A 144,179-nucleotide genomic window follows, 5' to 3' on the forward strand; every position below is an offset into this window, starting at 1 on the left:
ACAAGATAGGTTTATAGGTTGTTAATTTGACAGTTCCCTGCCCTCAGATTTACAATCTAAAAAGACATGACACAAAAGGACAAGGGAATGGCAGTGGGCAAGGGATCAAGTCTACCAGATGCTGCCAGTTCTCCTCTCCCTAACCTTACTCTGCATAAGTCTCGTGATATTCTGCACTCATGCACAAAAAAGTGCATGAACAAAACTTGAGCATAAAGACTTCTTTTCTTTCCCCTGCTTAAGTGGTTTTGTGCTCCCTCCCCACATGTATGCAAGAAAGATCTCAAGGAGCTTGTGGCATTTTTAGACATAGGAACATGGGTGTGAGACCTGTGGGTTGGCTAGTGACATGAAATCGGATTAGCATAATAGATTGTCAGCTCTCTTTCTTACCTGGAGGGCATGCAACATAAGATGTTTTTAGAAGAACTTAAATTTCGATGAATCATGCAAGGTGGGGCTCTTCTGAAACAGACCGGTGAGCTCCACTTGACTAGTTATGAGGGGAGAGATTGTGCAGCTCCTCAATTACAGAAGCTCTCTGTCTCTAGGTTTGTGTGTGGTGAGGTGCGAGAAAAGTGGAGTAATTTATCCTTAGCCCTTAGAAGAGTTATGGAGCTGAAACATGTCTCCAAGACTATCTGAAATCTAGTAATAACCCCTTCTAACCTCACGGGAGATAGACTCTGGTGATTTCACAATGGATAGCCCTGGTCATTCCATTAATCATGATACATTAAGCATCAACAAAAGTTAGACTGCTTATTCCATTCAAATAATTAAAAAAACATTATGTTTAACAAATGAATAAAATATTTGCATACACACTTTTAAAGAAAGTACTATCGCCCTAAGATTCCTCCCTCTTACTCTGAGGAACACAGAAGAGAGCCTAGGGCCCTGAGATCTTGAAATCCTACCTTGAATAGTCCTTTTCTTCTAATCCAGGATGATAGTTGAGGTGGTAAATTACAACCCAGTGAGTTGTGGGATGCTTTGCACATGTCCATGGATACTCTTCTTCATATTATTTCTTCATATATCTGTTTATCTATTCATCCACCCTTCCTTTTGTCTATCAGGCTATCCATCCATCTTAATTTAGTATTTTTCCACATTCATGACTACAGTATTTGTTTTTTTATTGAATTTCTATCCGCTTTTCTTCCAAAGAATGGGACTTAAGGCATGAAATAGAAAAGAAGACAAATTTCTGCCCCATGGAGCCTACACATTAAAATTCAAAATGGGAAAACAACCAAGTAAATGGGAGTACGAAGGAAGGATTAAATAGGGAAAGAATTTGCTGTTGTTTCAGTTACATGTCCTTCAGTTTGATCACACATTTCCATTGCCGACATTGAAGTTTACTCTAAAGTAAGTCTCTTTGTTTTTAGTAAAGGTTATTCCTATTTAAGTTTGGGTAGAGGGTTTGCAGCAACATCAAAAAAGAAGTGGTAGATTGCTGATAGATTTACAACATGATTTAATACATTGGTTGCAGCAGGCCTGCATGTAAATGCTAGTAGGCAAGTCTATGAAAGCTTATGCTACAACTTCCTTTGCACAGTTAGTCTCAAAGGTGCTACAAGATCCCTTTGCATGCTAGTTTCCAAGTGTGAATTACCTATCTGGGATTGTGATGGTATCACCCAGTAATATTTTTATGTTGTGAAGAACTTTGCTTCAGAATGAGATCGCTCTCTGGAAAGAGCAGGAGTTGACATCTGTGACAGAAACCATGAATTGGATCAGTTTTCACCTCCTTCTCAGTCCAGTCTTTTAATTTGTGCTGGGAATAAAACTCCCACATTGTACCAATGTAAGGCACTTTCTCATTGCAAAAGGCCAGAAATAATATCTACCATTTCCAGGTTTTCACCTCCTGCTAAGCTGGTGGGATTCTGTAGGTCACTGACAGCTCACTCCACTGGGAAGAAAACCAGGCCAGGGTCCTGTGTGTGCGCGCGCATGTGGGTTCATTCATGAATACACATACACACACACATGTCCTGAACTTCATAAATAACCTCTTTCCATTTTCCCATAACTGAAGCAGAGGAAAGGCCATGAAAGAAAATGGTCTGGCTGCCAATTTAACTTGCTGGGCAGTTGCTCAGCCATAAGCTACTTTTCCAAGCTGTGTAATGGTAGAAAGTTACCTGTCACTCTCTTCCATGGCTGAAGCAGCCTTTGAATTGTGAGGAGTTGTCCATTCATGCTGTTGTTGCAATGGGAGGCTTCTTAGTGCTCCATCTTGTTTTCAGCCTAGCATTATCTGATGGGACATGACACAACTCTCTTTGCTTTTAGTATTGTTACTCCATTCATTTATCATTTATTTGTACTGTAATCAATGAAACTAGCTTGTATTACCAGTGGCTACATTTTACTTCAGTGTACCCTTGAATGATGGAAGCAATACATAGAAGAGCTATATGAAAGAGATGAAAAAAAAATGAATGCCACATGGAATGAAGAATCATACAAAGATGAACCCCAAATTCTGGAAAGAGACATGGATCTGCAATAAGACAAATTGGGAAGAACAAATCACCAGGAACAGATGACATTCCAACTGAATTGCTACAACCCACACTGACATAATCAAATCTAGTGTTAACTAAAATGAACCAACAAACATGAAAAATAAAATGCTTGCCAACTGTCTGGAAATGATCAATATACAGCCCAATCAAAAAAAAAGGAGACACAAAAGATTGCAGCAACTATAGGACCATTGCATTAATTTCTCACGCAAGCAAAACCATGTTCAAAATTCTGCACATAGACGCCAAGCATATATGGAGAGAGAAGTCCCAGTAGTCCAAGCAGGATTCAGAAAAGAAAGAGGCACTAGAGACTACATTGTAAACATGATTGTTAATGGAGCACACCAAGGAATTACAAAAGAAAATAAGCATGTGCTTTATAAACTATAGAAAATACTTTGACTGCATAGACGTTGAAAAGCTATGGAATGCTCCTAAAGATATGGAAGTGCCACTACATTTAATAGTCCTATGGAACATCTGTACTTAGGACAAGAGACTACTCTTAGAATAGATGATGGAGAAACAGAATGATTCAAAATTGTCAAAGGGGTCAGACAAGGCTGCATTTTATATCCCTACTTGTTCACCTTGTATGTAGAAAATTTCATAGGAAGAGCAGGTTTAGAGTCAGAGGAAGGAGGAGCGAAGATAGGAGGAAGGAACATCAACAATCTAAGATATGTAGATGGCACCATACTACTAGCAGAAAACATAATTGACTTGGAACAATTACCGAGGGAGGTCAAAGAAGAACATGCAAGGGCAAGCTTACTGATGAACATAAAGAAAACAAAAATATTGACTTGGGAAGGTTATACACACATTCAACCTAAAAAAAACAACAGATCAAGCCTGAACTCTCCCTAGAAACCAAGATGATCAAACTGAGGCTCTCATACTTTGGCCAGATCATGAGAACGCATGACTCATTAGAAAAGACAATAATGCTAGAGAAGGTAGAAGGCAGCAGAAAAGGGAGAAGACTGCATGCTAGATGGCTAGACTCAATCGGGGAGAACACAGGCCTGGGTCTGCAGGACCTGAGCAGAGCAGTGTAGCATTGGGAGTCTTGGAGATGTCTCATCCACAGGGTCACCATGAGGTGGGGTCAACTCCACTTCAGTTATCAACAAACCTCAACCTATTTTGGTTAGAATGTGAGTGGATCAGGCCCTCTACATAAATACAATGGCTGGCATCATCTTCCACATGGTCTCCTTTTATCACCTGATGCCACTGCTGAGGTTAGAAAGAGGCAACCAGACATGCTATCAATGTTGGTCTCAGAGCAATGTCCATCCTCACCAGTGGTACTGGGCAACTTGCAGTGACCATGGGTGAAAAGCCACCCACCATCAGCAGCAAAAGGAAGCCCCAATCTGGATGCATCCATCATGAAGGTGGTTCACACCCTATTCAGGGTTTGGCCCTGGGTCATGTAAACAGGATGCCATGAGCCCAGGGGGAATTTGGGATCAATCACCCTTGTGGACAAACCCGTATTCTCAGCCTATACTTCCCCAAGTAATGGGGATGTGCATAACATCAGAACAGATGACCAGCCAAAAACAAAATCCAATTAACTGGTAAAGATGAAATGAAAGGAGCAAAACCATCTCCCTTTATGATGTCTGCCCACCTCAAAGGCTGCAGAGGCAAGTAAGAACCTTGCCTGAAATCTCATTGCCTGTGAAACCACTCCTTCCTGACTTTGTGCCAGATGCCCAGAGGCACTTCATAAAAGCCAAGCATGATTCAGTCAGAAATGATAGGTGCAAGGTAAGAGATAGAAAAAGAGAGGAAAAGAACAAAAGCAAAGCAAAAGCTATTATGTGGGCTGTTTGAAATCCACTCAGATGGCTATTTGGCACTGGGCACAAATGCTGTATGTCAAAGAATGATGCTTTTCAGAGCAGTTGTGCAATGAAGCATTGTCATAATTAGAACTATGCTCAGGGTGTAATATTTGAAAGGTTTCAATCTCAGCAGGAGGGTGGGAGTTGCACTGTGCTAGTCCAGCCACGCTTGGTGTTTTGCAGGAACATGTCAAAATGGTTGACCTACATAACACAAACAGGGGATTATTATCATGTTTGTTTTCTTATGGTAAAAGTTTGGACAGTGTGTATGTAGTAAAACAGAAATGGTGGCAACAATTGCACTAATCAGCCTTGAAGGCCCTGAGCTTCCTCTGTGACACTGGACTTGATTCAGAAACATACTGACTCAAGTTTTACTACTCTGTTGTTAACTGTTTATTACAGCATAACACGAACCGGTGGGTTCAAATTACAAGAAAAAAGACTCCACCTGTATATTAGGGAAAACTTCATGATAGTAAGAGCTATTTGACTGAGGAATAGACTGCCTCGAAGATGGTGGACTCTGCATCTTTGGAGGTCTTTAAATACATGTTGTATGGCCATCTCTCAAGAGTGCTTCATCTGTCTGTTCCTGCATTGCAAGGGTGGATAGATTGCTCTATGGTGCAGCTCCTGCCTTTCCTCCAAAGAACTCAAGGCAAATACTGTATGTCCACAGTTCTTCTCCATCCCCTAGGTAATCTGCACAACAGCCTTGTTCGGTAGGCCATGGTAAGCAATTGGTGACTGACCAAGGATCCCCAGGGAAATTCATGGCTGAGTGGATATATGGAGGCATCAATACCTGTCATAACTGAATTGCTATATACCTGAATGGCCTGCCAGGTTCAGCACGATGCCTGCCTTTGCCTTGGCCATCAGCAGCTCTCTAGAACTGCTGCTAGTACCAGAGCTTGAAGTCTACTTTTGTAAATTACAACTCTCAGACTGCCAAAGATGCTGGCCATGCTGGCTGGGGACAATTAAGGACCAAAATCTACAAAAACAACTTTCCAGCCTCTCATTGTCCCCCACTGTCACCAGGCTCCTGCAAGTGACACTTCAAGTCCTGGCAGCATGGTATCTGGTAGTCATCCTTCCCGCTGATAGGATAGCTTGGCACTTCTAAGACAGGATCTGGATGACCACTGTGTTATATTTCTTATGGTGTAGTATGACCTCAGGGATTGGATTTTGGAAATGTAGCATGATGATGTCAACTGGAGCCAAGTGCAAGTAACAGAGAGAGGTAAATTAGTAGGGAAGGATTACCGTGTACCATTAATAAGGTACCAAAAATATTGTTCAATTGCATTAGGAAAAGTTAACGATTATCTTTATGTTTAATTGTCACTGCATTAAAACTCTTGCCACAATTAAACTGGAAAATGTCTAATGTCAACCCCTTCAGCTTGTCCCTGATTTGAGTTTGAGAGGAAAAGGAAACAGCTGCATGATTTTTTTGAAATTCCTTTGCATACTAAGAGAAAGAAAGAAGTTGGTAGCATAAGCTTTTGTAGACTTAAATCTCCTTCCTCAGATGCATGGAATGAATTGTTTAGAACAGACCTTTATAAGCAGGCTGTGTGTGTGAATAGCAATAGAAATGAAAAACATGTGGGTATGCTGATGAGGTGACGAGTTCAGTTCATTGTTGGACAGAAGACAGGAGGAAGGAAGAGTTTGGGAAGTTTCTTTTAAGCAGAATGAAAACAATGACACATTGAAATAATTCATAACTGTAGCTCTGGTAACTATACTTCTCTGACTGACTCAACCATCAATTTTACATGAAGCATATGAGCCTATAGGAAGGTGAAGCAAAATGCCATCTATGGCCTTTATATTACAAAAATAATAATTGATTGGGTTTTTTAAAAATGTTGCACAGCTTTTTTAGTCACAAAGAAGATTGTAAAGTGACTGATCTAGCCAATTACGTGATTATTGCATTCCTAGTGCTATTACTGTTTGTATCTTGTTTATGTGCTTAGTTTGGTTTAGCTGTTAGGGGGAATTCATAATTAAATTGAGTTCAACTCAAGAGAATATAGAATTGAATTCATATTTAATCACAGTACACCCATTGAAATCAGTGGGTGTTAATTTTATCAAGTCCAACTTTCTCATTTGTTTTTTTAAAAGAGCATCTGCTAAACATATGACTGAATTCCTATTCCATAAACCAGTTTTAATTTTCTCATGTGAGTGCATTTGGGGAGAAAGGACTGCTTCAGAATCCTTGCCTCCTTCTCTTTCAGCTGTACTCTGCATCTGCTCAGAAGTACATTTTTTCACTGAACATTTTCTAACTGAAATCTGATATTAAAAGTTGGTGTCAAGACAGGTCCTGACTCAGGCTGCATCTGTGCCTCAGACATAATACAGTTCAATATCACTTTAACTGCCATGGCTCATCCTAAGGAATTCTGGGATTTAGAGTTTTGTGAGATATTTAGCTTTCATTGTCAGAGAGCTCTGGTGACACAATAAACTACAAATCCCAGGATTCCATATCATTGAGCCATGGCAGTTAAAGTGGCATCAAACAGCATTATTTCTGCAGTGCAGATATAGCCAGCTTGATGTATTGGTTTGAGTGCAGGACTATGACTCAAGCCCAGGGCTTGAATCTCGTCTGGGCCATGAAATCCACTGGGTGATCTTGGGTAAGTCATACACTCTCATCCTCAGAGGAAGGCAGTGACAAACCCCCTCTGAATTTTTTCCCCAACCCCCCCCCCCCCCCCATGACAGGTTTGCCTTTGGGTTGCCATAAGTCAGGAACATCTTGAAGGCACACAACAACAAACAACAACTGGAACATTGATCCTTGAGGCTTTATTTCAGCAGAACCTGGGAAAGTTTCTGTTCTGTTTTTCCTAGATTGCAACTCTTATAATCCCCAAAACAGCATACCACTAAAGACTGAAATCTAAAAACATAACTTTCTCTGGCTTTGTATTTGAGCCATAGGAAATTGCCACATCTTGGGCAAAAGAATGACAAAGGACTGCATGACCATGTCCTTGGATTTTCACTACATCAAGTCCTCCTTGCTTGAAGTGGCCCCCTGTGTTTATAAAGACACCAAGCCAGGCCTTTGGAGAGCAAAGTTTAACTCCAGTCTGGCATGCAGCCGACAGGCCGCCGCCTCACTGGGCTTTGCAGGCGACCTGCTTTCCATTATTGGGGAATGTACGCTCTCTCTTCCACATATGGCAGACAGATTGCACCTCGGGGCATAGGGTGGTGAGCAAGCAGTGGTGCTCCAGCTTCTGATGCATAGACTCTACATCCTTTTCCCGCCTTTTCCTTTTCTTTTCAACAAAAAAGTACAGAAAGTAATGAGGGGGGTATCAAGGAGTGAATCCTTTCTTTTTCCTTGCTAACACCTCATAGGATCATGAGGTTCTACACATGATGATCCCTGGGTTTATTAGCATTTATTTTTAAGGATTTTGTCTTAACTCCATTGAGAGAAACACCCTCGACTTCCTTTGAGATGCTGTGATGCTCCACACCTTCACAGCCTCATACATTTTAAGCAAACATCATCAACTGGGGGATTATTAAACACTGCTTCATGATAATTAAACCTTGTCTCAACATCATAGCTTGGCAGTGTTAGTTTTGGTGGGACTCAGTTTCCTAGAATTCCCCAGTGGCCATTCTGGCTAGAGGATTCTGGGAACTGGAGTCCCCCAGGAACTGTCAATCTCCATTCAATACATAACGTTTGGTTGCTTTTTGCAGAGAGCTTGCTTTAGAGAAGCCAAATAAAGGAGTTGTGATTAATGCTGAGGTTGCCGGGGTCAAGATCCAATAAGTGCACTGGTTGAGTATTAGGTCTACTCCAATATACTTACACTTTGGGGATGTATGTGCAGAAGCTCTTCCCTTTTCTTCAGTTCCTTTGCAGATTACCAACAACAACTGGGGTGCTTGAGTGTATAGCTCCATTCTGGCTGGCTGTGTCTGTCTGTCTGTCTGCATGCACATGCATGTGTAAGAAATGCGAGGAAATGAAGTGGGAGGTATTCTCATAGGAAAAGATGTTTACAAGTGTGGTGTACAGCCTTGAATTTATTGTTGATGAATGGATATGACATTAACAAAATGCATAGTTTTGGTACACGATCTAGAATCAGCTAGACAAACAGCTCTCAGCAGCACTAGTCAAGAAATTTTGTGCCTTTGTCTTTCCCTCCCTGATGTATTTTTGAAGGTAAGACCAAAGACAAAAGATGGGGTGAAAAAACATGGGTTACAAATGGAAGACCTCGTCGTTTAGGGAATCCTGCTTCCTAAAATTCCATGTTTGAGGCAGTGACTGCTCAGGAAAGGTCTTGTTGAGAAGTATTACACTGTTATTATTGTATGCCTTCAGGTCGTTCCTGATTTATGGCGGCCCTAAACCAAACCTATCATGGGTTTTTCTGGGGCTGAGAGTGTGTGACTCGCTCAAGGTCACCCAGTGGGTTTCCATGGCTGAGTGGGGATTCAAACCTTAATCTCCAGATCCATAGTCCAACAGTCAAACCACTACATCACACTGGTTCTCACGCCATGCTAGCATTAAATATCAATATACCAAATACATAGACCCAAATTTAACATTTCAGCAGTGAGCCTGAAATGTAAAAGAACTATCCATGGTGCTGAACTCTCTCCCCAAGTTCAGCACCTCAGGTAACTCCCATACAGTTGGGATTAAAACCACCTTTACCAACATGAGAGCCAGATTTTGCCCCTGCTTTTAACCCTGGGTTACCACTTCAATCTGCCTAAAAGTCAAAGAGAAAGATGGTGTGAGAGTAGGAAAGAAACCAACAAGGCCTTGAGGATTTTAGTGGATTATTTTCTTTCATTAAAGGTGCCTCCAAATAGAGGGCTGAAACTTAATACTCACAATCAAAAGACATGGTGCCACTCTTCCACTTTCTCACTTTAACAAAAATTTTGTGCTATAAAAATAATGAGGAAAGAAGTGGTAGGGGAACATGAGAGGACTTCAGACTGAAGACATGATTTATGGATTCTTTGTATAATTCTATGAATGAAACATTGTGATTACACAATTAAAAAAAAACCCATACTCTCAAAACTGTCCTGATATGGTGGGGATAGTCCCGAATAATCCTTGGTCAACCCCATTTGTCCTGTATTACTTTCATTGCTGCAAACTGAGTTTTAAAAATCAGTTTTCAATCAACTCACAGAAGGAGAGGAGAGGAAGCTGGCTCAAGCAAAAGCAAACTGCTGTAGCCACTGTTACATAACTTGTGCATTTTCCTCATAGAATTATAGAGTTGAATGTGGCCTTATGGGCCTTGGAGTCCAAACCCCTGCTAAGTGCAGAATCTTGAGCTAAAACATCCCCAGCAGCAACTTTCTGAAGATGTCCAGAGAAGGAAAATCCACCACCTCTCTGGGCAATTGCTTCCTTTGTTGAACCACTCATATTGTTAAGACATTCCTTCTAATATTCAAGTGAAATCTAGCCTCCTGTAACTTAAAACCATTAGATCTGGTCCTACCCTCTCAGGCAGCAGAAAACAAATCTCCCCTCTTCTCTGTGATATCCCTTAAGGTATTTAAAGAGTGCAGTCATGTCACCATTCAGTCTTCTCTTCAACAAGTGGAACAAGCCCAGCACCTTCAAATTTCTCCTCATATGTTTTGTTCCCTGTACCTCTGTCATCCTTGTTGCCCTTCTCTGAACCCAATCCAACTTGTCCATATACTTCTTAAAATGTGTTGCCCAAAACTGAATGCAGTACTCCAGGTGAAGCCTGACCAGCACAGAATATAGAGGGACTATTACTTCCCTCAATGTGCCTGTGGAAGGTAGGTTAGATTAGAGGGCATAATTTAAGTGGTACAAGCACCTTTGTCTTCCAAAACAGTGACACCGCCGAGGGGCTCAAGAGGAATGGCTGGGGGCTGCCATGGCCAGAGTGACCAGATGTTAGACAAGGCATCAGAAAATGTAAGGCATGCAAGAAAAATGTAGGGCTTTACAAAAATATAAGCTAAAAACAAATATAAATGTAAGTTCATGCTTCTTAGTCATGCTCAAAATGGAGGAAATTTTGAAATTTCTTCTGGATAGGAGGCTGAAATGTAGGACATGTCCTGGAAAAGGAGGACATCTGATCACTCTGACCATGGCCCTACTACAACATCTGCTGCCAGAGGTAATTGAATCACTTTGTTTAATGGTAAGGCCAGCCCACATTGGTATGATTCAAACGATAAATCAGTGTTGTACAATAGTGACAGGGTGGTCACTGTATTGTCAGGGATCATAACAGTACAAAAAGTGTAGGCAAGTGACTGAACCCAAGTTTCTTGAGCCCCTGCACCTATTTACCTCCTCAGCTTGTATTGGCTGCAAATGGATGTGTAGTTCAAAGGAGTTCATGAGAGTATGGAGCAAGAATTACTTTCAGGAATAAAAAGTTGCTGGGTGGTGAGAGTGACTTAGTATAGTTTCCCCCAGCCCCTTGGCCTCCAGATGTGTTGGACTGCAACTTCTACTCCAACCTAAGACCATGCTGCCTGTGGATGATGGGGACTGTAGTCCATTACTACAGAAGGGTGCAGGGTTGGGCTGAGCTGGCATGGATTTTCAGATGGAAACTGGCATCCCTCCTGCCCATTCAGATCAGGAGTGCATTCCAGATTCTGACCCTGTGACTGCCTTCCCTTCAGGCCAGTTTATACTATGTCAGTTTTTAAAAGTGCATTTATCATAACATGTGGTTTGGCAAATGATGAGAGGCTGCATACATAACCGAATGCTGTTTTGAAATTTCTTAGAGTATAAACATGGGATTCTGCTTTTGCCCCCAGTGTGCTGAATACTGTATAGGCAAGAGTTTCTATCCATAGTAATTCATAGTTCATTCTTCTCCCCTCCTCCTCCTCCCTCCTTTCTCTCTTCTCAAAGAAGTTGAGAATGATATCTCTAGATCACCACCAATTGCAACCTGACAAGATTGTTATGAGATTAACATATGTTAACATATGAGTTTATGTTACTCTCATAACAACCCTGCAAGGTGGCTTGCAACTGCCTCACTGTCCCCCATAAAAGCTTCACAACTGATTGTGGGTCCTAATATCAACACTTATCACCATACCACAGAAACTTGTAAAATGGATCAAAAGTTCAGATGAGCATGTTCTGCCCATGGAGACCACAGGGTGGATGTGTGGCCTCAACATTGGGAGGCAGGCAGGTTGTTCTCAGTTTTGCTTCATTGCAGGTACTTGCAGAGGGAGGGCAAATTATTGGTACCATCCATTAATGTTGTTGTTGTGTTCCTTCAGGTTGTTTCCAATTTATGACAACCCTAAGGTGAACCTATCACAGGGGTTTCTTGGCAAGTTTCTTCAGAGGGGGGTTGGCATTGCCATCCCCTGAGGCTGACAGAGTGTGACTTGCCAAAGGTCACCAAGCAGGTTTCCATGTCTGAGCCAGGATTTGAACCCTGGTCTCCAGAGTCATAGTCCAATGCTCAAACCACTATACCACACTGGATATCAACTGACCAGTTCTTAAATATGGAGAGTCTTAAAAGTACTATGTGTACTTAGAAGTCCCCTGCTCTTATCCAGTGTAGCTTACTCCCAACTAAGTGCTTAGGATAGATTTCTAGTTTTGTGCCTTCAAGCTGTTTCTGACATATGGCGACCCTAAGGTTAAACTATCACAGGTTTTTCTGAGGCTGAGAGAGTGTGACTTACCCAAGATCATCCAATGGGTATTCATGGCCAAGCAGAGAAATGAACCATGATTTCCAGAACCATAGTCCAATGCTTAAAACACTACATCACACTGGATCTCCAGGATAGATTGAAGGCAGCCTTTATTATTCATGTGAGGGGGTCAGTGATAATAGCTGTCTTAATATTTTTGAGTGCCTGATCAGTTAGTATACTTCTGATGGATAATTCCTGAGGAACCCCCACTATGTATGAGTCTTGGTGATCCCATTTTGCCATATCATTTCAGACAAGACTCACCCATCCTTAATCTTAGCAGGGGCTTGAATGCCCTTGCCCTTTGTTCTGAGATCCATGTTTGCTCACCATGACTGACTTCAAGACCATGGGAAATAACAGAGAAGAGAATGCCTCTGAGGCTGTGGAGAGTGTATTTGCTTGCCACCTGACTGTAACCCTCACAAGTCCTTCCCCACATCTGGAATTATGACAGACTTTCAGTTTCAGATCTGCTTATAAAATGTTGAGTCAAGACAATAACAATGAATTAAACAACCTTGGCTATCTCTCAGCATGTAAACAAGACACAAGGCATAACTGTTTTAAAATCAGTAACATCTGGCATAGTCTTTACTCTTCCTCCTCCTCTCACTGCCAGCCAGTGGCCACTGTTTATATTGCCTTCCTGTGGGAGCTTTGGGGTTTAGGAGGAAATGGGTTAAAATAAGTAGTTGCTAAACATAATTCAGGCTGTTGTCAGAAGGTTAGTGTCTACCCCATTCCCCAAAGCAATGTATGTGTATGGATGTGAATATCTGGGTAGTGTCTGGGTAGTAGAAGGGTTGACAATTCCCCAGAATTATGTACATGCATGTTTATGTGTATGTTCACACATGCAGTGGGACTTATATGTTTTAATATTAGGGTTCAGGGCTGAAACATTGAAGCTGTTTGAGAGGTAAAAGCTGCTTGTTACCTTATCAGCGCATCAATTCCCCTATGGAAATAGACTGACATATATGTATGATGGGAACACCTACATTTGGTTCAAGGCCACAGTGAAGTTGGGAAAGTGAGAGATAATGGTGGACCTCTCTAGCACAATAATCAAATTGGAAAGGCAGAAGCTGAATAAGATTCACGCACACATATACACATGCACAGACTTAGCCTCCTTTGTAAAACATATGAAGTAGCTTTACTTAAAGTGCTTGGCCATGAGCATGGCGTCTTATGGAGGTTACAGAGGGAAGAAGAAAAATGCCTGCAAGTTAGCAGGATGCAGGAAGAGAGAAGAGATGGGGGAGAGAATACTAACAAACTATAAAATTTTGCTGTGCCTAACCTTCTAGAGTGTAACATTTGCTATGCCTAATTGCAAACTAGCAATTAGCGATTGTGGACATCCAAAGGTTGCTGTCCTGTTTTATCCTTGGGAGGCCAGTTAAAGCCTCAGTCTAAAGTCTCAGTGTTTTAAGCACTGAGAGAGAAAGGGCCAAAACAGACCAGCCCAAAGAAGCGGCATGACACTGCCCCCAAAAGAGCCAGGTGGGCACTGTGGCAACTGCATGGTGGCCCCACTCTGTCTTTTTTCCGGCACATGCTATATATAAATTCTTTTAAAATAATGGAAACAAGCCTTTTAAATGACTGTATTTTAGATGGAGCTTAATGGAAGTGACTGGAATTTTTTTAATGATTCTTTGAAACATAGGATATAGCAGTATAGTCCTAGAGTGCTGTAGTACTACTTTAAAGAAAGAGTGTTAGGGCATTACAGGGTGGAAAGCACAGCATACCATATATATATATATATATATATATATATATATATATATATATAAATAAAATCATCCAACCCTTTCCAGACACAACCATTAGCCATATTACTAAAATGGTGCTGACTGGAAAAAGTGTGGGTTTTTTTGTAAAAAGTATTTAAAACATACCTATTTTTTATAGCATTGTTATGAGTACGGTACTGTAGAACTCGGCATTTAAGTGGCATTCCAGTTTTTCAATGTGCTTTTTAAAAATAGCCTCTAAGTGTTTTCAGGCTACTTAAAAGAGAGACAATAAACAACTAATGGCTGATTCAGAATGGCACCTATTGCATAAGGTACAATGAAGGTCACCCTAGCTGTGGTAGGTTCAGCTGCTCAATAAATCACTGTCCACATAAGAGCTACAAGTACAAGTGTGGACAGAATGGACTCAGATGCACATATGATCATTTGGAAAATTCTATTGCAATTGCAAAATAGTTGGAAGAGCAATGGTTTATGAGCATGAAGTGATATCTGTCTAAATGCACCCCAGCTTCAATTTGGCCTCTGAAGCTAAGCAGAGTGGAACCTGACAAGCAAGTGGGGCAGGGGGAAATACCACCCACTCTGTACACATTACAGTGAATACAGTGAAGGGTGAGAAGAAGAGAAGACGACAGATGCAACCAATAAAAGAAAGGAAACTACAAATGGGATGCCCCCTGGAAGTGATCCCCATTCGGCAAGCACCCCTATGCCAGCCTTGGGAAATCATATGCCAGTTCATTATTCTGCACAAATGTATTTCAGTGTGTATATTTCTGCATAAAAATAAACATCTGTTGTCTGAACTGGAGATTTGGAACAGAGCTATGTACATTACAGATGTTTACCTTAACCTGCTTCATTTGTCTATTTTGATTGCAATGTAAACCTCGAAGGGCTTCAGAATTTGGGGAGGATTTGAGGAGGGGGGCATTCCTGAAGGAAGAAAGAGGTGGGGGTGAAATATTTTAGTCATTTGGAAAGCAATAGATATGGTCAAAGAAAGCCAGACTAGAACTTGTGGAAACTGAACTGAACTGAAACTGAGAGGGGTGGGCCAATCCCATCAGGCCTCCCCCAAAGGAACTGCGCCCTTCCCAGAAGGCATCTGGCTCCATCCTCCACTCCCTTCCCCTTTTGTATCATGTCTTCTTAGATTGTAAGCCTGAGGGCAGGGAACCGTCTAATTAAAAGATTGTATGTACAGTGCTGTGTAAATTTACAGCGCTATATAAATAAAGTTTAATAATAATAATAATAATAATTGTGCCCCTCCCTCACCCAACTGCTTAAATAGATACGAGATGCGATGGGGCACAGGTATGCATATTTATTCACATCCGAACAGTACACAGTTACAGTTGTCCACGCAGCCACTACAGAATCATCTACCATCACACAAGTGCATCCATCACCCCCAACCCACCCACCGCTGCTGTCCTGCAATGTCCCCCTTGACTCCAAGTCATCCATCCATGCAAATTGAAACTCTAGGGGAAGAAGTCTTTGGACAATCCCAGCGAAACCTACTGACTGATCCAGTGCTTCTGTTACAGAAATATTTATTGGCAGTAAGAGTGTTCTAATAAATTTACATTTGTATTACAGGCAAACCATGGGTCAGGATAACAACATTATTAACAACAACAATAAAAAAAAATCCCCTATGTGTTTGATAAACAAATGAAATATATAAAAGGCAACAGAGATTTTAAAAGATACTCACTTTGGCTATTTTATTTTTCTCTTTCCAAAGAATTCCTTCCTTCCTCCCTCACTTTCATAACTGAAATTCTGGGTAAGATTCAGGAATAGGTCAAAAAAGGTTTTATGAGAAACTGTTTCCAAATATTTATTCTTTCTTTCATGCAAATACCATTTTAAAACAAGCATGGCTCTGATATAGTACACTGTCCTTATTAAATTAACCTACTGAATGTAACAATCCATTTTACAGCTATGTTTTGATCTGCATCCCTCCTGCTTCCATCTCTTCTTGTCTCTCATCTCTCCTCAAGGTGGCTGCCAGCTAAAGAACTGGCCATCTTTGTACTTCTCAGATGGAAAAAGCATTTGTTTTGAATTCTGAAGTAGGGATGTAAATATTTGTAAATTTCATTCTGACATGCATTTTGAACCATTTCCCTATTTTTCTGCCTGCTCCTTGAAAGTTGTATTTATCAAAGCCTTCTGACACTTAAATTAAAAAATCTTGCATCACAAATGTAGTTATAAATGCATAACCGTGTGACCTGACTCCTACATATTGTCTCTTGACCTGCATCTCACTGGCAGGAGGGGTCTGAAAATATCATCCTGCAGCACTCTGTTCAATAGCAGAACACATCTCCATTGCTTGGTGTGGCTGCTGGTTGTTAAGGTAGCGTTGAGGGGGGGGGCACAATCATAAGCATGAATACTGAAAAGTTATGAATGTGTAAGTCTAGCTTGCACATGTGTAACTGTTCACCAAGATGCCAGCCAGCATTTTCTGTCTAGCAAACCAATTTTTCTTTGTTCACCCACAAAAAAAAAACATGTGGGTTTTCCTAAACAGAATAGTCTCAAACAACAAAGACTCTTGTTGCAGGGAATTCACATTGCAGTACCCTTAGAATTCAGAAATCCCATTTTAATCTGTTGATAGAATTTTTTAGGCTATTTTTCCATCCCAGGTCTGAAGTTACAATATGGACTACCAAGTACTTCCATTGGCACTGTGTCTTTGTTGATCATGTATGGCTGGGAGCCTTGTTATTAAAATGGCCAACAGCACTGATTGATCTATCTGCATTGCTTCAGTTGATAGGAACCCAGTTGCAATGTACCACAGTGATATTGTGCAAAGTGTTTATGACTGATGAATACTTTTACATTTCTCTTATCTATTTATTTGCTTCTCCCTACACAAAGCCATGCATCAGGGCTGTAGATGTTAAAAGAGACACAGAACATGCGGGTCCAGATTAAGACATTTTGAGGCCATACATTGTGTCACGTTTAAGAGCATACCCTTCAACATTTCACAGATGCAAACTAGGGTACATGTGGCTAAGCAACATCAAGAGTGTCATGGGCGGGATACATACCGCCATTTAGTACGTATAGAATACGTACTAGGGTTAGGAAGGGGCAGTGCTTCCGCACCCCCCTAACCCTAGTACGTATTCTATACGTACAAGATGGCGGCGCCCCTTCCACATGGGCGCCGCCATCTTTGCGTATCGGACGCTGAGCGTCCGTACGCGTCGCGCCGCTTGTGACGTAGCGAGCGCGCCCCTGGCGTCTCGCTACGTCGCAAACGCGACGGTAAAAGAAGCTCCATTTTGGAGCTTCTTTTTCGGTCCGCGCGGGAGTCGGGCCGTCTGAAGGCTCCGGCTCCCCCGCGGACCTACTGGCGGCGGCGGCAGACCGCCGCAAAGCGGCGGTATGTACCCCGCCATTAAGATGACAAAATATATCAGTGAGGGAATGTACACAGGCTAGGAGAAACTGCAGCAGTTTGCTTTTGTCTGAGCCTCCTGAAAAGGAGATTCTTCCCCCTGCTCTCCAACCCCAAGTTAACTGAGTTCAAACTATTTTTGGACTTAGAACTCAGTTTGCAGCAACTGATGTAAACTGAAGACTAAGGTGGAAAGTGGGGTGAAGAGAGAGAAACTGGGACATTTTTTAAAAACACATTTAAAAAGTGGTACAACAGAGAATTAATCAGGACTATCCCAGCCAAATCAGGTCATTTGGTATGTAAGCATTACCCAAAATGTTTGTTATTCTAACAATTATGTAAACATTCTAATTTGCATTTGTTTTCTTTTTAAAATGTATTCAGAGGCCCCGCATCATAATCCGTGAATATAACCTCTACATTAGTTAGCCTAAATCTGGCATTGGGAGCACTTCCTACCTCTTTGGTTGGCTTTCCTTGCATTATCTCCCAGCATGTGGGAAGATGCCATTATGGAGTGTGTTCCCTTGGGCCCCCATCAGCCAATGATGTCAGGCATAAGAAGGGAGGCTGACAGCATGATGGCATTAGCACAAGCGACTTAAACTCAGTGGCATGGCACATGCCTAACACTCAAAAGGCCCCTGGTTCACTCCCAGTAACTTTGCCAAGTCCATGTTCAGAGGCAGCATGCCACAAAATACCAGTTGCTGGGAAACAGTAATGGGAGAGGATGGGTTGCCCTCATGCCCTTCTTATGATCTTCTGGTTGAGTCATTTTAAGACAAGCTCCATGCGCTCTGAGATGGTCAACTGTTTTTTCTGTTGAACACAGGCTACTGAAAGACCTCCAGTGAAGGTGTGTCTAAATTCTTGCCTTAGCCTCCTGACTGCAGTCTCCTAGGACATAAATCTTGGTCCATTTGCTTCCTCAGAACAGAGGCTGAGGAAGTACAAGGTAAAAAAAGAACTGGCCTGAGAGAACCTAATGGACCCATCTACCATTTATTGTAATAATGTACGTTTGCCCATGATAGTGTGGATTTTGTCAGCCCAAAACTGCAACACCCACCCATAAGAGGGAGGGCTCAGCACACTATAGTAACTGAGATTTTCAGGAGTATAAGTCTTAATAAAAAAAATAAGGGGTGGAGGAATCGCCATAAACCAAAATAGGAACACCTCAGTAGCACAGAAAGTTGACAAAGTAATAGTCCAGGCGCTCAGGAGGAACGGCTGGGCAGCTGCCTCTGCTCTACCCCACTATCAGCCACCAGAGGCAGTTGACTCGTTCTGATCAAGTGTATGGCTGTCCCTGAGCTGTGTCATTCAAATTGCAAAAAAAAAAGTACTACACAAGAGTGGCAGGGATGGGTGTGTGTCTTGTCAGGAATCATAATGTAGACAAGTGTCTGCACCCAAGTTGCTTGGGCCCCTGCACTTATTCACCTCTTCAGTGTGTGCTGGGTGCAGGTGGATGTGTGGCTCGAAGCAGATGACAAACTAAAGAGACCAATGGTCCATAAGAGGAACGAAATGGGCCAGTTACAGCAAGGAAAAGGAGGATGGGAGAAAGGACAGATATATATTAAAAAAAACAACAAGCAGCATCAGCACATTGTCTGGACAAATCATTGACTGGTTCACTCTTTCAACGTATTCCCCAGGAATGGAAGTAAGAACTGCCCATTAGATATCACTGTAGAAATCAAAACTGTTAACAACAGCTGCTGGAACTAAGCACAAGTGTGTCCCCACAAATTCCAAAAGGGGTGGACAGATGGAGAAAAGGTCAGGAATGACTGCAGCCCTGCAGCAAGTGAAACTGCAGTTTATGGCAAGGACCCACTTGTCTCTGCCTATATATCTGTTATACATTTAAATAGCCTTGTAAATAATGTTATTTTCCATCTACTAAGAACTGTGAAAGTGTGATGGAAAGAGTAATGTTGCCACAATGAAAGGATGGTTATGTCCTGCATCACTGGATGTGTTTAACAACAGTCTGAACATTTGGTTCAATTAATTCCAGTAGACTTCATTCCATAAGATGACCTTTCAGATTCATTTCCATTACAGTGTCGAGTTATATCCATCACCAATGATGATGGTACACAATTTCTGTAAAAAACAAAACAAAAAACAATCCAAACCCAAGCATCTTGCTGTTGTCGCGTAGTTAAATGTGATCTAACCTTGATGACAATGAACTCCCTTATCTTCCAGAGGTAGTAAACAGAGTATTACAACTGCACCTGTTCTGTGGTCATTTATTACTACAGGTATTCATCAGAGGCACTGGTTGTGGCTGTTCTCCCTTAAGGTAGGACTGGTGCCAAAGTTTGCTACAATCAGAGTATGTGTTGAATGCGCTGTTCTTCTGGTCGTAGTGGAACAAGTCCGTAAATGAAATCAAGACTTACTGGAATTGCTTGGCTAATCCAAAGGTTCTCTAGGCATCTGTACACATATATTAAAGTTTTGCTCCTTCCCATGGTCAATGAGATCACTGACAATATAGCATGCCAGGATTCTGCAGATGTGCGCTGAGGCCTAGCGTGGTCCCAGACATCCCCTAAGCTCATATACACACCTGCAGAGGTTGCCAGGGTGTCATTCACTCACTGTCGTAATCAAGCATGTAGCCTGCTGGAGTCCTTTTACACACATAGGTTCACCCAGGAGTTGCAGCTGGCCTGGCATTTCATTGCATTCCAGAATGTGAGCCAGATGCTTCCCTGGAATCAGGGAACAGGGGCGCAGAAGTATTTCTACAGAATTTTTCTGTACCTTGAAGGGGTTAATATCAAAGATGACATGAGCTTATGGCACTAGTCTCTTACTACCAACAATCAAAGTCTCTCCAATGTAGCATGGTTGTTATATTATCCACAGAAGAGAAAATTACCTTTTAAGAAGCAATGGATTTCCATTAGTTCTTGGGGTGTCTGGAAAGTAATCTGTTGTTTTTTTTACTTATCGTTATGACATTTAGGAGAGGGAATAACCTGTCACATTACACCTTGTTGCTTGGTAGTTTTCTATTATTTCCATTGCGTTTTTAAAGGGAGGGGGGACCTTTAAGGTGGCTAAAACAGTGGTATAAAATGTGGAGAATTCTCGTCAAAATGCCTCCAAAATGTAACTTCTGAAGTAATTAGAAACCATTACTCATTATACTCGTTATGTCGCTTTTGAAATATGATTTTGCTCTTACTGCTCTAAAAGTAACTAGCTATCTTATATGCAACTTGTTACTTTCAGGCTTTGGTTATTAATGTTTATTACTACAGTTTCATAATTCTCTGCCAAAGAGAACTGGTGCATCAGAAAAATACAAATCCTAGGATTCTGTAGGATGGAGCCATGACAGTTAAAATGGTGTCAAACTGCATTCTTTCTACAGTGTAGGTGCAGCTTGTATTATACCTAAAGAGGCAAGAGTTGCTCAAGCATCCTTCATGTTATAATCTAGTCCACAAAAGTGAAAACCACAAATGCACTCCCTTTTCTCCACTGTGTTGTGATTATCACTTTGGAAATGACATTAAATTTTGTCTAACATAAACTTTCAAGGCAAATTTGGAAGTTCTCGTTAAGGCAAAACATCCCATCCAACACCATAGATCCCGACTGTATCTGCACTGCAGAAATAATGCAGTTTGACACCGCTTTAACTGTCATAGCTCAATGGCAGTGGCATTACTAGGAGATGTGGTGGGGTGGACCACAGTGGATGACACCTCAGAAGAGGAGTGACACCCAATTGGGCCATCCGTCCACCGGGGGAAGGGGAGAGCACATCTGGTCCTGATTCCCCATGGCAGCAGTGGTTTCCTCACAAGGAGGCCACTGCCGCCATGAGGAGGAGGAAGGGATGAGTGCGACCTTTTAGCCACGTCTCCGGTAACCATGCTCCCACACCAGGTGACACTGGGGGTGCAGGATGTCACTGCTCAATGCTATGGGATTCTGGGAATTGTAAGTTTTGTGAGATATTTAGCCTTCTCTGTCAGAGAGCTCTGGTAACACAGCAAACTACAAATGATTCCATAGCATTAAGCCCTGGAATCTGCATTATTTTTACAGTGCAGATTCAGCCCCTGTGCATCTAACTGCTACTGCTGCAATCCCTGTTGCAGCTTGTTGCAAACAACATCCACCTCCCTTTTCCCACTTCTGTACTGCAGCAGGATGAGAGACAGTCCCCACTGCTCAGTCTCTTCACTCTCTAGGTCCATTAAATAGCTGCAGCAGCAGTCCTACGAGGACTGATAGTTGCAAGGGAGAAAGGAATGGATTTGTACACATAGAGTAGTTGTACTCTGCACACGCCACCTTGAAACTTGGTCAATGCGTCTTGATCAGAGTACTCACATTTCTTAGGGCATATCCACATTGCAGAAATAGAGCAGTTTGACATCACTTTAACTGTCATAGCTCCATCCTGTGGAATCCCAGGATCTGTAGTCTAGTGAAGCACCAGAGCTTTATCAGGCTAAATACCTCAACCAAACTACAAATCCCAAGATTCCACAGAAAGGAGCCATGATGGTTAAAGTGGTGTCAAACTGACTTATTTCAGCAGTGTGGCAACAGCCTAAGACAGCTGACACACATCCCTGATCAGATGTAAGTGATCTCTTTGGGTGGGATAGGAAATTAAAATCACATTCAGTCCAGAGCCTAGAAAAATTGACTTATTGGATAACAATAAACTGGTTGAGGGATTCTGGAAAATGTACTCCACAAAGAGGTAACTGTTCTGAGCTCTGATTTTGTTCTAGCATTCTCCTGGATTTACTTCCAACATTTCCATAAGCCACCATAATTTTGTACATATGTATGTTAGGGAAGACTTCTTTGCCTAGTTCTAATTCAGACAAACAACTGAAGCAGTAAAATAATATCCATTGGTGGCCCAGTTAGCTGGTCAAATTGCTGACCCAGTTAACTGGTCAACAAGTTCTTCATCAGGTTTATACAACTGTTCAGAGCAAGAATAAAACAAAACAAAAGGAAAAACAGATGTTATCAGTTCACTTTTGTTGGCCCAAGGATTTCTAATTATTCCTCTTAAGTTATGGACACCCTTTCCCTCTGTTATTCTCTCAGTCTTTTTTAATACCTATGAAAATGGGAAATTCTGGTAAACCCTAGAAATGGTGCAATACAAGATGCAAGAATAAATCTCAACTCATCTCTGAGGATCTGTTCATTAAGTCTGTAGAGAAGCAAGAAATCTTCTCTTGCTACCTTAATCCTAAGGCTGCCTAGGGGTTATTTTGCTCTCCCCCTTTTAATATAACAGAGATAATGGCTTTGATAACCCACAGTGTTTGGTTTATAACTTGTAAGAGTACAACTTCTAAACTCTCACCAACACAACATCTGGACTAACATTGGAGCTGGTATTTGGCTTGATTTATAGCATCACAGTGATTATTAATAATTCACACCCATTAACGAACACCATTTGCACTGTTTGTTGGTTGCTTGGCTGGGTTAGACCAGTTCCACTCTCCAGTATGGCTTATAACCCTTTATATCAGTGCTGTCCAGTTTATGACTCTGCTAACTTTGATCAAACCCAGGAAGAAAGCTACAGTTCGAGGATCACTACTGCTTACTTGAACTACAGGAATGTATCTGAGCGGGGGAAAAAAGGTCAGGGATAAAGGGCAGTCTTGATGCCATCACTCTAATGCACAGATAGAGCTGTGAATTAGTTTGTTTTGGTACCATCCATAAACTTCAAGATTTGAACTTCACAATGCCACTTTGACAGCTGTGACAGCCAGAAATCATGTCCTTTGCTTCCTCTGTCTATCCCTCTCCCTCCTATCCAGAGATGCTCCAGGAACCTCTTTCAAAACAAGTATCCATGGTGTCCTCCTCACGCCATATATCCCATTGCTGCAAGCCCAGTATTTCATTAGCTTCTTTGCTTTCCTCATATCCATCACCAGCCATGCAACATATTCAGCCAGGCCTCCTTTTGTTTTTCAGCTTAAGGGACGCTGGTGCCCAAAAGAGAACAGCCGGTAAATATGGAAAGAGAATTCACCTGAAGGGGAAAGGAGAGGCACACAGGACAAATGTTGCAGAAAAGAGGCACCCTGAAAGAGGGAGGCCAAACTATACTGGCATTGACCAGACACAGTTCTTCAGCCTTGACCTTCATCAGAAGCAAGAAAATATCGTCAGTCCACGAAAGTGAAACACTCCAAAACCCAAATATCTGCTCTGGTTACTTTCCTCTACCTCCTTTCAGTATATAACAGTTCTGCTACTGGCAAGAGGTATTGGGTGAAAATACAGGAGAGAAGAAAAATAAAACCAAGTCAGTGCCTACTGGAGTGCTCCAGTGTCCCCCAAAATGGTAGACCGGGTAGGAACAAGCTCTGCTTTTTAAAACTTTCCTTCACATGTTTTCTCCCAAGAGGCACCAGTGAGGAAAGAGCAGGGTGTGGGGCATAACTGCCCAGAGCACCCCTGCCCCTTCTCCCCACTTCACACTGGTGAGCTAGCGGTAGATTCGCTGTAAAGGTTTTCCACAATGTCTCCCCTCTGGATTTTACGTAAGGCAGAATAAAGGGCATCCATTGTGGCACTGTCCTTGCTGGACCAATCTGAGAGCAGGGCCCGGACAGGGTATTCCTCCTGAGTGAAGGAGTCTATGTGGTCCTCCTTGTAGCCCAGTTCACCGGCCAAGTGACGCCATGTCTCCTCCGTGGAGCCATTCAGTAGCTTTTCTACCTCCTCCCGCTTGTTGGCAGGCAGATTCGTATAAAGGTTCCCATCTCCTTTAAGGCCTGTATTGGGGACAAGAGGTAGGGTGGGGAAAAGAATGGGATGGTTTTAAAGAGGGCCTCAGTAGTTGCTCCAAGGCTGTAGAACTCCCTCCCAAGAGAAGCTGTCTAGCCCCCTCCCTGCTCTCCTTCCATTGGCAGACAAATATATTTTTAAACAAAATAAATGGGCTTTTGGAAACTGATGGATTGTCAAAGAAGCAGCTTGGTGCTGTACTTTTCATACTACTGTACATTTAATGACTTTTAATTCTAAAGTGTTTTAAATATTGGTTAGTATTCAATATTGGAATTACAGATTCATAAACTAGAGTTACAGTTCCATAACTGTTCCATACTCAGTAAACCTAAATAGTTAAGATAGTGGCACTATTGCTACAATTGTAAATGTACACCAAGCCCATGCTAACAGCCAGCAGCCACATCACACAAACAAAGTCTGTGCAGCTGCTAAATGGGTGCAACAAGGATAACGCTTCCAGTCCCCTGCCACCAATGAGCAAGTCTGTGACAGTGAGAAGCAGGAGCCCTGTTGCAATTCCTCTTTCCAGCCTTACTTGCTGGCAGGAAGGAACTGGAAATGTCATCCTCCTAAGATATCTTATTATATATATGCAAATATTCAAAAAAAAAAAAAATCCAAAACCCAAAACACTTCTTGTCCTAAGCATTTTGATTAAAGCATACTCAACCTGTATACGTTAGTGTGTGTGTGTGTGTGTGTGTGTGTATACACACACACACACACACACACACACATATAAACTCATATGTATGTATATGTGTCCACACGTACATTAGCACATACAAGTATTATGTGAAATCATCCCTTCTTTTCTGTCTGCATGCTTCCACCTTTCCCTCTGTCCAGAACAACCCTATATCGATTGCTCCTACACAAAAACATATGTCATTGCTTGCCTTGTTTTTTTAATTTCATCATGCTAAGCTGTATTTAAAATGGCATCCAAATCAATGTCCTAATCATCCTCTTTCTCAACTCTCCTTTTAAACTCTTCACAAGTTTCAGAAAGCACACAAAACCTAGTTCACTAGCTCTTGATGGAAGCAAAAATATTATGTTATTCATGTTAGAAAGGAGCAGTACTAGTTTCAGTCTTTTTGAGGTCACGCAGGTATAAAGAGTGCTTCAGGCAAGATGCTCTCACTGCTTCCTTCTCCTCCTGAGGGGGCCCACTTGCTCATTACTGTTTATTCATTTGCCTGAAGTTATGAGCAAAAATTGGCATCACCTCCCATGAAGGTTTTAAAAAAATATGGAGATTCTTCCTCTTTCTTACTCTGTGTTCCTCTCAGTGCTTTTAAACTTGGAGAAAATGCCTGTGCTGCAGCCACTCACTCACAAACTGCAAGGTTGCGAGTTCAATACCAGCCAAGGGCTCAATCTCGAATCAGGCTTGCATCCTTCCGTAGGTCACTAAAATGAGTACCCAACTTGTTGGGGGCAATTAGCTTACACATTGTAAACTGCTTAGGGAGTGCTTAAGTGCACTGAGAAGAAGTATAGAAATGTACTTGCTATTGATATTGCCATAAGGTTATCAAGAAGGATGGGTAACAGAGTCAAAAGATTCCAGGGGTCAATTCTGGGCCCCTAATGGAATAGGACTGAGACTATCGTACTTTGAGGACATCATAAAACAAGGCAATAATGCTCAGTAAAATGGAAAGCAGTAGGAAAGGAGGAAGATTACACGAGAAATGGATTGATTCAATAAAGAAAGCCACAGCCCCCTGAGTTTGCAAGACCTGAGCAGGGATGCTGATATCTGCTCTTGGAAATGTTTCATTCATAGGGCCACTGTAAGTCAAAGCTGACTTGTAGCAAATAACATAATAGTGTTAGCCCTGGTGGAAAAGAAACCAGAATATGGAAGTCAGCAGTATGAGAGAGAGCCACTCATAGTTAGTGAGTGGCAGAGTGGCAGTCAGAGGTGACATATACTGAGTAAAAATGTTCTGACCAGCAAGAGCAATATTCTTAGCACAGGAAAAAAGGAAGTGTAAAGAAAAAGCACCTATTAAATGCTTCAAAATGTTAAAACAAAATGTCTCCCCATGTATTATGTCTAGTAAGACAAGAATGAATCTTGTTTTATATGTTTAAGTATATACATATACTTATACATATACAGTGGGACATTGTTATCCGCTAGGGTTTGGTCCCAGGATCCCCCATGGATAACAAAATCTGTGGATGCTCAGGTTCCATTAAATATAATGGTAGAGCAAAATGGTGTCCCTTATATAAAATGGAAAATCAAGGTTTGCTATTTGGTATTTATACATTTTAAAAAATATTTTCAAGCCGTGGATGTTTGAATCCATGGATAAAAAATCCGTGGATAAGGAGGGCCAACTGTACTTTATATTTATTTATACTCCACAAAAGATGAATTTAGCTGCAACGCATTCAGGGCCATATATGGATTTTTTCAGAATACTGCATCAGTTTGTATCCAACATCTTCAAGTTATGCTACAGTGACTATGAAATAGGCATGTAAAAAGGAGCGGCCCTCTAAAAAAAATATTTTAGTGAACATAATACATTTGTTTACACAAATATAGCACAACTTTGTTTTAACTCTTCCTGGGTATTTAAATAAAAATGCTTAACTACCATCATGCAAAGCATTATTCTAGCCATAACTACACATACATGACTAATACTGCATTGCTCTTCCTGAAGACAAGGCAGAAATCCATCCAATTAAACTGAAAAGCTGATTTGATTTCCAGAGGAAGAAATAATGGTGATTAATCTTTCATGCTGAGTTTTGTTTTGAAAGTATTTATTGCCTATCATTTCAGTTCTAGAACCAAGATTAAAAAATTGCAATCCCTAACAAGAGTATGGGGAATCCTGTGGGTGTGGGTACTGCCGTATGAATATTGTGGTTGCATATTTATAATATAGCTTTGCTGTTTCCATCTTGTAAGTGCTGCATCTGATACCAAATATAGCTTCAAGCAACCCTGTCTGTAGTTTGGAAGCCAAGAAGTAATTCTCTATATATTATACTGGGTATGGCTGGGTTGGGAAATATTTGACATTGTGGGTGTTTTGAACTATTTGACACTGTGGGTATTTTGAATTATTTCCATAATTCCTTACCACTGGCCATATTGGGTGGGGCTTCTGGGAAGTGAAGTTCAAGACATCTGAAGTCCAGAACATCTGAGATATAAAATTTGTGGGGACATGGGCCTTGCTTTCTCGCTCTTGTTTTGCCTAGTATACTGGTTTGGTTTATTTGAACTACTGATTATAGATCATGGTTTTCCTCTACTCAATCTCTACTGGATTTAATGGGACTGATTTACAATGAAATGATGGAGTCTACTGGATTGATGCCTCACTGGGTTGAGGACAGGGAGTTTGCAATGTTTCAGTGATATGCCTTATGCCTGAAAAAGGTGTGGTTTTTGTTTTGTTTTGTTTTGTTTTGTTTTGTTTTTGATTATCACTCCCAGAATCTCCACTGGCCAAGTTAGGAAGGAGATTCTGAGAGTTATAGTTAGAGAAGTAAATTTTTCAAAGCTCTGCAGGATGTCCTTCCCTTATTCCTGAACCTGCCTCCTCCCCTTGGCTTTCTTCACCATGTATTGTGAACACCGTCTGTCCCCTTGCCTTGCATTGATGCTGTCTGTGTCTGCGGCTGTTGATCATGCAGGCTCTGGCTGTCAACTGAGATGCCACTATCACTGTGAAGTTTCTCTCCTTCTGGTGAAGGTGTCTGGTTGACTGGGCGATTGTTGGCTCCCTGCTTGTTCTGCTTGCAGCTGTTCCACCTGGAGGTTGAAAACATTTCAGAGCTGAACTTAAGAGATGTTCCACTCCATCTTTCCAAGCTCAAGGTACCCCCTCCCAAACACAAACTATGTTAAATTCCTTCCTCCAGACCACAGTGATTTGGATGCAGTGGAATCCCCTTGTTCCCAGGGTTTGCCCAGGCACATCTCAAGCCAAGAACTGTTTCGCCCATCCAGACATGAGATATGCTGCTTTCCTCTGCCCCAGCTCCTCAACAGGCAAAGGTCACTGGCTCAATTTGCTTGCTGTTCCAAAGAAAGAGCTATGTGAGTACAGACTTCTGTTTCTTTTTATTGCTCTGGTCCCTGCTCACATGTGTGGTGAAGGCAAGCAATCAGGCAAAAATAGCATGGAGGAATAAGTATCCCAAGAGCTCAATGATCTAGGGTGTGTGTGAAGCAGTTGGACCCTTGCCTTGGCTGATGCCAAATGAAGCTGATTCCTCACCCTCCGCATGTTGTCCACCCGTCCCTTAAAGCTTTCCATTTTGCAAAGAAGGAGTGAGGTCAGAAACGGGGGCTCTGGGTGTCAAGACAGAAGAGGAACTCCTTCAGGTTTTAGGCCATGGTGGATTAAGTTGCTTGCTAGGAGCAGAACATTTTTGAACAACACTTCCCAGAATTCCCAACCAGCATAGCTCTGGCTATGCTGGCTGAGATTTACTGGGAGTTCTTATTCAGAAAAGTCACTTTTCCGAGCTCTGGTTAGGAAGTCTCCTTGTTGCCTTGAACCTCATGGTCGTTCATTCTTCTTGGAACAAGAACACAGCAATGAGTAAGGTCAACATTTGGGACTGCCTGGGATTCCAGACTGCCCACACATCCCTCTTTTTTTCTGGACCCAAGTAGTACTCTTTACCTCTTAAAAGCAATGTATGCCACCAGCCCCACTATCACAGCTGCCAAAATCGAGCAGTACACGGGGATGAGATTGTCTGCTGTGCCACTTCGGACCACTGGCTGGGAGCTGCCCATGATTGTGGTTGCTGTGCCAGCCACCGTGCTCCCCAAAATGTCCAGGGTATCTGGATCACTTGTGACAGGAAAGGGGCTTTCAGGACTTCCTGGGTGAAAATCTGCAAAAATAAGGAAGGAAAGCAGTGAATAACTGATGCAAAACATTGGGGAAGCTGTGGAATTTTTGGACTACATCTCTTGGGATCAATGGGCTTCTATGCCTGTATTCCTGTGGGAATACTGGGTGCTGTACAGTGGTTTGAGCATTGGACTATGACTCTGGAGACTAGGTTTCAGTCACAGCTCAGCCGTGTAAACCCACTGGGTGGCCTTGGCAAAATCACACTCTGTCAGCCTTAGAGGATGACAATGGCAAGCCCTCTCTGAAGAAACCTGCCAGGAAAATCCCATGATAGGTTTACCTTAGGGCCGCCACATGTTCGAAATGACCTGAAGGCACACAACAACAACAAAAACAACAGTCCAAAAGGTAACCTTTCCAGATTCTAGAAAAAGCTGATGTTGCAGTCCAATAGATGGACTGCATTTCAAAGTCAAGGTATAATTGTGTATCTTTCATACAATAAATGATTCCTTCTTATATATGACTATTTGTTTGCATGGTGTTGATGGAAATATTACTCATATTAAAGAGTTTAGTCTTTGGCAAGTCCCTGTATACATTTATTTGTGGATAGGAATACAGAACTTTCCAAAGTGACAGTACCTGACCTCTACAGTGCAATACTATTGATCCAGTTAAATGAGACTTACTCTTAGGAAAGCATTTACTAATGCAGCCTCAGTCATTTTGGAATGATGTATTTCATCTCTCCCATCTTTAAAAGAAAGGATGTGCAATCCCCTTGCTCTTTTCAGACTTCTACAGTAATCTGCTTTGGACAGGTTGCTTGTGTATAAAATTCTCACTTTCTGAGTAATGTGCAAGTCCCAACCATCTGAGGTGATACTCTCTCTTTTCTTGAAGAAAAGATGTAAGAATGTTGCATTTTCAGACTTTCTCTGGTGATCAGGGTGTCTTCTTACATGTGTATATCAAATTCTAATTTTCTGCATCACCAGTAAGTGTCTTAACAAGCTGCATACTATTTTGAATAATTTACTAAAACTTTTTTATAAACAAACAAAAAAATAAACAAAACCCAAAAATCATTGCTGTAAGGCTATTTGCAATGGTTGCCAAACTTTGGTCCTTCAGATGTTTTGGACTTCATCTCCCAAAATTCCTAACTGGCTAGGGCTTCTGGGAGTTGATGTCCAAAATACTTGGAGGACCAAAGTTTGTGAATCACTGGTAGAGGAATGTTCCCATACTGGAGTTATATGTGGAAGGAAGTCAGAACTTGTAAATATTATAAAGTATCTAAACAAACAAACAAACAAAAATAGTTAGTGGGGAACAGTCCCCCCCCCCTCTGTGTGTGAAACAGGGAGATAGATTATCTTGCTAGCCATTAATGGTATCATTACATTTGTTAATAGCTGCAACCATATGCCTCTGGTTATTGTTGTTGTTGTGTGCCTTCAAGTCATTTCAGATTTATGGCAACCCTAAAGCCATATACGAGGGTTTTCTTGGCAAGTTTCTTCAGAGGGGGTTAGCTATTGCCATCCTCTGAAAGAGTGTGATTTACCCAATAAGGCTACACTTCTTGTTGTTGTTGTTGTTGCTGCTGTTGTGTCTTCAAGTTGCTTCCAAATTATGGTGACCCAAAGGCAAATCTATCATAGAGTTTTCTTGGCAGGATTTGCTCAGAGGAGGTTTGCCATTGCCTTCCCCTGAGGCTGAGAATGTGTGACTTTCCCAAGGTCACCCTGTGGATTTCCATGGCAGTGCTGGAACTCAAACCCTGGTCTCCAGGGCCATAGTCCCACACTCAAACCACTATGCCATACTGGCTCTGCTATACTTTTAAATCCTAATTTAATTTCTTTTACTCTCACTACCCAAAGCTCCTGCTTTCCAACAGTAGAAATTTCCAGATTTTCTGCTTTGTTTTTTTTCCCCGTTTTGGTACAGAGATGGGCAGCTTTTGGTCATCCAAATGTTGACAAACCATGGCTGGAATTCATTTGGGGACCAATGTCTTTGCAAGCAGACTTACATCTGCAGGACAGAGAACTGAGCAGTTTCATAACATCCATATTCATAACATAACAGGAAGGCTGTTATGTTACAAAGGGAAGCCAGCAAAGTGACTGACACACAATAGGACTGATGCACATCACCACTTCAATGCACATCAAGACACTCTTGCTGGTGTCCCATTAGACATCTTTACAATCCACTAACAGAGTTTCTTAGGACCTCAGCTATGAAGTGAAATATATTTAAAGTTATGTAATGTAGACTATGATAGAGAATTCCAAATCATATTTTCATTATGTTCTACCACTGGCCTGGTTGTCAGGGATAGATGGGAACTAATGTTCAGCAACTTCTTGAATGCTACTTTCCCGATCCTTGTTTCTATTATCAATCCAAACTGTTCTATGAAGTTCAGGTTCTCAGCAGGGCACTTGCTGGGACACTATCAATTAAACAAATTAGGAACTGTTTCAACAGCACCAGGGGATGGAATAGCATGATGAGATGCAAAGGTACCATGTCTGATATCTGTGACTGCATCACTAGTGTTGGAATCCATCAAGGCTGTAGTTGGTGGAATTGTCCATCGTGGATGAAGAGCTGCCAAAAAGACAGAACAGAACTAAACAAGTGTATCATAATCAAATGTCCTCACTGCATTTTTGTTGAAGGGCCCAAATCTCCCTTCCTCCCCCTTAAAAGTGGATAGAATGAGAAGAGAACCATTCTTTAAAGGAATGGTAAGCACAGTAGTTCACATGTTTAGTTGGACACCATACTCACCAGTGTTTCTCAGATGAAAGCCAAAACAATGTGATCAAAATGTTGTATCCAGGTAACAAGTGGACAAACATTTTTAATGAGGAAGAACACACAAAACTACTATTTAAAGAAAAGAAACCCTGGAATTAATGTACTAAGCTTTGTAAAGCCTTAAACTAGTGGGATGGGACCTCCAGAAAGGGTGAGAGACTTGCTCAAGAGGGGCCCAAGATTTGGAGACCCGGATCCCCTCCTCCTCCCCAACTTTTTTTGTATCCTGAAGAGGAAGAGAAATGTGAGGAGGGCACTTGGAGCAGATGCTTCTGCCTGAGGAAGGAAGAAGAGAGCAGGCAACCTTGCTGGATCATGGCCTCTGGCGGTGCCCATTTTGAGTTCCCATTTCTTCTCCCCCCACCCATCGCATTGCCATTCAAGGGACAAGACACTGCTGCATGAATATATTCATGAATATATACGAATGCACAAATGAAAATATGCACACTAAACAATCAAAATATTTTTATTCATCTACTATATTGAAGGGAGGAGAGCTGCAAATTTTGTATGTAGATGTAAAGGGAGTTAAAGGGTAAAAAGTGTAAGAACCTTTGCCTTAATCTACTGGGAAGTATAAAACTCCATCCCTTCCTCTCATTTCCTTCTGCTGAGTTAATAGAGTGCAAACTACATTGTATTTTGAACTCAGTTCGTAGTCAGCTGAGTAGTTTGGAGTAAACCAAGATAAAAGGGAAAATTGGGAGAAGTGAGAAACCAGGACATTTTAAAAGCTGTTGAGAAAGTGGGATGGCAAAATATTAACCAGGGCTGTTCCTGCCAAACAGTAATGGGATAAAGGAGATCTGAATCCAAATCCCTGCTCTTCCACAGAGTTTGTACAGGGATGACCAGTGTACTCATTGTACCCTCAGGTGAATCCACTCTCAGTTTATGGCTGCTCCTTCCACAACTGCTCCAAGTTGGATGATAGCTTTACTGATGCCATACCTCTGTCACAATAGTGGCCAACACCAAGAGGGTTCTTCTACAACCCAGAGCAGCTGCAAGCAGCATGGTTGTAAAACTGAGGATGGATTGACACCCTCCCCCCCAAACACACATACACTCTGCATCAACAAATCCACCAGCCACCCTTAAGTCTGTCACTCTTTCAGGGCCAAATTACACATATGCCAGGAGTTCTGTATTTGTCTTTCTAATGTTTGTTTGTCTCTTCTCTTTTAACCAAAATGAAGCCATGCAGAAATATTGGTTTGTGACATTTTAAAATGAAAGTTTAGATTTGCATTTTGAATTTGTGGATTGAAAGGGGTAAAGGTGTTTTCCTAAATTCAAAATTCAAATATACTAGTGTGGGTGTAGGTCAAGATTGTGTTTGGCTTCCTCTCACTATTCTCTGCAGCTTCAACGGAAACCTATTATTCTTTTTCAGGACACTCTCAGACAGCTGTGAATTTGTGGTTTTGCTTCAGCGAATGACTCACACTGCAACCCTGGTTCTTCAAGCTCATTTTACTTAAGTAATATTATGAAAGACATGGCAAATGCCTGTATTTGTCATCTTAAATCTAGGCTTGTTTTGGTTTGGTCAGGAAAACTGAACCAAGTGAAAACAAAGCAGTTTCCCATGCTGCTGCCACCACACACACATATATCATCCCACACCTTTCAGGTTTCCCACCCAACTGCTGCTGACCTGACCCATCTCAGTTTAGGTTTATGGAATCTGGCAATGCCTAAGGGAACAGCTGTTCCTTCTGCTTTGCAGCCGGTGCAACTCTGACCTTCTCCACCTGGATCCCACTTACATCACAGCAATGCTTACTCATCTTCAGGGGATACTATATTGCAGTTTATATTTACTCTATCAGTCAGTGATGGAATTCTTGTGGTTTCAGGTTCTTGGGGTGTCCACCAGACATGCCTTTCAACGCCAGTCATTTTCCACACTTGTTTTAAGCATGTGCTGAAAATCTACTGCCATTTACTACATCTTAAAGAAAAGAGGGATTTTCTTCCATCTCCTGCCACGTTGTTAAGTTTTTGCCTTCCATCGTGAAGACTTCTACATTTAAAACCACTGGGTTTCTGAGAATTCCAACAAATATGTCAATAATTTAACCAAAAATAAAAATAAAAGAGGCAGCTAGGAGAATAGATTTTGTAGGAGGCAGAGGACTAAAAAAACCCATTTAATCTAATAATGTGAGAGAGTATGCTGGGTCTTTTCCAATAGCGAAGAAGAAGAAGAAGAAGAAGAAGAAGAAGAAGAAGAAGAAGAAGAAGAATAATCTAGGGTGACTACAGGACTGGCATCAAAACTCAGCACAGGCAGGAATCTGCAAAGGCCTACACTCCAGTGGCGGTGGGAAAACATTACTGGCATGCAAAACTCTAGCCCTGCTTTTCCTCCTTGCTGCCTCTGCCCGTTTCCCTCTCCAAAAAGAACAAGCAGGGAGTCACAGGAGTAAGAAAGAGCCACAAATTACCTTGTCTTCTCTTGAGCAGTGGTGTAGTTTGGACCACGAGCAACAGGCCAAATAAGTATGTAGTGATCTTTATATTACAAGTATGTACCCACTCAGGTAGAGGAGCGGCTCAGTTGTACAAAGCTTGGGGATGTTACTGTTTTGGACAACAAGCCCCAGAATTTTCTAGCCAGCAAGGCCAGTTGTCATTAAAAGGGGGGTGTAGGTCTTCTTCACAGGTGAACTAAACTCTTATATGTCAAAGAAATCAAAATCTGTAACTCCGAGTTTTGAACTGGTCTGTTTGCTGTCCCATCAATGGGGGTTCAGTCTGGCAATTCCCAGGAATGAATCATATTTGTCTTCATGCATCATACCAAAGAATCACCTGCTAGTTTCTTCAGATTGAGCCACTTTTTAAGGAACAGGAAAAGAACAAGTTGCTTGTGCATGTTTGTAAGCTATCCCAGAGAGTGCATCCATACTGTGTGTGTTCCAGGCAAACTAATGTGTCTATCTATTGTAAAAAGATGGACTTGAACTTCCTTTGCCAAGAGAATGGAGGAAGCCAGCAGGAAAATGGAACACACACTGGGTGGTTCTGTTTACTCATCTTTGATGTGTAAGGAAGGGAAAGACAAGGGCACTGTGGGACTGATTGTGCTGGGAATATGGGATATGCTTTGCCTTGGCTCCATGTGAGCATTTTAAAAGAATAAAAATTGTGAATAGAAAGCTTATCATCACAGCTTTCTTGCACCAGTGCATTTGGCCACCTGGCTGGTGAGGTTAGCCATGCCAAAAGACACAAGGCTTTGCACACAGTTATACAACTTCACAATTTGCTTCCACCTCTGATTTGTTTATTCATTCAAAGCATGAATCAGAGGTTGAACTTTTAAAGAATCAGCACAACCCCTGGCATGATTAAGGGTAAAATGTTTTATATTTGTATTTGTTGTTGTTGTTGTTGTTGTTAATTGTTCCAGGAGCCCTTGTTGGCTGTGAGGTTATGCAGAAATACTATAGCTAAATAGCTAGATAGAGAAGCAATTAATTTCCTTTCCCTGAGTTTAGAAACATTACACTCTTCAATTTCCAGTATGTCTCCAACTATGCTCCATTTGAAAAGTTATTAACAAACTAAGGAGCTTATCCCATGAACAAATAAATCAGCTTACCTCTTATGGCTTGAATTCGGGATCCAGGATGCCCCTGGATGTTATCATAACTAAATCGCCACCTATCTAGGCAGGATGCCGCTGACCAGATACATCCCAGGTTGAAGCCTCACTCAGCCCACACTTTTTCAAAGTCAGCTTCTGACTTCAAAAATTGGCCAGCTGAGTAAGGCTTTGACCCGTGATGCATCTGGGCAGCAGTATTCCATCTAGATAGGCAGCAATTTAAGTATGATAACATTAGGTGGCATCCCAGATCCTTAATTCAAGCCGGAAGAGGTGAGACAGCTTATTTGTTTATAGGATAAGATCCTAAGGCATATCCCCAAATAAACAGCGATTTGTCCAAAAGAACCCCAAATCTTGGCAAAACTGTCTCAGGCGGGATACATACCGCCATTTAGTACGTATAGGATACGTACTAGGGTTAGGAAGGGGCGGTGCTTCCGCACCCCCCTAACCCTAGTACGTATCCTATACGTACAAGATGGCGGTGCCCCTTCCACATGGGCGCCGCCATCTTTACGTATCGGACGCTGAGCGTCCGTACGTGTCGCAGCCTTTATGACGTAGCGAGTGCGCCCCTGGCGCCTCGCTACGTCACAAACGCGACTGAAAAAGAAGCTCCATTTTGGAGCTTCTTTTCGGTCCGCGTGGGAGCCGCGCCGTCTGAAGGCTCCAGCTCCCCCACGGATCTACCGCCAGCGGTGGCAGACCGCCGCAAAGCGGCGGTTTGTACCCCGCCTCAGAAACCTTTGACTGCTCAGTGAACTGAGGACTTCATTGCAATACTTTAAAACTCAGTGCTGCTCAAAATGGCCACCTATGTACCAGTGCCAGTCCATGAACCACTGGCTGTTGGCCCGTAGAATTTTCCAGAAAAGAAAGAAACAGTTGCAATTAATGGACAACAGTGCCTGGCACATCATTTTTAAAAATTGGTGGTCATCCTCTTAGGCAGTCTTAGAAGCACTGCTATCACTGACTCTTCCCCAACAGCTGCCAAAAATTTGCGGGTGACTGTTATAACTATTACCTCTGCATTTGGCATCTGATGTCGCAGTGCACTCCTTGACTGTGATCTCATCCTCTTCACACACTGTGCAAGGGAAACAGGGGTCCACGTGGTTGGCATCATCAGAGTAAGTCCCAAATGGGCACTTCTCACACCAGGTGTTCTGAGTTTCCCCACAAGGGTACACAAGGCCATAGCCCACTTCGCAGATTTTGCATTCTTGACATTGGTGGCTCATCCTGTCCCGATAGTAGCCATAGATACATTTGCAGACGGTGTTATCTGACTCCACACAGGGCACCAACATGCTCTCCAAGTCCACACATTCCTTACATGGCTTGCATGGCTCTGTGGCACTCACTGTGTCAGAATAGCTAATACCTGCAAAACATGAGAAGAACAGATGTGAGTCATAATCCCTCAAAGAACTAAGTGTCCTCTTATTTGCATGCATCAGTGGCAAAGTCTGGAAAAGTTAGCTTTTTTTAACTACAACTCTCGTAGAGATTTTTAAGAGTTGTAGGACAAAAGATAATGCTTCCTGTTTGGGGCAATGGTTAACATGAAGCTGGTGTTTCAGCAGAGGTGCAGTTGTTGGCCCCAAAGCAAAACCAACCTAGGCTCCGAAGTCCAATAAAAATCTCCACATGTTTAATTTTGATTAAAAGATCCAGAAAGGTCTGAACAATGTTTGTTTTTTGAAAGGAGGATAGATGGGATCATAATTTCTTCTTCATTTCAGCATGTTTTACTACAAATGTATATATTTTTTTCAAACAGAAATCTGACTGTAAACAGTTTCTTGGAACCACACCCAAGACTGTAACAAATTATACAGGCATACCTCTGTTAACAAAACCTCTGACAAAGAAGCTCTTTTTAATGAAGTTATGTTTGTTTCCACAGCCCTTTTCCCCTCCTTGTTTTCTGTCTAGCTAGAAGATTTTTTTTTTAGCAGCATCACCATTGGGAAGATGGTGATGAAGGGCTGAGGAAACACAGATTTGCAGTGTCAGGATGCTGGGAAACAACAGGATTCTACTGTATCCAATCCTACTCTAGTTGTGTGTTCCTGCATGCAACAAGAAATGTAAACAGCAACTGCCTCCAGAATCCCTTACTGAGGATGTATGAACAGCAAAACAGAAGGAAAAGGGAACAGCAGATAATCTTGCCCCATATCTATCCCCAGAATGTTTTTTAAAAGCAAAGTTGTATAGGTCTGGTCAATACAATGGAATTCTCATGAGAAGTCGGAACTGGTGAAAAAGTAGTCACTGCATGTATTTTGGATGAAGCTTGCTAGTAGTTTCTAGAAGACTAAAATGGTTTTGTTTACTTATGCAATGTTTACTCATGCAATGTGTTTCATTTCACATGTGCATAGTATTAGTTTTGGATTAAAAAAATATGCTAAAACATGTTGAGGTGCTCTACTTTTTTGTGGTGTCAACAGAGACAACCTGGATTTTAATGGAAGTATATTTTTGTGTTGCTAATGGAATTTATATTTTATTTTCTGGACTTTCCGGTTCTTTGTCTCTTAGAGCCCACATGGCCAGAGGAAGGGGTGGCTTTCCTGCATGGATATCTCTCCATACCATTTTAACTGAAAGCAACAACACCACCAGCAACAGGCCTGTCTCTCCTGTACAATTTTTAACACCTTTGCTTGATGAAGAACCCTGTGGAGCTTCAAAAACTTGCAACATGTACTTTGTGCATTTTGGTTGTTCCAATAAAGGTCTCACTGTTTTGTGGATTTGGGATGTTATTGAACTTTGCTATGTAAATTTCATTCAATTTTTTTGTTACTCATACTCCTCCCCCCTCCCCTCTAAATATATAAAGTTGCCTTGAGTCCCAGTTTTGGGGACAACACAATTTTCCATATTTTTTTCAAAGCCGAATCAAATAAATCTTTAAATCCATTAAAAAATTGCTATCTGGAAAATTCTTATAAAAAGTGAACCGGCCAAATCCTCACCTATTCCTATTTGAAACAGGAGATTGCAGGTCCGTAAAGAACCTCATGTAAGTTGAAGAACAACCTCCCTCTCCCAAATTGTTGCCTTCCAGAAATGCTGGACTGCAATCCCCATTGCAGGAGCTGTAGTCCAACATATGTGGAAAGCACCAGCTTGGGGAAGGCTTGCTTAGAAGACAGGGAGGGCATTTTGTATGTGGATCAAATCAGCTAATAGTGCAACCTCATGCATTATCTCCCCAAAAGTAATTGTCAGTATGGTCAGTGGGATTTCCTCCCAGGTGAGTGAGAATAGGAAAGCAGACTCTATTACAACTGTAGTTTCCAAAAAGGCCTGCCAAATCTTTGTCTGCAGGGCCTTTTCTGGAAAGGAAAGGCAGCAATACATCGAAGCCCCTAATTATGTGGTCCTCATTTTTTCCCACCCTCATTTCCTCCCCAAATTAAGCAATACTATTGCGACTCCTGAAGGGGGGGAGAGGTCTGTTTAGAGTTTGCATAACGATGCCTGAAGGCAAAATTCACTCGCTATTCATTGCTGTGTAGTTATAATCTGCTCGTAACAATAAAATTGACCTGACTCCTTCACAAAGATCTCATAGGATGATTCACACACCAGTGAGTATTATAAAGTGTACTGCAATGCCTAAAGAGGCAATATATTATGATTTAATGGGGAGTTAAAGCAGCGGAAGGAGCTATGCGCACAAGCTGACTTCAGGTTAAAACAGTTTATTTCGATTTAGCTTTGGCTCCAGTGAGCCTGTCTATGTAGAAAGCAGGGCACAGAAGATCTTGTTTCACGTGTATTAGGAAGGAGGAGGCTTGGAAGGGAGCAGTTCTTGGATGATAGAATTGTCAGACATGGTCCCTCAAAGGCCATGGAACCTATCAGAGTGGTACAGAATGGAGAATATTGCGACCGCATGCTTTTCACACCACAAGCCCGCAGCAATGGGAGAAACTGAAGCAGGCCAAAATCTCCCTTCTCTGCACCTGTATGTGTCTTCATGTTCCTGTTGACTTAGGGCAATCCAATGAATTTCATAGGATTTCCTTAGACAAGGAATACTCAGAGGTGGTTTTGTCAATTCCTTTTTCTTCTGAAATATAGCCTATGCATACATAAAGCCCCTACACACCTTTAAATGTTCTTGAGGGCTGATAACTCTCAGCTGTCTTACTGAGAGCTCCATGCATGGGTCCTTCCAGAACTTTGGATGTTTTTTAATTAAAAAATTAACTAGTTACAATTGTTGGCCAGAATCCTTTATCACAGTGTAAACAATGTAAACTTTCCATATACTTAGTTATATAGTAGAGGCACTATCTGTTAGTGAACTGCAAAGATGCATAACAGGACACCAGCAAGAGTATTCTGATGTGCATCAGCACTCCCTAGTTAGTGTCTCAGTGCCAATGGGACTGATGCATAATGGGACTGATGGTCCCAATGCACATAAGTCACTTTATTCTCTCTCTCACACACACACCTCTTGCATAACAGATAGGTTACAGCTCTTACAAAAATGCCTAATTCTGATTCCAGCAGACATAAGTACCTTTAGGAAGACATAGGTCCCCTGCCATTGTTCCGGTGTTTCACTTACTTGATATAACAGATAAAACCCCTAATTGTCCTGATTTGGCAAGAACTGTCATGGTTATTCCATCATCCCACTTTTTCACCTGCTTTTAAAATGTCCCACTTTCTCCCTTAAATCGGTTTGTTTTTAATTTTATGTCTAGATGATTTTAATGTGTAATGGTCAATTTTAAGCCGCTCTGATAGCCATGAGGGCTGAAAGGCGAGGTATAAATACCATAAATAAATAATAAAATAAAATGTTTATGTGTTTTAACCTGTGTTTAAATCATTCCATGTGTTAGTTATATATTGTATTTTAATCTATGCTGTATTCTACCTCAAGCCTTGGGGAGAGGCAGGTAAGACATAAAAATTAGTTGTTGCTGTTATTAATATTATTATTAAGCACCAGCTTGATCTAACAGTTCATCTCTTATCCTTGGAACAAGGTATTATGGGAGAGGTGACCTGAAGCTCTTCCACACTACAGAAATAAAGACTTTTGACACCACTTTAACTGTCATGGCTCCATCCCGTGAAATCCTGAGATTTATAGTTTAGTGAGATATTCAACCTGGTCTGTGAGAGAGGTCTGGTGCCTAACCAAGTTACAAATCCCAGGATTCTGTAGGAAAGTGGTGTCAAACTGCTTTATTTCTACAGTGTGGATATACCCCTGGATAATCATCTGTGTGACTGTGTCATGACATAGCAATTTGCAGCTCAATCCTCCCAGAGTGCCTTAGCTCCAAGGAATTCACAGAGCCAGCTGTTAAAAAAATAGCTGCTTCTTAGAGTTTGTGTCTTCCTCATTCAGCAGCATACAGGAAACAGTGATAGCAGCACCATTTCTTCTTCAGCATCCTCCCTTGATGCTGTCACACTCTCTACCTGCTCTTCCTTCTAAAATTACCATGAATCAGCTGAAAAAATGGCAACTGGAAATGACATGTCATCACTTCTGGTTCTGGTGCACAATGACTTGGTGGTGTGGCTTTCATCAAATCATCTAAAAATACATACAAATGTGTGGTTACCTTTTTCATCTGAGAACCACAAACTCTAAACTCCCCCAAAGCTTAATTTCTGGCCACGAATCACCAGAAAATGGCAACTGGAAATAATGTAGCATCAATTGTGGTGCACTGAGACATAACAATGTGGCCTGCAGTGGTGGCAATGGGGTTCAGGGGAGCTAAAATTGGTCCTTCCTCTCAGGAAACTTTGGAAAACATATTATGGAGGCTACAACTCCCAGAATCATGCAGTTAGCACCCCCATTTTCCATGCTAGCTGAGGAAGTTTGGGAGTTGCAGTCTAGAAAAAATCCAACACATTTTCAAGCTTTGCCTTACAAAGTAAGTAAGCAAGCAAGCAAATAAATGATATAGCAGCCATACATTGCTGCTTCACAGAGAAGCAGAATGGGGGGAAAGCCATATTTGATGAGGCATTCAGTTGCATCTGTTTTCCGTCCATTAGCTATGGGAAAGGATTAGGATTGTGGTGTCCAATATAAACATTCAGCTGTGATGCCAAAATTACTGACTTTCTATTGACCTTATTCTTCATTCCTGTTTCTTTGGTTTCCCTGCACTCTGTAGGGAATTAATTCCCAAATGCAAATCAGTTTTCCTGTGTCCTGTCCCATATTTCAAATTTGCTTGCCTACCTTGAAATCCCCTTTGCCTTCATTTCCCAAAAATGTTGAATGGAGAAGTTTTCTTTTTCAGAATGTTGCAGGAATACAATTGCTACTCTCTTTAAATAACATCACATAATAACCCTTGGGCCTTAGTGCAGACAGGAACATTCATATTCATTGATATAAAAGTCATTAAAAGAGAAGATTCATCGTCAGAAGTCTTTTCCATGTAGTGCAACACCTGTGGTTCCTTCACTGTCAGGAATCTGATGTTGAAGTGGGGTATAAGTATAATAATAATAATAATAATAATAATAATAATAATAAATATAAACTAAGGTAGATCCCTTCAGTCAACTGGATTTACATAGGTTTGGACTCACCATCTACCAATAGATTAAAGAGATCTCCTTTAATCCAGACTGTTGTTGTCATTGTTGTTGTTTGCCTTCAAGTCATTTGCGACTCAAGGCGGCCCTAACGTGAACCTATCATGGGGTTTTCTGTGCTCAGAGTGTATGACTCATCCAAGGTCATACATTGTGTTTCATTGCCGAGCCTGATCTCCAGAGTTGTTGGCCAATGCTCAAACCACTACACCACACTGACTTTCTAGTTGGACTACCAATTCTGTTTGGACTACTAATTCTAATTAGACCCCAAATTTTCCCATGAAACTGAGATGCTGTGAATTCCAGTTTCAAGGCTAGTCATCATTATCAAAGTTCCATGCACACATATACAAATAAGCATATGAAATCTTAATGCAAATGTGTGTTTTCTTTTGTTCTCCCCCCCCCCCCCAATTATATATGGCCACCTTCCGTGTGGGCATTTGTATTCCATACACAGTGCAAAGAAAATATATACCAGCTAGGAAAAGAGCTGCATTTCTTCAGTAACCTAAGGCCAAAATAAAGCTGCTTCAGGTCACTTTGGAGGTATGCTGTTTAAATGATGAATGCATCCTAAGAGTCTGGAAGCCGTGCCAAAGCCATGCTCCATTCCTAAGAACTGGAGCATAGCTTTGGCGCAGCTTCCGGACTCTTAGGACGCATGCATCGTTTAAACAACAAAACTCCAAACTGACCCGAAGCAGCTTTATTTTGGCCCATCAGTAAGGGGCCCAAAAGTCACATTGGGAAAATGTTAGCCCTTACCTTCCTCTCCCTCCACAAGGGCTACTTTTCTGCATCCTTGCCACACATAGGGCTGCCATATCCCGCCGGGGGGGCGGGACAATCCCGGTTTGGGCGGTGCTGTCCCGGTCCCAGTCCGGTTTGGCGCCCAAACCAGGACGGCCCCACCCACCGCGGCCACCTCAGCCCTTGCGGCAGCTCCAAGGCCTTGCTGAGGCCTGGGAGGGCTCTCCGCGGTCAGAGCTCCAGCTGCTGAGATGCTCCCTCCCGGGCCCCAGCGAGGACTTGGAGGCGGCTCCGCGGTCAGAGCTCCGGCCGCGGGGTCCTCCAAGGCCTCCGCGAGGCCAGGGAGGAGGAGGAGGCTGCTTCCCACTGCGGCGATCACCGTGTTGAGGAGCAGCCTCCGCCTTCTTCCCGGCCTGGGAGCCAGGCCCAGGCTTGCTCCTAAGCTGGGGAGGAAGTGGAGACTGCTCCCATCGCGGCGATCGCCACGATGGGAGCTGGCCTCTGCCTCCTTCCCGGCTTGGGAGCCAGGCCCAGGCTTGCTCCTAAGCCGGGGAGGAAGCGGAGACTGCTCCCATCGCGGTGATTGCCACGATGGGAGCCGGCCTCTGCCTCCTTCCCGGCCTGGGAGCCAGGCCCAGGCTTGCTCCTAAGCCGGGGAGGAAGCGGAGACTGCTCCCATCACGGCGATTGCCACGATGGGAGCCGGCCTCTGCCTCCTTCCTGGCCTGGGAGCCAGGCCCAGGCTTGCTCCTAAGCTGGGGAGGAAGCGGAGACTGCTCCCATTGCGGCGATCGCCACGATGGGAGCCGGCCTCCGCCTCCTTCCCGGCCTGGGAGCCAGGCCCAGGCTTGCTCCTAAGCTGGGGAGGAAGCGGAGACTGCTCCCATCGCCGCGATCGCCGCGATGGGAGCCAGCCTCCGCCTCCTTCCCGGCCTGGGAGGAAGCCTGGGCTGGCGATCGCGGAGCCCTGGAAGGCCTCGCCAGGGGCTTGGGAGACACTGTCTCCCAAGGCCCCGGCGAAGCCTTCAAGCGGCTCCATGATTGCGGAGTCTTCCAAGGCCTCACTGGGGCCTGCGAGACGCTGTCTCCCAGGCCCCAGCGAGGCATTGGACAATGTTTAAAATGTAGGACCTTTTTTTAAAAATTTCCTGGCCAGGAAATTTTTTTTAAAAAAGGTCCTACATTTTAAAACATTGTCCTACATTTGTCCCGGTTTGGAGGTCCTCGGGGATGGCAACCCTAGCCACACATAAATTATCACCCATGCATATTCTGTCTGAGCACCTGCCCACATTCATGCATCAGCAGGCACACAATATTCTGCCTCACACACACACAACTCGGGGAAAGGCCCACAAAAGTCTCACCTGTCACCAGGCAATTTCCAGTGACAAATAAATATGAGACATTTGAATCCAGGTTTCACAGTGGCTTTGGCCAAGTCAAGCTTTCCTCCTGCTCCTCCATTCATTTCCTGGTTTTTCCCTCTGGAAAGGTGAGGGGCTGAGCCTTTCAGGTGAGGGGTTGAGCCTTTCTCAGGGGGTCCTTGTGATATTAACTCTAATCCATTACTGATTTCCTCTGCCTCGCTTTCAGAGCAGTCCAGCTCCACCCTGTCTCCCACCCAGCGCAGTGTATTAATCTTTAATTAGCTGTGTGATTCTCTTGAGGACATTCTTGGGAAATAGCTGTTTTCCTTCTGAATGGCAGGATGCAAAATGTCACTCCCCAGATTGAATGCCTCCATCAAAACATGCGGCTCTCATTTAAACTTGCCCTTTGCTGTCACTGTCAATGAGTCCCTGGCCTTTGTCACAGCCCTCTCCAGAGCAGCCCTTGCCTCCCTCCCCAGTGCCCCCTGGAACTCTAGGGAAAGCAGTAATAAGTTTAAATTGCAGGAAGAAATCTAAAGGTTAACTAGAAGGAGGCATTTTTGAAATATTAGGAGGCTTATGCACTGGGAAGAATGTTTGGGATGGCTTCAGCAAAAGGGTCTCAGTTTGGTAAAACTGCACATGCTTTGTGTTTGGAAGGTCTTAGGTACAATCTCTCTAGTTAAAGAACAAGACAGAGCCTGCCCTAGCATTAGATAAGAGTGGGGCGGCTGCCAGAGTGTGAAGCATAATTCAGTATGTAACCTATTACAAAAGTAATTTGTTGCTCTTACCATTATAAGAAAAGGTTAGTGAGCTGTTGCAGCGCTTACTGTGTTGTTCACTGATTTTCCATTTTTATTACCATTTCAAAAAAGTATTTGGATAGATTAAAGGGGTAGCATAGAACCTGCTTGTGAAATGCTTAAAAAGTATGAGTGCAGACAACATGAGCAACAAATAGAGATGGCTTGTATGTATAAAGGAGAAGAGAAAGAGCGGGGGGGGGGGGGGGGGAGAAAGGACACAGAGAGCTGGAAAATCCAGAGAAAAGCAGAATTTGGACAAGGGACTTTTGCTAAAAATAATGATATAGCAGACATAGCAGCTTTTCAATCTTGCTTAAATCTGTGAGACACCTAGTTTTCCATTGTCTGCCAGTAATGGTTTAACCACAAGTTTTCCATTTTTCTGACTTTGTTATTCTTACCTCAGTGGGGAGGAAGCACTCCTTTTGGAATGCAACCCCACATGCACATGCTCTCAATAAAACAGTAAATGCTCCTAAAACTTATGAATCTGATTTGACAAAATGCACATTAAAAGTAACTAATGGCAATCTATATTCAGAGATATAGCCTTGTTAAACTGTATCAGCATGCAAAGAGATCCCGTAGCAACTTTGAGACTGAGATGGAGAATTTTGTAGCACAAACTTTTGTGCATTTGATGGAGTAGACTGAGTTCACAAAAGCTCATGCTACAAACATCTTTATCTCGGCCACAAAGAAGCTACACAATCTCTTTGTATACTGATATAGATTAACAATGTAGATAGCTTTTAGTTAGTCGTTATATATAAAGGATATTTAGAAAAATGTCATTTGTTACATCAAACAAATTAATGTCCCTCCCACTTATTATATTATTTTTGAAATATAATTTCATTATATCCTCATTATAAACAAACAAACAGAAAGCTTTCACAGCTAAATTTAGTTCATCATTTGCAAGTTTTGAAGATGCCCAAAGGCAGCTGATGACGTTATTGGTCACATCCCTTTTAAAATGATAGAGAGAGAAGTGATCCAATAATTGAAGTGTCACAACACTGCTGGGTCTAGCTACCATTTTAATTTCTCATAATGCTCAGAGTGATGCTCTATTTGAAACACTGGCAGGGTGCTACATTTGGGACACTGCCACCTCCACACCCCAAAAAGGAATTCTGTCCTGCACTGATATTTACCTTAAATTCTCAGTTTTCTAGCACAGCAGTAACTTAAAATTTATTAGCAAAACAATTAGGTTTAACATAAACATAACACATGTAGGAGTTCAAAGTGTGAATGAGTTTCGATGTCTCACTTTCTGCAACACTGGAAATTTGTGAAGGGACATAAAATTTCATTGGGGGCAGTATTCTTATTTCATACTCACCAGCATTTCATAGATGAAAATTGGGAAAGATGTGGCCAAATAACATCAGAGTGTGGTCAAGATGGCAAAGGTTATTAATGAGGAAGAATACACCAGCTAGAAGAGGTCAGACAAATTTGCCTTTGCCTTAGGGTTGCCATTAGTCAGGGCCTCCAAACCGGGACAAATGTAGGACAAAATTTTCAAATGTAGGACCTATTTTTTTGGGTCCTACATTTCAAAAAGAGCCTCACTGAGGGGAGGATTCCTTCTGTGCTTGGGCTCCGTTCACAGAGCCCAAGTGGAGAAGGAATCCGCCCCCAGGGAGGCATTCTTTTCCCCTTGGACTCCGTTTTTGCCAACAGAGCCCAAGGGGAAAAGAATCCCTCCGCTCAGCGAGGATTCCTTCTCCGCTTGGGCTCCATTCACGGAGCCCAAGTGGAGAAGGAATCCGCTCCCTTTCCCAGCCTCTGTGGAGGCTTGGCCTTCACAGAGGCCAGGAAAGAGCCAAGAGCGTGCCCGCGATCGCGGCGATCATGGGCGGCCCCCTGCCTTTCCCGGCCTCTGTGGAGGCTTGGCCTTCACAGAGGCCGGGAAAGAGGGAGCAGAGCCAGGCCGCCTCCCTCGGCGGAGGAGGCCAAGCAGGGAAGGGGCCTCTCTCATGCGAGGCTCCTTTCCCTGCCTGGCGTCCGTCGCAGGAGGGTGTCCCGGGGGCAGGGCCAAACCAGGGCGGGACCGTGCGGACCCGCCCCAAACCGGGAAAGTCCCGCGCCCAGGCGGGAGATGGCATCCCTACTTTGCCTAAGCTTGCAGGGAAGGGCAAGATTCTGCCCTCTTGTCTCCTTTCCTTCTGCTGAGTTGAATGCAAACTACTTTTGCTCTTTGAACGTAGTTTGCATGGATGGAAATAAGCTAAGAACAATGGGGGCAAGGCGGAGGAGGAGAGAGAAACTAGGACATTTTTAAAGCAGCTGAAAAAGTGGGATAACAAAGGATTAATCAGGACTGTCCCTGCAAAATCCAGACACTTGCGGGATAAGTTACAGTCAGTCAGTCCTCCGCATTTGTGGGTTTGACTTTTTGGGGATTTGATTATTCACAGATTATTCATTGCCACTGCTGCCCTATGCCATTTTTAATAGGGACTACAAATCACACAAGACTAAACGTGTGGCAAGGCTTGTAAAGCCCTATTAAAAATGTCAGAGGCAGCAGTGCATGCAGCAGCAAGCGTCACCAGCCGCCTGCTTTTCCTTGTGAAGGAATCTTGATCCCTTAAAGGCATCCAGGATGGAATTAATGAATCTGTGACTTGTACTTTTTGTGTGTGTTACATATGGTTTGTGGGGTTTCAGATTTAAGTATTAATGGTTTTTCCCCTTTTGTAGGGGCCCTGTACCCCTAAACCCAGAGAATGTGGAGAGCTGACTGTATTTGGAAATACAGTCCTCATTTCTGTCCCACCCCAATAACTACACTCTTGACCTTCTGAGAAATTAAAATGGCAGCTAGAGCTTAGAGTTGGAACTACTGCCTCTACTTCTTGCTAAGTAAAGGCCCAGCAAAGACAATTTGCAACCTGAATTGGATCAATACATTGCATGTCATCTCAGCAAAATCATGGTACCCAGAGCCAGACAAAATATTTCAGCAACTGAAGCAGAAATACTGACAAACTTTTTTTCTCAACCCCTGACAGTAAAAATATAATAGAAGCAAAAGAACTAGGTGTTTTATTGCCCTTTGTTGAAGGCCATGTTGGGGAAGGCTAATATAAGGTGAACAGCTTTCCGTGCTTGGAAGTATTACTTTTTGGACTATAGTTTCAAAACAGTTCCCCTTGCCAGCATGGCCTGGCTGTGGGGGATTCTGGGAACTGTGATCATAACACAGTTTTCCATGCTCTGGAAATTCCTCCATTTCTCCCAGGTGTTTCATGCTCCAGCAAGCAAGGAAATCCTCTGCCCAAACAAAAAACCAGCCAAACAAGGCCTTTTCAGAAAAATAGATAAAATTCTTGAGAAGTTAATTTTAGGAGGTATAACAAATTATTCAACAGTATCACTCACACAAGGAAAAAAGATTCAAGCCCTAAAAGGCAAAAAGATCTGGTAGATCTGGTGGAAGGCAAGAAACTCCTTAATTAGATCTTTTTCTTTAGGAATAATTCTCTACCACGTTACAGATTCCTCATGTAATAGATTTTCTTTTTTTCTGTAGCCTAGACATCAAGACTGAGAAAAGGTAATAGTGGTCGTTGCTGATTTCTTCACATTTTTTAAGGTTTTGGGGCAGTAATATCTAGGGTTGCTTGAGTAAAAACTGGAGAGGGCTCCTATATCTTTAATGGTTGTGTAGAAGAGGGAACTTCCACAGGTGTTGATCATTGCCTGACTGCTGAAATTCCCTTTTCTACACAACCATTAAAGATACAGGCGCCTTTTCTAGTTTACTGTCTAGTAAGCCTAAGCATCAGATGTGTGCATGTGTTTGCATCAGGATGTGTTGTTGCTGTTTAAAAAATCCTTCAAACCTATCTGACCAGATGTGACAAACAGATAGAAACAATATGTATTTTCTGCACCATTGGGCGGGGGGGGGGGGGGCTCTCTCTTTCTCTCGAGAATTTTTTCTTGTGGGTCAGTAGCCAATGAAACAAAGGGGCTGTTTTTCTACTATTTAGGTTTTAAAGCATGGGTAGCTATACCCTGACTCTTTTACTTTGTTTGTTATTTACATATCCTGTATTCCTTCTCATAAGCTCAGGGCAACATGTTTGGCTATCTTCCTCCACATTTTATCCCCACAACAACACTGTAAAGTAGGTCAGGATGAGAAAGAGTAACTAAGGCTCGTTACAGACCGCCCAAAAGGGTGGTCTACCGCCGCCCTTTTTTGCTGCGTGAGGGAGTAGCCCCAGACAAACCATGCGGCTCCCCCATGCAGCAAAAAGATGCCACAAAAAGCGGCTTCTTTTTCCGGCATGGTTGTGATGCCGCAAGGCATCAATGACGCCCTTGCGGCATCACAAAGGCGCTGAGATGTGCGGACGCTAGGCATCCATCACGTCAAAATGGCAGTGCCCATGCGTATAGGGCGCCACCATTTTGACACCCTCGTTACATGCGAGGGGCAAGGTGCATCAGGAAGCGCCGCCCCTCATGCATAACAACAGCGCCCAATAGGGCCCGTCTATAAAGCGCCTAAGGCCGCATGCAGACAGGCCAAAATAAAGCTGCTTTGGGCCACTTTGGAGCTATGCTGTTTACATGATGCATGCATCCTAAGAGTCCAGAAGCTGCATCAAAGCTGCGCTCCAGTCCTTAGGACTAGATCGTGGCTTCGGTGTGGCTTCCGTACTCTTAGGACGCATGCATCATTTAAATAGCATACCTCCAAAGTGGCCCGAAGCAGCTTTATTTTGGCCTGTCTGTATGGGGCCCATGTCATCCAGTGAACCAAACTAAAACCACTTTGTTCTCCCCTGGATCTGCTTAAAATGCTGAACTCTACCTCTACTTCACCACAAGACCTGCTGTGAGACTTCATTCATATTACACAATTACATCACTTTGATTCTACTTCAACTGTAATAGGCACATCCCCTGGAATCCTGGGATTTGCATTTTTGTTGTTGTTGTTAACTGCCTTCAAATCAGCCTTGACTTATGGTGACCCTATGACTGAGACATCTCCAAGATACCCTATCCTTGAAGGCCCTGTTCACTTCTTGCAGATTCATGGCCATGGCTTCCTTGATTGAGTCTATTCAACTATAATGTGGCCATCCTCTTTTACTGCAGCCCTCCACACTACCTAGCCTCCTCTGCTAGTGAGTCATTCCTTGTGATGATAGGACCAAAGTATGACAGTCTCAGTTTAGTCATCTTGGCTTCCAGGGAGAGTTCAGGATTGATTTGTGCTAGGAACCAACAATTAGTCTTTTTAGCAGTCCATGCTATCCATAGAACTCTTCTCCAGAACCACATCTCAAATGAATTGATTTTCTTCCTACCAGCTTTCCTCACTGTCCAGCTCTCATATGCATACATAGTAATGGCAAATACAATGGCATGGACAATTTTAGCTCAAGTATTCAGTGAAATATCTTTGCACTTCAGGATATAGCTGCCCTTCCAAGTCCCAGTCTTCTGTTTTCTTCACTGCAGTCTCCATTATGATCAATGACTGATCCAAGGTATGGAAAATCTTTGACTATTTAAGTTTCTTCTTCATTTATGTTCTAGTTATGTGATTTGCACTTTGCAATTTTGGGAGTGATATTTAGAATTCACAGCCACAGAGGACTTAGACTACAAATCACAGAATTCCAGAGAATGTTGCCATAGCATTTAAAATAGAATTAAAGTGCTATAATTGCATAGAGTGAATGGACCCTAGGTTCTCTCTCCCTTCTCCCCCATCTCAATACAGGAGGCTCCTCCATCAGGCCCCATCCATGAACAAGAATTACTTTATTCAAGAGCTCATATCGTGAATCTTCTTTCAAACTGAGAAGTCTCCACTTGCCTTTATAGTCTCTGCATCAGAATGTAAACTTCTCTCTCCCCCTCAAAAGAGCAGTTAATGCAAATTTCAGAAAATTACAGAAAATTTAATTAAAAGGTTGTTCATGGTTTGCTTTCATGTCAGCCACATAAAGTACAAGAGATACTGTTTGTTGGATTAGGCTGCAAGTGGGGAAGAATCTGTTACTTCCCAGATATGCATTTGTCTGTCTGTATGTGTGTGGACTCCAGCTCCTATCACACCATGCAACACGATCAATGTTAAGGAATGATGGGACATTTAGTCCAGCAACGTCTGGGGGAAGAGGGAACAGGTTCCCTGCTACACTGCTGTGTTCTAATGCAGAAAATTCAGCATAAAGAAGCATTATCTATCCAGTTCTAATGTGTTCAATGCTGAGTAGAGAAGATAAAATTTGTGTGGGCTAGTCAGATGCAAATTTAATTACATAAAATAAATATAATTATTTTTAGTGTTTAGCCTAGTGGGGAAAAATGTGACCAGGTGGATACTTTCTGTGGATCATGGGCAGTTTCAAATCCCTTGCTATCCCTTGGAATATTTTATGAACTTTAAACTTGATTTGGACTGCCAGATGTCAGCACAGAAGACGCCATGAAATGGAGAACTGTTCTTTGTAAAAGAGCATGTATAGCCACCTTAATCCATCTGTGTTTGTCACTTGTCAAACAGGCTTCCCCTCAGCCAAAAATTATTTATCAGGACTCTTTAAAGAAAGAAGGGATATATTGTGCTATAGTTTGGGCTGACATGAATTAAAAAGAGAAGGATCAACAGCAGGGAGGCTTGAGAGGGGAGCCTCACTTGCTTACAGTGTAGGTACAGGGGCACAGGGAGGAATGGGAATATTAAGAAATCTGCTCTTAATATTTCCCTTCATTCTGCAAATTAATAACTTAACTTAAACATCTAGTGATATGCCAAAGAAGAGAGCCAACAAAGTAACCAAGGGAATGCAGACACAGCAAACATATGAGTTCTATGTGTGTGAACAATTTTCAGTGTCTCATTCGCTGCAATGCTAGGGATTTGGGGAATGAAGGGAAATTTTCCTTTTTGGGGGGCAGAATTCTTGCAGGGGGCAATGCCATTATTTTGCCTCCCCTTACTACAATCTCTGCCTAATATATCAATCTCAACCAAATACCAAAATAGCATTTCCCACCCTTTAAGAGATTCAGATGTGTGTGAGCAGAGATGGTAGTGGTAAATAAATATTAAATTTTGAGTTTTTAATTATTAATGCCAGTTTTTTTGCTAATAAATCAATCAAAACTAAATATCAAGTTTTATATCATTAGAATAATGCACTTATTTGGCAATACTATGAGCCCTCTTAAACCTGCAACAGCTTAGGGCTTCAGCTTGTCTTAGTCCAATCCCCAGCACTCTCCTGATGTGCTGGATACCTACCATCACCTGTCGGTGACACCCCTTTTTCAGGGATGATAAGAATTGTAGTCTAACGCATATGGAGAGTGAGGTGAGAATTTGGGGAAGGCTGAGCTAGAGTCTCTCTATCAAAAAACCAGACTTCTGCCTCCAAGGCAATCCTTCTACTTCGTTTTCATCATTTTATGCCCCTTGCTTAAGAAATAATAATTTAAAAAATCCCTGATGTGCTTTGATCAGCTCAGCCACTGCTGTTTCCTTTTTGTTGGCCTACTCTCCTGCTGCTGTTAAACTGTCTCTCCCTCCCTCTCTTTCTCACCTGTCATTTATCTCTTCCTGTAAATCCGTGAGCTGACAGCTACTTGTCATATGCTTCAAAAGGCTTTAAAAGGAAGAGCTTGTTTCATTGCAAAGGATCAACAGACATCACTGATGACAAGATGAAAATGGATGAGAACATATTTCATTAGGTACTGTTGCCTAATTAAGAGATCTAGCTGGGTATGTGTTTAAAATGTGTGCCATATACCAGTTTCTGGTCCTTCCTTTTAAAATGTTCTGCCCCATTGAAATACTGCATTGGTTTGTCAGTTCTTGGTGTTCAGTTTGAGGGTGGTCATGGGCAAGGTGCCTTGCACTTTCTCCCTCACTTCCATAGTGGTGGGTCCAACAAAAGTTTACCAAGGCCACTGTAGGGATAGATCACAGTGGACAAGATGCAATGCAATTTTTGAAATAATAATTTAAATAGAAATATAATTCATATAACAACATACTATTCACTTGTCCCAATTTGGCAGGGACAGTCCTCTGTTAACCCTCTGTTGTCCTACTTTGTTAGGAATAAATTCTTCCAGAACACAGTCACACAGCCTGAAAAACCCACAGAAAATGATATCAGTATTGTTTAATAGGCAAAAAAATGGTATGTAAGTTTTGTTACATACTTATGCATATATGTGAGTATATGTGTGATGTGTTTTGTATTTTTATTACTTAATAAAAATTTTCTATTAAAAAAAACAGATCAAGCCCAAAATACCCCTAGAAGCCAAGATGATCAACCTGAGGTTGTCATACTTCAACCACATCATGAGAAGGGAAGACCGATTAGAAAATTAGAAAAGCATCACTGGCAGCCCATGGGCCACACTTTCTATGCACTTGATGTCAGGTTTTTCTCAGAAGTGGTTGGCAGTCTCTGTCAGTAAAGCAGTAAATCTTGTTCAGACTGTAGTCTGAAGTGGCTTCCATGTCAGAGGGAAGTGTATCCAGTCTGGTTTAGCTCTGAACTTTAAAGGAGGTATTCAAAATGGGCTCAACACCTTGGAAAGCTCTGTTTAAATTTGGTCTAAAGCTTGGACTCATTGTTCTACTGATATGGAAGTCACCACATGCTTCTGAGAGTTCCTGTTCAGTTTCCCAAGAAATACACCAGTTTGAAACTTCTTTAAGTGCCCCGGTTCAGTGCTAAGGAGTCCTGGGAACTGTAGTTTATTGTGGCACCAGAGCTCTCTGACAGAGAAGGCTAAATGTCCCACAAAACTACAGTTCCCAGAATTCTCCAGCATTGAACCAAGGCACTTAAAGTGGTCTCAAACTGGACTATTCTTGTAGTGTGCTGTGGACCCAACTTGCTACCACCCCCCCCCCCCCCCGGGGGCAGCATTCTTTCAGGTCCCTCTTAAATATAGCCATGGCTTTACATCCATCTTCAGGTCAGCTGCAGGAACAAAACTCTCCCATTAACTTGGGTAAATCCTTACATCAAACTGAATTATTAATGGGGTTGCCATTAGACTGGTGTAGAGGAGAGGAGAAGACACTGTGCTTGTAAAAGTAAAATGGATGGGCCACGGAGTACTCTCTCAGGAGCAGTCTGGAGTAAGAGATGAGCTCTCCAGACAGCAAACCCAGCCAGACTCTATGTGATGATGGATGCTGAGGGGAGAAGGATAAATAATGAATCCTTTCACCACCATCAGTGGAGCATTGCCAAGGATCAGGCAGACCCTCAGGATGGGATCTAAAGTGGTGGTGAACTCAGCATGCAGAGAGTCTTGTATTCCACAACCCACTTCATCCAGTCTCTCATTTTAAAAAATGGTAGGTGACTAGAATGTTGCTTGAAATCTGCTTGAAATCTCAAGTGTCATGGACAGTGAGATTCTTTTATAGGGAACTCTTGGACCTAAATCCCTGGTATGTGTAGTCTTCTTAATGATAAGGGGAATTGATTCGGCCTATGTTTAGAGATTTTCTGTTTGTTACTTCAAAGGCTCACATGTAAGTTTCTGGCATTCTTGAAGGTAAGCCTTGGTTCAAGTTAAACTCTTATTTTTGTTTATGGCACAACCCAGCATAAAAGTCCTTATGACTTCAAGCACAGTATCTTTTGGTGGAATCAGTTCTTCTCACACACTTCACTGACAGCCATGGTGTACCTGCTAACCAAAGCCTGTGGACAATCTCATTACATACTTTAGGCAGTAGGTGACACTGGGTCTAATTATATCTGAGTGGAGTTTCCTGCATGTCAACTGCTTTATAAGTGATCAGATGGCCACATGTCTTGCTTTCAAATAGTCCTCTATCTCAATGACTTCCAGAGAGACCTCTGCTGGAGGCCATAATCTATTTCAGGGATGGCAGTGTGGCTCTCGGACACTTCCAATGCTGCCCATGCAGGGGGAGAAATGGAGTAAAGGTGGCATGTCTCTGGGCATGTGATTGACAGTCATGTCTATTTTGGGCTCTGAATAACCTTTTTAAAAAGTTGACCTTCTGGTAACTTCTAGTTTTGAAAAATGGGCAGGGATAGCCTGCCAAGGTCCAAGGGACTGCCAGAATAGCCCCAGACACACCCAGTTTTGACCACTCCTTTTCTATTTGAAAGATTCATCAGTAAAAGTACAATTTAAAGATTAAAAAAATCATAAGATGGAAAAGCAGAAAGAAATGCTTTTGGGGGGAAATGGACCTTTATATTTCCTGCTAAACATGGCTGGTAAATAGCTACTGGCTAGTATCCATGTCATTACCAATGCAGCTCAATGGCAGAGCATATGTTATGCATGCAGACAGTTCCAGGTTCCATTCCAACTATCCGCATATAGGGCTAGGAAATTAAAATCCTGGGAAACTACAGCTAGAGATAGCTAGATGGAACAGAAAACACGACTTGGTATATGTTACCTTACTATCTTTCTTCCTACATTTGAATAGTATTTTTAAAAGTCCAGATTTTGCACTTGTAGTAGTAGTTGCTGCTATTGGTGTTAAGGTGAAATTTGAGCATACCTACATATATAATAGAGAGTCAATGTGAAGTAGTGGTTTGAGCATTGGTCTACAACTTTGGGCACCAGGGTTTGAATCCTCACTTGGCTTTAGAAACCCACTGGATGACCTTAGGCAAGTCACACACTTTCAGCCTCAAGGGAAGGCAAACCTCTTCTGAACAAATCTTGCCAAGGAAGTACCATGATATGTCACCATAGGTGGCCTTAGAATCACCAAAAGTCAGAAACAACTTGAAAGGCTCACAACAACAAACATATACTGTATACTGCTTTAATAGATTCAGCTTTCAAATATTCAACAGCTGGATATGCTGTCTGAATCTAGAACAGAATTAAAGACCAATCTCTTTCAGAAGGCCCATCCAGATGATTTTAAATTATGAATGTTTATATTATTAATTTAAAAATATGGATTGATTATTTTAACATGTATTGATTTTATATATTCTTTTAACTGGTGTCATTTGTTGTATTTTAATCTATTGTTGTTATATATATATATAGATGTAAGCCTGACTGAAGCATACAAGGTAAGAGCATAGATTGAAAACAGAGCTAACAAGTACATACTTGCCTTAGTGAATGTGAAGAATACCAGTAAAGATTCATTCAGTGATTGTTTAAGAGAACATGAAATCATGTATAGCTCTAAGCACTAATTGCATTCACTCTTGTACAAAGAGTTGCAAAATGCAATAGATGTACTCCCCCCCAAAAAATTACACAGGTTTCTGCTATATTAAAAAAAACCAATGCCCAACCTAGCAATTTTGTCACTGTATCTGTGTTCAATGGAAATGCTTGAGTTATTAATCACATACAGCAAGCAAAAGTAGCCAATATTCTAAACACCGTAAGCAGAGAAAAATGTGCAGGTGTTCAGTGCTTTACAACAAGATATGCTGACAGAAGTAGGCAAATAGATAATGCTGTATGGTAAGCAAAAATATGTAAATACATTAAGTGAACAGACAACGACATGCAAGCAACCAACAGGGTTCTAGGTAATAACCTGTTTCATGCAGGGTCTTCCTCATGGGCATAGCTTCATGAATTTAATCATCTTGGCTGCAGACAGCAACTTAATTGGCTGTTACAACTGTGAATATCTTATATTTTATTTCTTAAAACCCACCCATGGTTAATCTGAAAGCATCTGACTTAGGCTGCAGACAACCTGCTGTGACTGCAATTAAAAATGTGTCATCTACCTTTTGAAGATTTGTATCCTAAGTCTGGGCATGAGGCAAATGAGACATTTTAGGTTCAAGTTCATATTCTGTTCACAGGAAATTCCCCTGATTCAGGTGCTTCAGGTTAGAGTTGGGTCTTTTCTTAATCCTTAAAGGTTGACCATAGGGACCATCAAAGTTTCCTTTTATTTTCTGTGTTCTACCCATCTTCCTCAGTGTAATTTTGACTATGTATAAGGGAAACTGCAGAATAATTTAATGATTTGTCATATCTGGGAGCAGCTTGGGAACAGCACAGATTCACTATGACACCTAGGTCAGATTTGTACATAATAACATAAAGCAGGAGCACATGTGTTAATACCCACAACCACCCACAGGCAGCTTAGCAGAATCAGACATACATCCCAGACTGCGGTAGTTTCAACGTGGTAGACGAATCGTAAATCTGTTCCTAGGAAGCCTTCCTCCAACCCCTTTTTCCAAATAGATATCCCAGATGAGACAGGAAATGTCTCCATCCAGTAACATTTTGGATTCTGAGGTTGGAGCTGGTAGGAGTGAATGTTTCCCCAGAACACAAGCCAGACATGCATGTAATCTGCATGAGGTGAAGCACAGAATTATGTATGAGTGGTTCAATTAGTGCGGTTGATCTCCTTGACTAGCTATAACCCTAATCCAGCAGCCCCTTTTGTTCATGTGGATTTCATCTGCTGAATGAAGGTATAAGAAGATACCTATGCTTGAGTCTAGCAGTCTGAAAAATGGAGTGAAAGAAGGCATAAGTCTGAGCTTGGAAAAGTTCCTTTTTGGGACTACAACTCTCTGAATCCTCCCAGCTAGCATGGCCAAGATTCAAGGAATTGTAATCCAAAAGGGGAACTTTTCCAGTCTTTAATAATTACAAATCAGTATGCCTGGGCAGAAGGAAAAAATACTCCCCCCCCCCAAAAAAAAAACACCCCTCTACGTATAGAAATCAACTGGACTTGGCTCTATCCTCTAGCACCTTGCTGTTGCCTTAAACCCAACATCCAGCACCCAAAGCAGTCATCTCCTCCTGCCAAATGGTAGGGCCAGCCCTATGAGTGCTTAGACTAATCACCATTTGTCAGCCTCACCTATTTGACAAGGTTGTTGCCAGGATAAAATAGAGGGGAAGAACAATATATGGTGCCCTGAAACCATACAAAATGAAAAGAATCAATGCTATCCTTCATCTCCAAACAGCTGTAAAACTAGGATTTTCTTTTTTCCCCCAATTAAATATGTGCACATAACATGGTGTAGCCTTGTAAGAAGCAATAACATTACCAGTATGGACCAGTGGATCTGTTGCCACATGGGTGGCAAATCCACTTTCAGTTTTGCAGCTGCATCCTGATGCTCAGTTGTCCTCCTGGCAAAGGATCAGCCTTAGGAGAGCTGCCATACAACCTGGAGCAGTTGAGCAAGTGGAGCTGTAAAACCATACGTAGGACCACTGTGCCCCTGGAAACAAGCCCACCTGCCTCTATGTCCAGGCAACTGTGGGATAGAAGAGCTGGGAGAGGGGAAACACCTTGCAGTCTTCCTGCAGGTTTGTAAAATACTGTATCTTTATCCATGGATTCAAGCATTCATGGCTTGAACATATTCAAAAAATATATAAATTCCAAATTCTTTATTTTGCCATTTATATAAGGGACACCATTTTACTATGCTATTGTTTTTAAATGTGACTACAGACAGAGAACTGAAGGTTCTCATGGTGAGGCTTGCAAATAGAAGGGAGTCGGTTAACATAGTCTGTAAATCACAATGCTGTCGCTTGAAATCTCATCTCATACCAATACCTCACTAGGTAATATTTGGCAAGACACTATTCTTTTAGCCCCTTTTACCCTAAATATTTTGTCCTTTCATGCACAATTATTGTACTTGAAATACTTTATTCCAGCCTTCTCCAATCTGGTGTCCTCCAGATGTCTGAAACAAAAAAAAAAAACCCCATCATCCCTGACCACGAGCCATTCCTGGCTGAGCCTGATGAGCACTGCAGTCCAAACCACATGGAGGACCTGAGGTTATACAAGGTTGGTACATGTGGTATGTTTTGGAAACCTCAAAATATGCTGTTCCTGTGTTGCATTTTTATCTTCATTATTAAATGTTTGTTCTGTTTCCTCTCTTTAAAATTAATGCCATAGGCTGCTAATAATAAAATACAAATGAAACAACAAATTTGTAATTGAAACATTAAAATTCATCAGATAAAAACATATCCCTATAAAAACATCAAATAAAAATATGAGCACAGATTTCTTTAAAAAAAAAAACACTACAAAACCTTAGATTGCAGAAAAGGATACAGGTGTGCATCTGGGGCAGTGCAAAGCATATGTCTAAAACAGCATAACATAGCATAAGAAACCTAGCCCCTGAGGTGCTAACCTTAGTACTAATAAATCCCAAAGTGTAAAGGAAGCTAGGACAAGATACTGGGGATATGTTCAGGCACTCTGTCCTGATTATGTTTCAGATGCAACTGTCAGCCCTGGTTTGGTATTTTGGGAACTGACTCATCTGAAAGTTGGTTTTTGTCTCTCTTGGCTCTTTGGTGATTTCTCTTTATTGATTTCCCCCCTATCCGGAGTCAGCTTTCAACTGAAATCTTGTAGTGGCTGCTGCCATCTTTTTTCTTCCTTTCTTTCTTTGGCATACATTTCTGCCAGCACATCTGTGCATAGAAGAAATAATGAAAGAAAAACGGATGTATGTTGCACACAAGATGCAGGTAAATTACTAAAGCCCTGCATATGACTTTCCTCTGTGTCTAAAGATTTGATATGAGCTTGCAGTGCAGAGGTTTGCAGGATTTCTTAAAATAACAAATAAAAGCAGAATAGCTTCGCCTTCCTTTCCCCCCTGCCCTGCCAAATGCCAATACAGCAACTCTTCCAAGGTCAGATTATCAGACTGGTATTCGATACCCAGCATCTCTGCTGCCATTCTCTGCTGAAGTTAAGTAGCAGCCATTGATTTTGCATGGGAAGGTTATTTTTAGTTATTTTCAACTAGTGTTGCAAGGAGTGGAACAGACCTGAGGTCTCCCCAAGCCATCTTTTCTCATTCCTAAATTATCCTCCTCCTGAAGTTTTGGGAGCCACTGTCTCCCACCCGAGCAGTCTAGTATGATTATTTTTGTTGCTGTGTGCCTTCAAGTCATTTCTGACTTAGGGTGACCCTAAGGCAAACCTATTATGGGTTTTACTGGGGCTGAGAGTGTGTAATTTGCCCAAGGTCACCCAGTGAGTTTCTATGATATCCAGAATCATAGTCCGATGCTCCAACCACTACACCACAGTATCATCACTAGAACTTGGAAAAATAGCTTTGCGGACTGCAACTGCCAGGATACTTCAGCAAGCATTGATACTGGAACCTGGGAGTTGTTGTCGCAAAAGGTAAGTTCTCCAAGCTCTGATAATCACAGCCCAATGTTAGCTGTTTCTTGTTGATGTTAACTGTCCTTGAGTCCATCCTCAACCCATGGTGTCCCTGTGAATGAAACATCTCCAAGACCCCCTTTCCTCTACTACTCTGCTTAGTTCCTGTAATTTCATGCCCATGACCTCCCTGATTGAGTCTATCCATCTGGCATGTTGTCTTCTTCTCTTTCTACTGCCTTCTACCTTTCCTAGCATTATTATATAATCTAGAACCAGCAATCCATCTTTTGGCATTTTGATCTCAAATTGTATATTCCATGGCATCAGGACACAGATGATTTTCATATGTTACTTACTGTCCAGGCATGGTTCACAGACAGTTTGGTTTAACCCACATGGCTGGGCAACCCCTTCCCCGATATTACAAGTTTTGCAGCACTCTCCACTGGCAGTGAACTTTCCGGTGGGGCATTTCTCCTTGGCCCATGCAGACCCCTGTAGAAAGAGGACAAGAGAAGGTAAGGCATTTTTTATTCTCCACCATTAAAAGCAGGGATACCTAAGCCAGTATCCTGTTGGTGACATAGGCAAGCATGGCTTGGGAGTTACACACTTGCATATGTGCTTTTCATAACTTGAAAAACGAGGTATTTTTATAACTTTTTTGCCCCCTCCTTGTTTTTAGAAATGCACCTCCTCTTTTTTTCCTAAAGATTGGACTTGTTGGTTGGGGCTGATGGGAGCTAGAGGTCCAAAATGTCAGGAGAGCCACCAATGTGGCAGAAGCGCAGCTCTGAGCAAGAAAAGCATCCTTGTTTCGAATGCATTAGGGCCAACTTGGAATCACTGGCTGAAAATCCTGCTAATTTAAAAGTGCACAAAAGATTCAGCTCGGAATGAAATACCGGCTAGAATGAGAATGAGATAAATTCACAGCTCTAAGTGTATTGCTCTTCTCAATAAGAATAGACTCATTGAATCAATGAGATTTACAGAAGTATTGATTTCCATTCAGCAATCGGTTCTATGGATTTACTCTAGATGGGAACAACAACTGGATTTAGGTCTACTTTTATTTAATAACCACAACAGCATCTGCATGTCTGATGTTGCTTGATAAGCAAATGTGGGGGCAGGGGGGATTAATCTACAGCAGATAAGCCTGTGTCTGATCCTCTTTCCAAGTAGACAGCATAACAGCTATCTAAAAAGGAAGGAGTCTCCTTATGATCCTGAGAATACTAGATCTCATCTGATTTCAGAAGCTAAGCAAGTCAGGCCTGATTAATACTTGGATGGGAAACCTATACGTGTGTGTGGCACCTCCAAGTAAGGCTATGAAAGAGTTCTGCCTGAATCACTGGACAGCCACTCCCAATCAGGGCTGACAACAGAGGTTTGACTTAGTCTAGTGGTCTGACTTAGTATAAGGTAGCTTCCTATGTTTGCATGTTCCCCTCTCTTGCATTTTCTGTGTTTCTAATCTAAGTGTATCTCCTACCTAGAAAAAAAACAAACAGGTTATTGCAAGAACTTGTACAGAGAGAAATGGTCAGCCACCTCTTAAAGCAGATTATCCCATAGTATCACCACTGACACGGACTAAGGCTGCATCCACATTGTAGAAATAATCCTGTTTTACAACACTTTAACTGCCATGGTTCAATGTTATGGAATTCTGGGAACTGTAGTTTGTTGTGGCACTCTGACAGAGAAGGCTAAATTTCTCACAAAACTACAATTCCCCTAAATCCATAGCATTGAGCCATAGCAATTCAAATGGTGTTGAATTGGATTATTTCTGCAGTACAGATGCAGCTTAAACGGTGTAACCTCTCCCAGTGCAGAAACCAATCCACCAGGGTGGGTGGGTGAAATCTGTCAATATCAGAGTAGAGAATCAAGATAGAGACACAACAGGCAACCTTGTGTTCTGCAAAATATGCGCTTTGGACTCATGGGCGCTTTTAATTACCTTGGAAATTTATTTATTTCAACACTCTGAAAGTTATCTTGTAACACATCAGCCTGTCCCTGCCTGCACAGTTTAAGGGATTACTTGCAATAAATCTTAGCTCCAGTCACAGCTGGAACCCATGAATCTGGTGTGCATTTCAGATGAAGTGTGGAATTAGCTAGTTCTTTGCCATGTGTTGAAACTGACAGTCAATTGACTTCTCAAACCGTAGTACATTTTCACCTGAAATCTTATCTTTCTTAAGATGACCTCAGTGAAACCAAGTGAAAAGGATTAGAAAGAATTCTTCCTCTTCTGAATGTGCTTACAAACTCCAGAATTTACATTCACCTTGATTCCTCCCCCCTCCGCAACCTCTTCTGTCCTGGGGTGTTGATGTGTTAAGAGACAAAAGTACTGAATCTAAAGGGGTTTTCACAAAAGTATGAAAGCCTTCCTTCCAATGGAAGCTCCTGTAGCTCCAGCACAAAGTCAAGAATTCAGCAAGCTTTCATTGTTTTCTGCAGCAGCTGACAGCTCCCATAACAGTTTGGTGGTGAATCTATTCTGGATTTTATTCTGAACTTTATAGAGCTTTCCAGGGTGCTGAACCTATTTGGGGGATGGAGGTTTAGAATTTTGGGATAGTTCCTTTAAAATCTGAAGTAAGTCGAAGAGAGGATTTACAGGCATAAAAGCGTGCAGATTTTCATATCTTTTTAAATACACGTGGATTGATTAACACACACAGACACACATTTCCAGAGTAATGAGGAAATGGGATGGAAAGAATGTATGCTTTGAGAGATCTGGCCATGCTCAGAAGAGCGCTGGGCTATTTGTGTAAGAAATCATTGGTATTTATATTAAGCAGTATGCTGTGTGTCCCAGTGCAACATGAGCTTCTGGTATAAAACAGGTTAGAAACATACAGGATGCTCTAGTAGGGTGAAAAAACAGAACTTACTTGTTGCAAGAAATCCATCCAAAGTAGGAAAGTAGATAGTCAAAAAGAAAAGTGCCTATACTTCAGTAGAAGAGTCCCTAATGCTGACTCTCAGGTGTACAGTATGTGTATGAACTATCCTCAGGGTGAGAAGCCTCACAGACTCTGCCTTCTCAGACAAAGGGGTGTAAAACACTAAGAGCTCTTTCCCACTTACATTTAAAACACTTCGGGATTCATCTATGCTCCGTGTTGGTAAATCGATTCCGAAAGATCTGTCATTCCCACTATGAAAGTGGATCTTGTTGGGGGCAATTAGCTTACAGTTGTAAATCGCTTAGACACTGTTAGTTCAGTATGAAGCGGCATATAAATGAAGCTGTTTGTTTGTTTTGTTTTATTACCTCCTTGTAATTGCTTCTTTTTTGGCACGATTGTTATCCCCACTAGTTTGCACTGCTTCAAAATGCATGACAATCATCTGTGTGTCATCAGTGACATAAGCAGCAGCCCGGGCAGCCTGGCTTGGGAACGATAGATAGATAGTAGATAGATAGATAGATGGATGGATGGATGGATGGATGGATGGATGGATGGATTATTTGCCTCACTGATTGCAAGTAGTTGCAAAATCAGTGAATTGAATTTTCTATCAATTTTTTTTTTAAATTATGAGCCGTAGGTCACACCATAGGTACAAAGGCAGCACTTGGGGAGGGGGGAATGGTGGATCTAACAAAAACTGAGGAGGGATGGTGAACAGCCCTCTGTCATTAGTCCCTCCCCTCCAGAATGATGGGATTCAGATCCGTTGTTCCCACTTGTTAAACACGCTCCGGGATCAATTCCAAAAGAACTGCTAGAAAACTAGTGTCTGGAAAAAATGGGGTATTTTTTGCGTTTGCCTTGCTTTATTGTGACAGAAATTTATCAAAGTAGGATTGTAACCTGTTTCAAATGGTAATGACAGTCCTATAAACCAATCAGCAATTCACTTTAAATCATAGTGGGAACGAGATTTAACACTAACTTTTGGAGAGAAAAAGAGAGGAAGTGACCTTTGCAGGCAGGAAGCAGAGAAGGTTTGAAGTACAGCTCTATGAGCACAGAGAGAAGGCATGTACTTCAGAGTTCCCTCTTTACCCCTAATTACTAAAGAAAGAAATGTTGATACCTGTTCACCTCCAACAATGTGAGACCTATTAGATGTTATGGTATTCATCTCCCACCATCAGTTTCTATTTGCTATGCTGGCTATGGCTGCTGGGAGTTGCAGTCCAACAACACTTGGAGGGCCATAAGTTGTCCTAGAGGTACCATGCACTGAATATGGGATCTCGTCCATGCAAGCCATATGCACCCCCACTGAGCCATAATACGTCCCTTAAGACAGATCTGTAGCAGTCACAGAGAGAATAGCCTCACTCGTTTTGACCTGCTCTGTCAAAAACTAGGCAAGTAGTACAGGTTTATCAAGTCCACAGTGGACCCCTGAACCAAAAATGTCCAGCAAAGAGCTTGAAAAGCAAAGTAAGTTTTGTTTGTTTGTTTTAGACCACAGTGCCAGGAATCAAACCCAGCTGGCAGAATAATTCTGGGAGTTGCGATCCAAAAAAAGTAGCTTAAAATTAAAACTTAGTTAGAAAGAGTCTAAGCTTGTGCATCTCTACAGAGGTCTGCAGTGGGCTAGTTGTATCTGCATATGCTAAGAAGCAAAATTGGGTTGGATGCTGACTTAGTTGTACTTAGGGTAGATTAATCCATATTATTGGGGCTTACGTTACTCACCATGACAAAATGTTTCAATGGGTTATTCTCAGTGCAAGCTGGGTCCAACCCTCTTTTGTTTATTATTTATTTTTGATATGCCCAGTTCCCTATCCATTTGGTTAATTTTGTATCGTTTTTTTTAAATGTTAGACACTTACTAGTCTTACTATATTTTCAAGGGGAAAAAAGTGGGAGTTAAATTGGTCTTATCAGTTAAGAAATAAATAAAACAGCTGCTTCACATTTCCCAGGGATGGACTCCAGCACTGAAAATAAGTTTAAGGGTTCCCTGTTAGCTGAAATTGATCCTAGAAGTGTAACAGCTGTATAAATGGAAAGGACATCCTAAGAGGAAAACAGCAGAAATGAGAGGGTGTCTCTTTCACAGTCTCTCTCTTTCTGTATTTCACATACACATCATCTGTATTGTTTAATGATGTGGAAGATGTAGCCTCCTCTATACATCCGGGTTTTAAAAACAGACTTATATCTTACAAGTACTTCAGACATGGGGCATTCCACAGGGTCCAACACCTTCTCTCCCCCCCCCCAACACACAAAAAAGATAGCACTCTTGTGGGAGGGCACATGTTCTGCATTAGTCCCATCCAAATGTGCTTGCTATTAACACAACTCCTGTTGACAAAGCCACAAGTATTAACCCCATAAAGCATTCTGACAGGTGGAGCACAATGGAGAGGGTGAAAGAAAGAGAGAGTGACACTTTTGCTGAGCCCTTAATTGCTTTTTAAGTTGAGTTCATGTTTTGATTGCTCTTTTTCTTTTCTTTACTTTACTTCGAAGAAATCGAGTAAGTGAGGATGAAAAATCTTTAATTCCACTTGTGCGGGTTTTTTTTTAAAGAAAACAAATCATACAGGCTTTTTGACAGTTGTCTCTACAAAGTTAACATGTAAGTTTGGGTGACATGTAAAGGAAGAAGGAGACATGCTTTAGACCAAAGCAAAAACATTCTAGAAACAAATCTAGAAGTGGACAACCTCACTATGGCCAGGGACCATTCCACCTTCTCCATGACCGACTGTGGGCCTTGCCACCATTTCTGGTACATCTAGAAAAGACCAGAAAATCTCTTCCAGTTTCTCAAATGTTGTTTTGAAGCCACTTGGCTTCAGATGCCTGCTGGAAGCAGTGGATCAGATGATCAGAGGGGACACTTTGTTTTAGAGAAGAATCATGGACATCTAATGGTTCAGTTCTCCCTCCTTTTTTAAGATTTGGATAAAGAAGGTATCTGGAGCCTATGGCCCTATACAGACAGGCCAAAATAAAGCTGCTTCAGGTCACTTTGGAGGTATGGTGTTTTAATGAGTCCTAAGCCGCACCAAAGCTGCACTCCAGTCCTTAAGACTGGAGCATGGCTTTGGTGTGGGTTCTGGACTCTTAGGACGCATGTATCATTGAAACACCATACCTCCAAAGTGACTCGAAGCAGCTTTATTTTGGCCTGTCTGTATCAGGTCTATGTGATTCCCAATTCTGGAGTTGATGGCAGAACTAGATTTAAAAAGAGGATGTTGCAAGGAAGCAGATTTTGGTTAATTTGTTGTTGCTATGTGCCTTCAAGTCATTTCTGATTTATGGTGACCCTAAGGCGAACTTATCACAGGGGTTGTTGTTTTGTTTTGTTTTGTGGCAAGAATTATTAAAATGGGATTTATCTTTGCCTTCCTCTGATGCTGAGAGAGTACAACTTGTCCGATGTCACTCAGTGAGCATCTATGGCTGAGCCTGAATTCAAATCCAGAATCATAGTCCCTAGCCAGCATACCCAAACCAACCTCCTCTATATGAAAACAAGACACAAGAATATACCTAGAATGGCAATCCCAGGAGAAAAGGGGAAACGCACAGCTTTAAAGATAATGGAAATAAAATATAACAAAATGTAATTTTAAAAAGAGAATTGTAAATTAGGAAATGCTTTATTGGTCTTTAAAGCCAAAATGAATGCATACATACAAATCTCAACTGGAGTTGTATAGCGCAAAAGAATACATGTAACTCATTTATATGAACTCCGGAGTGTTAAAAGCCCTTGGTATGCACTATCTTATATAATACATCAATACTTCTACAAGGAGCCCTGGTGAGGCAGTGGTCAAATACTGACATTGCAGCCACAATGTTATGAGTTCAATCCCTGGGCTCCAAGGTTGACTCAGCCTTCCATTCTTTCATAGGTCAGTAAAATGAGTACCCAGCTTGTTGGGAGCAATTGGCTTACAGATTATAAACCACTTACAGAGTGCTGAGTTCACTATTAAGCACTATAAAAATGTAAATGCTATTGCTAACTGCAACAACCCTGTAAGGTAGGCTAGTATTGTTACTTCTGTTTCCTACACAGGAAGGGGATTGCAGTTGGGGAGGTAAAACTGAGATGAAATGCAGGGATGAAATCCACCCTGTGCTGGACAGTGGAGGGAACCGAGGCCTCCTGATTTCTAGATCAGGCTGCAATTTGAAATACAGTGACCAGAGAACATACCCCACTCATCCCAGGAATGGATATCTGGTTGGAAGATTCTAGGATCTGTTCAAAGACATAACTTTTACAAATTTTGTTTGGGACTAGACTGGCAATCTTCTGGTCATTGGAACATACCACCTTCCCCAATCTCCAAGCACTTGATGACAACAATGACATAGGTCACAAAATAATTTAGGCATGGATTGCAGTAAAGAAGAAATAGTGTCTCCTCGTGACTATTTTAGGGAAGCTGTGCTTGGGAGCGCAGAACAGATCATGGCATCCCCACCACCACAACAGCATAGAGAAAGGTGGGGAAAATGTAGGCAGAATTGGTGGGTGGGCTTCCACTGTTTCCAGCAGGCATCTAATGCCCGAGGCAGTAGCTCAACTTTGTCAGATGTTAGGATCAGCTTTAGCTGGTTCATATTTGCTGATGGGACCATGCTGAGCTGCTGGCAGTCTTACAGATAAGCTGTGCTCATTATGCAGAAGTGGCATTTGTGTAAATCAGCACATAAATAAGTGCAATAAATAAATAAATGTGTCAGCCCTCATATGGGCGATGCTTCTGAGAGAGTGAGTCACCATGGAGTCAAGCCCTACAATGTTGCCTGTGTACAAGTCACAGATGCCATCTTGACGGTCAACTAATTTGGAATAAACATCACCACAATATAGTCTCCTCTTCCTCTTTCTCTATTGATCTGCAACAATATAGAAATTAAGTCCTATCTCTGCCTTTGCTTCATTGCAAGCCCCTAAACAAACTCAAGAGCTTAGAGCAGTAACTTTTTGCAACTCCGAGAACTTACCAGCTGGCATCAGTAACAGCCATGCTGGCTCTTAAATTCTGGAAGGTGCACTCCAAAAATGTAGGTTCTGGTCTGGAAGAACCACTATCTCTCATTTCTAGTTCTCCCACCTGTAAAATGGGTATACACAAGAACCTGAAACACTGGGTTGTGCTGAGAGCCAACAAAGATTGTAAAACACGTTGCATGGCAGACCCTATGAACCATGGCTAGTAATAAAAGCTGTTATTTTGGTTCATCTGAGAATGGGGAGTTTTCAATTTTATCCTCTTTCTATCAAGGGCAGGGGGTTCACAAACTTGTTACTAACGCAGATGGATCCATCCCTTCCATTTCCTTTCCATTCCCCTTTAGCCAGCAATGTGTTGAACTGCTATTTGAGATGACAACCCACTGTGATTTCCCACCCCTGTCAAGACCTTTAAATGCAGGAAAGGATGTGTTCATAAACTACCTTCCCCCCTGTATGTACTATTTCTGACCTTAGGGTCGTTCTACTTGAACAGCAAGAATTCACAAGAACAGTTGGAAGGGGAGCCTGCCAAGTTGAAATACATTCGTGGATTCGATTGGATTTCTCAGGAATAGGATATGAGTCCTGGTCATTTTCTACAACTGCGTTCTCCCGTGGCAATTTTGTCCTCACCCACCCTGGAAGAGGTTTTAAGTTATAACTCTGTGGTGCTTAGCACTTCAGCTAATGAGGTGTGCTTCTGAATTCCAGTTGGCTGTGATTGGTTCTCATCCTGCTAATATAGTTTGGTCTCCATTGTACCACAAGCCCTGTAAATTATACATCCAGCACCTTTTGTGTTCACCCTTTGGAGGAAGTAAGATGTTGCCTTTGACAGTTCTAGCTGCAATAAATCAATTAGCTTTAAATTAATCTCAGGTGTCAGGACGTTGCTAGGAGCAGTTTCTATCAGGAGATGGAGGAAACCCTGTATCATCTAACAAGGGCTGTTACTGTATTGTGCAGTGCAGCAATTGGAGAAGTTGGGGAAAATGACATACGAAGGACAGACATGGTCTCAGCTGTTCTATCAAAGAAAATTCAGTACAGTGATTAGAGCAGAAGTGGACAATTTGTGGCCCTCCAGATGCTTTTGGACTGTAATTCCCCAAGGAAGCCAAGATGCTCCCTTACACTGGTCCAGTTCAGTGGCATCTCCGGGGTTTTAGGCAGAATTATTTCCTAGCCAACCAGGAAATCCCTGGTGATCTCCTGTCCACCTATTAACCAGTTCTGACCCTGCTTAGGTTCCAAAATCATATGAGATATGAAGTATTTAGAGTTACATGGTAAATCAGTATCATTCCTTACTGATAGCTATGCTGGCTAGGACTGTGGCTTCCATGTAAGTGGGGCAGTTCATCAACTGTGGACTTTAGCCTGAACTTTAAAGGAGCTGAAACATATCCCCAAAATAGGTTTGACACCTCAGATAGCGTCTTTGATGTTTAAACAAAAACCTGGAGTCAATTAACTTCTTTACTGACATGAAAGCCATCAGCAGTCACTGGATTTGACTGGGGCAGGAACCAAGCTCATCCTTATTCAACTCACCAGGTGATTGTCTTGGTCTACACCTAGGAGAGCAGAATCACCATGTATCCTCCTCTACAGAGAAAAGTCCTCTCTTTGAAGGGACATCAGAGGAGAGTCATCTGTCTGAAGATGACCTCTATTTGGAAGACTGTCAAATCTAAATCCAGTTGGAAGAACCATAAAGATAGCAGGAACCTTAATTTTGCTCAACAACAACTAGCCCCTGGACAATAGGCTGAAGCAATATGGTGACATGTACTTTATTTCTATTTATATAACAATAATTATATAACAAAATTGCCCATCTCTACAAATAAATAAGCAAATGCAAATAGGCATGAGAGCCAGCATGCCGCAGTGGTTTGAGTGTTGGACTATGGATCTTGAGACCAAGGTTTGTATCCCTGACAGCCATGGAAACCCACTGGGTGACCTTGGGCAAGTCACACTCTCTCTGCCTCCGAGGAAAGTAAAGGCAACCCCCTCTGAACAAATTTTGCCCAAAAGCCCCTGAGATAGGTTTGTCTTAGAGCCACCATAAGTTGGAAATGAAGGCACACAACAACCACAAATGGATGCTGTCTTCAGAGTCTGAAAAAATTTTTGGACTACAACCTCTAGAGCCTCCAAATATCATAGCTACTGCACTGTACCTTGAACACCAGTTGCTAGAGAAGAGAGCAAGAAAGTCAGACTGAGATCCTACAGTGGAGCATAACTATGCTCATGGAGTTCCATGTCTTTCCTCTCCCCACCTCACAGTGATCCAGCACTGGATGGTGGCTGACACTACTTACCGATAGGGAGAGGAAGTGATTTGCACCATGAAGTAGCATCTGGCCCAGTGGGAGGGGAAAATGAGGGTACGCTCATTGATGAAGAGTATCCTCCTTTTCCTTCCTCCAGGAACCCAGAGTGGCCCTGTCTTTATGGTCTGAATTGCCTCTGCCTTCCCTTCTCTTCTCAGTGGGAAGAAGAAGAAGAAGCCCATCTCAGGTCATGACAGCTTCTGGTGATGGAGCATGGTGGGTGAAAATAGCCCCTTCTGCCTTCTATAAAAGGACACATATTAGTTATATTTTTGCATGCACATGCTGCTAACATTAACATACATCAGAGTGATGCTGTTGGATTCGGTGACAGCTGGGGCTTCCCATCTCAGTAGGGCAGTGATTCTGTTCTGGGTTTTAGTCCAAAGAAGCAATCTAGGATATTGAATCCCATCTCTAAAACAGATTCAGCACTTTGGACAGCAGAATGGATTCATCATTCCACTGACATGGATACTCCCTGCTGTTACTTCCATTTATCCAGGCCCCATGAAGAATGTATTCCAGGTTGTTGTTGAAGCTGTGGGAACAGAATGCTGGACTATGTGTACCTTTGATCTAATCTAGCAGGGCTCTCTTTATGCTTTTATGCCCCCCTCCAAAATATTGTATGGCATGAACTCGTTCGTTTTCTAATCATGCCTATTCCCATCGATAATATTTCCCATTGATAATATTTCTGGGCCAGTGGGGTATGCCATGGTCCACTGGTGTCACTGGCTATAGCTTGGTTTCTTGTATCTTATCTTTAAACAATATTTTGTAGACTGGGGTTATAGATGCACATTATTGTGTTTTCTACACAATAAAGCTTGTTTCTAAAGCAAGCTGTCCTAGGCTGTGAGCTTTCTTATGTATTTAGCTGCTTGGCTAGGGATTGTGGGAATTGCAGTCCAAAATATTTGAATGGCACTAACTTTAGAAGTCTGCTCCAGAGTACTGTAGTTTTTTCCCCTGCTTCTCTTTTTTGCTTTTATGAGGCTTGGCAAAGTTTTATTTTGTTTTTGCTCTAGCCAGTCAGGGCCGTAGAAGCAATTGTAATGCATCAAACAGCAAGTTGTAGTTATGGGCTTTATAACTGAAGTAATGCACATGGCCATCTAATGGGGGCCCTTGTAAATCCATTAAGTTCAAGGCCTAAAATTAACTAGCTGACCTAATGTGTTTCCAAGGCTAAGACACATATCAGTGTTGGTAAACACACACACACTACACTACAGCAACACTGAAAATAAATAATCTCCTTGTGAAATAGTAACATATGTTCTTTGGCGCTGCAGTCCCCACCCCCACCCTACCCCACCCCACCCCAACATAACACAGGGATGGGATATTGTATCATCAACGGTAGATTGAGCTATATTAGCACAAAGAATAGTACCCTTATTCTTTTTATTTTCTCCCATCCGCTCTTCTGAGCTCCGGCTTGAAATGTTCTTTCATGTCTGGTCCACAGGGCACTGTGAACCTAGGGATGGTTTGAGATAAAGTGCAATTCCCAATCCTGTCCCACCATTAACTTGGCAAGCAGTGTAAAGAGAACCACAGCCTGGAAACAGCTGGCATAAGAGGATGCTGCCTTGTGCCAGGTCAGAATATTTCTTCACCTAATCGAATATTGTCTTCTGCTCCAAGGGTGGGAAACCTTCAGGCCTCCAGTTGCTTTGGACAGCAACTCCAAGAATTCTTGACTAGCATGACCAATGGTTAGAGACTGTGGGAGCTGACATCCAAAGTTTTCCACCCCAGTCTATCCCAGCTGATTTGAGGCAGAGGCCTTTCCCAATATCTACTACCTAATTCTTTTAAATGACAGACAGTGTGGTGTAGTGATATGAGCATTAGACTGTGACTTTGGATGCCAGGGTTCAAATCTCTACTCACAGACCTTGGGCAAATCACACTCTCTCTGCCTCAGAGAATGGCAGTGGCAACCATCCTCTGAAGAAACTTGCAAAGAAAACTCTGTGATAGGTTTGCCTTAGGGTTGCCACAAACCAGGAATGACTAGAAGGTACAACAACAACAATTATTTTAAGAAGAAATCCCAGGGATTATATCTAGGACCTTCTCCCACCTCCAAATTAGTATGTGAGGGTGCCGTTAGTACAGATGGATAGATTCAAACAAACAAGCCATGGCCCTGGGCTTGCAAGACCTGAGTAGGGCTGTTGATAAAAGGAGGACCTGGAGGCCATCCACTCGTAGGATCATGATAACTGAAGTCAATTTGACAATTAATGACAAAAAGAAAGTGCCATTGGAGTGTAGTTTCTCATCCTTCTCTTCTTTTCATTGGTGGCCCCTGCTTAGCCTCAGTCAGATTCATAAACACACCACTTCTACTCTTTGTCATCTTCTGCTCCTGGAACAGCAGAATGCTGAAGATGCATCCTGTGTAGATCAAAAGCTTCTGCATAGCTTTGAAAGACTGACAGCCCACTAACAGACACACTCTCAATTCTGCTCCATGCTTCTTTTTGCAGAGTCTATTATCCCAAGGCCCCTCTGGCATGAGGGTGTTTTCCGGAAATTATGCACGTTAGACTTTCTCTATTTTTTCTTTCTCTCTGTGTGTGTGCCAGATTGGGAATGAACATGTTGTGGAACATTTTAATTGTATATATTTATCTGTATTCTTGATGATGGAAGATATTTTAAGTCCTGGAATATTTCTTTTTGCATTTTGTATCATTTTCTGTTTATGATCTTAGTTCTACTTTCTTGCAAGAAGAGCCTGGGAAAGTTGTCTGATTTTAAAAATATGTATAAACACCCGCTTTCGCTGTCCTGTAATCCCCCAATCATACTGGCTGAGAAATTCTGGGAGCTGTACTTGCAAAGGGACAGAGTTCAAGAGACTTAAGAGATAGCTAAAGATGTTTTGCTGCCTGAAGTGAAAGACCAAAAGCTGACAGGACTGGTAATTGGAATCTTAGTTCAACAATGGCAATAGAAGACTGTCCTTAACTACATCCACCAAAGTGTTCAATGTATACTCTTTGTTTTCCAACACTTTGCCCACTCCCAACATTTGCTGTCTGAAGTGCTTGTCCCATTTTGTCTCATAGCAGAGCCAGGCCTGCAGGATCAGATATTTCACAGGATCCCTTTTAGGAGGATCCTCCTTTTCCTTCCCTACATTGAATTATGATGGTAAGGATGGTACCTTTAGCTTTTAGGCCCAGCATAGGAAGGAATGGATTATTCTCAGCTGTCTGTAGCCCGAGACTGCCTGGGGAGACAGGCAGAGAAGATGCAGACAATGTTTAATGCAGTTAAAAAGATAATGATAATAAAAAATACACATGATAGCAGGGTTTAACAACACTGGGAAACCACGCCCGCCTCTGCCTTTCGTACTAGGGATGCCTTTCCAGAAAAACCTACATATCATTACCACTTCTCTTCGCTCGTGCAGTTAAGTGATTTTAGTCTTCAGGCTTAATGGTCTTCATGCAACCACTCTCTTTGTGAAAGGGTAATATATATTACTACACTTACTGTAACATGTAGAAAGATGGCCCTGTTGCGTTTGGGGGCCATCCTGCTCATTATGCTGAGTGGGGCTCTGGACGTCTGCTCCAAAGTCTTACCCAGACAACAAAACTTCCTCTTCCCGTGCCTTCATAAAGACTTTGCATAACTCTCCCCATGAATATATGGGAATTCAGTGCACACTCAAAGGTACAGGTTTTAAAGGTATATTTTAAACAAAGTAAAATTATATTCATTAGACACTCTTCCTCCAGTTCCTGATGTGGCTTGCTTGTGATTAAGAGGTAAATGACATTTTTTCACATGCTCATGGATACTCTCAGCTCATTCCCCCCCCCCCCCCATTTATCTCAGAGCTCTCCTTGAAAATGGATACCAGAATGGAATCACAACTTGGAAACATTACTTTTGGGATTGCAGTCCTCAGAATCCCTCAGTTATTACAGCAATGTTCTTGAGGCTACAACTCCCAGAATCCTCTACTCAGTGGCCATCTTGATTGGGGGATGCTGGGAGATGTAATCCAAAAATGTAATTTGAGCTCCTGGTATTGAGCATTAAGAGGGATGCCTGGTGTGGAACTATGATATCCCTCCAAAACACCTGCTGCAGCGACAGATCTCATAGTCAAATCCTATAATTTACTTCTTCTATTCAGCTATTCAGACCCAAATGCCTATCATCCCTATAATCCATGTTGACAATCCTTAAATTGTCCACCGCTTACTGCTACAGCCCTCAACTGTTTCCTTTCCTTCCAACAGAGTTAATTTGAGCAAAGCCTTAACTATAGACATTAATTTTTCATCTGTTAACTATCCAGAAAAAAGGAAGGTGATAGGAACAAAGAAAAGGCAGCCTCTAATCATAGGCAGATGCCCGTCTCCTGCTAGAGTTATGGACACAGATCTAAGGTCCCCAGTTTTAGCCTGTCTTGCAAATTGATCACCTTAACTCAATCCAACTGGTGTGCTAGAATGGTTACTGTTGGACTGGGACTTGGAAAATCTAGTACCCATTGAGCCATCTAAATCCATTGGGTGACCTTGACTATTCATTGTTTCTCATCTACTTTACAGGACTGTTGTATGGGAGGGGGAAAACCTCTTTAACTCCTCCAAGCAAAGACAGGGTACATGTATCTGTAGCTAGGAAATAAACTAGTAAATAAGCTAGCTTCTCCACCTCTGCTTGCTTACTCCTCTCAGATCTCCTCCAGTTTAGTTTTTTTACTCTTAATCCCACCCCTGCTGTAATGTTTCCTCATTTCCTTTCAAGCCAGCTCTCTGTTTGTGACAGCAGGTGGCTGAATTCTGGGACTATTCAGTCTAGATATTGCTTGTAGCAGACATGACCATTTTAAAGCTCAAAAAATGTGAGGTCTTTTTTTTAAAAAAATGTATTTGTTTTGGTCTTGGGGAGATTTTACTGACAAGAGATCAAGAGAGCTATGACTGTGATCTGTGAAAGTTTTTAAAAAATGATTATAGCAGCCCTGAGGCATGATGCAGGGTGCTGGCATTGGGTCCTTAGCAGAGGATGATAGTGATGGTTGCTTTCTCTAAACTACTGTTCTCCTGGTTAAAAATCAACCCATCTCAGCCACTATTTGCCCTGCAGAATGAAACATGCAGGCACCACAGACAGGTTTTTCCCTATATGAGGCAAAAGCATTAGAGGAGGATTTTGACCAGGAAAACAACAAGGGCAATTCTCTTTCAAGAACTGTGGTCTCAATATAAAATGCTCCTCACCCTGCAGTTGGCATACTTTTCAACAGTGGATGTTGCTGTGTGCAATTTCTCAACCTAACCTCCTTTGTAAGGTTATTGTAAAGTTAAAACACCACTGATACCAACTTGGTGTGGGTGGGAATTTGGTCTTTACTTGCAGTTTAGATACTGAATATCTTTGCATTTCCTCTCTCTAGATACCCATTCTATTCTTTCTGTCATTCCCACAGCAGTTCTGCTACAGGATGTATCTACACTGTGGAAATAATGCACTTTGACACCACTTTAACCGCCATGGCTCTATTCTGCAGAATCCTGGGATTTGTTGTTTTGTGAGGCACCCACACTCTTTGGCAGAGAAGGCTAAAGTAAAACTTGTAAAACTACAAATCCCAGGATTCCATAGGATGCAGCTACCGCACTTAAAGTGATGTCAAACTGCATTATTTCTACAGTGTAGGTTAACCCTCAGTGGCAATGAAAACAGTGATAAAGCTGGCACCTTATAATTAGAACAAAAAATGGTTCTTCTTTATCACACCAACACTATAAACCTGTCCACATGTATCAGACATTTATGATAAACAACAAAAGTGAGCATCAAAGACCCTTTCCCATAATAGCTTCTTGGAACTTCTGCCCAGCACCTAGTGTGCAGGTCCCAATGCTTGTGACTTTTCAGATACTATACACTAATCCTACACATATCTATTCAGAAATAAATTATGCAAATAGATTCTCTATGGGCAACTGTTTGAGCATTCCCCAATGATTCTCCATGGGCAAGTGTTCCCCAATGATTCCCTATTAGCAAGGATTCCCCAATGATTCCCTATGAACAAGTATTCCTCAATGATCTTTGGAATAGCGGTATATAAATAAAACAAATTAAAAATTAAAAAATTATTTCCTATGGGCAAGTGTTCCCCAAAGATTCTCTATGGGCAAGTAATCCGTAATGATTCTCTATGGGCAAGTTTCCCCAATGATTCCCTATGGACAAATATTCCTCTATAATTCCCTATGGGCAAGTGTTCTCCAATGATTCCCTATGGCCAAATATTCCTCTATGGCCAAATATTCCCCTATGATTCCCAATAATAATAATAATAATAATAATAGTTTTATTTATATTGCCCCGCCTCTCCCTTCGGATCGAGGCGGGTTTACAACCTGATAAAACCATAAATACAATCATAAAATGCAGTACCATAAAATACAATACTTAAAATACAATCACAATCCAGGAATACTATGGGCAAGTATTCCCCAATGATTCTCTATGGCCAAATATTCCCCTATGGCCAAATATTCCCCCAATGATTCTCTATGGCCAAATATTCCCCTATGGCCAAATATTCCCCCAATGATTCCTTATGGGCAAGTATTCCCCAATGGTTCCTTATGGCCAAATATTCCCCAATGATTCTCTATGGGCAACTGTTCTCCAATGGACAAAAAGCTGGATAGAAGGCTGAAATGGAGGACATGTCCTGGGAAAGGAGGACGCCTGGTCACCTTGAGTTGAAAACATTCATAGGAAATGTAAATTCATGCTCAGAATGGAGGACATTTTGAAATTCCTCCTGGACAGAAAGCTGAAATGGAGGACATGTTCTGGGAAAGGAGGACGCCTGGTCCTCCTGCTACACACACACTGCCCAAGTTCTCCTTCTTGACTTCTATCCTTCCCGCCAATTGCACCCCGAACTCGAACCCACACCCCAATTGCGAAGCATCTCCTCCTGAAGCATCATCCCAAGGAGAACCGCCGCCCTTTCATCCCGTTCCTGACATCCCAGAGAAGAAAAAGAAGAGACAGCGCGCTCCTGTTGGGTTGCTGTGTGCCTTCAAGTCCTTTCTGATTTATGGCGACCCTAAGGCAAACATATCATGGGGGTTTGTGGCCCCCATTTGTTGGGGGGGTTGCCATTGCCTTCCCCTGAGGCTGAGAGAGTGTGACTCGCCCAAGGTCACCCAGTGGGTTTCCATGGCCAAACCCAAAACCCACTTGTCTCCCTCAAGGCAATAATGTTTAAATTCCCCGCCACGCAACAACCAGAAATGGGGTTATTTTCCCCCTCAAGGGGTAGTTAGTACTCTCCCTCTCCTCACTCCCGACCCCTATTTCTCTGTCTTTTCCTCAAAGGGACACGGAAAGGGGACTTTTGTGGCTTCTTCTTCTTCCCCTCGTGGGCTTTGAGTGTTGGGCTATATGGCTCTGTGCTGGACTAGGTTTCGAATCCCGACTTGAGCTCAGGCAAGTCACACTCTCTCAGCCTGAGGATGGCCGTGGTAAACCCTCTTCTGAAGAAACTTGCCAAGAAAACCCCATGAGAATCGCCTTTAGGGTCTTGCTTAGTCGGAAACGACTTCAGTGCCCCACTCCCAACAAGCAATGACCAGAAATGGGGTTGTTTTCCCCTCAGGAACTCTCTCTCCCTCCTCACCCCACAGCCCTATTTCTGCCCTCTCTTTAAGGGACAAGAAAAAGGGAGTCTTTATAAAGCCCTCCCCTCCACCAAATAAGCCGACTTAAGTCTTCCTAAATCGGAAAGGACTTGAAGACACACAACCAACAACACCCCAAGAAGCAACACCAAGGAATGGGATTATTCTCCCTCAAGAACTCTCTCCCTCCCTTCACTCCAGACCCCAAGCAGACACCGAAAAGGGGGCTCTCTATCAAGCCTCCCTTTCGTGGCTTCTTTCCCTCAGGGACCAGAGTAATGGTTTGAGTGTTAAACTGAGAGACCGGGGTTCGAATCCCGGCTGGGCTTTATTTAGCAAACCCCGCATGGTCAAGTCACACTCTCTCAGCCTCAGAGAGTGGCCGTGGCAAACCCTCTTCTGAAGAAACTTGCCAAGAAAACCCCATGAAAACCGCCTTTAGGGTCTTGCTTAGTCGGAAACGACTTCAACGCCCCACTCCCAACAAGCAACGACCAGAAATGGGGTTATTTTTCCCTCAAGAACTCTCTCCCTCCCTTCACTCCAGACCCCTATTTTTTCTCTCCCCAAAGAGACACAGAAAAGGGGGTCTCTATCAAGCCCCCCCCCAATAAGCCTCCCTTTCGTGGCTTCTTCCTCTCATGGACCAGAGTAATAGTTTGAGTGTTAAACTGGGAGACCGGGGTTCGAATCCCGGCACGGTTTTATTAGGAAACCCCGCATGGTCAAGTCACACTCTCTCAGCCTCAGAGGACGGCCGGGGCAAAACCTCCTCTGAAGAAACTTGCCAAGAAAACCTCAGGCTAGGGTCGAAGTAGTCGGAAAGGAAGGCAATCACCAAAAGTGTTTCCCTTAAGACCATCTCCCTCAGCCCCAGACCTCAAGGGGATACAAAGAAAAAGGGGATCCCTCTCAAAGCCCCCCACCCTCAGCCTGGCTTTGGTTTCCCTGAACGGAAGGATCGCTCACCCCAGAAAGCAGCAAAATGCCCAGGAAAAGCGCCACTCTCCTCTTCTCCTTCTCCTCCTTCTTGTCCTCCTCCATGACCGTCCTTCCGAAGGAGGCAAAGGCGAGGGAGAAAGGCTGAGGCCGGGGATCTCCTACAAACCTCCCCCGGTTCTTGCTCCGTTTTGGGAGCTTTGGGGAAGGAGATGGAGAAAGAAGCCCAAGAGCCGCCGCTGCTGCTGCTGCTGCCGACAATGGTCGGGAAACTGCAAGAAGCCCGGGCAGCACCTGCTTTCTGTAACTATAGGAAGCTCAGCCCCTCTGGTGGTTATTTATTTATTTGATTATTATTATTAAAGCGATCGATGCTCTCCTCCCACTGGATGGGTGGCTTCAAACCCACGCAAGACCAGGACAGCGCCTCCCTGCCTCCCTGCCTCCCTCCTTCCCTCCTGTCAGCCAGTTTGAAAAGAAAATGAGGATCGTCTTTCATTTCATTTCAACTCTGGGCTCTTTTTAAAAATTATTATTATTAACAAGAAAGGACTGGAGTTATGGCACACCTAAGAGGCACTTCCAATGCAAAAGTGCACTACTGCCTCTGATGAGGCTGCGTCCGCACTGCAGGAACCATCCAGGTTGACATCGTTTCAGATGTCAAGCAGACAGGGGTCCAAAACACACTGCGGAGACCCTCCAGTGTTTGAGACTGCCCTGGCTCAGCGCTAGGGAATCCTACTGTATTGTGGCACCAGAGCTTTTTCGGACAGAGAAGGCCAAATGTCTCGCGCAACTACATCTGGAAAAGCCAAATCCGCAAATGTGGAGGGATGGCCGTATAACTGGTTCAACTTGTTGCTGTTCATAGAATCATAGAATTGTAGAGTTGGAAGAGACCACAAGGGCCATCCAGTCCGACCCCATTCTGTCATGCAGGAACTCATAACCAAAGTATCCCTGACAGATGGTCATCCAGCCTCTGTCTGAAGACCACTACACTCCGAGGCAGTTTGTTCCACTGTCGAACAGCCCTTACTGTCAGGAAGTTCCTCCTAATGTTGAGGTGGAATCTCTTTTCCTGCAGTTTGCATCCATTGCTCTCGGTCCTAGTCTCTGGAGCAGAAAACAAGCTTGCTCCCTCCTCAATATGACATCCCTTCAAGTATTTAAACAGAGTTCTCATATCACCTCTTAACCTTCTCTTTTCCAGGCTAAACATCCCCAGCTTCCTAAGTCGTTCCTCATAGGACATGGTTTCCAGACCCTTCACCATTTTGGTTGCCCTCCTTTGGACACGCTCGTTTCTCAACATCCTGCTGTTGTGCACCTTCAAGTCATTTCTGAGTTATAGGGACCCTAAGGCAAATCTACCACAGAGTTTCCTGAAGCTGAGACTGTATGACTCACCCAAGATCAACCAGTAGGTTTCCATGGCTGAGCAGGGAATCGAAACCTGATCTCCCAATGCAAGAGCCACTACAATACGCTGGCTGTCCAAGGTTCAACTTAAAGATGGCCATAAGTCAGGAACAGTTTGAAGGCATACAACAACAGTGATCGCATCTCCCTCCTGCTCTTTCTTCATCAGTAGCATCTGGTGGCTTCCTCATTAGAGCGTATGTGCATTTGTGAATCAGTTCTGGGTTTTAGACCAAACTTTACATGAGCTAACCTAGGTGCTAAAACCTATTCCCAGAATAGGTTTGGTACCACTGCCTAGACAAAAGCCCAGAGCAGATTCACTCATCCCTGCACATGGATGCCACCAATCACCCCATCCCTCATCAGAGTTCATTGGCACCCCTCAGCCAGAGGAAATAATGGAAGAACAAATGGGGAACAACGGTGGGGAGGAAGGTAAAATTGACCAGAGAGAAAGTGACCGCTGCAATAACGGAGGGAGCAACCAAGGGGCAATCTTCCGTACACCCTGCCCTAGGTCCCAAATTATGTCATAAGAGGGCCAGACCTACCAGGAGTCAGCATCATGGGTGGCATCGCGAAGGCAGATGGTGAAAGTAAACAAATCTGAACCATGGGCCACAATTTGTCAGGATGTTCTCCTGCATAAACTTCATACAGCGCCTCTTCAAAGCAATAGCACTTGCCCTCTCTATTCATGCGCTGGAGCCATTACTGGAATGTCAATCTGTGAAAGGTCAAGAGTAGGAGGGGAAAATCCATTTGGATGTTCCACCATCAAGCAGCACCTTCCTTGTCCTGGATAACAACATTTAAGAACAGTATTGTAAATTATCCGAGGCAAAATATGCCCATGATACATGCAGGAAGGGGGGGGGGGCAAAGTACCCCAAGGCACCAAATGCCATCTGATCTTGGAAGCTAAGAAGGTTCAGTCCTTGTTTGTAATTGGATGGGGGACCTCCATTAAATACCAGGTGCTGAAGGCTATGTTTCAGAGGAAGGAATTGGCAAAACTACTTATGAGTAAAAATAATAAATAAATTAAAACTATGAAATTCATGAGATGACCATAAATTGACAAGTGACTTGAAGGTGCATGACTGCACACAGTCACACAGACATGCAGGAGAGTCTCTGTATGTTGTAAATGTTTTTGCACCTGAACCCAAAAAAGTCAAAATGTTCTGAAGTAGAGCTGAATAATTTAAATTATGCACACTGATGGAGGCAAAGCAGGAAAAAGGGTCTCCTCTAGAATCTGTTGCCTGAAGCAATTGCTTCATGCTCCTTCATGGCAAGACAGGCCCTATTTTTAAATCACTTTGTTTTACTCGTAGCATTTTCAAGATGTTTTTTCTCTTCCCTGATCTCAGACAACTCTTTCTGAATCCTCCATAAGATCAATAATAACAGAAACAAAGATCTAATTGTCTGACTCAACAAAATTATCCTTCTTTTATGCGCAGACTCGGAGCTAACTGGATCTGGCCTGGCCTTGTCTCTTTCGTTCATGAAAGCAACTGCCTCCTCAGTTCCAGTCCTGCGGCCTTGAATGACTAAATTGCCTACTTGTTTAAGGAAAGATATTTTAGAACACCACAACTTCTGTGTTTCATCCAAAGCATCTCTGGACAGAGTGGAGATCCTGGCTCTAGCACTTCAGCAGCACATTGGAGCATGACTTTGCTTTAGCAGACTTTTTGGTTGTTCATTAGGCTTCTGATGGCTTTAATTGTGGCTTTAATAATGGATGAAGTAAGGTACTTCAGACTTGCCTTTGGAAGCTACAGCTCCCAGAACCTCCCCTAGTCAGCATGCTCATTCCCCAGGCTGTCTATGGGAATCTGAGAATTGTGATTATGTTGTTATTGTAATTTTATTTATGTATTTATTTAATTTATATGCTGCCTTTCTCCCAGAGTGGGACCCAAGGCAGCTCACAAACAAAACAAAAACACCAGCCAGGTAAAAACGAACAATAAAACTTTAAACACAATTAAAATCACATTAAAATGATAGATTATAAGCAATATAAAATCATTTTTAATCCATACAAAAGTAAAAACTAAAGCACACACCTGCCCCACAGGAAAGCTCCCTGCAAGCAATTACACATTAAAACCTACTTGAACAAAAAATCAAACAACAACAGTCAAAGGCTTACACGGTCGGCATCCATAGATTTTTGTGGGTCTTTTGAGCTATGTGGCTGTGTTCTGGAAGAATATATTCCTGATGTTTTGCCTGCATCTATGGGTGGCATCCTCAGAGAAGAAGATGCCAGCCACAGATGCAGGAGAAATGTGAAGGTGGCATCTGAAGATACCAGCCACAGATGCAGGTGAAACGCCAGGAATAAATTCTTCCACAACACGGCCACATAGCCCCCCAAAACCCACAAAAAACTATAACAACAGCAGTCTTTTAACAAAAGAGGAGAACGGGGAGGGAGCCAGCCTAGCCCTCTGTGGAAGCGAATTCCAGAGAGTGGGAGCCACTGACAAGGCTCTCTCATTTGTTTGTGTTGGTGGCAGGACTGAAAGAAAATCCTCTCCTGTAGATCTTAAAACACTGGCAGGTTCATATAGAAGATATAGGCCCGTTACAGACCGCCCAAAAGGGGCGGTCTTGGGCCGCTGCCGGTTGCAGTGTGGAGGAGCCACAGCAGCTAAACCGTGCGACTCCTCCGTGCTGTAAAAAAGGTGTGCAGAAATCGCACTCCTTCCGGCAACCCGGAAGAGCCGCCGCAAGTGCCAAAGTGCGCACTCACAACGGCTCTTCCGGGTTTAGACGTCCGGACGCTGCACGTCCATTACATCAAGATGGCCGCGCCCGTCTGTATAGGGCGCCGCCATCTTGCCGTACAGGATACATGCGAGGGGCAAGGCGCGTCCGGAAGCGCTGCCCCTCGCGCATATTCCTGGCGCAACGACGGTGCCGCTTAGGCCCGTCTGTAAGGCACCATGGTCTTTCAGATAGTGTGGGTCTAAGTCATGTCCCAAAGCTAACTTTCCCAAGTTTTGGCCATGTTGCCTGAGATTTTGGGAGCTGTAGTCAAACAGAAGCCAGCATGCTGCAGTGGTTTGAGTGCTAGAACTCTGTAAGACCACTGTCTGAAATCATGTTCAGCCATGGAAACTCGCTAGGTGGACTTGGGCAAATCACACTCTTTCAGTCGAGGATTGGCAAACCTCTTCTGAATAAATCTTACCAAGAAAACTTATGACAGAGTTGCTGTAAGCTAGAGTTGAATGCACATAACAACAACAAAGTTCAAAGGAGGCAATTTTTTTAAGCATAGAAAGTGGTTTCTTGCATTGGTGATGTACTTAAGAATGTGGAAGTGTTAGGTTGTGTTACAGCTGAACGGTGCCTGGATTTTGAGATGTGCTATGGGGAAGTGGGAATCGAAGAGGCACTGTACACTCAGATGGCTCTAATTTGGGCACTGGATGTGGTTGCTTCAGAATTTCCAAACATCCCAGTTTAGAAATGTGGAGTGCTTCAACATATGCCAACCCCCTACCGAGCTGCACAGTCAACAGGGACTAGAGTGGGTTGAACAGTCTACACATCTGGCATGTTGAGCTGAACACAAGGATATCTTTTCCAAGGGACACTCTTGGCTTACAACCTATCCTAGGAGTAGCTGTAAGACTGACCCACACTTTTACTTGGCACATTTTTACCCCAGCCTTCTTCCAAGAGAAGATACATTTTGGATGACTTTTCCAAGCTCTGTTTCCACCTGCAAGTTGTTGTTGTTGTTGTTGTTTTTAAAAATTATAATTATTTGGCTCATTTAACCTGAAGACTAACGTACTATATTAGCAGAAAGTTAAGGAAAGAATGATTGCCTCGCTTTCTTTGTTCTGCTGCCGAACTCACACAGGTGCTTAACTCACGTGTACATCATTGCCTTTTGCCCAATGCTTTGTAATGGGCTGAGATCATTCATCTGTGAGGCTTTGCCTTGTATTCAGAGGGCCAGCAGGCAAATTCGTTTGAGAAATATTGATCTGCCTAAAATTGCCCAGTGTTATGTCTCCTTGAGATTTTAAATGGGAGCTCTCCCACTGTAGTCAAATATGTTGACCTATGACTTGGAAAAATTACTTGTATGGACTACAACTCCCCCGGTTATACAGGGAGTCCTCCAGCCAACATGGTTGTTGGCCATGCTGACTACTGGATTCTGGGCATCAAAGTCCAAAAATGCAAATTTTCCAAACTCTGCTCTCTGCACTTCATTGCTTTTACAGGGACTATATACTTGGGCATCTGATGACCACTTAAACTCTCTTGTCACTAATTGGAAGGGACCCAAAGAGACATTTCAGCATACTCAAAATTTCCTCTATATCCATTTTATTTTATATTTCACTTTGACTATCTGGCTTCTCCCTGCAAAATCAAACTGATTGTTTTGATTGATTTAATTAACTTTATTCTTCGCCTTTTTACAACAATCTTAATGTGTCTCTTCCCTCACTTTATCTTTGTAACATATGTTTGGAGTAGGCTGAAAGCAAGCTAACAATGAGGCAAGAATCCTAGTTTATTAAACTATAATGTTAATGAGCAGCATGTCTGTACACGCTGCCATTTTGCGCCTTCACTACAGCATGTACAGCATGGGGGTAAATAATCCAACTAGAGAGTTTGGTTTGTTGCATCCAAACAAACTGTGTTGCTAATGTTAAAAACCATGGTTTGTTCTTTGTTTGGGCACAACAGATTTATTTTTTTTGTGGGGGGGGGGTGAGAAAATCCCAGGTTCACATGAAGCTATCTCTGTTTTATTAACTGCTTGAATTAAGGAAGAGCAAAAGGGAGCATGAACAGGCTCATTCGTATTGTGTTTTATTAAGCCAGGATTTCTGACTTATCATTATATGTGAACATGGCCACTGTAATTGCCCCAGGGTCATTTTATGAGCATCCTAGATGAGTAGGAATTTGAACTTTGCTTCCACAGTGTTAGTCTGCCACTATAACTACACTGGCTTATGAAACTGGCACAAAGATTGATTGACACCCTCAGTTTCAAAGTGAGTTGTCATGATGAAGCCTGGCCTGATGGGCCATTTCAAGAAACTCATGCTTCTCAGAATTCATTCCATAGTAGTTTGCAGACACTGAGTCTTTGCTTCTGATAAGTATACATGACTGAAACCTACAGGAGAAATTTTACTTTGCACTTCCATTTCTCAGATTTGAACAACAGATTTCCCTGGGTAACATGGCTGTCAGTTCAAATTTAGGTTGGTGAGATGTTTTCCACTTGTGTCACTTGTGTTCAACATTTTATATCATTTAAGGAGCCAAATGCTTTAGCACATTTGTGAAGTCTACACCAGGGATTTTAAAGTTTTAAACTTCCATAGCCCAGAATCTTTCATAATTTAGCATGCATAATTTAGTCCCAAGAACACAAGGCAAGATGGTCTGATTTTGCCCATAGGAACTGGGATGTCTTGGCATGAAATTGAATATTACAAGATCTTAGATGGTTTATTATCAAAAAGTGAAAAATTTATTTGACTGTTTTTGTGAGAGTTATTCCAGACAAACTTTTAACCATAAAATCAGACTGTCAGATTTACATACTTTTACCAGAGAGAAAGGCAAGACTGTGCATTCTTCCATTTGTAGCCCTCCCATTTTCCTTCCACCACTTATTTTATCTTTTAAAGAAGAAGAGATGAAACAGCACTTTTTGATTAATAAGTCTTTTGTCTGGAAGAACCCTAAGCCTATATTACAAGTGAACAGTGAACATGGTGTACACAGTATGATGTACAGTGGATTTTGAACTGACTGACATTATTTTTAGATCCCAGATTTGGAAGTGACGGAATTCAAATATTTAAACCAAATTCTCTGTTGTTGTAGTAGTTGTAAGCAGTAGTAGCAGCTGTAGATGATGATGATGATGATGATGATGATGATGATGATTTATATCTTGCTTTCCACCCCCATACTGAGATTCAAGGCGGCTTGCAAAATAATAAAACCAGTACAGATTAAAATACATACAAGATTATTGGTTAAAATATATACAAATTACTTTTGAAGGCAGTTAGACAATCTATAGAATTATAAATGTTTACAGATCTATTAACAGAAAATAAAAATCAACAAGATAGCATACAAGCTCCTTGCAGTCACTTCTCCAAAGCCTGTGGGAACAGAAAAGCTTTCACTTGCTGGCAGTAGAACAGCAAGGTAGGAGTAGTCTCCCAAGGGAGAGATTTCCAAAGTCTAGAAACACCCATCAAGAAAGCCCTGTCCCTTGCTCTCACCTGCTATGTGTGGGAAGGTGGTGGGTTTCAGAGATGGGCTCTCCCAATGATCTTAGAGCCTGGGCAGGTTCTTATAAAGCATACACAGTCCTTCAGACAGCTTAGACCCAAGCTGTATAATGTTCATCAAATGTCAACAGTAGACATCATGGAGGGTAGAGATTGTTGCAGGTGTCATGAGAAATAGGGTGCTGCATCTGGCACATCATTTGGGTGAGTAAATGGGTATGACAGAGTTCCAGAGGCCACAATGCATTCTGACAGCAAGTGAAGCTGGACCTCAGAAGAGTGGACACAGTGAGCCTGTCTGTCATTCTGTTTGTTTAGGCCTCCATTAAGTGTGGCATTTGGCCAAGGTGAACCAGATAGCTGGAGCTTCTTACTTCTGCTGCTTCACAGCTTGTCTTTAGTTCAGAAACTGTCCTCGGAAGTTAACAGATAAATGAAGGGACCAGGGACAGGAAGATCTGTCAAGTTCATTTCCTTGAACTTCCTCCTTTGCTCACCCTCCGAGTCTGCTCTGTATGAATTCTGTACAAATTGTTTTAACTGGGTGGGGGGAACAATCATACAAGGGATGCATGTTTTATTAGATAAAATGTGTTTGTGCACATTTTAGGAGTATATGCAATGGTGTTGGTGCGGGGCACATTTTACAACACATATTTTAATTTTACGCAGTTAATCATAAGTCTGGATTTTTTTACTCCAAATTGTATCTATCTCCATGTTTAAGTTCAGGAGGTGAAGAATTGTTTCCCCCCAATACTCTGGAGCAAATGGAGAATTTTTTTGTTACACCTTGAGAAGTGACTTGCTGGTTGCGTGAAATATGGTGGATTCCTGGTCTTGGGAAGGCTGATATGAAAAAAAGTATTTGAATGTAAAGCTGGGGATTGGTAAACTGAAGAGCCAGGTGGCAGCAGAAGGGCAGAGGGCTGGCTCAAAAACCAGACAATGAGGTAAATGAATCACTCCCCAGTCCCAGTTTGAGTATTTCACAAGATGTCGTTGGGCTGTTCTTCCCTTTCCCAGCATCTCTGTTCTTTGTCCTTTTTATTCCCCTTGCTCACAAAATCCATCCCTCCTCCCACTGCCCTCCTCAACCTTTCTTTGATTATCTTTCCTCTCAACTCTCTCCAGCTAGCCAATATCTTTCCAGTAATGAGGTGGCCCTAAACCCCCACTGCAGTAGCATGAAGGGGCGGGTGTGTTTTTTCAGATGCCGATCATAAAAAACCACTTTTTTATAACCCTCATTACTACCCGGGCCTTGCTGCTCACGAGGCAGTATATAGTCTGTCAATCTTTATGTCCCAATAAAGAGGGAGGAAAAAGAAGAAAAAGGAAAACCTCTGGGACAGTAAAGATATAAGCTGACCTTCTGTGGGTCATGCAACTCTTCTCTTCCTTGTGGATTCAGTTATGAAGTGACGGGACATTGCCTCGGGCGGCATTGGGTGCCCATCTTGCCACAGTTAACAGTTTTCTCTGCAATAAAGACTTTGTTGTATTGATTCCTTCAGACTGGGTTTTCTCTCGAAAACAAGAATGATTGACCCATTGAGGTTTGTGGGGGTCAGCTGTTGGGATCGGCTGTTGCTTCGCTGCCTTTATTATATTTCTGATAGATCTTCATCTGCTCTGATTAGCAACTACAAAAGGAATGCAATGTTGATGGAGATAAAGGGGCATCTCCCCTCCGGCCACTGTGTAATGTGTTATTTCATAATTTCCTCCTCATAATATTAGGGCTGCTTCTAGCTGGTGATGTAACATTTAGTAAATTAACCAAATAGATTAATGAAGTACATTTTGACTGAGTAAAAAGACCTCCCCATTTATTCAGGCTTCAGATACTTTGTTTAAGGTCAATTATTAAAGGTTCAAACTAGGCCAGAGATTAATAAATGAACCTCCCGGCTAGCCTTCCTCATTGTCCTGATTCAGATTTTGAACATGGGAGATGATCACAAAAATGACAGTTTCTGATCAACTACGAAATTCATTTCACTTCTACCTCAGAATTTTTATTTTACATCTTTATTTCAAATATCTTTACATTTCATTCTCAAGGCGACCCCTCAAGGCAGCTCACAAGGAATTTTAAAAACAAAACAAAATAAGTTTTTAAGAGAAAGAATAACAATATATATATATATATATATATATATATTAAAAAACATGAAAGCTCTACAATCCAGAAACATAAATAATGAGATTAAAGAGTACTGCACCAAAGATACCAATATTACACATATGCAACAGCAATTTAATTCTAATGCTCTCCTCAGTTTTCCAAAATAATAGGGTTTTAGTGAAGACCTCACTTGGAAAGTTGTTTTACAATTAAATTTGTAACAGGGTATCTACTGGGGAGTGGTTCCAGGACCTCCTGTGGATGCCAAAATCCATGGATGCTCAAGTCCCATTATATACAATGGCATATAAAAATGGTGTGCCTTATGACAAATGGCAAAATCAAGCTTTGCTTTTGGGATTTTGCATGTGCATGTGTGAGTGTGAATATTTCCAAGCCAAGGATAGTTGTATCTGTGAATGCAGAATCTGTGGATACGGAAGACTGACTGTATGTATTCATTCTGTGAAAATGACCTGTCCCTTGTGCCACCTCATCTCAGTTCCAAAAATGGGGGAGCAGGGAGCAGGATCTTAGAATGTGGTGAGAAGTCATTCTGGTCTAAGAATGGATACAAATCTGGGAAGGGTATGGGGGGCACATTTCAGAAGAGGGTGGAGTTAAGAGCACAGAGGGGAGAGCCAAAGACAAAGTAGGGAGGGCCAAAGTAAAGTGAAAGTGATTTATTGGACATTTCCCCCCAAAATTCTTCATAAATTTAGACATTCTAACCACTAATCACACAAAGCACAGATCTATTCTATGCAAGTGGGTCCTAGTACGATTACTTTCTGGAGCCCCCCCCCCTCTCTCTCTCTCTCTCTCTCACACACACACACACTAAGGGACAGTGATTTGCACAACATTTGTGTGTGCCTTCAAGTCACCTGTCAATTTAGGGTGACTCCATGAACGTCATAGATTTTTCTTAGGCAAGGAGTTACTCAGAGGTGGTTTTGCCAGTTCCTTCCTCTGAAATATAGCCTATAGCACTGGGTATTTATTGATGGTCTCCCATCCAAGTTCTAACCAGGGCTGACCTGGCATAGCTTCCAAGATCAGATAAGATCTGAGGCCTTTACAGTATTTAGGTTACCTTATATGTACTGATGCAAATTTAGGAGGGAAAATACCATACACATCTCCCTACAGTGAGCCTGCTAAGTTTGCTTTCCAGATACTCACTGTTGAAAGAATCTATCATCTCTTCTTTCTACAGTTCCTTGTCTTTAAACCAGACTTAGACTGGACAAACAGAGACAGTCTTCAAAAAGAGGGCTGCTTTCTAGCAGCACTTCAGATATGGAGAACTGTCTTCTGTGAAGCAGGGCACATGGGCACTTGAACAACCAAATGTAGGGATCCTGTTCATTTTTGAGAGGCCCATTTATTTTTTACTTTATTTTTTGAGCCTCTGCCGTCCTCTACAAATGTATTTTCATGTGTTTAATATGGAAGAATAAATAACTAAAATGCAATTCAAAAAAGAAATGTGACACACAACAGGGGGCAGGATAGAGATTAGAGTGTCAAGGAATCTTCTAGCCCTATGGTTTCCAAAAACAAGCATGGTGGCCTTCCCACTGAACCATCAATGTCTAGGATCTTCGTCACAGTCCTGAGCAGAATAAACCCCTGCCTGAAGTGTTTGGGGAGGCTGATCTTGTAGCTAGCTCCTAAACTACACAGACATGTGTGTCCCACATGGTTATGCCTCTCTGGAATATGATTTGAAGGTTTCTGGCTTCAATCCAGTGCCTCTTTAGGTGCAAAGGAGGAGGGAAAGAGAAGCGGGTGGGAGTGGGATGCTCAGACATCAGCATCTGGTTTGGGAAGAGATGCTTTGGGATCCCACACTGTAGCCCCCAAAACAGAGGTACCCAGGAAGCAGAGGGATGGGAGGGAAACCCAGCTGGGCCAAGGAAATGCCAAGATTAGAGAAAAGAATGGGACACACTACAGAAAGAAACTGATCTCATGCCTCCCCTGTTAATTTCCTGCAGTGTCTATGTTTCCTGGAATGTGCTGCAGATTTCTGGGAGTCTTTTGACAATCAGAAAGATTTAGGGGCTAAATGCACACAATATGAAGTTTTGAGCCCCAGTGACTCTTTGTCCTTTTATTTTATTTTATTTTATTTTGGAAAACAGGTGGGGTGGGGAAAGAACTGAGTGAAAAAGTGAAAAGGCTAAAGGGTCAATTAAATAAGGTAGGTCTTTCTATTTCATTTTCTCCTCTATTTACATTTTAAAAAAATGCCCACTTTGTTTCTTCAATTTCTGAAACTTTTAAAAAACTAAATAAATCTAAAATTCTTTCCATCATGAATCTGAAGAAATTTGTAAATGCTAGTAAATTCTTCTTTAGGCTTAACACTTGCTCCACTTGCGATTTCCCTACTATGCCCACACATACATGTACTTACTTTCTCATTTTTTTAATTTTAATTTTTTGCTTCCATCAGGCTTTAACTCTTGGGATGAGATCCTGCATTAAGAGACGTATGTGTCACATATAGCCACATCTCTGGTGCTACATCTCCCAATGCTATCCTTCTCCAATCACCTTGTAAACTGCAATGTGCGCACACACAGTTCACCAACACAGCCATTCCTATTTTGCTGAAGAATGAAAGGATTGGTGCTGACAAATCCAGCTGTTTTACTGGAGCACAAGGATGGGCAACAGCACAGGAGGCAGAGTTCCTTTCCTCCTCTTCTATGCCCACCCAAAGGGGCCACACCAATACCTCTGGGCATATCCAAAGTGACATGGCATAAATTCCACCTGCCATTTTGGCCATTTGGGGGCCAACATTTTTGTTTGTGTGTTTGGGGAAAATTTAAGGGGGTTCAAGGAGGTTAAGAGAAGATGCAACAACTTCAAGTGGTCTTGGTTTTGGTGCCAAAAATTGCATGAAAGTCAGCTTGAATGTTTGTTTTGTTTTTTAAATTGTAGGTCTGGGGTCTTTTGGGGACCTCTGAGAATCAGGGGTCCAAAGGGCCATATGCAGCACTTTGCCCACCCCTTCCATAACTGTGAAAGACACTGGCAGGGGTCTCTGGGAGCCCCTGGGACATTTCCCCAGATAATGCCCTCCTTGCAGTGTGTCCAACTAAAGTAAAACATTTGCATGCATCAGTGTCACTACTGATCTCCTCATTCTCCAACAAATTGGAAATGGCTGTGTCATAGGAATGGCTCCATTGCTTAAAACATTGCTTTGTGGCAGGCTTTTGATTATTGCATGGCTGGAACAGATTTCCATCCTACATGATGACTGAAAAATTGAGTTGCCATGTCGTAAGGCAAATGTATACCATCGTAACTTAGGCTGCTGCCCCATTGCAAAATTAATGCAGTTTGACACTGCTTTAACCGTCAAAGCTCCATCCTATGGAATCTTGGGATCTGTAGTTTGTTGTGCCACCAGAGGCAGAGGAAAATATAATCTTTTTCAAAATGTGATGTTGGAGGAGAGTTCTGTAGATATTATGGGCCGCCCAAAAGACAAATCACAAGAGTGAATTAAGCCTGAACTCTTAGTAGAAACCAAAATGACTAAAGCAAGGCTGTTGTACTTTAGACGTATTATATGAGATGACATGACTCATTGAAAATCATACAAATGCTTGGTAAAGTGGAAGGTAGTAGGAAAAGAGGCAGACTACATCACAGATTAATTGACTGAAGAAGCCAAAGCTCTGAGTTTGCAAGGCCTGTACAGCACTGTTAATAATAAAGTCTCTCCAAGATGTCTTATTCATATTCACCATCAGGAGACATGAAACTGATAGCATGTAAAACAACAATTCATTTCCACAAGAGGAATAAATAGGAGCAGAGAAGAACTGAGTAGCAATTGATATTTAAGTGTGCCTTTTCTCCTCCTCGCTACAGATTGCTTACTACCAACTACACACACACACACACACCAGATGGGCTTATATACATGTGGTTTCCTGTGGTTTGTGTATAACAAGGAGCAAATTGAAGTCAGGAGAGGTGGTAGGTAAGGAAAGGGTTGTGCACCTCCCTATTCTGGAGGATTTTACACTTTAAAATGGTTCTGCTTGGGATGATGTGACCAGCAGTAGGATTTGGTGGCTTCCATGTCAGTGGGTTTGTATATCTGCTTTGGATTTTGCTCAGAACTTTAAAAGAGCTATCCAATTTGCTGAACCTAGGTTGAACCTTGGACCTGTTGTTGTTGTTGTTGTTGCTGCTGCTGCTGCTGCTGCTGCTGCTGCTGCTGCTGCTACTGTGTGTCTTCAAGTCATTCCCAGTTTATGGTGGCCCTAAACCAACCCTATCATGTGGTTTTCTTAGCAAGATTTGTTCAGAGGAGGTTTGCCATTGCCTTCCCCTGAGGCTGAGAGAATGTGACTTGCTCAAGGTCAACCAGTGGGTTTCATGGACTCAAACCCTGGTCTCCAGAGTCATAGTGCACAGTCAAACCACTACACCAGCCTGGCCCTCGAACCATGGATAGTTCCTTCAAAGTTCAAAATAAAATCTGGAGCAGCTTCACAGTCCCACTAACATGAGAACCGGCAGCTGCTGTTATTGACCAGAGACTGGAAAAGTTACTTTTTGGACTACAGCACAGAACCCCCTCAGCTGGGGGACTAAGGGACTTGTAGACCCAAAAAGTAACTTCCAGATTCTGCACACATCTGTGCTTGACATCTAGTCTGGCTCTCCCCCTCAGGCATCCATGGGAGACACATCTGTTCTGCCTGGCTTTCAAGTCTTATTAGTTGCTTTCAACCATTTAGATTGTTTTTGAACAGTTACCCAGCTCTTAGAAATGTTGTGGTTTCTTTGTGTATTGTTTTGTTTGTAAATTGTGGGAGAAGATATTGTCCTTTGATTGTCTTTTCTGCATAATTGTTATAGTGTGTGACATCATTGTCAACCAACTAGGCTGCCTTCAGAGCAGAAGGACAGCACTACAGATGAAAGTTTAAAAGAAAAAAGCCAAACAAAATAAACTGTGCTTTGCGTGCACAGGGACAAAATGTGGTGTAGTGGTAAATTTTGAAGTGCCGGCACTCGTAACTTCGCCCTCCCATGAAGCAGAATCCTAAAATGCAGATGACTGTGTTGATCCATATTAAGAAACCAATGCTAGCATTATTTGTCTGCACATGGAACACAGCTTTTGTAAAGCTAATGGATATGAATTGTTCATTGGATAGCATTTTGTCACTTCCTATTGAAATATTTTGCATTCAAACTTAATATTTGCATTTGTCACATTCTAAACATTTTTGTACAAGTTCAGGATCAATTGGTCATTATTGTTTTTTTAATGTCAGGTTTGGCATGGAACTTTGTGTGGAACAAACTCTAAGAGATGTTGGTGTTGTCATCCAAGCATTTCTGTCATTCAAATCAGGGATGAAAAAAGTGCTGCATTTGGCCCTTATGACTACTAAGTGTGGCTGATGAATCTCTCTAGAAGCCGCCACAAAGCCTCCAGGACCCACCCCCCAATTATTTAAAAAATTCACACCAATTTTGATGATTTGACTTTAAAACTGGCCAAAGAAATCAGAAGAAAACTAGGAATGGAAAGGGCAGCTATGAAAAAACTAGACAAGTTCATAAAGAGCAAACATATCTCTAAAGGTAGAGTTGTCCAAGCCATTGTAATCCCTATTACCATGTACGGACGGGAGAGCTGGACAGTGAAGAAAATGGATAAAAAGAAAATCAGCTCATTTGAGATGTGGTGCTGTAGAAGAGTGTGAACAATACAGTGGACAGCCAAAAAGACAAACAGATGGGTTCTAGAACAGATCCAGCCTGAAATCTCCATGGAAGCCAAGATGAATTGTGGCTATCATACTTTGGCCACATCATGAGAAGTCATATGTCATTAGAAAAAACAATAATACTAGGAAAGGCTGAAGGCAGTAGAAAGAGAGGAAGACCGCTCACGGCTCACTAGATGGCTAGACTCAATTAGGAAACTCCTGGGCCTGAATCTACAAGAGCTAAGCAGAGTAGTGGAGGATAGGGGGGCTTGGAGATGTCTCATCTAAGGGGTCACCATGAGTTGAGGTCGACTTGAGGGCAGCTAGCAATAACAACAAACTAAAAGCCAGAAAGATTCAGCCCATGGATGTGAAAGCCACCATTTTGTGTCTGTGTGTGTGTTTACAGTAGCACTAAGTTAGTTAAAAGCTCCAGCCTCAGCTTATGACCACCCGCTGTCCTAGGAATGCTATGATTGATTCCTGCTTTGTGATGGAATTCCTCTTTGGAGCACAATCAAAAGCAGGAATCTCTTTTGAGCTGGGCTGAAGATGAGTCTCTACTCCTGAACTGCTAATGGTTTGCACCTCCTTCCACTGCTATCACAAACAGCAGATGTTTCTGCTTTCTTGCCATAGTGGTACTGTAGCTTTTTAGCCATAGTGTTGCATGACAATGTGCCCCAACGTTGTGTGTGCCTTGTGGACATACACATACCTTTAAGCACACACAAAACTCCTGGCAACAGAAAAAAAGGAACATAAAAAGAGAGAGAAGCAAGGGATTGGGTGGGATGGGTTGCATCTGTAAGTCTGGCAGGTAGCCATCCAAGGTAAGTGAAAGCTTCTGCTTCTTTGAGTAACTTTACATGATACATTTTTGAATTTCAAAAGAGCAATCTAAGGAACTCAAACTTATTCCCCCAATAAGTTCAGCATCTTAGTTCAGAATAAAACCCAGAGTGGATTCACTACCTGTAGATTTTCCTTGGGCCCAGGATGTGTAGGAAAGGAGGGAGCAAGACCCCGATCTTCTATAATATCCCACCTTCAGGCTGTATGTTGTACCCTTTTTGTTGCTGCCATGAACTCCTTCCCTTTCAACTGTTGGATGGTGACTAACCCATTATAGATACTCAACAAGAGGTGGTGGGATGGCAAGAGGTCAGCTGTGAGATTGTGTGCCGCTATAGAGGACGTGATGGGAGGAAGAAATGCAAATAGAGATGGTTCACCTCTTTACCTACAGGCTCACCCTCAGAACCTCTTTTAAAGGGCAGGGCTGCTGAGTCCTTGAATCCTAGCAGTAATGGTGAAGACCAGCAGTCAGTCGCTGGGGAGATGCATAATGCAGGAGCCTTGCAGACGCTAACCTTGGGAGGTCTATCTATGCCTAGACATGAGGCTGTTCTGACTCAAACCTCCTATGCTCTCTTGATGCCCCATCTTGACAGAAAGGAAGATTTAAACATAATGAGTCAAGTGTGTGCATGTATGTGTCTCTGTGTGGGAGCCCGTATACACACACCATAGCTTAAAAACTGGAAAAGGTAAACACCTGCGTACCAAGAAGGCCTGCAGGCTATGCTCTTAGAGCTATTTTGTTTTTTAAATGATTGAATTAATCTAATTCAATAAATTATCTGTAGCCTTCATTACCATACTGAACTTTGGGAATTAGGTGAGATTGAGACAACTAGGTTAATATGTAGCCACCAAACTCCTCAGGATTAAGAGGACTCCTCAGACATAAGATGTCTGCTCAAATGTAAGGAGTGTCCTGAACAGGTAAGCTAGAGGTTTGGTCCAAATGGCAACAGCTGGTATCAAGTGGGACTATGGATGTCTAAGCTACAGAAACCCCAATTTCTGGTCTTTTTTCTGCTCTAAGAAACAGATTCTACTTTTGTGTAACCCAGTTGCCTTTCCTGTTCTTGACATACATATGCATGTATGTGTAATATATTTATGTACACATATATGATTGAACATACACACATATATGCATACACAAATTGAAAGAGGGAAGAAAAATGAAAATTTCTGCTAGTGAATGGAGCTTTCTTGTCCTGAGATTCCTCTCTTGTATCTTGAGAACCAAAGGGAAGCCAGACCCTGAGATCTGAGAACCTTAGCTACCCAGGAGTAAGCCCCATTGCACTTAATGATGTTTAACTCTTGAACAGAGATACAGGACTGAACTGTATCTCTACCAGACTTTTTAAACAGAAAGTTATTTTATGCCAAATATGAGAAACCTTTTGCACATATTCAGAAACAACAGGTCCTTGGATCCCAAATAAAAATAGAAGTCATCTCCTTCCCAAAGGACTCTGAAAGTACTCTCATGAGGCACTGCTGAAGTCTGTCAGTGCTATTACTATGTACAAGTGCAGTTGTGAATCCTACAAGACCTAGATCTTGGTACTTTACTGTTTCTATTTCTACCTCACCTGAGAGGGCAGAGACTGGACAGACTCCAGATACAAAGAATGTTGCTTCTAATACTGGTCCTGAAAGTCCCTAGAACCCATGGAGATGTGACATCTTTTAAGGCTTGTACCTGGGGCAACATTTCCCTTTGGAAAAACATGTTATTAGTGCTATTTGCATTCTTTCTTTCCATTGAATTAGACCTTAGCATAAACTATTATCAGGGTGCTTAACTTTATTGCATTTCCTTTACTCTGAGATGTTTTGCCAGTTGCATGATTATTTAAATCTTGAGTTATAATTGTCACTGGATTATATGGAAATCCAGTCTGCCTTGGATCCCACCCCAGGAGAATGAATGGTGGAGTACAAATTCAATCAATCAATCAATCAATTTTTGGCCCCAGATTCTGTATTGAGACATGTATCATAAAGTTCTACCATGGAGTGCATTAAGTGCTTAAAGTCTGAGTATGGATTCTTGTGTTAAGGTTATTAATCCCAATGCTAATACTGAATTACTTTTACACCATTTTCCCCCTGACAGATTCCTTATGACCTTTAATTTCTAAATGAAAGATAGGTGCAATATGATCTCCCCTATGCAGGGCAATATTGTCACGATATAAAAGGGTAATAATTTAATTTCAGTTTCTGAGGAATTTACCAAAACTCACATATTTCTTCACAATGGTAGATGGAAAGAACTTGTAGTTTGTTTTTTCCTTTGTTTTGTTTTTTTAGAGGAAGATGGGAGCAACAAACTGATCAATCCCCCCCCTTCTTGCACAAGAGTTAGTGTGGTGTAGTATTTTGGGTGTTGAACTAGGGCTGCATCTACACTGCAAAATTAATGCAGTTTGATATCGCTTTAACTGCCATGGCTCAGTGCTATGGAATTATGGGATTTATAGTTTTGAGATATTTAGCCTTCTTTGTCAGAAAGTTCTGGTGCCACAAGAAACTGCAAATCCTAGGATCCCATACCATTGAGCCATGGCAATTAAAGTGGTGTCAAACTGAATTAATTCTGCAGTGTGGCAGCAGCCTAGGACTCTGGGAAATCAGGGTTCAAATCACCACTCAAGCATAGAACCTTTGTGGGTGATCTTGGGCAAATTATGCTCTCTTAGCCTAAGAGGAAGGCAATGGAAAACCTTCTCAAACCCTACAATAGGGTCAGCTTAAGGTGAAGGTGCATAACAAAATAAAAAACCCTCATACATCTGCACGTGTGAGACCGAAGGGCTTCTGGGACAGAGGATAGGATTTTCCAGCTGCCTTTTTCAATGCCTCTGAGATATGGGAGGGAAAGGTTTAAATCCTTCTTTCATGTTATGTGACTATCTGACATGTTATTTCTAGAAGGCTTACTCCATTGATTTGGATAGTTCCAAAAGGTGCTAGAACAGCCCAGATGGGCCGGCTGAACCTCCTGGGTTCTTGCTGTAGGACACATCTTAAATAAGTCATTTCATGTTAGCTGAGGAAAAGAAACTCACTTTGCTAAGAGCTAGGAGCTGTCCTTGTGCTCCATGTGGGATCAGGTTCTGGCAACTGGATTAAAGAACTGTCACAACCTTAAAGCATGCAACCCAGCATTACGGATACGTAATGTTTCAGATATGCATCTCCATGGCTGAGTCAGCATCACACTTTCTGGAAGCAGAGGAAAAATGAAAAGGGGAAGGGAGAAGGTTGATTGAGAAAGGAAACAAAAAACTCCTAATCATAGCAGTTTATTCTGTCACAAGTATTTATTCTCTTGTTGGGATGATTTTAGCCTGCATTATTAGAACTATAGTTATTCCACACTAGTCAGGCCTCATCTGGAGCACTGCGTTAATTTCTGGACACCTTATTGCATGATTGCATTCCTTGAATATCTAAAGGGCTGTCACAAAGAGGAGGGTGTGGGTTTGTTCTCTTCTGCTCCAGAAGGTAGTTTAATGTCTAATAGTTTTAGGTTTCATTTGAACATTGTCGGGAGCTTCTTTACAGTCTGAGCAGTTTGAAAATGGAACCAACTACCTAGGGAAGTGATGAGGTCACTTTCTCTGGACATCTTCAATGCATAGTGCTGGTGCAGTGAATGAGGGTGCAGTGTTGATGGGCAGGCAGTGAAGATCAGGAAGAGGTGTCTTGAGTAAGACAAGCTACTGATCTCTTCCCACCCAGGAATGCCAACTCGCACCACAGCACTGTCACTAGTTTGTGTGGTTCCTCCAGTGCATACTGCATTTCAATGGGACCAGGACAAGAGCAGGAGGGAGGAGTGTGCAGACAGTGCTGCTGGTATCAGCCTGTTGTGAGCACAATTTGCGTGGGTTAAAGCAAAAGATGCAGGGTCAGATCTAAATATTACCAGTGTGGACAAACTCTCAGCAAGCATGCAGAGAATAGCTCAGTTCATTTCACACTTTCTCAAGAATAAAAGCCACAAATGAGTTTTATGGGCTGCAAATCTTCCCACGCTTGAGATAGTTTCTTATCACTGATCACTGATTGGAAATAAAAGCAGAAGCATCTTACAGCCAAGATAGACAACCACCACAAGTAGTATTCAGCCTAGGGGCCACAGGTTAACCATCCCTGGATTAGAGGGAATAGATTTCATTCAGCCTCAAATCCCTTTTTAGAATTTAGGATTTAAGCCTATTTTTATGCAAAGCCCACCTTACATTAATACAAGGGCTGACAGTAGGTAACAGAAAATTTATTTAGGGTTTGGATGGGCTGAAGACCCTTTGGTAAGCATCCTTTTCAAACTTGGAATTTACCTTTGTACCCCACTTTTCAGGTTGGAGTAGGACTGTTGGATGATCTGCTGGCTTGTGCTAAACTTCTTCTATTGTACTTCTGTTTGGTTGCTGTCTTATTTCACTGACAGGTTGCTGAACATTATTTATAAATATTTTATGCAAGGCTGTGAAATGTATGTGAGCACTAGCATATAATTTTTGAAGACAAGTAAGTAAATAGGATCCATACTTGTCTTTGTTCAACAGAGCCAACTATCTTTGTATTTATTTTCTCCACTCTGAAATTTTCCCCACCCTAGTATTCATGCAGCACTCTTTCCCAGAGATTAGAAGCATTATTTTTGGACTACTGGTCCCAGTATCCAAGCCAGCATAGCCATTGGTTGAGAATTCTCTGATCTCTAATGCAAAAAATAATTTTCCCCAAGTTCTGTTCTACATACTTAACCCTCATCCAAGTAGTTAGAAATAAATCCTGCTCTGCTAGGTGCATCCGGGATGCTCTTAAACTATACAACTGTGTTATATTTGACAGATGTTCAGAGGGAACACTAATCTTCAGGGTCTGAGCAGAATTCAACAGGAAGCACAGTCCCTTTATCCTCTGATGTTCAGTAATCACTCTCAATTTCACTCTGAAGGTGCCATTCCAGAGCTTCCTCTGAAGTACAACTGCAGAAGACCAAATTTGGGGGGGGGGGGGGGGGAAGGGTAAAGTGCACTAAGCTGCTACTTTCCCCCATCCCTGCATCTTTCAATGGGAACTGACTGGTATCCTACCCTACTCAACAGTAATGTAGAGTCATAGGAGTTTATCACATGGGTGCAAACTGCAAAAATTCTTTGCAGAAATGAGATTTAAAACTGGGGGGGGGGGGGGTCTGCAAAAGCAGGTACTTTTTTACACACGAGTGGGTTAATGTGACATTAACCTGAACAGAACGTAGACAAAACTTGTGCCTTTTTACTTTCGGGATTTACAAAAATAAAAAGGAGCAGGTTTTGCATAGTTTCTGTGCAGCCAAATAAAGTTGTTGTTGTTGTTATTATTTGTTGTCAAGTCAACTCTGACCTATGGTGACACTGTCACTGAGTTATGTCCAAGATCCCCAGTCATTCACTGTCTTGCTCAGGACTTGCAAACTCAGAACTGTGGCTTCCTTGACTGTAATGCAGTCTCCCTCTTTCCCTATAGTCTTCTACAGTTGGCCCTTCTTATACACTGATTTTTATACATGGATCCAAGCACCCACGGCTTGAAAATATTCAAAAAAAGGTATGAATTTCAAGTATCAAGTCTTGATTTTTCCATTTTATATAAGGGACACCATTTTGCTATGCCATTGTATTTAATGGGACTTGAGCATACACGGACTTTGTTATTCATGGGGGATCTTGGAACCAAACCCCAGCAGATAACAAGGTCCCACTGTACTTTATCAAGCATTGTAATCTTTTTCAATGAATCATCACCTCACAATATGTCCAACGTACAATGGCCTCACTTTAATCATCTTCTGAAATGTACTTCTGGAGAATATGTCTGCAGATATGATGGCCTGCTAAAAAGACAAATGAATGGATCTTAGAGCAAATCATCCACAAAAGACCCCAGTGTGTGTGTGTGTGGGGGGGGGGGGTTATCCCAATGCATTGAGACAATGCTGGATGGAATAAAGAGTATCCAAATGGCAAAATGCAATGGATCTGTTAACATAACTTTTCCTGACCATCTTTCTTTTCTTTTCTTTTTTCTTTTCTTTTTGTACATGCCAGGTGGCTGTATTGTGGCAAAATTGTTAACATCTCTTTAGGCAACAATGTAAAAAAAGCCTAGTTTGTGGGTCTACTGCTGTGTGAATTCTCCAACAAAACATGATTCTGGGGAACTAAAATGTCATGTCTGAATGGATAAGGATTAAACAGTAACAATGAGCATCCACCACACGGGCCAAAAGAAAAAGAAAAAGAAAGATTACAGTGAACCTGATCTTACTGATGTTATCTTGGATTCCAACGCAGTATCAGTTCCCAACCCTTTGATTAAGATTGTTGTCTTAGATAAGATATTTCAGTTATAAACACACAGCCGTTTGCCATTTTATACAGCTGTGAGGGTTGCCAGTGAGACTCACCTGTATGTGAAATGAGTTAATTTCTCTCAGAGACATCCTTGCCCTTGGCATTCTTTGGAATTTTGTTATCTATTCATCCCAACAAATGGCACTTTGAGTTTATGCCATGCCTCACCCTCTTGCAGTAGATCAAGTTAAATACTCTGCACTGATTTGCACTTCACTAAACTTTCCATTGATTTTACTAAAAAGCAAACGGTAATTACTTTTGAAGATGGCTACCCATTAGTGGAAAGTTATAAATAATAATGCATAAATAAGACTGTGACAGAAGATAAGAATTATTCCAAAGTCTGTACAGCAGAGAACAGAAATGCAAGACATGAAAAGGAGGGAAAACAGAAGAGCACATGACAATGTGTTCAACTCTTGGCTGTGACATAAAATAGATAAACATCTTATTGTGAAATTAAAGGTAGAGTTTCTTGATTTTTTTTAACATGTGGAAAAGCAAAGTGTCTGCTGCAGAACCACTGTATCATACCCTCCAACTATCCCAGTTTGGCAGAGATAGTCCCAATCAGCAACTTTTAAAATGTCCCCGTTTTTCTCTCCTCCTCCCACTTTCTCCTTTGTCTTAAGCTTACCTCAGTTGTTGCAAACTAAGTTCAAAGTACAAAAGTAGTTTGCATTTAGTTGACTCAGCCGGAAGCAAGGAAAGGAGGTTAGGAAGGAAGGAACCTTGGTCTTCCCAATAGACTCAGACAAAAGCAAACTGCTGCAGCCTCTCCTAGATTGTGTGCTCTTCCTAAGTAATAACCTTTGCCATCTTGACCACACTTTGCTTGATGGCACGTGTCCTGGTTTTCCTCTATGAAATGTTGGAGCATATGCTATGTGTTGCAGAAGATTCTGGGATGCAAGCTAAAGTACTGTCATGGAAGTAACCCCCCAAAATAAATAAATAAATAAATATATATATATATATATATATATATATAAATACTATTGAATAAATATTGATGATGGTGGTGGTGGTGGTGGAAGATAAATAATCATATCAAACAGCTCACACAGTGTGAGTGCCACTTGTAGTAGAGGGAAAAGTATCTGTGGTGACTAAAGATGGTGAACAACCCTGTCTTTCCTCTTACTGCACATATATGCTCCTCTGGCAGGATTGTTCTCAATGCTACACCCCCTTTTTGAAAACCAGCACAATACTGAATTGGCTAGTTCTTGGTACAGGTAATTTTCCAAGCCACCACTCCCATAGTGTCTGGGATGTGGAAACCCCTCAGATTCAGACATTGAAAAAATTGCCAGCTCAAAATAAAGCAAGTTTCCGCCAAGAGACAGGACGGAAATATCCCTGGTGAGACTTTTCACTTTATTGTCAGGAGGCTGGAGCATAATGTGTCGAATGAAATTTTCCCCTCTACTTGAGTTAAATAGGATCTCAGCCCTTATCAGTCGTCACATTATTTAGCAAAAGTAACATGCTACTTCGAAGCTCTACCCTAGGTATATCTAAATCCAGTCTTGCAGCTGTACATTCATTGAGGAAGTGCCTTCAGGAAGGTTGTACTGTTTTTCGGGCAACTTGTCTTGTTATTGCCTATCTTCTTCACTGGCTAAGCCCAAGGAAATTAAGGTTTTAGCTCATCCCATTAGCAGATCTCACATCTGGCAAGTCACCCATTTGACTTCCTATTAATCTCCTTCCAATTTGCCATCCATTGATGAGATGTAATTTAATTTTTTTTTCTGTGTGATTTTTCCCATTTTACAAGTGATTTGCTGAGGTTGAAAGATCGTTACTTGGTTGCCCAAGGAAGCAAAAAGGATAACTGGAAGAACAGCACAAAGCCTTTGATGGTGTCATTAAATACTGTACATGCATTGTATTTGCTGGTTCAGGATGAGAAAGTCAATAGTAAAAGTGTTATATTAGCCCAAATTTCCTGTGTCCTTCTAACCAGATCCTGGAACATAAGGTTTGAAAGCTTCATATCTTGAATTACCATTAATTAATTTGCTACTTGGACCAGTAGTTTTCAGAACAGAATGAATGATTTATTGAAAACAAAAAATGGAGGTTGTCAGTGCTGTCCCCTAGAGGGTCATTTTGATATTGACACCTTCAGTAACATCACTTTGGCCCCATACAGACAGGCCAAAATAAAGCTGCTTTGGGTCACTTTGGAGGTATGCTATTTAAATGATGCATGCATCCTAAGAGTCTGGAAGCTGCGCCAAAGCCACATTCCAGTCCTAAGGACTGGAGCACAGCCTTGGCGCAGCTTCTGGACTCTTAAGACCCATGCATCATTTAAAAAGCACATCTCCAAAGTGACCCGAAGCAGCTTTATTTTCGCCTGTCTGTATGTGGCCTTTGCTTCCCCCAAACTGAATTTCTTTCTAGATGGACTACAAAGCACATAATACAATATGATTGTTGCCTGGGGACTGTGAGAGACCAACACATCTGGAAAGTCAGAGATTGGGAGAGGTTGTCTTAAAGCATAGGTTCTCGTCTTACAACCTGTTCAGTTAAGCTTTGTTACTGATTTGTGTCAGGAAAAAGCAACATGGGATATATAGTCACAAGAAATATAATATGTATATGAATGTATTTGAAAGTAACATGACACAGCAAAAGCAATTGAAATGGCACATAGGTGTTGCATATAATGTAATTAGAAGTTCCTAAAAGCCACGGACACATGTGGCAAGGACAAAGTGAAAAGGTGCAAATTGATATCACCTGAAAGTCATTGAGTGGACAGTAATGTATGATGCAATGTGAGGTAAAGATTGAGCCAAGTATGATATGTCAATCATAATGTATGTACACGCCCAGGAGGTGGCAACTGCATAATGAATTGAGACAAATGTCTATATAAGCAATAATGTATGGCAATACTTTTTGTGGGTATTGAGGAGTATAGTAGTGTGGGTATTGAGAAGTATAGTAGTGTGAGTTTTGTGAGTAGTGAAACTTTTGTGCATAGTGTATATATTAGAATAAAAGTAGATCTTTTATAGAAGACTACTGTGTTGACTGGTGTCTTGAGAGCTGAACAAGAACCAGCAGACTCCAGAGAAGATTGGAAGACATCTTCAGCCAATTCTCAGAGCTACTGGTCAAACTGGTTGTTCTTCCACTGACCAGGGGGGTGAGAGTGAAAGCCAGGAGAAGAGCTGCAACTCCCATCATCCCTAACAATTTGTACCTGTGAGCCTCAACAGACAGGCCATAAAGGCCAACATCGGGGCGGAGTGGGGGTATGGCATCTGCACAACGCATGCCCTGACTCCGCCCCCATGCGAGGGTGACACTGCACACTCTACCACTCAGTGGATGGCATCATGGTGCTCCTCTGGCACTGTGTCCAGATGATGCAGTGCCAGAGGAGTGCTGTGATATTGCCTGCCGTGTGGTGGGGCATGCAGCATCACACCGGCATGGGAACAGAGTTGGGGTGTGCATCATGCGGATGCCATGCCCCCACTTTGCCCCGATGCCAGCCTTTGATGCAGGTCCATAGTTGCCGCGATCCTGTTCTGGCACTGAAAGGGGCGGCTGCAGGGCCCCCTTAGGGGTGGTCTGTTCAGCCCCTGTATCTCTCACCCTTCCACAATCAACATGAACATCATTGATTCACCTTTCAGAACTTTGTTTGTAAACAGTTAGACAGAAGTGAGAGTGACAGATCAGTGAGGAATGGTATGATTATTTCATGAGCAACAGCAGCTGCAGAAAACCATTTTGCACAAAAAAGTTGTATTATATATAAAAACTGAGTTTCACACAGTTTGTATTTCCCCCCAAATATTGTATTTTGTGCACAACAACAAAACAACCCTCCCAAAGTTTTGACTCAAATATAATTTTATGCAAAAACCCATGGAGTTTTTTTTTTTTTGCAAAAAAAAGTCCTTAAATTAAAAAAATACAAAATGTGCAAATAGGTGAATAATCTTGCTCAGCAGGCAGAACATTTTCTCATGCAACAACAAAAGAGGCAAAATCCCTGCCAAAAACAGAAACCACAAATGTGTTGTCAACACTCCTGAGCATAAAGTAGGGAAGCCCTATACATGCATAAGCTTTTACGGATTTCTATCACATTGACAGCCTTACTAACAATCTGGAACTGTTTCCCGGTCCATTGAACTTTTGAAAACCGCTTATTCATTTCCAGCCTATGTAATGACAAGCTGAAAAAGAAACGTCACTTAGCTGGGTTTAGAAGCAGGACACACGTTTTTGATCATTCGCCAAGAGAATCTCTATGAAGATGCACAGAAAGAAATACACTACTGTGGCCCAAATGCACCAGAGCTTGGAAGTAACTGATAACAATTAATTACTTGTAATTTCTTTTTCCAGTAATGAAGGTTTAACTAAGTTACATGATGATTAAAAAATAGATTCTCTTGGTGAATGATTAAAAAAGATATAAGGAATATACTTTTGAGTTGTAGAAAAAAAATCTAGCATAATGGACTCCAGTACATTTCTATAACTTATCAAAGGAAAATCTCACTTATTTCCCCCCATGTAACTTGCAACAATGCCGTGTGTGCTGGTGGCCCTGAATTTAAAAATAGTATTTGCTTTTATAATTTTACAGGAACATTTGACTGAAAGGGGACTATTTGTCATTTTCCGCAGTGCCCTGACATAGCATAGTACTGAGGACGTTGGCAGGAAGTCAATCTGACAACTCCTAGCTGCCCCATTTTTTTTCTTGAAGAAGTCTGTATGTAGGACCAGTGTGGGTTATCTGCTCTGTAGAGGTCCTGGACGACTCTGACAGCTGTCACTCAAGGGTGCCATGTGGTGATTCTGGTCCAGGTGTTCTGACCATTATTAGTGCAGCCAGTCACCTGGGCTGAGCAGGCAAACAGCAATAACAATAGCAAGTACATTTCTATACCACAAACACACTCTAAGCGGTTTACAATAATTGTGCCAACAAACTGGGTACTCATTGTAGTGACCTCAAAAGGATGCAAGCCTGAGTTGAGCTTGAGCCCCTGGCTGGTAATGAACTCACAATCCTGTAGTTTATGAGTGAGTGGCTGCAGTACAGGCATTCAACCACTGTGCCACTAGGGCTGAATGCCTGTTTAAACTGGGGCTTACCTGTCCAACAGGAGGATCAGGTACAGTACTGTTTGCCGGTCAAGTGACCTCTGAATGTGTGGGCCTACATCACCATTCCCCAGGGCAATGGTAGCTGGAGATGGTGGAGGTTGTAGTCCAGCACATCAGACTTGCTTAAGAGCGAGTCATAATAAAAACTGTCCAAAGATTCTCCAGTTACACAAAAAATACAGAATACTTACTTTTTCAAACTATGACTAATGCTCACAGAGGGATTCTGGGAATTCTGGTCCCAAAAAAGGAACTTTCCTAAATTCTGGCTGCAAAAGCCATCTTCTCCTCATTCTTCTTGCAGCTGTCTAAAATAGCCTTGATTTGTTGTTGTGTGCCTTCAAGTTGTTTCAGACCTATGACAACCCTGGAGTTTATTGCATGGACAAAAAACTCAACTGCACTCCAATGGGATGCAGCCGGGTTGCAGGATGCAAGAAGGAATAATCACACTTAATTTGCCGCTAGTTCTGCCAGGCAAGTGCAGCCCGGCTGCACCCCAGATCCCAGGCATTCTTCGGAGGCTGCTTTTCAAAGTCAGAAAGTTCCTGGCTTTGAAAAGCGGCCTCCAAAGCGCCTTGGACCTGAGATGCAGGTGGGCTGCACTCGCCTGGCAAAATTGCATGTGATAATTTCCACCACATCCTGCAACCCATCTGCATTCCTTTGGGGTGCAGTCGAGTTTTTTGTCCATACTTCCAAGTCACTTACACAAATTTTCATAGGTTTTTCCTAGGCACAGAATACTCAGGTCTGGATTTATTTAGTACAATGGGCCCTTGCTATCCACTGGTGTTTGGTTCTAGGATGCACTGTGGATACTAAAATCCATTGATGTGCAAGTGTCATTATATACAATGGAGTAGAAAAATTGTGTCCCTTATATAAAACTGAAAAATCAAGATTTGTTTTTTGGGTTTTCAAGCTGTGGGAGGGTGAATCCGTGGATGCAGAATCTGGATACGGAGGGCTGACGGTATGAAAATTGGGATTTTACAGGTTTGCCTCTGTTGTGTTCGACTCTGAAATGTTAGGGGATATGAGCAAAACCTTAGGGACATGTGCAGCCATTGAAAAACTTATTTTAAGAAGTGCAAAAAGCATAGAGTGAGAAACTAGTCCTGTATCACCCATTTTGTCAGCCACTGTCCAGCAAACATCTGTAATCCTTGAGCAGCCAAGGGTTGCTCACAGGAGCTGGAAAAGAAAGAAATGTGCTAGAAAAACGAGAGTAGGGAGAATGTTGGAGGGTGAGGAGTCAAAAGTGATAATTCTGCCTTGCAGGAAGATGTCTGGATCATGTGAAAAAAATTAAGAACAAATGCATGATGACTGTTGCATAAACATATTGTCTTATGGCTTAATGCCTTATGAATTGTCAGGAGAGCCTAAGATGCTCCACTAACTGGTCCTTATGGATCAACATGTACAAGCAGTCGATGATGGAGATAGGGTATGCCATGGAAGGAGTGGGCAACTAAGAAGGACCTGGGGCATCTTCAACTGCCCAAACTGGACAAAAATGAAGAAAAAAACACAGAATAAAACCAGTCTACATCTCATTTTGAAAAATAGAGGCTTTAGAGTAGACAGATTAAACTGAAAATGGCTTTGTAGAACAGGGAAATTCTGCTAGTGTTGCTTGTTACCTGGTTGTATGACAAACAACACCAGCAAATTGCTGTACCATTAAAAGTACAGGAGACCTTTCCAGTTTTCATTCTGGCAACCCTATTCTTGATGTTAAACAGTACAAGGAGCCCCTGTAACCTACTGAAAAGGTGAATTGCTTCTGGTGTCTTTCAGGAGAGACAATTCAGCCCTTTTTTCCTCTAGAAAAAGGGTGGTCTGGAGAATATGGAAGGGTTGGACTATTGCCCCCCCCTGCACAAAGCTCTGGAGTTGCATGTGGACCAAGAGCCACATTTGATCCGCTATTGAGCTATGGTCTGCTACTAAAGCAAACTCACTGACAGTATTTGCTAGCACTACGAGTGTTTCCAGGTGAAGTGCTTTGTGCGTGTCCATTACTCTGTACTCATCAAACAAACACAAACATAAAAGGAAATTATCAGGAGGTTTACATGCACCTTGAGGTTTGCACAAATGCAAACAACTTTAGGGGTGAAAAATAAAACCCAGTGAGGGCTTTAGATGCTCAGTGGAGACAGAATGAAGACTGAATGTTGTGGGAGAGAGGATAAGGATGATGGCTAGAGGAGAGAGGAAATGGAATGGAGTATCTGACATCCTGAATGATAGTGATTTATGCTGCAACATTTGGTTGCAGGTACCATTAGTCCTCCCCCCACCCCCAGTATTCAGATTCTGAATGCCCTTGCTTATGGCACTGCCCAGATGTAAGAGGGGAGCAGTCTTTACCAGGATGCTGAGATGTATTTATGCAAAAGCAGTTATTTCCTAATTTGCACCTATATATAAATTTACATGTGTATAATTTATGCAAATCACTGCCCTCTTTTCTTCTCTCTCTCTCTCTCCTGCTATGTACAATATACACTACACAAAATCCCAGTATAAAGGCTTTCATACCAGCTTACATCTTTTTTTAATGCAATTAAAACCATTTAATCAATTAAAATGATGAAAAGCCAATTAAGAAGAAGCCAGCAAACAAGAGCAGCCAGTCCATGGAGCTTTTTAAGGAATACAGATGACCTCACTTCACTCCAGCAAACCAAAGGTTTTTATGGGAAAGGTCTTGGCTAATCTTCTAAAGCAGTTTCCGCTGGTGCCCTCCAAATGGACTCCAGCTTCCATCATCCCTCATTGGTCATATTAACTGGGGCTGATGAGAGCTGCAGTCCAAAGCATCTGGAGGGCACCAGGTCAGGGAGTGCTATTAGGCTTCCCAAAGAGCAGGCCAGCTTTACTTCCCCAGAGAGGAAGTTTTAGAAGTTGCAAAAGCAAACTCTAGTCAAGGGCTGTGACTTTTGCCCTATATTTGGGAGCAGAAATATCTACTTAAGTGCTGTCCCAAATAGAGAGGCCCAAGGGGATTTATCAGGAAATATGCAAGCTTAAAGGCAGCCCCTGGTCAAACTCAAAATCAATCCCCAGTACCTGCAGTAAATGCTACTTAGCATCTGTCTGGATTTTAACAAAAAGGGAAAAAAAACCCAAAAATCCACAATCGATTATTTGGCCAATGATTACTCCACTGAGACAGCATTCCCAAACTTACTCTCTGAAGAGTAAACTCATCTGAATGCAATGGGACTTACTTCCAAGTACACACACATAAGATGTCACTGTAATTGCAAGTTCACTCAGAAATGCGGCCTATGGGAGTTAATAGGATACTGACCTCTACGTTTGCATAGGACTTGGTGCCGTTAAAATATAAAAATAAAATAGAGTGCTGGGTAGAAGGTAGAGGTTAGTTACTAGCAGGACAGGAAATAATGTAATGTATGTGTGTGTGTGAGAGAGAGAGAGAATGAGAGAATCATAGGGGAGATAAATTGACTATCTACAGCAATTTAGTACTTGGTTGATTAATTCGCTGGTTAATGAGTTAAAAGCAGCACACTCAATCTGCTAAAATGTAATTGTTCAGCAAACCCAATTTTAAAATGATTTACACCCTTTGCAATATGCGCCTGAACTCCAATGCATTTAGATTAAGTTCCTGTTCATTTCCGGAAATCCATATTAAATTATATTTATGCCCACTATTCTTTTTTAGTAGTTATACAGGCCTGTCATTTCTTTGTTAATACACCTGTGGAGTTTGATGAGACTTAACTCTTAAGGGTTATTCATACTGTGAAAATAGCCCAGGATGAATCTGGGTTAAATCTCCATTGTTCACACACATCCTGAATGCACTTGATTAAGTTGGGGGGGGGGGGCTGCCAAAAAAACCCAATTAAAGTGGGATAGTGTGACAAACCAATGCAAATAGACCTGAATAGAACTGGGATAAAATGCTGCATACCAAAAAAAGAGGTTCCGAATGCATTCGCATCGTTGACTCTATCTTTATTCGAATGCTTGCATGTGTGAGCAATAGGACTCACAGAGACTTAGATCGATGCATTTCTATAGGGTGAATAACAAACCAGGAACATGTGAGTGAGATGATTTGCATCATTGTACTAAAAAAAGTCTGAATGACACACACACACACACACACACCCGATAAACACCTTTCTTTCCCATCCTTTTTGCCAACACCTCCACCCCAACTTCACAATCAATTCCTACAAAGCCTAATCCGTTCCTATCCTCAGAGTCCTCATGCACAGACCTCACTAAAATATTTGAATAGGCGACCCTCTTTCTTGGGCAGTTCCCATTCATTTCAGTGGGCCTTGGGCTGGAAATCAAATTGCCTCCCAAAATTTATTTTGTGCTAAGGACGGTGATGGTGTATCCTAATTTATAGAGGAAAGTGCTCCACTTACAGCCACCCTCTCTTTGCAGGACTGTTCAGTCCAAGGAAGACTGGAATGCCAAGAAACATCAGAAGAATACTCGGAGCCTCAAAGTTGCTCATCAGCAAGTAGCACTTTGGCAGCAAGCTAAATACACAAACATGTTGTTGTGTGCTTTCAGATAGTTTCTGACTTATGGTGACCCTAAGGCAAACCTATCACTGGGGTTTCTAGGGTGAGAGTGTGTGACTAGCCACAGTCACCCAGTGGGTTTTGGCAACAAACTGAACACACAAACATACAGGTCACCTATCCAGGCAAGATGTGCTGTATTTCTACTTCAGGAATTTTCATTATGTGTCCATTTGCATGTAAACATTTTTGGTGATATGTAAATGGATGCTCAACCTCATTCCTGTCTCCTACAGATCCCTCCAAGGCCTTGTTCTAAAAACATTTGGTCTCTCCTTCAGATTTGTCCTACGGTTCTGTGGTCCTGCTTTTTTATTCTCTCTCTGTTCCTGACTCTTATTCCATCCACACTGATGCACTCCAGCACTTGGAAAAGTTATTGCTCATTTAGCCACGCATTGTGTTGTGCAGTTGGCTGTGCATGCTGCAAAGCATAGCTAACTGCAATGGTTGCATACTGCAATGAATGACTGCATGCAGAGGCACATGCTACACAACACTGATATAGGATCTCAACAATGTATTTCCCCACATATACTGTATATACTCATGTGTGTCTAGAAATTTAGGTTAAAAAATTGACCCAAAAAACCTGAGTTGACCTATCCACGGGTCAACGTAAACACTGTATTTTAATGTACATATGTATGTGTGTGTACACACACACATATTATATATATATATATATATATATATATATATATATGATGAAAGGCAAGTGTTTAATTTGCCCTGGAAGCATTGACCCCCCTCTACTCTCTCATCCATACAGACTTGAGTATGTGCACAAATAGTTATGCCTGCTGGAATATTGTAAGTTCTTTGGCATTGTTTTCCTTTACTTCATTATTTACATCCTTGATTACATGTGCCTAGGTTTTACTGTCTATTTATCCACAGGTCATATCAAAACCTATAATTTGGCCCCAAAACTTGCCCTTGACTTATATATGGGGTCGACTTACAGTTGAATATATACAGTATGTACTCTTAGGGTTTCAAGCTTCATAGAGTGCTGTTAGCAGAGAGCTCCAAAGAAGAAATCTTCATAACAAGTGCATGAGAGTGTCAAGAAATTTAAATATCCCTTGTGTAATATTAGACAGACAGCCAGTGTGGTGTTGTGGTTTGAATGTTGGACTAGGACTCTGATAGGCCAAACTCTGCATCCCCAAACAGCGATGGAAACACACTGGATGACTTTGGGCAAGTCACACTGTCTCAGATTCAGAGGAAGGCAATGACAAATTTCCTGTGTCTAAAATCTTGGCAAGAAAACCCTGTGATAGAATCACATTAGGAGTCCCATTAGTCAGAAATGATATGAAGGCAAACAACAATAAACCTGTCAAAAACAGGATTGAGGATTCCAAAATGGTCAGTGTTCTTTCTCTTACAGTACTGCTCTTTTCTTACCTCACAGTATAACACTACCCATATTGGCTAACTTTTTTCAAAATAAAACGCCAATATTTGTTAATGTAATATTGTTATGAAAATGCAGTCTTGCGTCCATGTCTAGAAATACTATGGTCTTTCAAACTGGAATGGGTTGCAAATATGTTTTTATTTAAAGGTGCAAGCTGTGGGCATCCTGATCCCCGTAATTTTCTACAAAGTAAATGGGGCAAAAAAATTTCTATCCTCCTGAAAATTCTTCACAATGTCTGATCTCTATTATTGTGAAAGAATCCCACTCTGGTTTCCATTACATTCACAACCCTATAATTTCTCTTAAAGTGCCCCCACCCCGCCTGCCGACTCTGCTGCCACCACCTCCCATTTCACTTGTTAATCTTTTTAGTTAAAGGTTTCCTATCTCCCTTTCTTTCCATACAAAGTGTCCTTTCAACGGGATGTCTCAGTCTGAAGAATGACAGGCCAAGGGGGCAAGCGATGTAATAAGGCTTTGATTTCTTACAAGGAACCCAGCGCAACCAAATGCAACAATGACCATGAAACATGATCTTTTAAAAGGGTAAAAGGACAGCAAAAGTACTGAATTAGAGAAAGATGTATCAAATGGGCGTTTTTGTGCATGTTCATGTGCATGTGCATGGGGGGGGGGGGGATGCCAAAGGAAATTCAGATTACACCCTCAAGAAAAGTTACTGTGAAAATGTTGAGTTGTGATTGCCATTCCATCACCCCAAAAGTAGCCAATTACTGTAATTACAACATTAGAAATGAATCCTCATTTTCTCAATATTCCAAAGTAAGTAAGTAAACTGTTCCTTTTCTCCTAAAAAAATTCAGGATGCTACAAGCCACAACTAAACACATCTTAGTAGCGAGGTGATATACCTGCTGTGACCATAAAATTAACTAAAATAATAACAGGTAAAGTTATACTACAAAAGGAGTGAAGCTGATTGTGCCATAATTCAGGGACAGGGGAGAAATTTATTATAAGCAATTCATTATTTGTAACTATGTAGTTTATTCCAAGTGCTGGGGTCCACACTGTTACGTTCAGAAATGGCTTTACGAAGAGATCAAACTCCTTGTGGCGAATATAATAAGGCACATAAATATGTCTGCAACTGCTTGTGGATTGCATTATCAATATTTTTCTGCTTAAAATATTGATTAATTCCACATGTAAAGGGCCCGGCATGCTTTCTTCTCACTAACTGGGGGTTTTAGGAGTCGATTGATCCGCTTATGTTGTTGATGGAACAGGATTTCTGTTGTTCAGAGGAAATGAACTTCAAACACTGGGTTGCTGTGGATATCAGGGAAACAGAAGGGGGGGGGAAAGAGGTGCAGTCAGAGCAATCTCATCATGTTAGCATTTATAGGGCAAGAATGGAGGAGGAGTGGCAAAGAAGAGAGAAGCTTCGCTCTCCATGTGCAATTTATTTTCTGCTATAGATGGTATGCTTGCAACTTTGCATAGGCAAACATGCAGACAAACCAAAGACATTATCAGCTTTCTGGTTACTAAGTATGGAGGAATCTGTCAGATTTTTGTTCCCACTGTTCCCCTCCCCCCCCCCCTTTTCTTTTAAAATCTCAAGTTCTTTCTGTCCACTTCCTGAAGATCTGCACAAATTTGAGTGCATTTTTACAAAAGGCAAAATGAATAAAATTTCAGTTTTAAGGTAGATGACATACTTGCCCTTATGACTTGCTAGTGTGCATCCTACTGGTAACTTGTTGGCCACTGTGAGAACAGAGTTTGGCATTGGAGAGGACTTTGGTCAGATCCCAACATGGTTCTTCTTGCACTTTTATGTAATTCTTGGCCACTAGCACCATCCAAATTCAGGTGGAGCCATTATGGAGAGTATCACATTCTATTTACCAGCTGTGCAGTAGATAAAGATGAGTAACTTTCAAGAAAAAAGACCAAAACAAAAGAGCTGGCAACAGTTCAGTACTCCAAACATGGCTGAACACATGCAGATTCAACAAACTGATTTATAAGCTCCTAAGCCCTCAAAGCAGTGGCATCTGGTGGGTTCCATATGAGTGGTGCCATGAATCTGCTCTGGGTTTTAGTCCAAACCACAAAGATGCTATTCAAGGTGCTGAACTCTACTCTCAAGTTTGGTTCAGCCTTTTAAATAGTTCATTTAAAGTTCAAACTAAAACCTGGAGTATATTAACTGCTTCACTGACATGGAAGCCAATATTTGCTGCAGACTCAGAGCCCTCTTTCTGCCTCAATGACTGAACCTATCTGTTTTGTTTTCTATAACTTTGAGAGCCTTCAGATCTCAAGTTCTAGCCACTGAATTATGAAGAACTTTGTGAATTTGGATTCTTATTTAAGAACACTGGAAAAAGAGCTGGGGGGGGGGGGGGAGGTTATCTGCCTGCAAAGCATACCTCAATTCCATGCAGGGCATTTAAAATGTTAATAAGATCTTATCTCTGATCTTATTTTTCCATCCAACAATATACCCATTCTGCTCTTATCTCTGATCATTGATAGGTTTATTGTTGGATGGGGAAATTCCTATAGGCTATTTTTAATCAATGGGATGACAGTTCTTAATCCCCTGAAATAGATTAGGAACTGTCACCCCAATGATTAGAAGTAGCCTATATGCATTTCCCCATCCAACAATAAACCTATCAATGATCAGAGATAAAAGCAGAATAAGTATATTGTTGGATGGGAAAATAAGATCAGAGATAAGATCTTATTAACATTTTAAATGTTAAATGACGCCACTCTTCCAAGTGGAAAAAAAATTAAAAATCCGAACAAGAGTCTGGTTGGAGTGTAACTGTGGAGGGAAGGAAGAAAAAGAGGGCATTGCCCCAAATAACTGCCCCACAATGAAATTTTCCTTCAGCATCAAAATTTCTAGCATTGCAAAGTGAGTGAGTGAGTGAGTGAGTGAGTGAGTGAGTGAGTGAGTGAGTGAGACACTGAAATCATTCACACTTAGAACTCTGATGCATGTTCCCATTCCTCTGGTAGCGTTGCCCGCCCCTTTTCTTTGGGTGTCAATGGTATTTCTAAGTATTCGATTGATGTTTTAAGTTATTACAATACTAGAAATATAATGAGTGAAGGAGATTTTCATGAGAGGTGGCAAAGTTCGTATTGCCCTCTTTGTGCCACCACCCAATAGGTAAACCCCTGTCTCTGGCCAAATAAACCCACTTGGGGAAATTCCGTCCTGACCCTTCCTTTTGAGAGCAAGCCAAGTATGAGCCAAATGCATCCACCAAATTATGTCAGGGCCATTGTATTGAGTCCACCTCCACCTCCTTAACTTTTCCATAGCTATTTGTGTGCAGACCATTTTGCTGAACTCCGAACTGATTTCCCATCTGTTAGTGAAAGGGTGTTGCAATATAGCACTAAGATCAGACTCCGAGCAGGACTCTGACTCTTTCTCCTTGGGCTGCCAGGAAATGGCTCAGATTCCTGTTTGTGAATGGGAATCCCATCCCAGGAATCGTTAATTCCAGAGCACCGTTAAATCACAGGCCATCATCCCTTCTTTGGACAGCTGTGTCGATTGGTGTGCTCACCCCCCCCCCCCCTGCTGCTAGGGCACTTCCAGAACTTGCTGATGTCAGGACAGCAAGATTCATTGAGTCAGTCACAGTGCTGCCGCCTCGTTTGTCATCCTGCATTTCAGGTCCATGGCCTCTTAAGGTTCTTCATCCTTAAATCAGTTTTATTTCTGTTTCCTCAATCCTTTTCCTAAAGGCTTACAATGGCCTTTCTGACATAGTAGGGATAATGCAGAAATGTGCAGGAAGAAAGGAAGTACCATAGATGTTAACAGGTCAGGGCAACATCTGTGTGGCACAGCCTTGCAGTGTGAAGGGACCATCCAGGTTCCAGGTGCACTCAAGGCCTTAAAGTCAGGGGTGGCTTTTCAGGTCCATCTCATAAAGCAGCCACTTCCTTTGTTTCTGACAAGAGAGCGTGATTGGTTGGAAACTGAAGGAGCTCTGTTCAGCTATCACAGCTGCATCTCTTATCCTGTTGCATCCTATTCTTTATAAATTACGTTCGCCTTCCCTGTCAACTCTTCAATACCTCAGAGCAAGGCTGGCAATCCAGATGCTGCAGGTTGTCATGGGGTTTCAACTCCCATCAGCCTGCCATGCATGGACATGAGTGATCACAGTTGTAGTCCAACATCTGTTGAAAGATTGTTTTCCAGATTCCTGTATTTTGAACAAAACAGGACAACTTGTTAAGTGCTGTCAAGTTGACTTCAACTTATGACAACCCTCTAAATGAGAGACTTCCAAGAAATCCTAGAGAAAACAAAGTCCTCCAGCATGATTCTGTGATCAACTTCTGGCAGATGTTAGCCATAGAGTTGCACTGGAGGTCCTGGAGATTCCTAGAGAAGTGTTCTATCAGGTCAAAAGAATAGTATTTTTTTTATTTGCGGTTTTTGCACATGCACAGTGATCCTTCACACCTAACCCCAGTGAATGTTAAGGGACCACTGTATAAGTCAGAGGCATTATGAATGATTAAAATAGGACTCAGCCAACCTGTATTCATTGAAAGGTTAGCTATTACCAGCTTTTGGGGGCCATCAGAGCAGGAGGAGTGTTTTCCCATTCCAAACCAGACCTAATGGGCATTTTCCTGGGATCTCACTCTAACTCAGTCCTCCTCTTTGGGAGTGGAGCACTGATCTGAGCAAAGGGCCAGGAAATGTGTGTGATCCTCCAGATGTTACTTGACTCCAAACTCCCATTGGGTCCCTCCCCATTGATTAACTGGCTCAGGCTGCTAGGAGTTGTAGTTCAACAACAAGTAGAGGGCCACACATTTCCCACCTCAGGATAAGAGAGCATCTGGTGCACTCACCATCAGAATCTCAGATCATGTGAAGAATGAGCCACTTTGACCATCCTCTGGGTAGTCTTCAAAGACAGCCCTCAAAAAAGCACTTTAGGCAAGGCGAATCTAGTAGGAGTTGGAAAGGTGTGAGTGATTATTGCCAGGCCCAACTTGGTAGGAAAGAAATTTCAAGGCTGATGGATCAAGAAAGGAACTCCCTGGCTATTTAAAAAAAGGCATACACCAGTTAGTTTGTATTTTCTCTTTTTCTCCTCTGAAGTTTTGCATCGGGAGCTTTGGAAAGTATCCGCCGCGGCATATGATCCCTCCTGCAATTTTCTCCCAAGCAATTAAGTGTTTGTAATAAAGTTTATCATATTACATCGTTATTGCAATCTTATGACATTTCTGATGATGGAACAGAGGGCCTTAATATCCCTCATTTGATGGCTGAGTGCTTTTCCAGCCATTTTCAAATTAACTCAAACTCTAAATATTTAATTATCTTTTTGACTTCCAACAACAACAACAAAAAGCTAACAACCTCAGCTAAAATAGGTGCCACTGAATTTTCAGACATAACTTCCGGCCCCATGAGACAACTTGTCTGTTGACAATAGGTGGCTGTTGGCTAGGGCAGCTGCTTACGTATTGCCAAAAGAGAGGAATAAAAATGTGCATCAAATAAAATGTGCACCAAATACAGATGTACTGATTTGTGTGTGTGCATAAATGGGAAATATGATGGTTTGGATAATCATGACTATAGCATTCAATTGTATATAACTTAATAATAATAATAATAATAATAATAATAATAATAATAATAATAATTTGTATTTATATTTCCTGCCTCTCCCTGTGGATCGAGGTGTGATTACATCAATAAAACAACACAATACAATATAAAAATATAATCAATAAATACTAACATTCATGCAATAAAATAGCTAAACCATTGCTTAATCATCCAATAATCAGTCAGTCGTAGTCGGAGTGGGACAATTATTTTAATGCTCTCCTATAGAAGGTCGGGTGGGTAAGCCTGCTGGAAGAGATGCGTCTTAAGTGCCTTCTTAAAGGCATCTAAGGTGGTAATAAGACGGATCTCCTCCAGCAGGGTGTTCCACAGTGTAAGGGCTATAACTGTGATCCCTCTGTGGGATGTTGTCATTAACCTGGTCTTATGGTATTCCAATAAATATTTCCCAGATGTCCTGAGAGTGCGGGGCGGATTGTGTAGTGAGAGGTGTTCCCATAAGTAAATTGGGCCCAAGCCATGTAGGGCTTTAAAGGTAATTACCAACACCTTGTACTGTGTTCAGAAGCTGATCGGCAGCCAGTGAAGAGATTTTAACACAGGTGTTATATGGTCAGACCAAGATGTACTGGTGACCAGTCTGGCTGCTGCATTTTGAACCAAATGAAGCTTCCGAACTTGGTGCAAGTTATACTTCAAGATCTTGTCTAATCCCTTAATTTCTTTCCTTCCAAGCCTAGTCTTCTGATTTCTTGACTGCAGTCTCCATTCTGATTAATGATTGAGTCAAGTTATGGAAAAACTATTCAATGCCTTCATCAACTAGTTTAAAGTTGTGCAATCCATCGGTGGCCATTATTTTTTATTTTCTTAACATTCAACTGTAAACCTACCTTTGAACCTTTCCCTTGACTGTCTTCAGTAATTATTCCAGGGGCTAGAATGTGAGAGGAAGACAACAGAAGTGTTAGATCTATATCTTAGCAACTGTGATTAGACAATCTCAGTGGAATTCATTTATTCTTTATTTGTTATCCCTATTATTTAATTGGTACTTATTGTAAACCAAAACACACTAATTTATTAATTTATTTTTAATCATTTTAGAATCTAATTGCGAGCTCTAACAAAAGTGAACTTTTTTTGCCGTTGCTTTTAAATTTGATTAGTAAACCTTTTTTAAAAAGACTGCAGGAGAACATAATGTAAGAAAAGCAGGCTTGGACACAGAAAGAGGAGGATTTCCTCATTGTCTAGGTTGAATTTATGTAATTCCTCCATGGTCATTATTTTTGTTTTCTTTATGTTCAGTATTAAGCCTGTCTTTCCACTTTCTTCTTTGACCTTCTTTAATAACTGTTCCAAGTCTTTGGTGTTTTCTGCTAGAAGTATGGTATCATCTGCATAGCTTAAGTTGTTGATATTCCTTCTTCCTGCCTTCACTCCTTCTTTTTTGTCTAAACCTGCTCTTTGTAATGATATTTCCTGCATACAAATTGAACATGTAGGGAGATAAAATGCAGCCTTGCCTGACCCTTTTGCCAACAGGGAACAATTCTTTTTCTCATATTCTGTTCTAACAGTAGCCTCTTGTTCTAAGTAGAGATTTCTCATCAGGACTATCAGATGTAGTGGCACTCCCATGTCTATAAGAGCATTCTATAGCTTTTCATGATCTATGCAGTCAAATGCTTTGCTTTAGTCTATAAAGCACATGCTTCATAAAGCACATTGGATACATCCTTTAAATTCTGGACATGTGCATGTATATTATTATTATTATTATTATTATTATTATTATTTTCCTGTCTCTGGAATCCAGGTGGATTGAGGCGGGATTACAACCCAACAATAACAATAAGATACAAGAATAAAACATATAATTTTATAGCATTAAAACAGTTTAAAAACAGTACAGTCAAACAATTATAAGATATAATATTCTGATCCTGAATAGAAGAGTGAATGATGTCTTTACAGAAGACTGGGTGGATAGGCTTGCTGGAAGAGATCTATCTTAACTACCCTCTTGAAGCCCTCCAAGGAGGTAATAAGATGGATCTCTTCCGGGAGGTTGTTCCATAGTTTAGGAGCCACTGAAGTAAAGGTTCTTTGAGAAGTTGAAACCAGTCTGGTTGGATGTACTTCCAACAGATTTTTTCTGGACGTTTTGAGAGTCCGGGGCGAATTATACAGGGAGAGGCATTCCTTTACATAACTTGGGCCTGAGCCATGGAGGGCTTTTTAAGTGATAGCCAACAACTTTTATTGTGCCCAGAAGCTAATAGGTAGCCAATGAAGATCTTTCAAAATAGGTGTTATATCATCAAATTTCGAAGAACCAGTGACCAATCTGGCTGCTGCATTTTGTACTAATTGAAACTTCCGAAGTACAAGGGTAGAGCACATTACAGAAATCAAGGTGAGAGATTACTGGTGCATGTACCACTGTATATGTACCTTCAGCTTACCCATCAATTTACAGCAATCCCATGAATTTCTTAGGGGTTTTTTTTTAGGCAAGGAATACTCAGTGGTTTTGCTACCTCAATACTCTGAAATATAGCCTACAGCACTTAGTATCCTTGGCGGTCTCCCATTCAAACTTCCATATGCATGGTGTGAATTCATTGTCCTTCTGGTAGGGAATCCACCAGCTATCCCTGGGGAGAAAATTCAACTACCAACTGCATTGAACAGCATTGACTATCCTACTATGGAGCTGTTTGAGGATGGAAACGGAATACGTACAGCCATGTGCATGTGTGCTGAAATGGGTTGATTTAAAAGTCACACCCAAATTCTCCAAAATAGGCAAGTATGTTTTTCCAGGGAAGGACCAGAAAATACAGGATGTCCTAAAATATTAATGTTTTTAAAACTACATTTCCTAGACTACTTGGGGATTTGTGGTGTTGCAGTCTTCAAAATTAACTTTTCCAAGCTCTTGGTTCCTGATAAATAAGGACAGTAGGAGTCCTAACCCTGTTGGTGACTCAGTTGAGCTTTTACAGGCTCTGCAACATCTTCTCATATTATTCTATAATTTAATCCAAACCTTGTCTCTGGCTTCTCAAAAATCATCCCACCTATTTCTAATAGCCCTGCAGACTGGGAGCAGAAAAGTACAGATATCCATTTAAGGAAACAATTACAATGATTTTTTACCTCTGGACAGTCTTTGTTGTCACACTCTTATCACTGGCTAAAAGGGACTGTGTTTTATTTTGTTTGTAGGTGTTTTTTCTTCTTTTCTTCCAAGTTGCAATGTTCAGTAAGAGTGGCCACGTGGTGGTTGGGGGACAGAATAACACATGGCTCCTTTTTCTTTTTAAGAGTTGTGTAGAAGGGGATAGCGTAAGAGGTGTCATTTGTCACATAACCATTTTCACCTGTGGAAAGCAAAAATTCATAGGACATTACTACAATGCAAGTACTGCAAGTACACCAGGAAAGAAGTGGCTTTGGCAATACTCACTGCATGCTGATGCCTCCAACCAACAGTTAACCTGACCCACACCCATTATTATTTTATTTATTTGTTTGTTTTTATTTATTTATATCTTCCCGACTCTCCCAATGGATCGAGGCAGGATCACAACAGAGTTAAAGAAAGTTACAGTATTCCAACATTAGTTACCGCGCAATTAAAACCACAGCTAAAAACATAAAACATCAAATGTAAGACTTCAAACATTGTCAGTCAATCACAGGGTCAGATGCTTTCATTCCGTTCCAATGGTCTTCACAGGAGGTCAGGAGGGTATGCGCGGCGAAAGAGCTCTGTCTTTACTGCCTTCTTGAAAATTTCCAAAGATGTAACAAGGCAAATCTCCTCTGGGAGTCCGTTCCATAGTCTAGGGGCAGCTATACCGAATGCTCTTTGGGAAGTGGAAACTTGTCTGGATGCTGATATCTCTAACAAGTTCTTCCCACTTGTTCTAAGAGTACGTGGCGGATTGTATAGGGAGATGCGTTCCCGTAAGTAGCCCGGGCCCAAGCCATGTAGGGCTTTAAAGGTGATAACCAACACCTTGTACTGTGCCCGGAAACTAATTGGGAGTCAGTGTAGCTCTTTCAAGATAGGTGTTATGTGGTCAAGTCTCGAAGAGCTAGTGACCAACCTGGCTGCCGCATTTTGCACTAGTTGAAGCTTCCGAACTTGGTACAAGGGTAGCCCCATGTAGAGCACATTACAGAAATCAAGATGAGAGATTACCAGAGCATGTACTACAGTTTCAAGGTCCTTTTGGTTGAGGTAGGGTCGCAGTTGGCGTATCAACCGAAGTTGATACCAGGCACTTCTGGCCGCCGCATCCACTTGAGATGACAAATGTAGAGACGGATCCAGAAGTACTCCCAAACTGCAAACTTCATCCTTCAGGGGAAGTGTAACTCCATCTAGGAGTGGTGGAAAAATTACTTTTCATTCATGACAGAAACCCATGAATGATCTGGCAAGAATGCAAGTTCCCAAGTGCAAAATGTTGCTCCCAGCACAGGTGCACAATTGCCAGACACATATTGTCAGTATCTCCTCCTCCCCCAGTCCCTGCTCCCATTGATAGATCTACAAAAACACTCTGATTCCTTTTATTTTTCTTCTCTATTTATTTTTGTCCTTTCTTTCTTTCTTTCTTTAGAAAGAGGAAAGGTGGGCAAAAGTGATGGGAGCATAGTGGGATGCTTCCATCAGTTTTGTGCAATTGCGCGGAGATTATCAGACAACATTGCATCATGTCACAATAATCCCATCATTAGCCCGTGAATAAAGAGGAGTTTTCCAGCCACTGGTTTGAAAGGCAAACTTTCTCCTCTTTGAATTTCTTAGAAATTATTCTTGGTTTTAGGATTTTATAGTGCAAAAGTGCCCTTTCACTTATGCACCAATGCGTGCGAGCACAAAAGTGCTAAGGAAAAAAAGCAACGAGAAGAATAGGAGACCTGTTTGCTCCAAAATGTCTCTCAATACTTTTTTTTAAAAAAAAAACGTGATGGTGGGAAGTTCTGACCTTCCTCTATTCTCTCATCCATCCAGCATTTAGGGTGAGTGGAAACAGTTATGCCTTCTGGAATTTTGTAAGTTTTTTTACATTGTTTCCCTTTGCTTCATCTTTTTTTGTTAGACGCCCCTAGGTTTTAGGCTTGACTTATACATGGGTTATATCAAAATTCATAATTTTGGCCCTCAAACTTGCCCTTGACTTATACATGAGGTCGACTTATAGTCAAGTATATACATTAGATGTGGTTGCCATTTTCGTGGAAATTTGATGCTTTTCTTTTCTTCCATTAAACCTCTTTGCTTTTCTTCCATTAAACAATCCTCTTTCTTTGCCTGCCTCCCCTTGTTGCTGACCCTCTGTCCATGCTCATTTCCCATCCTCTTCTTCACACATTCCCCTTCATCAGCTTGGCAGCACTAAAGCTCTAATCAATGTCATAGATTGATCTCTCCCCCCCCCCCCCCCAGAACACAAATGCCCTGGAGCTCAACACCTTGTTCTTTCCCATCAGTCCCAGTTCTAGCCTTTGAAAGAGCGCTCTTCTCCAAGACGCGCCGCATGCAGCAGATTCAGTTACAAGAGCCCCCTAGGCTGCATTTCTTGGCACCAGCGAAGAATTTGGTCCCTTACAAATACCAAAGAGAAGATAAATGAAAAAGGAAATGGAGAAAGACAGCTAAACAACCCAAGTGGTCCCTCAGAAATATCATCCCCATGGCAACCATCCCCACCCAGCCTCAATGGCAGCATCCTCTCTCCTCTGTCCTCCATCATATCCTTCTTCTTCCTTAGTTATGCATCCTCTCTGCCTTGAAAGGCTAAGTCGGTTGATTTAGAGTAGGCCCCTCTTGTGAAACAAAGAAGTTTGAAGTATAAGAAGGAATGCTGATGTAAGATGAACGTTACGCTGCAAGTTCCCATGCAGAATATGGAAAGCAACTGCAGTTTTACTCTTTAGACCGGGTTGGATAAGAAAATAAGAACATGGAAGAGATAGAACATGAAGGACAGTCCTGTTTGAGACATCTCTTATTGAAGATAGAAACCCCACAAGCATCTCAGAATCCCATAATATCCCTAAACATCTCCATTTTCCTCTGCCATCTCTCTCAAAATGGTGACAGGAAGTGGCAAGACTTTCTGTTGCCATTTTGAGAAGTGCTGCAGAAGAAAACAGAGGCATTTTGGGCTTGCTCTGGGAGAGTGCCCTGAGCACGGGAAGAGAGGCCTGAGTGGAAATTGCCTACTGGTCTCAGTGAAGTGCCCACCCTTGTACTGCTTGTTGTCCCAGTTCAGTTTAATGCTAAGAGCATATCTCTGAATTTAAAAACAACCTACTTGAGGGTGGCCAGGAACTGCTAGAAAAGAGTCCAGGACAACTGTATTTGGGTATTTCTTAAAAGCTCAAGAACTACAGCAACACATACTGCACTCTCCTAGCACATTTGCCCCATCTGGAGGAACTCTAATGCCCACTTAGAACAGGAGTGGAAATGGCTCATTCTATGGGCCACATGTGGCCCAACAACCATCTTTGTGACCCAGAGGTTCTACCCAGACTCCTACTCCCAAGTTGGAGGAACATTCAACTGAAAATAGAGAATTTTTGCTCATGGAAGCCTCCAGGAGGGTTGTTTCCCTTCAAAGCAACGAAAGGGGCCTCACTTTAGTAAAGGGGAGAGACATTTCTGCCATTTTATCCAAAACTTCTAGAAAGCCAGTGTGGCGTAGAGGTTTGAATGCGGGACTATGGCTCTGGAGACCATGGGCGACCTTGGGCAAGTTGCGTGCTCTCAGCCTCAGGGGAAAGCAATGGCAAACCTTGTCTGAACAAATCTGGCCAAGAAAATCCCATGATAGGGTTGGCATAAGTCAGAAATGACTTCAAAAGAACACAACAAACAAGCCACTTCTAGTTTTGGGTGGAAAACCAATGTTTTTAGAGGATAGTTTGATCCTCAGTGGGCTTTCTGGAGGGGGAGGGGGTACAAAATTGGTACAAAACTGCCGGGAGCATCAGCACCTTGCCCAGCTCTGCCGTAGACCAAGGAATCCCCTTTCCACTAACTGAGAACCAAGTTTCTTTTTGGAAGGCCCATTCCAACTGTTTATTTCTCAACAACAGGTGGCTCCAGATATATTTCCATTGAGCATGGAGCCTTGACCTCACTCTCCTGGTTGTCTGGAAGTACTGAAAGAACAGAAACAAAGAGAAGGAACCAGTGCAACAATCAGTGCAAGAGCTCTTAGTTGTTGATGCCACATTCTCTGTCACAAATCTTCCAACCGTCCCAATTTGGCAGGGATGGTCCTGATTAATCCTCTGTCATCCCACTGTTTCAACTGTTTTTAAAATGTGAAAGGCTTTCATGGCCAGAATCCATATTTTTTGTGGGGGTTTGGGCTATGTGACTGTGTTCTGGAAGAGTTTGTTCCTAACGTTTCAATCTGTGACTGGCATCTTCAGAGAAACTCTTCCAGAACATGGCCACATAGCCTGAAAACCCCACAAAAATCTTTGTTTTTTAAAATATTCCAGTTTCCCTCCTGCTCCCACTCTCCACCCCCCTTCATCTTCAGATTACTTCAGTTGCTGCAAACTTAATTCAAAATATATAAGTAGTTTGCACCCCATTAACCCAGCAGAGAGAAAAGGAGAGGAGCAGCAGAATATTGCCCTTCCCTGTAGGCTCATCAAAAGAAAACTGCTGCAGCCTCTCATAGCTTGTGTGTTCTTCTTCATGAATCTCAGTTTTCATCAGTGAATTGTAGAAGGGTACGGGATATTCATTATATCCCTGGCTGTCAACAGGGGCCAGTGTGGTGTAGCAGTTTGAGCATTGGACTGTCTGGAGATCAGAACCCAAATTCCAGCTTGGCCACATAAACCCACTGGGTGACCTTTGGTAAGTCACACACTCTCAGCTTCAGAGGATAGCAGTGGTAACCCCCCTCTGAAGAAACTTGCCAAGAAAACCCCATAAGTTGCAAACGACTTCAAGCCACCCAACAACAACAAATGCTGTAAACAACTGGCACTTATTTATGGACATCACACGGGAGGAATTTCTCTTAATTTTGAATGAAAAGAAAGTGGGCCAGAACGCATTTATGTGAATTCACTAGTTCAGCGAATTTACATGAATTCAAATTGCATTCAAACTGACTTCCCATTGCCCAAAAATAGCTTGCCATTGCCCAAAATTGTGTGGGTTCACTTCTCATGCAATAACATGAAACCCCATGATTACATTCAGACTGACTTCCCATTGCCTGAAATTGCGTGTGGTAGTCTATCACACAATAATGTTAAACCCCATGATTGTGTACAGATTGCCATTGGATTATACTTCCAATTTCCCTTTTCTGATAACATCCAAAATATTTCGCCAATCCATATGTGACATGTCTAGAGTCACTGGTGGAGAAGGGCATAACTTCAATTATATTGGTCCATTCAGAGTTTGGAAAAGTTCCTCTTTTTTTTTAATCACAGCTCCCAGAATTCCTGCTGACCAGGAATTATTTTTCCATGTTTTGCTCATCATCCACGGTTTCTCCTGTTGCCTTCCCTGCATGATTGGGAATGAACACTTACGCAACCTGAATCAAGTGATTTATTTCCAGAGTGCTATGGAAAAAGGAACAAATAAAAGTGTGGCTTGTTAAAAACTTTCTTATATGAAAGAAAGTGGGAAAAGCATATCCCTAAAAGCAGAAAATAAATTCAGATATTTAGAATGGTTCCCCCTTTATTCCCTCTTCATGGGATTGCCTATGCTTGGTTTTGATGATTGCCCCCCTTGTATTTGGTTGCTTGGTTTACATCCTGCAGGGTTATTAATGGAGGACATTAGTTTTCACTTTGCTGAAGCGATGGGAAGAAGACTGGTCCTGACCCTGGCTTATCGGAGAAGATTAATGGAGGGAAACATTTGAGTACTGCTTGAAGCAAGCATATTGTTCAGGCAAGCAGAGAGTTTGGTGGCCAGTTGTAAGAAATCACTAGTTACTTGTAATTAATTCCTCTCACTCTAAACAAAGTAAAGTACATAACAGGCATATTTTAACAAGGGAGAATTCTTCCACTACTTATTGAAGAGGTGGGGTAGAAATGATGATGATGATGATGATAATAATAATAATAATAATAATTGTTATTATTACAGTACAACTGTAACTTTTAGTTGTTTTGATAGTTGCAGAAATGTGGCCTCAGTAAATGGTGGATGAGGAATGTGGTATTGTTCAACTGTTGCCTCATACTGCTTTTTTATGTTCATTTTGGTCTTTGGGGGTGGCAATTGCAATACTTGGGGTGAACAAGCTAAAGTGGACAGGAATGGGAAACTTTGAGTCTGATAATTACACAGTGTTTTACTCAGGAAATGAAAATCTAAGAAGAAATGGGGTAGCATTAATAGGGAAGAGGGAGGTAGCAAAAGCAGCCAAAGAATATAATGCAAGGTCTGACCAAATTATATCAATAAGATTTCAGGGAAAGCCTATCGATATAACCATAATCCAAGTTTATGCTCCAACTACAGAGGCAAAAAAAGATTCTGTGGAGTCCAGGAGGAGACTGATCACATACCAGAACAAGACTTCTGGTTAATCATTTGACTGTTGGAATGCAAAAATGGGAAACAGAGGAGAATCAAAGATCATAGAAAAATTTATCCTAGGATCAAGAAATGAAGCAAGAGAGCAACTGATTGAATTTTGCAAGGCCAACAGTTTCTTCAGCACAGACATATTCTTCAAGTATTGATCACCATTTGACTCTTTAATATTTTCTAGACAATTGTGCTAAGTAATTATCCTCATGCTTTGTTGTAGCCACTGAAGTGGCAAGGAGTTAGACAGGGGATCATTTTCTACCAATATCCATTGCCCTGTACCCTTTACATGTTTTCTTTTGTAAAATAATAATAAAAAGTACTGTTCTAATTACTTTTTAGAAACCAGAAATAAAAGGTGTGTTTGTTTGTTTGTTTGTTTGTTTTTTGTTTTAAATATTGCCACTGCAGGGCAAGCAACCACAGTTATAGCTGGGTGGGGAGCAAATGAAGACATTCCCTCATTTTTCATAAGAATAAGAATTTTGCTTTTCCCAAATGAGATTCTCCTTCAGTCCTGAGATTCTAGCATTGCAAAAAGTGCGACACTGAAAATCATTCACACAGAGAAGTCTTAATATGTGCTGCTGTGCTGTGTTCTCCTTCCTTTGGTGACTGTGCCTCTCCTCCCTCCCTCCCCCCTTTTTTTTTGTGTGGATATCTACACTGTATTTTTGAGAATGTTAGAAATTTGGAAAGTGAAGGAAAAACTGAATCTCTGCTTAAACCAGCCTCCCACAATCTGATGCCCCCCCTCCAATCTGTGCTGGACTACAACTCCTATCATTCCTAGCCTGCTCATGCAGGTTGATGTCAGGTTGGATGAAGCTGGTTTCAGGTATCTATGGCCAGACTTAACATCATGCTTACTAGTACACTGTGGGTCAAAAGGTTGACCTCTGTCTTCTTTCCCCTCCCCTAGGAGATCAAATATTATGATGTGAAATCTCAGTTGATGAACTAAAGACTTGTCCAGATGGTAGCAGTTTTCCCGATGGCTGTAATGCTAAACCGGTTGTGGAGAAGAAGGACCAGCTAAAAGAAAGGAACGGATGTCCTGAAAAAACTCTACTTTGGAAAGCCCCATCTGTCTTGATCTTGCTAGATCCCACTCTTCTATCAGTCCCACTGAGAGATCAGCATAGATCCCAACGTGCTGCTGTGTAGACCTTTATGATTGCAGATTTGATCTCTCCAAATGCAAACTGATTTGCTCCTCCCAGGCTAAGATGCAGAATGGAACCAGTGTTCTGGCATAGTTCTCAGACCAGGGAGTTTTGGATCTTCAAATGAAGAAACCCTTCCATGTTACACATAGTGTGATGATTCCACTTTAACTGCCATGGTTACATCCTGAGGGAGCCATAGTTTTGTGAGGCACTAGGGCTCTCTGTCTTAAAATTGTAAATGCCCCTCCCTAAACTGCAAATTCCAGGATTCCATAGGATGTTGCCCTGGCAGTTAAAGAGGGATTATAGTACTGTAATTGTATAGTATGGAAGAGGCCTTTCTTTCTTTCTTTTTTAATGCCTTTGTACCTACTCAGATCATGGTTTGAGGATGTGTGGCTTTACTTTTTCATCTACAAACACCCTTTCACTACAACTTCTTAAGCAAAAATGTGTCCAGCACTGTTCCTTTCTTTTCCCTGCATCCATTCCCCTCCATTTATCCCTGAGAATGCTGGACTGGAATTTGGGAAGTCCAGGCCCGCAAATAGCTATAGAACTGACTGTGTGATCTTAGGCTTCTCTCATTCTGTCCTATCTGACCAAGTGTTTGTAAGGCTACAGTAGAGAGAAGGGGGAGCCATCCTGAGCAAAATGAATGGAAGGTGGTAAATAAAAGATCATAAAAATAGGCATCAACTCATCATCATCATCATCATCGTCATCATCATCATCGTATTTCCCCAGCAGAACCCATGATCCCCATCTCTCCCCTGCCTCCCTACAAGTATATTATTCCTGTGCTGGATTTCCAGAAAACCCACAAGCTCCTCAGCCTCTCCTCTCAGAGAGATGGTGGTCAGAGCCTCAGAGAAACACCGAGTCCACTTTGAGCCATGTTGGATGCATTATCGTGCAGCAATGCGGTTCTGGTAAATGCAATTTCAATCCATCTCTAACAAGCTGAAAAGACATTCTGAATTAAGGCTCAGAAACAAAGTGTTCCTCAAGGTCAAAAGAACAAATGTGATAATGGGGAGGGGGAGTGTTCAGCTGTCGCTGACATATATTCATTAAGGTTCCCGGACAAGGACATCCATTTTCAGAGCGTATCAGCTGTTTTCAAGCAAAAGGTGCTGAAAACTGCAAAAGGTTTGCTGAGGTCTTTTGAAGCTCCTCGAATCGAAAGTGTCTGTCTGTTTATCGTTACCATTCATGTTAATTCGATATTCGCTGTGATTACATCAAGCATGTAAAAATGCTTGATTGTCAGAGTTGTAAGCAGGAATCAAACATATAAAAGCTATCATCAACATCATCATCATCATCTTCATCATCATCATCGACCTTGATTCTGTCTCATGGCCTATTTACTCATCCCTCCATATTTGTGGCTTTGACTTTTTCTGATTTGATTATTCACGGATTTTATTAATACATTTTTCTAGGGATATCTAGGTCCTGCAGCGCAACTCTATGGTCAATTTTAACCAAAAGTCACACTGAAGGACCTAGAGATTCCTAGAGAGAACACTCCACTAAGCATTTGTAACTCCTCCAGCACAGTACAGTGGTCAACATCTGACAGATGTTGACCACAGAGTTGCACTACGGATTCCTAGAGGGGAGGTCTGGTGGCGCAGTGGTTAAATGCCTGTACTGCAACCACTCACTCAAAACCATAAGGTTGAGAGTTCAATACCAGCCAAAGGGCTCAAGCTCGACTCGGGCTTGTATCCTTCCGAGGTTGCTAAAATGAGTACTCAGATTGTTGGGGGAAATTATCTTACACTTTGTAAGCCGCTTAGGGAGTGCTTAAGTGCACTGATAAGTGATATAGAAATGTACCTGCTATATTGCTATTATTCTTTCAGGTAAAAACATAGTGTTTTGTTATTTGTGGTTTTTCCACATTCATGGGGGGCCCTGTGTCCCTAATCCCAGGAAATGTGGAGGGATGAGTGTACTGTGTAACTTTATGCATGCTTACATACATAGCCGAGGTACCAAGAAACCCACCTACTGATTTTAATTGTCTTAGCTCTATCCTACGAAATCCTGGGTTTTGCAGCTGGGTGTTACACAAGAATTCTCTAATATGTTCCCTTGAACTACAGCATTAAAGCTCTAATGCTACGTTTTTTCATAGCACGCTAGCAGTGAAATCCTGTATATGTCAAATCAGAAATAAAATTAATTACATTCAGTGTGGCTTCCTATGCCAAGTAAATGGGAAAAGCATGACAGTCTAAGAAACACACAACATTTACAAATGCAAAAAAGGTGGAGGTACAAGAGGAGATGAAATGGTAGCAGGAAGGTAGAGAGAATTGCCATGTTGGACTTGGGGGCTGACCTGAAGTCTAATAAGAAACAGAACAGAGCATGCAAAATTATGCAAATATGTACAAATACTTAATTTGCATGATGTATTCAGGAAGCAGAACAGGTTTTTGTAATGCAAGACTTACGCTTATTTCTGAAATGGGGTATAGAATGTCCATAGCTCTCAAGCACTTCACAGATTAAAATAGGAATATAGTGGCCCTTGGTATCCGCTGGGGTTTGGTTCTAAGATACCAAAATCTGTGAATGCTGAAGTCCCAATACAATGGCATAGTAAATTGGGGTCCCTTAAATAAAATGGCAAAATCAAGGTTTGATTTTTGGAATTTATATGTTTTAATATTTACAAACCATAGATGCTTAAATCCATAAATAAAAAAATCCATGGATATGGAGGGCTGACTGTTCAGTATACAGGTTAATTTCACTTATCCGAAATTCTTGGCACAGAAGTGCTTTGGATTTGGGGGGAGGTTGTAGTTTGGAATATTTTCATATAAATAGGCGTGTTACAGACCGCTGTTTGGGGCGGCCTGTGTCCTAGCCCTTTCCCCGCTGGATTGGGGCCTCAGCTGCCACAGCGGCAGCCTCTGAGGCCCCAATCCGCTGCTTTCCAGGCTGCAGGGAAGTGGCAAAAGGCCACTTCCCCGCAGCCTGGAAAGGGGTGTCCTTGGGGCTTCATGCCCCAAGGACACCTGACGGTGGCAGGGAGGAGGAGAAAGGGACTGCTCGGCCCCTTTCTGCCTTGTGTCACTGGCGCAGACGTCTAAAGGCTGTGCCAGCGATGCAAATCCTAGAAGGAGCTCCGTTTTGGAGCTCCTTGCTGCGTCGTGAAAAGGGCGCCCCAGGCACCCTTGCACAGTGCGAGGATGTAACGTCTGTGCCGCCCTGTTTGGAGGCAGCGCGTTCGTGACGTCCTAATGGCAGCGCCCATCTAGAATGGGCGCCGCCATTTTGTACATACCGTGTACATACTAGGGTTGGGGGCGTCTGGAAGAGACGCCCCCAGGCAACTCTTGTACGTACATGGTACGTATTTTAGGCGCGTCTGTAACACGCCATAATTAAGTATTTTGGAGATGGAACCCAAGTCTAAACACAATGTACAATTATGTTTCATACACATCTTATACATACAGCCTGAAATAAATTTTATACACAATGTTTTAAATTTTGTGCATGAAACAAAGTTTGTATGCACTGAATCAACAGAAAGCAAAGGTGTCACTATCTCAGCCACCCATGTGGACAATTTTGGATTCTAGAGTATTTCAGATTTCTGGATAAAGGATACGCAATCTGTACTTGTAATAATTCTGTTCACATATCAAAGATCACTTTTATGATACCCATAATGACACACTGTTATAAAGCCCCTTTTCTTAACATATGATATTCTGCATTCATTTACTCAGTGATAGTATTATCCTTGGTTAAAAGCCACAATAGATGATCAGCCACTGAATGTTATTTGTTTGTTTTTGGTTATTTAAAAGAAAAGAAAAAAGAAAACTAGTAAAACATAACTTCCCTGCAAGAGGAGCAGAAATCATGTGCCCTTCCAGATCTTGGACTGCAAATCCCAGCTGCTCTAGTCAGCATAGCCAATGGTGCCCATGCTCCTTAGTGTCTATGGGCTTTTCACACTACATAGTTATAGCACTATGATGACATTTTAACTGCCATGGCAATCCTCAAGTTTGCAGATTAGAGAGGGGCATTTAGAGTTTGCAATCAGAGAGAGTTCCAGTGCCTCACCAAACTGGGAACCTCAGGATCCCATAGGATGTAGTCGTGGCAGTCGTTGGAATATGACATGACCATGGCAGTAATTAAATATGGCACTATAATTGTATAGTGTGAAAGTCACTTCCTAGAAATAACCATTGTTGCTGCCTCCAGTCCCATCCCAACTTGCTTGAAAACTGCTTTTCATTTCTCCCCTTCCCTGCCACTTCCTAATTCTTCTCATTTTTAATGTTGACATCACCAGCCTTAGAGAGAAATACAAGAGGGAATAGAAAAAAGCCCAACCTCTCCCTTCTTCTTCTTCACTTGATTTTGGCAAGGAATATCCCATTGAGGCCAGATTAGAGCAAGAGAATTGGTTTATTTGTTTTAGCGATTAGGAGTGTGTTTGGAGAGTGAGAGATCCCAATAAAAATTCTTCATTAGCCACGTGTTTTGCTCAGGGGACCACTTGCGGTCCTCCAGAAGGCAAGGAGATGATTTTATGAAGGGTTCACTCCTCCCTTTGAGCAGGTGTTGAAGGCTTGAGAGGCCTTTATGAAGTGTGGCTTTTGCAGTAACGATTGGTGCTTTGGCATCCCAATGTGCCTCTCTTCCTCCCCCCCCCTTTCTCTTTTCCCAGAAGGCTGGTTCCAAAGTCACAGAAAGATGATCCTTTTAGTTAAGGTATGTACGACAAGGTGCGATGGTTATTATTTCAGGTGGCAGATTCTCACATCTTTAAAGGTTGTGAGCTGGGAAGTACAGTACTCAGATCCGACTCTTAGGATATAATCTATCACTACATTCTCCTAAACACTTTATACTGGATTTAATGAGACAGGGAAATTTGATGGTGGATTGTACCCCATCGTAATGTGGGGAAATGTGTGTCATTGAAAATGATTCACACATAGAACCCCCACATTTTCTGTGTCCAAATTCCTTTGGTAACTACAGGGCTGTGCAGACTGTCTCTAAGGGGTAGCCCGCAGCCACCTCTAGCCGTGCCAGATCGGGGCTGTGGCAACTGCACACCGCAGCGCCAATCTGGCCTTCCCAGGGCACCATAGCCATGGTGCTGTGACTTTAAAGTACTCCTTTCACACTGTGTCATATGGACGCAGTGCCAGAGGAGAACCACGATGCTGTGTGCCATGTGGAGCGGTGTGTGGCATCACACTGCCCTGGGGGCGCAGTCAAAGCATGCATTCATTCATGTGGACTCCATGCCCCGACTCCGCCCCCAGGCCAGCCTTTATGGCCGGTGTGCACAATCCCTTTGTCTGTCCCCATTCTTTGGATGCCTAAACTATATTTCTAAATGCTCAATGGATGCTTTAGGTTACTGCAGTGCTAGAAATTCAGGGACTGGGAGAAAGATTAATGGGGGGCAAGAATTTTTACTGGAGCAGCAATGCCCTCAGTTTGTCATTGTCCCCACCAAGCTATACCTGTTGGAAAGGGTACTGGTTAAACTGTAGACAGAGGCTTACTTCTTCAATTCTTGTTACTGTATACCTTCAAGTCATTTCTGACTTGAATGGGGATCTTAATCATGTGGTTTTCTTGAAAGAATGTTCAGAGGGGATTTGCCTTTGCCTTCCTCTGAGACTGAGAAAGCGTGACTTGTCCAAGATCACCCAGTGGATTCCCATAGTTGAGTCCATAGTTGAACCCTGGACTCCCAATTTGGCCCACACTCAAACAACTACACCATACTGGCTCTCACTTCTTCAGTGCTGTGATTTATACTATTTTGTAGATGGCAGCAGTAAAACATCTGGCAGAGTCACTCGCAGAACTAAAAATGGCAGTTCAGTTGCTCATAAAATGTTTAGTTGCTTGCAAAAGTAAATATGGCAGACTATGTTGGGGAATAGGGATGTTAAAAATCTGTCAGTTTGGAAGGAGTCAAACTGTCGCACAGGAGCAAGCTGAGGAGGGCACAGAGGCTGGATGTGGGGGAATGTAACACTGGAGGATTAGTCCCTCCCTTCCTATACCTCAGCACATCAAAATTAGGTTGGATTAACACTTTATGTGAGGGCAGACAATATGCATCATTGAGCTATACGCATCCCATGCAAGCATCAAAAATTTGGTTGCCCCACTTTCACTATGGGCCAATTTAGGCCTCAAAGAGACCTTTTTTGAATCAGGAACAACTTTCTGTTATTAACAAAAGGCCTCTTTCCTTTCCTAAAATGGCTCAAGAAGGGCCAACAAACACGCCCCACATTCACTTGAGGGGCAAAAATTGATTTCTTTTTTGTGGGGAAAATGCAGCCTTCCAAGGTTTACTATGGGGCTAATACAGGCTCCTAACCTTCCACATTTGCACACAGAATGAGCTCTGAGAGTTGCATGATCCTCATATGCACATTAAGTCTGCACAGAGGCCATGTGTGAATAATCCTGTGATCATTCACAAATGCTGGCAAAGAAGCAAAACATAATTTGAACCTCATTTGTGCAAACCTGTCCATGTTATGTACTTGTGAAACGATATCCCATTCTTGTCCCACCACCCCAGCCCTAAATGGTAGTGGGAATGTTTTGATTTATTACATTTGCATTTTATTTATTTCACTTGCTCTTTCTTTATTGCACTAACCCTTGATTGTGCGTGTTTGTGCTTTCACATTGCCTGTCAAATTATGGCAACCCCATTAATTTCATACGATTTACTCAGGCAAGGAGTATTACCCTTTCTTTATTATGGTATGCTTCTTTTGGATCCTTTCAGACGCAAAGAAATTAAAGTTGATATAGATGCCAGCAAGCTGAGGCTGCCATGCATTATGCAAGCTTTTGAATTTCACAGAAATCTTTCCCACCCCCATTTTACAACTGTCGGGGCCACTGCGGTTGACAGGCAGTGTGTTCAGCACAGTGAGGGAAATCATGGAGAAGGGAACCATTTTTCTCAACAGAACCTAAGTTGCCGTCCTCCCATCAGGGCTGAAATTCAACCCTTGTCAGTGATTGATTTGATTCCGGGTTAAATGTTCATTTTCAAAGACTTCTTGGCTTTAAAAGCATTATAAGTCCCTGGCTAATAAAGAAAAAGGAGGAGGGGGAAACACTTGGGGGCTTTTGTGAAAAGGGGAGTAAAAGCTGCTTTTGGAGGACCCATTTTCTCTGGAACCCTTTTCTGTGGCATGAATCACCGGATAGTATGAACTCAATTAGTTGAGACAGAAGGCTAGAGATAAATCATGCTCCCATTAGGGAAGCTCATGAGGTTAATTTATGGCTTTCAAGCAGGACTTGGCTGGCTCCTTCTATCCACTACACATTTGCTACTCAGAGATAGCTTCTCTCCTCTTTTTTTTAAAATCTCCAGTGCCTTTGCCAGAGATGCAGTGGCAATTATGGGCCCATTTGGCATGATGGGTATGCTACCACTGGCATTTTATCTCTGGTTTACTGGTGGGTCTTCTGCTGTAAGTTCTATACTCAGCCACAGTTAGCACAGTGTTGAATCAGTTTATTGATGTATCCCTGGGTAGTCTGAAAAACCAATGGTTTGGGGATAAAATGGAACCAATAGAGCTGGGGAGTATTAGTTGAAACATCAAATTATTTGTAACTAAGTCCTTTTTGTAACAACAAAAGTATGATTTAGTTGTATTGTTATGGTTATTTATCAAGAAGTAGCTTCATATGCAACTTTTGATTAATTTTTATCACTACAGGGATATGACCTTACTAAATGGTAGAAGAGGAATATCAACTGGCTCAGTGGCTTCCTCTTAGTATTGCCTTGTGCTCTGCTGTGAGTGTTGTGACAATGACAAGGTGAACATGAGAACAGTGTATTTTGTACCAAAGGCCAGAATCATTGCATCATTCTTGTGCTGAGAGCCTAGATCATGCAGGCAATATGTAATTTTTTTTCATACAGGAAATGTATGTGGTATACATTGCCATTGCTAAATTATTGTTTAATAAACCTCAGGAGTATTCTTTGTGTTAGCTGCAGTTATGCTATTTTTAAATCCAAGAAAAAAGAACAAGTGATTAAGTCCAGGCATCCTTGGAAAATGATTTTTTTATTGTGTCTCTGAAAGAACAAAGGAGGTGTTAGAAAGTGGCCCATACTCTGCACATCTGTGACACAATTATGAAGTCCCAACCTGGTGATCTTTGCTGCTGGAGATTATCAGACAAGGGAAATTGGAAATAGAATCCAATGGCAATTCAAATGCAATCATGGGGTTTAACGTTATTGCATGATAAACTACCACATGCAATTTTGGGCAATAGCAAGCTATTTTCTGGCAATGGGAAGTCAGTTCAAATGTAATTCAAAATTACGTAAATTCGCTGAACTAGCGAATTCACGTGAATGCATTCTGGCCCCACTTTCTTTTCATATGCAAAATGAAGCTTTTGGCACTGATTGACTGAGCTGCAATGGTGATACAGAATATTCTTAAACACTCCACATGCCCAGGGAACAAAGCTGCTAGAATGTCTGGAATTCAACTTGTCTAGAACAGGATTGGGGTGCCTTTGGCTGTTTAGCTGTTGTTAGATTCTAACTTCCATCAGATCTATGGCAGGGGATTATGTAAACTAGTCCAACAAAATCTGAAGAGTTATGGGTTCCCTGTGCCTGCTCTTAGGAAAGATGGCTGTATGGCTGGTGTTAAAACCTAGCACATAATCAAGGAAGAATATGTTTGTAGAGCAGGATGGCCACTTGAAAAAGATCCTAGGAAGGTGGAAGCTAATGGGTAGGGAACTCAGAGGCACACTTGTTGAAGGAGAGGCTTAAGGAAGGAAGAACTTATAGGAAAAGCAGCAGAAGAGAAGAAACCTTAAGGTAAGAGACAGGGGCTGCATCTGTACTGCAGAATTAATACAGTTTGGCATTGCTTTAATTGCCATGGCTCAATGCTAGAGAATTGTAGGATCTGTAGCTTTCTGAGAGATTTAACTGTCTCTGTCAGAGAACTCTGGTGCCACAACAAACTACAAATCCCAGACTGTAGCCATGACAATTAAAGTGGTTTCAAACAGCATTAATTCAGCAGTGTGGCAGCAGCCAGAAATGAGACAAGAAAGAGCAAGGTGGCTAAATTGGACTGGGCATTATTTAAAAAATGACAATATTTTGATGGTTTTGCCACTCTTCCATCTAAGCCCAATTCAATATGATGTTCAGTACCTGGCAACATTTACTTTTTGGAGACTAACTCACACTCACACACACACACACACACACACACCACCGTCGCCGCCGCCACCACCACCAGCCAGCATTTTTCACTGACCATGCTGGGTTGTGAGATTCTGGGAAATGAAATTTGAAAAAGTAACTTTGGTTTTGGCTTAGGCCAGTGATGGCGAACCTATGGCTCGCGTGCCAGAGGTGGCACTCAGAGTCCTCTCTGTGGGCACACATGCTGTCACCCTAGCACAGAGTTTGCCAGAGTTTCTTACTAGAAGGCCAGAGGGACATGGCACTTTGCAATAAATAAGTTGGGTCTGGGTTGCAATTTGGGCACTTGGTCTGTAAAAGGTTCACCATCACTGGCTTAGGCCAAGTGTGCTGAATGTCCAGTTCTCTGGCCTCATACTATGTCTCTCACCTCACACCTAGACAGCTATCAGGGATTTCTGAAACTTCCACTGGTGCAATGAAATTGTTGTTGTTGTTTTTTAAGCCTGACTTCTCTATGGGTTCCTCTCGAAGGCATGCTGCTCAAGAGAGCAATGCTAACTGTCCTATGGATTACTGCACCCCCCAAAAAAAATCACCCACAACAAAGCCTTTTTTAAAAAATTGAGTTGTCTGGGGGGGGGGGGAGAAAGAGCAGAAGAGGCAGCTTTGCAGACAGAAGAGATGAGAAACAGAAAAAAGAGTAGATCAAAGAATGGGAAAGAGAGAGAGAGAGAATAGGACAAAGAGCAGAAGATGAAATAAATATAGAGAGGGGAAGGGACAAAGAAGGAAAACAGGACAGAAACCAGAATGGAATATATGAGGAGGGGACATGGATTGTATGAGAAAGAGAAATCATGTGGTAGTTCTAGAGCTTGGCAAAGTTACTTTTTGCTCTACAATTGCCAGACTCCACCACCAGCATGGCCATTGTCCATATTGGCTGGGGTGGTCTGTGAGCTGTAGCCCAAAGGAGTAACTTTGCCAAGCCCTGGACTGTGGCTCCAGTCCAACCTCCTTTTTGCCTGCATCCCCTATTATAGACTTTGGGATCCCTGTTTTTCTGGCTCAACATTGTTTCTAAACAGAGTGCTGGAGCAGATGGTCTTCTCAAGGACAGACAGCAATAGATGGTCTCCTGGTCTGCACTGGACTCAATGCAATGACTGCAGTCCACATGCAGAAGGCTTTCCCTTTGCACAAAGAGTCTTGCAATACCTGAGGACAAAAGACTGCCAACTGGGTGAGGATAACCTCTTTCTTTTACCAAATCTAATCATTAGCTAGTTAGAATGTGCCCCCCCCCCCCCCGCAACCATGCATATGAAACTACAAAGCCATTAGAAAACTTTTCAAAGTTTGTAAAGAAACTGCCTGCCTTGTTTATTTTGAGTCAGCTTTCAGTACTCAGGGAAGAAGCGTCAGATTGGGGCATGTTTTTCTGCCACCCTGCTAAAGAAAGCAAATTCCTAATTGCTTTAGCTTTGATATTTTTGATACTATTGGTATTCTAACAGAAGGGGTGGGAGGACGAAGGGACCATATTAAAAAAGTATGGGAACACACTTTGTATGTTTTTCCTTGCTACTCTCTCTGTTGCTTCTCATGGAGAAAAGAAGGCCCAATGACAGTTAAAGCATCTTAGCAGGAGAGCAGCTTACACTAATATTTGAGCAACCCTAGTGAGAGAAGCCTGTGCTCCTTCTCCCTTCTATCCCACAAGTGGTCCCTGCCTCCTGGCTTTCACCTGGACATCAACAGCTGCAACCCAGGAGATGCCTCTGTGATTTAAGACCTGGCCACTGACCTTCGGTAACAGCCACCACATGAAATGTATTTCCAGGCACTCCAACAACTTACCATCCCTGACTGTCCTTCCTTAGTTCCCACAATAATATTTCTTCACCCCTAAAGCTTTTTCCTGCTCCTGTATCATAGAAGTGAGCCTGTTTGTACTTTATTTATTTATTTATTTATTTATTGGCTTTATATCCTGCCTTTCCTCCCAAAATGGGATTTAAGGTTTTACAATAGTTTTTAAAGAATGCAACTAAAACATTAATCACAAAAGTTTCAAAACAAATGGAATAATGCTAGTATTAACATATAACCGTTAAAAACACAGCAAAGTTTTTTAAAAAATTAAAAAATTAAAAACATTAAAGCATTAAAAACAGCACAACAATTACACACAGACACTGCATAAGTAAAATCCATACACCAAAAGCCTGTGTAAAAATGTTTTCAAGGGCCTGCAAAAAGAAAACAGAAAGGGGACCAGCATGATCTCCTATGGAAAGGAATTCCACAGTGTAGGAGCAGCCAAAGGGAAGACTCTCTCCCAAGTCCTCACCAACTGTGTCTTTGGCAGTGGTGAAACTTGAGGGATAGCCCTCCCCTGCTGATCTTAACACTCAGGCTAGCTTATATAGAGAGATACAGTCCTTCAGATAGTCTGGACCCAAGCTGTTTAGGGCTTTGAAGGTCAAAACCAGCACTTTTAATACTTCCCAGAAACAGGTTGGTAACCAGTGCAATTGTTTCAACAGAGGAGTCACACGATTCCTGTAGCCAGCCCCAGTCAACAGCCTGGGCCCAGGATTTAGGACCTGTTAAAGTTTCCAAACAGTTTTCAAAGGCAGCTCAATATAGAGTGCACTACAGTAGTTCAAATGGGATGTAATCAAGGCGCCGCATATATCACCATAGCCAGATCTGACTTCTCAAGAAACAGGCACAACTGGCACACTAGTTTTAACTGAGCAAGTGCACTCCTGGCCACCACCGAAACCTGGGCATTCAGGCTCAGATCCAAATCCAGGATCACACCCAAACTGCAAATCTGAGATTTAAGGGGAAATGTAACCCCATCCAACACAGGATGAATTCCTGGATCTGTCTTCTGACTGACCAGAAGCATTTCTTTCTTATCTAGATTAAGTTTCAATTAGTTCACCCACATTCAGTCCATTACTGGCAGTACACACTGGTTTAGTACACAAACCAATTCCTTGAAATAAATGGAAAGTAGAGGTAGAATTGGGTGCCATCAACCCAAGGTTTTTTGCACAAGCATTTTTGTTCACAAAAAGTCATGCAATGTGAAAAATGTCACAGCATTTGACCATATTTTTTTTAAAAATGTGTGAGTATTCTTCATATCCTACGGCATAAACACAACATGTTTGTCTATTGCCTTGGTCACAGTTCCAGATTTCTCTCTCTTCAGTTGAGTCAAGCTGTCTCAAATGGTTTGTCTGGCCGCAAAACGAAATTAAAATAGAGGAGTGAGACTGGAAAAGAAATTCATATGAATAAAGATTTCCATACCCATACCCAAATTTATTCCATTTGTTGTCTGTACACCTATTGATGAAAGTATACATGTTATCATTTACTTCCTGTCACTGGGAGGAAATGAGTAAGATTCTCTCTTCTTCATACATTTAATACGTACATGAATGAACACATATGTACATTTGAAAAATGATCAGAAACAGAGTTCAGTCAATGTGGAGTGCGTGGATACATGTAGATTAAGAAAAATGTATTAAAATGCATAAACTGAAAAAACTGGGTATCAAAACACACACAAAGATTTCCAATATATTTGGACAGGAACAGAATACTGATGGGATTCTGGGAAATGTTACAAAAATAAAATGGAGAGATTTTCACATCCCTATGGAGGAGAATCACCTGCTACTAAAACCAATTTAAGACAAGGGGCTCTGACTATCCATTGAACAAGACAGATCTTCTGAAGATTGTCTGCTATTGATATAACTACTGAACAGTCAATGCTAATGCCGCAAGACATCTAAAAGGAATTTCAGCATTCATCAACTCAATATCTGCCAGACAACAATAGGAACAAAGTCATTTCATAAGAACATGCATTTTGAGCAATATGGACAAAGAACTTGGACTGTGGCCTTGTCTGCACTGCAGAAATAATGCAGTTTGACACCATTGTAACTGTCATGACTCAAAGCTATGAAATTCTGGTATTTATAATTTTGTGAAATATTTAGCTTTCCTCTGTCAGAGAGTTCTAGTGCCCCACCAAACTATAAATCCCAGAATTCTAGAGCATTGAGCCATGGAAGTTAGTGATGTCAAACTGTATTATTTCTGAAGTACAGATGCGGCCTAAACAAATAAGGAAGATGTTATGGCGCAACTGCAACTTGACCATATGAGGAAAAATACACACAGATGAACATCAGCATGAAAAGTTCTTGGGAAATTTGAAATGTATTTCATGTGAACATCAACATCTCACTGTTGTTCAGTATAAACTCTCTGAAAGCTTCATCAGCCACTACAGAGGATTTCCTGATGAAGACATTACACAAAGGAAATGAAACTCATGACAAACAGTTCATGACAGCCAACAAATTCTAAGACATCTAACCAGTTTTGAAGGAACAAAATTTAAAAGGTGAAGAAAACATTGTAGAGAAGGAGTGGGTGCCAAAATGACAGATTCAATAAACTGACTCCTGTACAAAAACAGATGGGTGGGTGGATCAAACCATAGCAGTGGTAGCAATCAGACTGAATTCGGACTAAAACCTAGAGTAATTTTGCCAGTCCAGTAACGGAGAAGACACCAGCTGCCATTAGTAGATGATAGAAGATGACTGATAGATGGATAAACAGATGATAGATAGAGGTGTTGCATCCCTTGACCTCATGCCTCTTGCTTTGTGTTACTTCAGTGCAGCGATACTTTCAAATGATAAGTTTGTTCTCATGAGGACATGTGAAAGCAGAACTGACAGTCAGGATCCATTACCCACAGATTGCACATTAGTTGATGAAATGTTCCTTCTTCATGCCCAAGGCATTTGGAGGCATCTCAAGACACATTCTGGTAAAGCTGTGAACAGAAAGTGACAATGATGTGGAAACTGTTTGACAGGGCAGTTACTCCATCAATAAAAGACCCTGAATGAGACAGAAGAGCCAGCACTAACTGCCATGACCAGCAGGATGCAATTTCTGGACTATAAATGAGATGACCTTCCGATTTCATTGGGAGGTTAAGGAATGACAACTTCAACAAGGCTCTCACTCATCCCATTCTGCATACAGAAATCGACTGTATGTTATAGTTGACTCTTGCTTC

At 42.0% G+C, this 144,179-nt stretch overlaps 1 protein-coding gene across 1 annotated transcript; it reads right to left on the reverse strand.

The window, feature by feature from the left end:
- Positions 1 to 17,408: 17,408 nt before the first annotated feature.
- On the reverse strand, positions 17,409 to 79,517 carry NGFR (nerve growth factor receptor). Its single transcript, XM_089531689.1, has 7 exons — positions 79,328 to 79,517; positions 60,672 to 60,810; positions 36,588 to 36,947; positions 31,639 to 31,722; positions 28,915 to 29,131; positions 27,874 to 28,034; positions 17,409 to 24,222 (listed from the first exon to the last, which is right to left on the reverse strand). Exons 1-7 carry the CDS (start codon positions 79,400 to 79,402, stop codon positions 23,921 to 23,923), a joined length of 1,338 nt encoding a protein of 445 aa, XP_089387815.1. The 5' UTR covers positions 79,403 to 79,517; the 3' UTR covers positions 17,409 to 23,920.
- Positions 79,518 to 144,179: the final 64,662 nt, after the last annotated feature.

The sequence above is a fragment of the Sceloporus occidentalis genome, unplaced genomic scaffold (assembly GCF_023333645.1).
Source record: "Sceloporus occidentalis isolate IW3139 unplaced genomic scaffold, rSceOcc1.0.p SCAF_7, whole genome shotgun sequence".
Lineage (NCBI taxonomy): Eukaryota > Metazoa > Chordata > Lepidosauria > Squamata > Phrynosomatidae > Sceloporus > Sceloporus occidentalis.

What these genes read in the sequence shown, in the direction of transcription:
- NGFR (XM_089531689.1), bottom strand. Translation starts at nt 79,402, where the DNA reads ATGGAGGAGGACAAGAAGGAGGAGAAGGAGAAGAGGAGAGTGGCGCTT. An exon ending in ATCAGATGCCAAATGCAGAG is followed by an intron (nt 31,723 to 36,587) that starts GTAATAGTTATA and finishes TCTTTTTGGCAG; the next exon opens with CTCTTCATCCACGATGGACA. An exon ending in GCATACATTGCTTTTAAGAG is followed by an intron (nt 28,035 to 28,914) that starts GTAAAGAGTACT and finishes TTCAACCTCCAG; the next exon opens with GTGGAACAGCTGCAAGCAGA.